We start from the raw sequence: 139235 nt of genomic DNA on the forward strand, positions 1-139235 counted from the left end.
TGTTGTTGTCAGAGGACATCACAGCAAAGCCAGATCCTGTCCTCACCCAATGTCCACACATAGACACCTTCCAGCAGGGGGCACTGGATAACTATTAGGAGCAGGAACTCTGGCCGATATTTATCTTTCCCTTTCCAGCCCCAGGGTACTGAGGCCAGTCGTAGCCCCTCAACTGAGATCAGCTGACTCCGCACAGACCAGGGTTTGCACTTTTACGTCACTGAACTGCTTTTTGCATATTATAAGGCTGCCTCAATCAGGCCTGATTGGAAATGCAACATTCGAGCAATCTGAATGTTGCATTAACTTGGTGAAATTTGAGGGAAAAAACAGATAATATTTAACAAAAGCACTGTTCACTCATCCTCATCTACAGATCCCTCATCCCACCTTACCTTGACAACCTCAGCATCGGTTTGCTCCCTACCATGCCCTCTGGTCCAGTGATGTGGAGATGCCGGTGATGGACTGGGGTGTACAAATGTAAGGAATCTTACAACAGCAGGTTATAATCCAACTGTTGGACTATAACCTGGTGTTGTAAGATTCCTTACTCTGGTCCAATGACTTTGGTCTTCCCTGTGCTCCATCCCTCCCTTAGTGGCACCATCAGCCATCTCTGTCCGATTCTCTAGAACTCCCTCTCTAAGCCCCTCTGCTTCTTTCTCTCTTTCCCCCTTCACCTTTAATTCCTTCTCTTTTTGATCAGGATTTTGACCACGTTTCTTAACTTTCCCAGCATGGTGCCTATTCTTTACTCCCTCTGTGAAGTACCTTGGGAATGATTCCTTATGTTAAAGCTGCTATATAATTACAAGTTGTTGCTTATTGCTAAAAAGAGTTCAGCCTAAAAAAATACCACATTCACCTGTCTGCTACAGTAATATTAACTAGCTGAAAATAAATGGGCGTATGACTGCATTAAAACAGAAAGCAGACAAATGTCAGATGACTGTGTTAAGCATCAATTCATTAATATCACAAACAGCAATTTCCAGCCTTTTATTATACGCAATTGTTTGGATAAATTCAAGCATCCCTCCCTAGAGTGACCCGTCCCTTTCTCCCCTCCACTCTCCAATCCAAAACTAGATGGAGTTGGGGAATTCACATAGAGTTTACAACACAGAAACAGGCCATTCAGCCAACTAGTCTAAGCTTATGTTTCTGCTCGACACGAGCCTCCTCCCACCCTGCTTCATCTCACCCTATCTGCATATCCTTCTATTCCTTTCTCCCTCATGTGTTTATCTAGCTTCCCCTTAAAGGCATCTAGGCTACTTGCCTCAACTACTCCATATGGTAGCAAGTTCCACATTCTAACCACTCTCTGATAAAAGAAGACTCTTAACGTGCACAAAATACATCCGCTTGTTCACGAATGTGTCCTTTTATTTTAAAGCAGGGATCTAAAAGCAGACTTTTGCTTCTAGTTTTCATTCTTCAAGATTTCTGGTTGGTCCCATTTACGGCCAAAACTGGGCCATCTGGTTCAAAATTACCCAACATTTACTTACAGGTCTCATAAGAACATAAGAAATGGGAGCAGGAGGAGGCCATACGGCCCCTTGATCCTGCTCCGCCATTCAATCAGATCATGGCTGATCTTCAACTTCAATTTCACTTTCCTGCCCGATTTCCGCCTATCCCTTGATTCCCTTAGAGTCCAAAAATCTACCTATCTCGCTCTTCTGGCAGGCTGAGAAGAGGAAAGATCAGGGGAAAAGAGGACATGAGAGAGTAGAGAAGAGTGATCCCACTGTGTAACTGCGTTGAGTTATGATATTGAGGGATGAATATTGGCCAGAACACTGGGAGGACATCCTGCTCTTTCTTAAAATGTCATGAGATCTTTTACATCCACTGAAACAGGTGAATGGAACCTCAGTTTAATGTCTCATCCAACAATGCAGCACTCCCTTCACTGAAGTTCAACTAAAATATGATATACTATAATATCCTGAATATTACTTCAAAATAGACCAGAGGACAAAAATTGAATTTAGTAAAAAATTGTTTTAGAAAGAGACATTGGCAAGAACGTCTTTACTCAGAGTGGCATTCATGTTCGTAGCAATCTGTCAGGCAGGGTTCTGGAGATTAAAATGTTTGGGAGGTTCAAAACCTGTTGGTTGAATGAGAGATTTGGGATACTACACAAAGAGTGATCATCAACACTACGTTACAACAGTGACTTCACTTGGTTGGTTGTAAAGTGCTTTGGGACGTCATGAGGTTGTGAAAGGTGCCATGTTAATGCAAGCCTTTCTTTTCTTTGGACGCACGGAATGGATTCTGGGTAGAGTGGTGGAGAGAAAACAATTGAATCATTCAAGAGACAGTTGGATGCCATGATGGGCGGAGGACTTTCTGGATTGGTAGGTTGACCATCTTGTTCCATAGCTATTGTGTGATCTTGTGAATACGATTTGATGGGCCGAAGGGTCTATCTCGTCCTTGACTCTTGGATTCTGTATTAATGCCACTTGGCTGTTCCTTGCAGCCCACCTGACAGATGCAGCCTATCCCTTTTAACAATGTCTACATTTGGCCTTAGTCAGCGCCTCAGGTACACAGTTCTTGACCGAGGATCTCGCATGTCGGGTTTGTCCGATGTTGACCGTTGTGCTCAGAGACCAATTAAACTTCCTGTAACGATGCAGTGAGCAGGGCAAATACACACTGGAGACTCAGTAAGTAATCTCTGGGCCCCGCTGCACTGAACACAATGAAAGTGCAACCCATCGTGTACTTTCCCTGAATCAGCTTTTTGTGTGTTGATGGAACCACCATTGCCAGGGGCAGACGATTGCCAGGAGCGAGACTTTATGAGGTGTAAAAGTTTGCAAACCTATTGAAATAAATAGAGCTGTGTTTAATTTTTAAAGTACAAAAAACAGGTTACACTTTTTCAGCCAATATTTTCTCTTCCTCCCCCTCCTTCTTCCTCCCTGCCTCCTTGCCTCCTTCTTCTTCCTCCCCTCTCTTTTCCTCCACCTTTCTCCTTCTCTTCCTCTGCTTCTCCTTCTTCCTCCCCTTTTCCTTCCTCTTCCTCCCCCTTCTTCTTTTCTTCCCCCTCCCCTTCCTCCCTTGTCTCCTCCCTCTTCCTCCCCTCTCTTTTCCGCTCTCCTCCCTTTTCCTCCCCCTTTCTCCTTCCTCTTCCTCCCCTTTTCCTTCCTCTTCCTCCCCCCTTCTCCTTTTCTTCCCTCTCCCTTTCCCCCCCCCCCCTTCTCCTTCCTCTTCTTCCCCCTTCTCCTCCCTCTTGGCCCCCTTCTCTCCCTCCGTTCTCCTCCTCACCTCCTGGCCTGGAGGGACACCCTGTGGCGCCTCGTCTCCCAGTAGCCATTCTTCATGTATCAGCGCAGACAGTGAATGTTAACATCCAAGCCTAAACCCAGGTTGACGCAAACACACACTTTCTAACAGGGGTCACTGGATGGCGACCAGGAGTGGAAACCATGGCTGAGTTTCCCCTCTCCGACTCAAGGATGAGGTAAATTGTATTGACCATTCCATCGCCCTTGCTCAGTACAGACCTGGATTCATGGATTTACTTTTAAGAAAACCATTGATTTTCCCTCCGTATAAGTCAGTGTAAAGTCAGTACAGAGTGAAAGCTCCCACTTCTGAGCAGTGGTTTGAAAGGGAGCTGTGAGGAGCTCCCCCGAGTGCTCAGTTGGACATTACTAAGATTATACACACCGGGAGGTCCCAGGTTTGATTCCCAGTCAACGCTGAGTTAGCTGATCTCGGTGGAGCAGCAAACCAGCTGCTAAAGTTCGAAAAGAAAACAAAGAAAGACTTGAATCATAGAATCATAGAAATTTATGGCACAGAAGGAGGCCATTCAGCCCATCGTGTCTGTGCCAAGAAAGAGCTATCCAGCCTAATCCTACTTTTCAGCTCTTGGTCCATAGCCCTGCAGGTTACAGCACTTCAAGTGCATATCCAAGTACTTTTTAAATGTGATGAGGGTTTCTGCCTCCACCACCCTTTCAGGCAGTGAGTTCCAGACCCCCACCACCCTCTGGGTGAAAAAATTCCTCCTCAACTCCCCTCTAATCCTTCTACTAATTACTTTAAATCTATGCCCCCTGGTTATTGACCTCTCTGCTAAGGGAAATAGATCCTTCCTATCCACTCTATCTCGGCCACCTTATAATTTTTTGAGGGGGTGACTAGGCGTGTGGATGAGGTAACGCAGTGGATGTGGTATACATGGATTTCAGTAAGGCCTTCGATAAAGTCCCCCACAGGAGACTGGTCAAGAAGGTACGAGCCCATGGAATCCAGGGTGCCTTGGCACTTTGGATACAAAACTGGCTTAGTGGCAGAAGGCAGAGGGTGATGGTCGAAGGTTGTTTTTGTGACTGGAAGCCTGTGGCCAGTGGGGTACCACAGGGATCGGTGCTGGGTCCCTTGCTGTTTGTGGTCTACATTAATGACTTGGATATGAATGTAAAAGGTATGATCAGTAAGTTCGCTGATGATACAAAGATTGGTAGGGTGGTAAATAGCGAGGAGGATAGCCTCAGTCTGCAGGACGATATAGATGGGTTGGTCAGATGGGCGGAACAGTGGCAAATGGAATTTAACCCGGAAAAGTGCGAGGTGATGCACTTTGGAGGGACTAACAAGGCAAGGGAATACACAATGAATGGGAGGACCCTAGGCAAGACAGAGGGTCAGAGGGATCTTGGTGTGCAAGTTCACAGATCCCTGAAGGCGGCGGAACAGGTAGATAAGGTGGTAAAGAAGGCATATGGGATACTTGCCTTTATTAGCCGAGGCATAGAATATAAGAGCAAGGAGGTTATGATGGAGCTGTATAAAACACTGGTTAGGCCACAGCTGGAGTACTGTGTGCAGTTCTGGTCGCCACACTACAGGAAGGATGTGATCGCTTTGGAGAGGGTGCAGAGGAGATTCACCAGGATGTTACCAGGGCTGGAGCGCTTCAGCTATGAAGAGAGACTGGGAAGATTGGGTTTGTTTTCCTTGGAGCAGAGGAGGCTGAGGGGGGACATGATTGAGGTGTACAAAATTATGAGGGGCACAGATAGGATGGATACTAAGGAGCTTTTTCCCTTCGTTGAGGGTTCTATAACAAGGGGACATAGATTCAAGGTAAAAGGTGGGAGGTTTAGAGGGGATTTGAGAAATAACTTTTTCACCCAGAGGGTGGTTGGAGTCTGGAACTCACTGTCTGAAAGGGTTGTGGAGGCAGGAACCCTCACAACATTCAAGAAGCATTTGGATGAGCACTTGAAATGCCATAGCATACAAGGCTACGGACCAAATGCTGGAATATGGGATTAGAGTAGACAGGGCTGATGGCCGGCGCGGACACGATGGGCCGAAGGGCCTCTATCCGTGCTGTATAACTCTATGACTCTATGACTCTATGACTTCAATTAAATCTCCCCTCTACCTCCTCTGTTCCAAAGAAAACAACTCCAGCCAATCCAATCTGTCCTCATAGCTAAAATTCTCCAGTCCTGGCAACATCCTCGTAAATCTCCTCTGAACCCTCTCTAGTGCAATCACATCTTTTCTGTAATGTGTTGACAAGAATTTTACGCAGTACTCTAGCTGTGGCCTAACTAGTGTTTTATACAATTCTAGCTTAACCTCCCTGCTCTTACAGTCTATGCCTTGGCTAATAAAGGAAAGTATCCCATATGCCTTCTTAACCACCTTATCTACCTGTCCTGCTACCTTCAGGGATCTGGTGACATGCAATCCAAGGTCCCTCTGTTCCTCTACACCTCTCAGTATCCCACCATTTATTGTGTATTCACTTGCCTTGTTTGCCCTCCCCAAATGCATTACCTCACACTTCTCCAGATTGAATTCCATTTGCCACTTTTCTGCCCACCTGACCAGTCCATTGATATCTTCCTGCAGTCTACAGCTTTCCTCCTCACTATCAACCTCACGGCCAACTTGCATTTATATAGTGCCTTTCATGACCTCAGGACAGCTCAAAGTGTTTCACAGCCAATTAATTAATTTTACAGCGCAGTCATTGTTGAAATGTAGGAAACACGACAGCCAATTTGCTCTCTTCAAGCTCCCACAAACAACAATGTGATAATGATCAGATAATCTGTTTTTTGTGGTGTCGGTTAAGGATCAATATTGGTTAGGACACCAAGAGAATTCTCCTGCACTTCTTCGAAATCATGTCAAGGGATCTTTTACGTCCACCTGAGAGGGAGGATGGGGCCTCGGTTTAACGTCTCATCTGAAAGACTGCATCTCCGACAGTGCAGCCCTCCATCAGTACTGCACTGGGAGTGTCTGCCTGGATTTTGTGCTCAAGTCTCTGGAGTTGGACTTGAACCTATGATTTTCTGACTCAGAGGCGAGAGTGTTACCACTCTCAGTGTTCCTGCGTTAGACAGGTGATAAATCAGCCGGGATTTCCAGTCCTGATCATTATCTCGGGTCTCGTTCTGGGAGGTGCACCTGTTTGGATGATGGGCGGAGACAGGAACACACTCGGTTGCGATGCCCCTCTTGGTGGAACAGCTCTCCGGCACTAGGTCTAGGCCCACACCCGAACAAGGAATCACAGCATAACATAAATCAGCACCCTTCCAACTGGAGGCTGCGAGAAGCTTACAGAGCATTTGCTGTCACTTTAGGTTTCTGTGATGAGGCAGAATGATGATTGAGCCTCAAGGGCTGAGTGATAAGAACTGTCTTCACACAAGCTCTTGTCAGGTAAAACAAGGCAAAGCCAGGACCCGACACCGAGCAGCTTCAGTACTTTACCCTACAGAGTGTCGACAGCGGGAATGTGTGAAGTTCTCTAAGGACTAATTATGCTCGCAGTACCAACCTGAGAATGAGATGTCACAGATGGCGAGTGTGTGTGTGTGTCTGTGAGAGAGAGATATAGAGATAGAGCAGGGGTGAATCTTGTTTGTGTACTTATAAACATTTATTCAGTTTGTTTAACAAGCTGAGGAACGGAGAAGGATTTCTGTGCATGAAAGTAACATTTGCAAAGGATCTTTGAACCCATTCAGAGAGGACACTGCTATTGTTCACCCATCACCCCTGTGCTCACTGACCGACATTGGTTCTCGGTCCAGCAACGCCTCAAATTTAAAATTCTCATCCTTGTGTTCAAATCTCTCCATGGCCTCGCCCCTCACTATCAATGTACCCTCTTCTAGCCCTGCAACCCCCTGAGATCTCTGCGCTCCTCCAATTCTGGCCTCTTGTGCATCCATGATTTCCTTTGCCCGATCATTGGCGGCCGTGCCTTCAGCTGCCTAGGCCCTAGGCTCTGTAATTCCCTCCATAAACCTCTCTACCTCTCTCTCGTCCTTTAAGACGCTCCTTAAAACCTACCTCTTTGAACTGAGCATTTGGTCACCTGTCCTAATATCTCCTTATGTGGCTCGAGGTCAAATTTTATCAATTTTTGTCTGATTACGCTCCTGTGAAGCGCCTTAAGATGTTTTACTACGTTAAACATAAGAACATAAGAAATAGGAGCAGGAGTAGGCCAGTCAGCCCTTCGAGCCTGCTCCGCCATTCAATAAGATCATGGCTGATCTGATCCTAATCTCAAATCTAAATTCATGTCCAATTTCCTGCCCACTCCCCGTAACCCCTAATTCCCTTTACTTCTAGGAAACTGTCTATTTCTGTTTTAAATTTATTTAATGATGTAGCTTCCACAGCTTCCTGGGGCAGCAAATTCCACAGACCTACTACCCTCTGAGTGAAGAAGTTTCTCCTCATCTCAGTTTTGAAAGAGCAGCCCCTTATTCTAAGATTATGCCCCCTAGTTCTAGTTTCACCCATCCTTGGGAACATCCTTACCGCATCCACCCGATCAAGCCCCTTCACAATCTTATATGTTTCAATAAGATCGCCTCTCATTCTTCTGAACTCCAATGAGTAGAGTCCCAATCTACTCAACCTCTCCTCATATGTCCAGTTGTTGTTTATATTTACAGAGCCGCCTAAGGCGGAGCTGATACCCACAGGAAGAGATGCCACCTCTTCCCGAGCACCGGCCGACACCGTGGCAGTGGCCAGTTGCTTCTGGTTGCGAAGGGGAATGAAGTCGGGGAGCTTGGCGATTGCAGATCGCGAGTGGATCGATGTATAAACCTGGGAATTGAGTGGTGATATTACCGTGCATAGAATCAACACCTTCCTACCAAATTCCTCAATCTACCAAGTCATCGAGGTCCTAACCCATTTATTTTGAAACCTGTTTATTTTGAGTACCACCTTTAAGGTAGGGGACAAAGGAATTTAACACGAACACGTTTGACAATATCGCACAGCATCATCTTTCGCCCATAATCAGTTAAACAGGGACCCTTTTGGAGGACGCAAGTTTTGGAGATTGAGGTTTCAAAGGGACAACATAAAAATATCCTGGCAGAGGATGGAGGGGTGGATTTGCAAGTGAAAGATTATCCGACAGCAATGTCATGAAATTATTTGAACTTCAGGTAAGAGAATTGAGTCCACTTGGGTGGGAACTTGTGATACCAAGGGACAGAAATGGGTAATGGGAAATAGTTCTGGGCAAAAGAAAGAAATTGATTATATGGGATTTAAGCGAAGAGGGGCAATGGTCGGGGGAAAAGAAACCTGCGGAAATTAATTATGGGCAACTTTAATTGCTCAGAAATTAGAATTGCATAGAAGTACATAGAATGTACAGTACAGGAACAGGCCATTCGGCCCAACGGGTCCATGCCGGTGTTAATGCTCCACAACAGCCTCTTCCCTCCCTACTTCATCTAATCCTATCAGCTTATGCTTCTATTCCTTTCTCCCACATGTGTTTATCTAGCTTCCCCTTAAATACATCTATGCAAATCGCCTCAACGACTCCCTGTGGTAGCGAGTTCCACATTCTAACCACTCTCTGGGTAAGGAAGTTTCTCCTGAATTCCCTATTGGATTTATTAGTGACTATTTTATATTTATGGCCCCTAGTTCTGGTCTCTCCTGCAAGTGGAAGCATCTTCTCCACGTCTACCCTAACAAACCCTTTCATAATCTCAACGACCTCCATCAGGTCACCCCTCAGTCTTCCCTTTTCTAGAGAAATGGGCCGCGGCCTGCTCAATTTTTCCTGATACACATAACCTCTCAGTTCTGGTATCATCCTAGTAAATCTTTTTTGCACCTTCTCCAGTGCCTCCATATTCTTTTTATAATATTGAGACCAGAACTGTTCACAGTATTCCAAGTGTGGTCTAACCAAGGCTCTATACAAGTTTACAAGAAGGAATAATGCAGGAGCTCTTTCAATACAGGGCGGTAAGTTTGTGGATCTGGCGCTGGGGGATAAGTCTTGATGGACAGTGTTGTAATGGATAGCGGGAAAAGGATTCTAACAGTCAGCCTGATACACTAGAATATTGTGTAGGCTGGGGAACTTCTGAATGTTTTATTAGATTCAGTATTATTTTGCTTTAGTGTTGCTTTGCAACGCTCAAGCTTGAGAGTCAAAACTAGAGAGGGACACGTTCAAATCATCAATCTGTCTTTCCCTCTCGAAATCACTGCCCCTCTCTTCCGATGGTGCTGACTGACACTGGGGTACAGTTGCAGGCAGTCACCCTTCAGTACCTCTCCAAGGGGTCATTCTTTGCACACAGGTCCAGACAGAGAAGGACCGACATTACCTCCTTTGCCTGCATCCCTGACCCCCTAACCCCGGCCCATTTCCCAAGGTCATTTAAATATTGAGGGCCACTTATAAGCACCACTGGGGCCAGGGGGAAGGGGGGAGAAATCGGTGTAGCTCCTTCCACGGAGCTGACGATTAAAAAAAAATTTCAAGTTATTAAAATTCCTGCTTTGACTGATGCCTTAGCCAAAGTGCTCGTTTAAATTTTAAACCCATAGCAACACTGGATGCCAGGAGCTCACTGGCTTTCCTGGTGCCCAGTGTTGCTAGGAAACAGATGACAGGAAAAAGGATGTGCGATGTCATTCGCTCATTTGCATCCTATTATAATACACCCGCCCATATCTGCGCGACCATATTATACACCAGATTATGTCACCTCTGGCAGAAAATCGCAGATGTGATGTCTGGTGGTGAACAGCCAGCAGAACAGCTCCCTTCCTGATTTTCCTTCCCTGCTTGCCCAGGTTATGCGAGTTTACCGACGTAACTACTGAGGAGAATCGGCCCCATAGTGTCAGTAGGCTATTCAGTCGCAGAGGCATCACATTTGAGGCTGATCCTGTCCTCACTTGACGTTCTTGTACGTACACATTCCAGCAAGTGTCACTGAATAGCAGTCAAGATCAACAGCCCTGGCTTATATATTTTTTCCGTTCCCCTCCCTCACCTCCTTCCCAACCCAGGGATTGTAGCCCTCCCAACTGCCACCCTTCTCAATGGCTAACTCAACGTGAGAGAGAGGGGAAGACGGGCTACCTGGGGAGAAAATGCCAAACATGCCTTTTAGCAGATTTAGCAGCATTTGAAAGAAAGAAAGACTTGTCTTTATATAGCGCCTTTCATGACCTCAGGACGTCCCCAAAGCGCTTTACAGACAATGAAGTACTTTTTGAAGTGTAGTCACTGTTATGATGTAGGAAACACGGCAGTCAATTTGCCCACAGCAAGCTCCCAGAAACAGCATTGTGATAATGACCAGATAATCTGTTTTTAGTGATGTTGGTTGAGGGATAAATATTGGTTCAGGACACCGAGGAGAACTCCCTTGCTCTTCTTCAAAATAGTGCCGTGGGATCTTTTACGTCCACCTGAGAGGGCAGACAGAGCCTCGGTTTATGCCTCATCCAAAAGACGACACGTACAACAGTGCAGCGTTCCCTCAGTACAGCCTAGATTTTTTGCTCAAGTCCTGGTAAGACGTCAATGGCTCACATTGAGTGCTTCCTCCCCTCCCCTCCTCAATACCCCCATTGGAAGGTATCAAGAGTGAACATGGCCAGGTGTGGAAAAAGAGACCAGTTAGAAAAATTGTACGATAAAAGTATAGGGTAAATGTAATTCGACTGCTCATAGGGAAGGGACTTAAAGCTTTGTGAAGAAATGTTTGACAATTTTTTTTTTGTCTGGGGTGAGGAGCTATATTTATCACATGGTTATAGTAGATAGATGGGAAAGTGGGGTTGAGGTCACAATCAGATCAGCCATGATCTTATCAAGTGGCAGAGCAGGCTCGAGGGGCCGAATGGCCTACTCCTGCTCTTAATTCGTATGTTCGTACGTATGTTATACTTCAGTGATGAGATGGATTTTAACACCACTTACCTCACTGCATCACCTGTTTCCAGACAAAAGGAAAAGTTTTGGGTGAAGGAGATGCCCCTTTAATACTGCTGGTGTTTGAATTCTGGAATTGTGGGGAAGGATGGAGGGCAGATGGGAGGGGGAGGGTGGGGTGCGATATAAATCTTGATCCAGGTTGATGCTGGATCCCACACTTTTGAACTTTGCTGTCCGTACCTGCGGGTGCGGGATGTGTGTGGTGACGCCACGTTAGCGCACACTGTGAGCTTCGTACGTTCAGGGAACTCAGCTCTTGACGTTTTGAGTTTTAAACACAACACAATTCCCCCCTTCCCCTCCCCGAGAAGACCCCTGAAAACAAAATAAAATGGGTGATATGGAGTCACGTGAAGCTATACAGATTCATCAGGTTAACAAGGCCATAAAAAATGCATGATGTGGAGATGCCGGTGATGGACTGGGGTTGACAATTGTAAACAATTTTACAACACCAAGTTATAGTCCAGCAATTTTATTTTAAATTCACAAGCTTTCGGAGGCTACCTCCTTCCTTTCCACATCGTTCACCTGAGGAAGGAGGTAGCCTCCGAAAGCTTGTGAATTTAAAATAAAATTGCTGGACTATAACTTGGTGTTGTAAAATTGTTTACAATAAAAAATGCAAACATGGGGTTCATTTCTTGAGAAATAGAATTGAAAAGCAGTGAAATTATGTTAAACTTGTATCGAACCTTTAGAGTACTGCACACAGCTCTGGTCTCCATATTACTAAAAGGATATAGAGGCACCGGAGAAGATGCAAAAAAGATTCACAAGGATGATACCAGAACTGATTGGTTGTAACTATCAGGAAAGACTGAACAAGCTGGGGCTTTTTTCTCTAGAAAAGAGAGAAATGACCTAAATGGGGTCTTTAAAATTATGAAGGGGTTTGATGGCGTTGACGTAGAGAAAATGTTTTCACTTGTGGGGCAGTTCAATACCAGAAGTCATAAAGATAAGACAGTCATTAATAAATCCAATAAGGAATTCGGGAGAAAGTTCTCAGAGAGTGGTTAGGACGTGGAACTTGTTACTGCATGGAGTAGGTGAGGCAATTAACATAGATGCATTTAAGGGGAAGCCTGATAAGTACATGAGGGAGAAAGGAATAGAAGGATATTTTGACAGGTTTAGATGAAGTAGGGCGGGAGGAGGCTTGTGTGGAGCATAAACACTAGTACCGACCAATTGGGCTGAATGGCCTGTTTCTGTGCTGTAAATTCTATGTAAGTATAAACATGGTGAATTAGCTGTTGAAAATATTATTTGAAGTTTTGTCCAACCTGTGCGCCAAGCTCTAAGTAATTGTGTTTTGCTCAAATCGTCCTGCAAAGGAGAGAATTCACTTCCTAGCAAAATGGAAGATTTATGAAGATAACCTAAGCTTGTGGCAGACAGACGGGACGGAGAGCTCAGCTTCTATTTCCCTCGGCGCCCCCGCCCCCCTGCACACACACCCCCCACCCCCCCTCCCCCCCCCCAGTGCTGGCTCTCGCTACCACCAGTGGGATTAATAAATAAACAAGCATGAAATTGTGCATGAAGTTTACCAGAAAGGGCCTCTTGGGCCTTGCCAGTATTTTCTGGGTTTGAACTAGCGAGGAGAAAAAATGTGGCAGAGTTTAGATGGACATGTGGTCAGCAGACTAAAACAAGCTGTAGTTTTGTTTTTGCGAGAGAGAGGGAGAAAAAAAAAAATTTTGAAAGGAAGCTGGATTGCTCAGCTCGAGAACTCTTAAGCGGCAGAACATGCATTTAACGCACATCTTTTCAAGAGAGCAAATTGCAGCAGCCTAAAGGTAACATTCAGAGCAGTTTAGGCAATTTAAGTAATTATTGCTTTCTTCAAAATAAAAAAAAATCTACGGATAGCACCAGCCAATTTGCTAATTCTGGATAATCATCCGTCGCTAACACAACAATGCAAGTGTTCATTCTGCCATTGCCCAAGGCCGTCTCACAAAGACTTGATGGATTGAGTTATTACTAACCCCCTATTCAGGGCGTACTTGTCAAAAGTACCAGTTCTTGGTTCAACGCAGAGTGTCTGACACAACTTTCTCGTAAATATTAAACAAAAGCAGCTAGTAAAGTAATGAAGCCACACAAAGCGGGTGCAGGAACAGAGAGACCCGGGGGTTTGAGTACAGGAATCTTTGAAGGTGGCAGGACAAGTGAATAAGGCTGTTAAAAAAGCATATGGGATCCTTGGGCTTTATAAACAGAGACATAGAGTACAAAAGCAAGGAAGTTATGCTAAACCTTTATAAATCACTGGTTAAGTCTCAGCTGGAGTATTGTGTTCAGTTCTCAGCATCACTCTTTAGGAAGGATGTCAAAGCCTTGGAGAGGATGCAGAGGAGATTTACTAGAATGGTATGAGGGATGAGAGAGTTCAGTTACGCGGAGAGACTAGAGAAGCTGGAATTGTTCTCCTTACAGCAGAGAAGGTTAAGTGGAGATTTAATAGAGGCGTTCAAAATCAAGTTGGGTTTCTTCTGGCAGAAGGGTCAGTAACCAAAGGACACAGATTTAAGGTCACTGGCAAGAGAACCAGAGCTGATATGAGGAGAAATATTTTTACGCAGCGAGTTGTTATGATCTGGAACATTCAATAGTAACTTTCAAAAGGGAATTGGGAAAAATACGTGAAGGGGAGAAAATTGCAGGGCTATGGGGGAAGAGCAGGGGAATGGGGCCATTTGGATAGCTCTTTCAAAGAACTGGCACAGGCACGATGGGCCGAATGGCCTCCTTCTGTACTGTAAGATTCTATGAGTCTATGAATTCTTGTCACGGTCCCGCAGGTTCATTGTTTCTTGCTTCTTAGGATCGGTTTTCTATAGCTGTTTCAATCAAAAATTTCATCTCCAGCCCAACCGCTAAACCCAGCCCATCCTGGGGCATGCATCATTGATGCTGTCAGTGCCACAACTTGGCCGATCTACTGGGTGAGGGACCGGAACCGTGTAGAAAAATGACCACCTCCCCAGTCAGGTTTCTCTTCCCTCACCTATATGCTCAGGACTGGTTTTTGCAAATCAGCCCTAGGTCCGAGGAAGCTCGTTTGGAAACGTCAGTGGAGATTTGGATTTAAATTCAAACTCTGGGGGATGGATTTTGGCTTCGAGTGATGGTGTAAAATGGGTGACAGCGAATCAGCAGCCCGTTTTATATATCTCTCCTTATTTTTATTTCAGTTCAATGAGTGAGTCGACAACTGATTCAGAGAACAGCCACGTAAATTACTTACACAGGTTAAATTTGATGAGGTTTCAGCCTTGGTTCTCCAGGCTGCAAATTCTTTATTTTGCCATCGTTGATGCAAATGATCTGTTGCATCAAGTGATTTCTTTTTATTGTCAGATCGATTTAGAAAGAAGAAAAGAACTTGAATTTATACAGCAGCTTTCATGACCTGGTTAGAATGTGGAACTCGCTACCACGTGGAATAGTTGAGGTGAATAGCGTAGATACCTTTAAGGGGAAGCTACATAAGTACATGAGGGAGAAAGGAATAGATGGATATGCTGATAGGGTTAGACGAAGTAGGGTGGGAGGAGTCCACTGTGGAGCATAAACACTGGCACAGACAGTTGGGCCGAATGGCCAGTTCTGTGCTGTAAATTCTATGTAACCACAGGACAACCCAAAGTGCTTCACAGCCAATGAATTAATTTTGAAGTGCAGTCATTGTTGTAATGTAGGGAAACATGGCAGTCAATTCGTGCACAACAAGGTCCCACAAACAGCAATGAGATAAATGACCAGATAACCTGTTTTAGTGATTTTGGCTGAGGCACAAAAATTGGCCAGGACACCAAGGAGAACTCCCCCGATCTTCTTCGAATAGTGCCAAGGGTATCTTTTACATCCACCTGAGGGGGCAGATGGGGCCTAGGTTTAACGTCTCATCTGAAAGACGACAGTGCAGCATTCCCTCAGTAGTACACTGAGGAGTCAGCCGAGATTATACATGTTCAAGTCTCTGGAGGGGCTTAAACCCACAACCTTCTGACTTGCAGATGAGAGCGTTACCGGTGAGCCAAGGTTGACAATAGTTAAACCTGCAGGACTTTTTAATGCAGTGTTGCAGAGCTTGGTTGGTAAATTGAGCTACACGTAGAAAGTTTACAAATTTACACAATGTCGCATCACATCAAATCACACGGAGCTGGTCGTTGTGAGGAGGGACTGAATGGAAGAATGGTTCCTCCGCCCTCCCACTGAGAGGTAATGTCGAAGGGAAAGCCACCCCTGGGCTAGTCTTGCCCGATACCAGCTGGTCACTTAAAGAGCTGCATCAGCTCGGGCCTAGGAGAAGGCCAACTGCTCGAGCATTTGGTCAAGGAAGGCGTATGACTCAGGGCTTCCACAGAGGCAACGCAGAAAGAAACCCCACATGTTTCAGCAAAAGAAAATCAAATGATGACTGGCACAAAAACACTTGTAGGGAGTGGAAGCTCATTCCAGCTTCAAGAACGTTTGGAAGGAAGAAAGCCTCTACTTGGTGGAATCTGCTTGTACCCATAAGAATAAAATAAATGGATTGCATGGATCCTTCAGCTGTGTCTACTGCCCAGTGACTATTGAGACCAGGAGTGTGTTACATACTACAGTATGGTGTTTGCTCTCACATACAGCTGTTTTGCAGGCCTCACTTCTAAGGTTGCTATCGGTTTAGATTGGAATGTCTATAAAGTTCGAGAGATAATGGGACACCAGAGGTTTTCTGTGGAGATTCTAATTATTGAGGTTATTAAGCATTTTGATTAACTTTTTATCATGGACAAAGTAGACGTCTGAACTCGAGCCTTGATCTCAACTCCTACCTCACTCCACCCTCCTCCTGTTTGTCTTCAAGTTGGCAAAAGGTGAAGATCCCACGCTAAGTCCTTCCAGAGCTTTGTCACACAGGCCTCACTATGGCTCAGTACTAGTTATACCACTTCTATATCACACAGTCCTTTTAAAAATATCATTCTGGGGATATGGACCTCATTAGAAAGGCCGGTATTTCTTGAACCGCTGCAGTCCGTGTGGTGAAGGTCCTCCCACAGTGCTGTTGGGTAGGGAGTTCCAGGATTTTGACCCAGCGACCATGAAGGAACGGGCGATATATGTCCTGAGTTTCAATATGGCTCAGCACTAGTCACACCTCATCCATATCACACTGGCCTCAAAAGCATCTTCCCCCTGCCCCCACCCCCGGTCTATTAGCAGAAATGTCATTCAGGCCTCACTGAAGTCTGACTTTGGCATGCAGGCTTCACTACGGCTAGTGCTAAGCTGTTCGGCTTTCATCGTGGTCTGCTGCTAATTCAGCCATAACTGTGACTTACACCTCTCATTATTTTCTGGGGGTAGTCCAACCGCAGCTGTTCCATACCAACCATGACTGTGGTCTGGCAATGGTGCAGCTTCTTACAATTCCCATGGGCTCTTGTCTCCTTGGCTGGGAGGATAAACAACATCAGTGCCAGATCTATCAAAGTGAAACAAACCATTTTAGATATTCTCTCTTCTTTGGCATCCTTGAGGTGAGACAAGCTGCTGCTTGGTGACATTCACCTACCAGTCTGGCCAAGAACTGATGATTGCGAGCAAGGTTGGCAGCTCAGTGACTTCTTTCAACAAGCGTAACTGCAGATACCTTTTAGACGGTCGTTAGCATTTTCAAGCTTCCCTCAGAAACCCTGGCTGAGCAGAGGCCTTTCAGCCATTTTGAATGTTACAGCCAGCATGACAAGTCCTTCAGTAGCATGAGATTCTAAAAATGCTCAACACCAAACCAGGACACAGTTAGACAGGCCCTGCAGCTTTGAGCTCCATCCACAGGTTTGTGGAACAAGCACTTGAACCGTTTGAGCACTGGTGTGAGTGCTAGAGTAGGACAAATTTGGATATGACATAGTGTAGTGGCTGTGGTGCTGGACTATCAAATTATCAGTGGGAGTGCAAATGCCACCAATTCAAAAAATTTGATAACCCATGGGCTGGAACCAGAAAAAAATGCCCATGAAAGCTGTTGGTTTGTCATAAAAAAACCCAATTGGTTCACTGATGTCCTTTCGAGAAGTAAACCTGCCAACCCTACCCAGTTTGGCCTACTCTTGGCACTAGTCCCATACTACATGGTTGACTTTTAATACCCTCTGAAGTGGGCTACCAAGTCACTCGGTTGTAAAAACAATCACGTGTAGAAGGCCCACCTTCTCAAGGCTTCGATCACCTGAGGGGGTCGGAGATGAACTGTCCAGATTTTCTTTTCCCTTTTTGGCCCTGGGTTTCTTTTTCTGTTCTTTTTCGTTGCCTCTCCCAGGAGGTTACATGGCTGCTGCAGTGTAGGAAGTGTCTAATCACGATGTTCTAGGCGGGCTTGATGGACCAGCTGGACTTTTCCTGCCCATCATTTTTGTATGTTGGTATGTAAGTCGGGTCGAGCAATAAATTCGGCCCATTGTTGCTCGTATCCCATGAACAAATTTGAAAGGTTTAATCAGAGCCAGTCAGAGTCACTTTGCCCCATCTCTCATTTGTATCTGACAATGTTCCTTCAAGTGGCAGGCCTTTGAGAATTGGCTTTCGTTTTTTACATCGTACAGATCCAGATCCCAAATTTAGGGTCCCTATGGAGATCAGAGGTCGCTGGCAAATATCTTCATTTCCCCGTCCCCCCATCCCCCCATCCCCCAGGGAGGTCAGACATACCAAACTGATAGCCTTCCACTCCAGAACACCAGATAAACAGATGTCGTGAACTTGTAACTGCCACATAATTCATGAACAGGTACATGTCCACCTGCATCTCCTACCCACTAGGGAAATGGAGGACATGGGTTCAGGGGCAGTAGATCACCATGCCAGTCAGACAAACTCAACACAAAATAATATTATAGAGCAAAGTAAAATCGCTACCAGCCAAATGCCAGCACCAGAAACCGTTTACCAGTGCGTTACGTTAAAAGGTTCCAACAAAGAACCTTTTATTGACAGACAGAAACTATCAAAAATAAATTCAAGAATTCAAAGTCATTCTGAGGATTAATTTGCAAGAAATGAGCTTCAACTTTAACATTCTGGAGCAGCTGAAGTCTTTGTTCAGTACTGTGACCCAAGCTGCAGTGACAGGATGTAAGAAGGGTAAGGTCGAAGGTTAGTACAGGGAAGAGAGCCACTTGTAGTTCATTGTTTTGCTACTAAAGCATCCCACAGCTGTGTACCTCAAAGAGTGGATGCCTGAGGCCTTGCTTCCTGTCAGAAAATGACAGCCAGGTTTGGCTAATAATGGTCAATGCCATCACTCTTCAGAGCTAGTTTTTGCATTTTTAAATATTCACAGGTGCTACAAGCCTCTGATAGAGTATCTCTTTCATGTGAGAAAATATATATGTAAAACATGCGTGTGCTGTAAGACTGAAGGATCCTTTTGAAGTAGGTTTTGATTTTTAAGCCATGTCTCTCCTGAGCTTCCAATCAAAGCTTGCGTTTTGCATTGTCTGGGATGCATAAGCAACTGGGTTTATCAAGAGGTGAGTGTACACTGTGTAAAAGCTGACAGTGTTGGTCCAGTGACAGGCCGGTTGGTCAGTTCAAGTTGTTATGATCTGGAATGCACTGTCTGAAGGGGTGGTGGAAGCAGATTCAATCGTAAGCTTCAAAAGGGAATTAGATAAATACTTGAAGGGGAAAAATTTGCAAGGCTATGGGGAAAGAGCAGGGTAGTGAGACTAATCCGATAGCTCTTTCAAAGAGCCGGCACAGGCACAATGGGCCGAATGGCCTCCTTCTGTGCTGTATGATTCTATATTGAGCGGGATTGAGCCATACTCAGCTGCAAAAGTTTGAGTTCAGTGCTCCGTACACACGGAGATGGCTGATCTTGGTTGGGGCGGCAATAGAGCATCAACTGGTCTCAAGTCTCCTGCACTACCAAACGGACTGCAGCGGTTCAAGAAGGTGGCTCACCACCACCTTCTGTAGGGGGTTTAGGGATGGGCAATATATGCCGGCCTTGCCAGCGACGCCCATATCCCATGAATGAATTTTAAAAAAACTATGGGAGACGAAAATCAGCAAGAGTTTAATCTGGAATGTGGGTATGTGCGGTCATTCCGTGAGAAGAGGATCGGACTCAATTATTTTGCCCGTTGTGGTCAAATGCTCGATGTTCAGCTCAGACTTGAGTGGGGCACTAGATGGTTGCCAGCTCTCATTCAATGTATTCCAGCATTAGTCACCAACTTCAAGACAGGAAACAACAGCAACAGCCTGCATTTATATAGCACCTTTAACATAGTTTAAACATCCAAAGGCTCCTCACAGGAGCATTGTCACCACCGTACCACATAAAAAGATATTAGGACAAATGGCCAAAAGCTTGGTCAAAGAGGTAGGTTTTAAGAAGCATGTTAAAGGAGGAGAGGGAGGCGGAGAAGTTTAGGGAGGGAATTCCAGAGCTTAGGGCCTCGAGAGCTGTAGGAACGGCCGCCAATGGTGGAGCGAAGGAAGTCAGGGATGGGCAAGAGGCCAGAGTTGGAGTAACGCAGATTTCTTAGAGAGTTATAGGGCTGGAGGGGTGAGGCCATGGAGGAATTTGAACACAACGATGAGAATTTAAAATTCAAGGCATTGGTGGACCGGGAAATGGGAAATGGGAATGTGATATGGGAATGGCAGACCATTTCTTATAGTAGACGTACCCAATTTGTACAGTAGCTGAGGTATAAAATAATATGATTGGCTTCTCAATTATTAATTCAGCTTCTCTGCCTTTTAACATTAGGTCCTCAGCTATGTGGCCATTCACTCAGTTTACAGAAAGCACGTAATGGAATTGCCCTGGAGGCATCTGTATATCTTTCAAACCCCGTTGAAACATGTAGCAAAGTTAGAAATGCTTGTTTTGCTTACTTAAAAGATCAGACAGTGTCTAAAAGATCAAATTGGATTGTTGTCTTGATTTAATTAACTGCACTGTTCCCCTGACGGAAATAACTAGTATCCTCTTTACTAAAGATTAGTACATTTAATGCAGGCATTTGAAAGTATTCGTACCGTCTTGGGTTTTGGTCGCTGCATTTATGAGATCTGTTAATTCTTTATGTCTGTATGAGGCACTATTGAGATTGTCTAAGAAACTCTACATCGAGGAGTTAACATAAGTGTTGGTTTTGATATTTCAGAGGTTAAAAATAGAAGTTTGAAGTAATGTGGGAGTCCTTTTGAAAAACCAACGGTCGATCAGTATGACAGATTCAGATCATTCCCTACTTGCGGAATAAGCATGCGACAAAAGGTTTGCAAGAAGGCAAAAAGACTGAATTTGCTGCACCGAGGCAGAAACTTTTGTTAAGTAAAATTTAAAGACTTTGGCTGGCAAATTCCTCAGAGCCTCAGGGTCTCTGACACACATCCGGCAAAGTAACGTCGACAGAACGGGAGAGGCCGCGATTAATTCTCCCGGCCTTCAATGAACTGAAAGTGAAGCCATTCTTACAAAGGGTAATTGGCATTACAGGTTTTCTCATTGTGTATATAGATTGTATTTTTATTAGTTGCTGATTTTTATAGGAACATAGGAAGAGGAGGCGGCCATTCAGCCCCTCGAGCCTGTTCCGCCATTCAATTAGATCATAACTGATCTTAACTCCATCTACCTGCCTTGGTTCCGTAACCCTTAATAGCCTTGCCTAACAAAAATCTATCAATTTCAGTTTTGAAATTTTCAATTGATCCCCAGCCTCAACAGCTCCTTGGGGGAGAGAGTTCCAGATTTCCACTCCCCTTTGTGTGATTTCACTCCCGAACAGCCTAGCTCTAATTTTAAAGTTATGCCCCCTTGTCCTAGAGGAAATAGTTTCTCTCTATCCACCCGATCAAATCCTTCGATCACCTTAAACACCTCAATTAGATCACCTTTTAATCTTCTATACCCATATATATTTATATGCTTCATATTGCTACATACTTCTAAATAAAAAGATATTAGCCCAGATTTTGCTGGAATGGGGCATCGGTTAGTTAGAATAGCGCAGTGAGAGCATCAGGGCATCTGGGGCTTTGGTGAACAACAAGTCAAACAGGATATCTTCCTTAACCAAAGTGATTAAAGGATTGAGAAATAAACAGTGGAAGGACTGAGAGCACGGGTGGATTAGAGTGGGTGAGTTCAAGGTCAAATCAGGTACAGAAAGAGCAATAGAGGGAAAGAAAGATTGGATTCAGAGAAAGAGAAAAAAGAGACAGAAAGGAAATGTAAGAAAAAAACGTAAAAATTTTAAATTTGACATTTTTAAAATCTGCAACAACAATTCACAACCTTAAGGAATGAGACTCCGCACTTTTAATTGTTCACTTTCTGGGCCAGAGATGTTGATTGGCAACAATTGACAATTATCCCTACGTTAAAAGGGCACTTACGCTGTTAATTACCAGACTTAACTTTCTGCGGCGAGTTTAATGGGCAATTAATGTGCAAGTGCAGCAACTTCATGAAAATCCAGGGAGGATGAGGGCGAGATGCAGTTTTCGCGAAGCTAACGACAGAGCAGAGGAAATTGTCCCGCAACTTGTGGCGATTCGCAATTCACCGGGGTATCTCTTCCTCGCCACAAGTTGCGGGACGATTTGCGCATTCATAACGGCGAGCGTCATTCAGGCACCATTAATTTTTTCGGCAAAAATCTGGGCCGTTAGTGGTTTCTGTCAGTAAATCTTTCGGGCTGTGGGATAGCGTCTGTCACCCAGAAGAGAGTTTAGTTTAGTGGTTCCTTCAGCCAATACCACCAAAAGAAAAATACTTATTAAAATGGCTATTCATCTCACTGCTGGTCGGGAGACATTATTGGAACTGCTGCAATGGTCTACTTAAAATGGTCAATGGAGTCCAAAAAGTCCCATATGTATGTGAAGATGTTTCAACAGTGTGATAAGGCTTCATATAAATGTATTATTTTATTATGTTTAAAAGAATCTGGTGTGCCATATGTTCTTATGCCTCATTTAAGTGGCATTTAACGTTGCATTTTTCACAAGAACATAAGCTTTTTGTATATTGACACAAAAGCTGCTCTGTGGTGTGTTTATTCTCACTGGGACCACTTTCTGCAGGTGTGAAGAACTCATCTGGAAACATCGGAGCTGACAATATATGGCCCTTAAAAGGCGCGTGTTCAAATCCAGACCTTTTGCTCGTCCCTGGATAGTGTGAGGGCAACCATGACATCCTCACCGGAGAGGTGCTCGTAACGTCTGGAGGCTTGCTCTGGTTGGTCTGCCTCCCTGTTTTTGTCATGTTTGTACAGCTGCCCCCTCACCACCCCCGTCACTGATCCATCCAGTGAATTTTACAAAGTAGCAGATGTCTGTCTTTCCCCTGATTTAAAAAAAAGCCCTTTCAGGTAAAACGCTTCACACACACACACACACACACACACACACACACAGAGCTGGGCCGCCGCAGGCTCTGATCAGTAAGTTGCACCACTGTGACCTCGTGGTTGTCCTTCCCTTTGGTTAACCATAGGGGCCCGTCATATATCTCATACGGCCTTAGAAACGTCAGGATCAAGGCCAGATTGCCAATGTAGGCATTGAAAGAGCCAACAAAGGGGGCAAGTATCCTGCAGCTCACACAGAGCTACTGTCAATAGATGTGAAGTGACCGAAGAGCTGGTCCATATCTCTTTAAAAATATTTATCTGGCCGGTGCAGTGGGCTAGCACACTGCTCTTTCACCTCTGGGACCGAAGGAGGCTTGAAGCCTGTCCAAACTGATGGGATGAAAGCCTCCTCAGTCTGTTAGCAAGGGTCCCACATGAAATAACTTTCGGCAGACTGATCGCAGATCCACTTGAACATGAGCCTTACAGCATAATTGCCCAAATTTAGAGCCAGTTGGCAACTTCATGTCCACAGGGATGGCTGGTATGGGAAACGGATATCTTACACTGGTGCAGTAGAAGGCTAGGGCTAAGGTACATTGTTGAGGCAGAGTAGAGGGAGCTCCACTCTGCAACTGGTTGTGTTGTGCCTGACTTGAGAGCGCCCAGCGCAGTTACTGAGTGCCTGAAATGGTGAAAAGCTCCAACTATCCCTCACCTTGTTGAGTGCAGAATATCATCAATTCTTTTAACATGTCTGCAGCATGAGCCCTGCATCAATTAGACGTTCAGAAACCGTGCAGGCCGAGCATTTTTGACAAGCACATCATTACCTAGACAACCGTACCTCGAGCGTTGAGACGGTATGTATGTCAAGAAATATGTTTGTCTGCCACAAAAATATCTTTAAGCTGAGCTTTATTTGTGAGCGGTATGTTGTGAGCAAATATTTTTGGTTAAAGAAAAGAAAAATTGGCAGGATCATGGCGGGAAAACAAACTGCACCGAGCCGAGTGAGTGATGTACAGTTGTCAGCGATCACCCAGGCCAAATCCGGGAACAGAGAGGCCATTTTCTTTGGGAGCTCTTTTTTTATTTGGCCAACCAGTCACTCCCTCCGTCTTCCTCTTTCCCCCCCCTCCCCCCGGCAACCTCCTATTTTATTCCTGACTGTGTGTGCGTGTGTGTGTGGTCCTTTAACTTCCCATACGTAGAACTCACATCTGCTAACGTCAGCTGCTTGACATAGCACGATTGGGTTTTTACAATCAAGTGTCTGTGCACAGGATGAATGCTCACGCGCATCTCGCAACCCATGCTCAGGACAGCTGGACCTTCACAGTTGGAAGACCGAAAGTCAATCTGGTCTTGTGCTGCACCAACTGTGCATCAGATCTCATCAACTTAAAAGTGGGAAACACTTGGGGGATGAAAATGGAAGTGGGGGGGGGGGGTGGTGGGGATATCTGCATAGGGAACAAAGGAGGAAGAGAGAGAAAAAAATAGAAGGGAAAATAGACAAACGATGCATAGGGAAGATAGTAAAAAGAGACAAGTGGGGAGGGGAGTGGGATGTTTTAGATCAGGGGTGTCCACAGCTTCCCCCGAAACATGATAATCTAACATTCAAAGTCAGGCAACTCAGTCCTATTCGCACTTAGATTTTTATTTCCTGGCTTGTCATGTTTGAATTTCATGAACCAGGAGGTTTGGAAAGGGCTGTTAATAGCACTGTTTCCTCATCAACGGATAAATCCTACATCAGAACACCAATACGTTAGTATCAGCAACACCCAGCACACACTCGTAGAGACACAGAAAGATACACACACATACTCATAACTCTGATTAAAGGCCTTCGACCTGAAACATTATCGCTATTTCTTTCTCCACAGATGCTGCTTCACTTGCTGAGCTTTTCCAGCATTTTCTGTTTTTACTCAGGATATGGGCGTTGCTGGCAAGGCCGGCATTTATTGCCCATCCCTAGTTGCCCCTTGAGAAGGTGGTGATGGGCCTTCTTCTTGAACCGCTGCAGTCCGTGTGGTGAAGGTGGTCCCACAGTGCTGTTAGGTAGAGAGTTCCGGGATTTTGACCCAGCGCTGAGAAGGAACGGCGATATATTTCCAAGTCAGGATGGTGTGCGACTTGGAGGGGAACATGGAGGTGATGGTGTTCCCATGAATCTGCTGCCCTTATCCTTCTAGATGTGGAGATGCCAGTGATGGACTGGGGTTGACAATTGTAAACAATTTTACAACACCAAGTTATAGTCCAGCAATTTTATTTTAAATTCACAAGCTTTCGGAGGCTTCCTCCTTCCTCATTTACCTGAGGAAGGAGGAAGCCTCCGAAAGCTTGTGAATTTAAAATAAAATTGCTGGACTATAACTTGGTGTTGTAAAATTGTTTACACTTATCCTTCTAGGTGGTGGAGGTCGTGGGTTTGGGAGGTGCTGTCGAAGAAGACCTGCTCAGCTTGGCTCAGACTTGAGCCAAGTTGAGGGTCAGACTTGCGCTGTGCTGTTCCAGAGTCCCTTTTCCAACTGGCGCTTGCCAGGTTCCAGGAGATTGGCTTCTATGAGCCAGTTCCCAGTTAAATCCAGGCCCTTTCTCCCAGGGGCAGACTCGGAGACCCAGCTTTTTATGGGCAGGCTCGTGGGCTTCATCAGTTACTGAGATTACAGAGCTCGATTTAGCCGTCTGAATACCAGGAGTCAGCTCAGAGACTCCAGCCTCCTTGAATCTGATCTAAAAATGTCTGTATCCCAATGAGCTTCTTCCACATCTAGCACCAGCACCAAGCCTACAGAACAATTCGAAATATCGTAATTAATTCCGTAGAACTTACAGCACAGGAACAGTCATTCAGCCCAACATGTCTATGGTGGTGTTTATACTCCACACGAGCCTCCTCCCATCTTACTTCATCTCACCCTATCAGCATATCCTTCAATCCCTTTCTCCCTCATGTGTTTATCTAACTTCCCCTTAAATGCTATTCGTCTCAACTACTCCATGTGGGAGCGAGTTCCACATTCTAACCACTCTCTGAATAAAGAAGCTTCTCCTGAATTCCTTATTGGAATTATTGGTGACTATCTTATATTTATGGCCCCTAGTTTTGGACTCCCCCACAAGTGGAAACATCTTCTCTACCTCTACCCTATCGTTTATAGTTTTATAAATTATAATCGTTATAAGATATAGATTGGTTTTTACTTTCAGAATCCACACAGAGTCACCAGGGAAAAGATTCTTGGGTCGATTTTGACTTTTCAATGACCCACCGATGTGCTCCCCTTCCCCCGCTCCCACACTCCTAAGGTTTTGCAGGGCCTTTATTTGACTGTTTTCGGGTGCAAACACATTTTTCCGCCATGCACTGCCTCAAAGTGTTCAACGACATCATGAAAATAGTCCAGTTTGTAGCGCTGATATCCTTTATATGTCAGCCTTGGCTCAGTTGGTCGCACTCTTGTCTCTGAGTCAGTAAGGGTCAGGGGTTCATAGTCTCACTCCAGAGACTTGAGCACAAAATCTACACTGATACTCCCAATGCAGCGCTGAGGGAGTGTTGCACTGTCGGAGTTGCCATCTTTTGGCGTGAGATGTTAAACTGAGGTCCTGCCTGATGTCTCAGATGACCGTAAAAGACCCCATGGCACTATCTCGAAGAAGGACAGGGGAATTCTCTGCGGTGTCCTGGCTAATATTTATCCCTCAACCAACATCACTAGAACAGATTATCTGCTCGTTTATCACATTGCTGTTTGTGGGAGCTTGCTGTGTGCAAATTTGGCTACACGTTTCCCACTTTACAACAGCGGCTACACTTCAAAAAAAGTATTTATTGGCTGTAAAGCGCGTTGGGACATCCTAAGGTCGCAAAGGATGCGATGTAAATGAAAGTCTTTTTTATTTTAGAACACCTCAGCTTCACAGTGTAAATACTTCACTTCCAGTGTTATCACTAGTATTCTAGTAATGTTTAGTAGTGAGCTTGGATATTTTTTCTATTGCATTCATTTGACTTCTGAAGAACACCCAGCAATAAAATTCGATTACAGGCTGGTGCGCTGTGTGGGCATTGGTTGATATGAATGCGAATGATGGACTGTGTGACATTGGTAATGGTCACGAATGAAATAGCGGGCAGCAGAATTTCAACTGGGAGAATGGCTTTGTTAAGTGGTAGAAAGTTTAATTTTGTACTGAAAACATTACCGCGTTCGTTGCTAATGCCGCACAGCCCACGTCTGGATAGAGGAAAGCTGATTCCCCAATCAGAAGCTCCCAGAAAGGAGCAGCATTCACTGGGAGCATTACTCAGGAATTCACAGGCCCTTGATTTCCATCCATTGATTGTCCTCACTGGGACTGTCCGATTGGAGAATCAGCCCTAGTATTTCAAGCTGTAAAAACACTCCGGTGATGTACTGGTGATTACAGCCTGCCATCGGTGGTGGGGGGCAATTTGAGATGGTGAGGTGTTACTGGCTCTATCTGTAGCAAGTTTGCCTCTGAGTCAGAAGGTCGTGGATCTGAAGCCCACCATGACCTCGAGTACGTAGTCAAGGCTGCTGCTTCAGCGCAGTACTGAGGGAGTGCTGCACTGTTAGAGGTGCTGCCTTTCGGATGAAATGTTGAACCGAGGCCCTGTCTACCTGTTCAAGTGAAAATTTAAAAAATTCCCATGGCGGTATTTGAAGAAGAGCAGAGAGTTCTCCCTGGTGTACTGATCAACATTTACCCTTCAACCAACATCACTATGACAGATTGGCTGGTCATTTATCTCATTTGCTGTTTGTGGGATCTTGCTGTGTACAATTGGCTGCTCCGTTTGCCTAAACAACTACACTTCAAAAAGTAATTCATTGGCTGGGACGTCTTGGGGATGTGAAAGGTATATAAATGCAAGTTCGTTCTTTCTCTTTCATGAATTAAGAAGAATATGGTGCATCAAAGTGTGATTTTATCCCCCCTCTTATTATGTCTTGGTATCAATATGAGTGTCTGATAATTCACACAATCATTTGACAATCCCCTGGCCACAATTCTAATGCAGGTGTTGCCCTGTTTATTTTAAACTGATTAACGCCCCTTTTAAAATATGACAGGGGAATGTCATACTAATGCATTAATCACTCACCTTTTAATATTCAACAATAATTCCTAGGCTAAGCTAAATAGCCCTCAGGGGAACACTGATGCCTTCCGTTTTATTTTCTGCAATAAAAAACAGGAAGTGCTGGAAGCGTTAGTCAGCGTCTGTGGAGAGAACAGACAATTCGAGCTGGGTCCTTCTTCAGAACTGAAATGAAAGGTAAACAATCCCGAGCCATCGATTCCATCCCCCTCCCCAACCACTGCCTCAGGTCGAACCAGACTGTTTGCAACCTGGGCATCCCATTCAACGCAAAACTGAGCTTCCTCCCCCACTTCCTTTCCATCACAAAGACTGCCAACTTCCACCTCTGTAACATCACCCATCTCTGCCTCCAGCACACAGTTCTACCTCTCCACCACTTATCTCAACCTCTCCACCACCTCTGTGCTGTCAGACTGCTTGTCCTACTTGGATAAGCCGCAGTTTTTTTTGCAGTTAAGCTTCGGAAAGCCATTGTCTTTACCCCTCCTCCTCTCCCCACAAGCTCCGTACCCTTGCTACCAATTCCACCCCCTCTCCCCGGCCACTGTCCAAGGCTGAAACCAAACTGTTCACAACCTCGGCGTCCTATTCAACACTGAAATGAGCTTACGACCCCATATCCTCTCCATCACTACTTCCACTTTCGTAACATCATCTGCTTCTGCCCCTGCCTCAGCCCATCTGCTGCTGAAACTCTCATCCATGCTTTTGTCATCTCCAAACTTGACTATTCCAATTCTCTCCTGGATGGCCTCCCATTCTCCATCCTCCATAAGCTTTGCTCATCCAAAATTCTGCTGCCATCTTCTATCCTGCACCAAGTCCCGCTTGCCCATCACTCCTCTGCTCGTTGACCTACATTGGCTCCTGGTCCAGTAATGCCTCCAATTTAAAATTCTCATGCTTGTGCACAAATCTCTTCATGGCCTCGCCTCTCCCTATCTCTGTAACCTCCTCCAGCCCTACAATCCCCCCACCCATAACTTTCCATTCCTGCAACCCTGGCCTCTTTTGCAACCCCCCCCCGGGTTCCCCATTGCCCTACCATTGGCAGCTTTGCCTTCAACCATCTAGGCCCTATGCTCTGGAATTCCCTCCTTAAACCCTTCTGCCTCTCAATATCCCTCTCCTCCTTTAAGACCCTCCTTAAGCTAGGCTGACGCTACAGTGCATTATTGAGGTAATGCTACCCTGTCGGAGTTACCATCTTTCAAACGAGACGTTAAACCGGGGCCCCGTCTGCCCTCTCAGGTGGACTTAAAGATCACACAGCATTATTCAAAGAGCAGGGGACTTCTCCTGGTGGCCTGGGAAGCATTCATCTCTCGACCAACACCACCAACAAATAAATGACCTGATCAATGTTCTCCCTGCTGTTTGTAGGACCTTGCTGTGCACAAATTGACTATCACACTTCCCTACATTACAACAGTGACTAGACTTCAAAAAGCACTTTATTAACTGTGAGCCCTTTTGGGACATCCTGAACGGTGCTATGTAAAAGTAAGTTTTTTCTTCTTTATAAATCCAAGTAGTTGTTTAATAGATTCAGAAAAAGAGGAGGGAGAGGGGAAAAAGAACAAACAAACACGATCGGAGAGGAAATATCGGTAGAGCAAGCTGTAACCCGCTTAAAAGAAACACAGGGGATTGTTAGATGACTGAGGTAATCTTTAAAGTATTGAAGAAAGTGAAGACATTAGAGAGACAAGGAATGTGTGAACAGCCAAGGTAGTGAGGGGCACAGCCAGGGAAAAGATTAGAACGTGATAGAAATTGAAAACATAGAAGGCTCGCAGATCAGGTGTGGAATTAAAATAGCAAAGGCTGGCAAAACAAAGGTGGGTCTGCCAGCCCCGAAAAGAAGCAGGACAACACCAAGGACGCAGAGTCCTCCGAATGTTCTAGAAAGATCTCCACCCTTTATGTCAACTCTCCTCCCCTCCACCCTGGACGCTGAGAATTAAATTTTAAGCAACGTCAACCCTAACAATCTGCACAGTTAAAGAGTCAACGATATTGGCCTGGACTAGGGTCCTTTCTGATGCATATCATGCCCTGGAGCCTCCAGAAATTGAAGATTAATCTCCCAGGCACTGCTGCGAGCAGCTCCCGGGAGAAAATTCGTTAGTAGGGGGGGGCTTAAAATAAAATTATACGCTTTTTTGTTTCGTTCTCTTCGAACGCTTTTGTTTATTAATTATAAAACTATTGGAGATGGAGGGGGGAAAAAAGGATGTTTGACTGGGGGAGGGGGGGTGGTTGGAGGAGGGAGGCCATGTGATGGAACGTCCAGGAATTTGCCCGACCAGAGTTGGCAATTAATGGATGGAAAATGGTGTGTGCCCCACCACCGGCTGCCTAATGCCCACTGCCACCGTGCAAAGCTTTGCCCCAGGACCATTACAGATAAACATTCGCCCCTCTGTGACAGGAGGCAACATTCCTGACCTTTACCTGTTCTTTTCTTCCTTCTTCCCATCACCCCCTCCCCTGCCCCCCTGCCATTTTGTTGAGCCCTATATAAAGGCCTTGCTTTTTCTCCCAGTTTCCACCTCAAATAAAGGATCGGTACCTAAAACATTACCTCGTCTTCTCCCTGTCCACACTTGCTGTGTATTTTCCAGCATTTTCAATTTTCCTCTTTTTTGTCTATTCGGAGTATTTTCAACAGGTTTCATGATTTTGAGGCAGTGGGTGGGGTTTGGGAATGGAAATTTGAGCCTGCCATTGGAAATATTTTATCTTCTTGTTGTGGGGAGGGGTAGGGTTAGAACAGAAGTTGTTTGCTGCTGAGATTTGGAAGGCTGCTTGGATAGTGAGGGGAGGGTCACTGAGTGCTCCCTATGTGACGGTCATGGCTCAGTGGGTAGCATTCTGAGTCAGAAGGTCATGAGTTCAAGTCCCACTCCAGGGACTTGAGCACAAAATCTAGGCTGACACTTCAGCGCAGCAGTGAGAGAATGCCGCACTGTCAGAGGAGCCGTCTTTTGGATGTCAAACCAAGCCCCCCGACTAGACTCTCAGGTGGACGTTAAAGATCCCAAGGCACTATCCCGCAGAAGAGCAGGGGAGTTCTCCCTGGTGTCCCGCCCAATATTTATCCTAAACCAACATCATTATCTGGCCATTATCACATTGCTGTTTCCGGGATCTTGCTGTGCGCAAATTGGCTGCTGCATTTCCTACATTATAACAGTGACCACACTTCAAAAGCACTTCATTGGCTCTAAAGCACTTTGGGACGTCCTGAGGTTGTGAAAGGCGCTATATAAATGCAAGTTCTTTCTTTTCTTTTCCCATTGATGTATGTACAGGTTTATTTCCCTACCCCCCCCCCCCACCCCGTACCCTGCCCCCATCCACCACCCCCACTCCCCATTGCCATTCAAAGTCACGGAGGATCCCACTTGACCTCCTAGAAGGAAGAAAGGATGCCCGGAGGTGAGCAGCTGTTTGAGAGGAAGGGTGGGAGAGGGCTAAGCGGGGGAAAAGAAAATACAGAAGACACTGTAATGGGCAGCACAGTCACGCAAGACATATTGCTTCAGTGAAGCAAAGAAATGCTGCCCCTCCCTTGAAAATGAAGGAACTTAATTCGGAACGTATGGCGTTTTAGAGGCATTCAGCACGATATGAATCATAGTTTCCAGGTTTGTGACATTGTCACTGATGTCAATTTGGAAGGTCAAAGAGACTATTTGAGTCCCGTCCACCCACTCGCGTCCTCTTTATAATAAGTCAGAGAGAAATGCTAACAATTTGTACGGGGAGGAGGTATCAAAGAGGCCTTGTGACTGGAAACAGGGCTTTAAATGTTCCCACGGATGATAAATCCAGGCATGCCTCGGCAGCGTGCTATCTGTCTGACTGCTAAAGTAAAGACAGGTGGAGATGATTCCACTGAACTGAGCAACGACAACAGCTGAGAAAGCAGACCTTCCTTGCCCTCTCTCTTCGGGCTATTTGTAGAAGCCCAGCTTCTCTCAGCAGTGGAGCAGGGCCCCCACCGTGGGTTGTTGTGGAGGGGGGGCCGGGGGGTGGGAGAATGGGGCCACCAAAAACTTTAAAGTCACAGTAACACTAAAGCTGCTTCCATCGATGTACTAGGGAAATGTTCAAAATTTATGAGCTTGGGTGGTAGCTGTGGCTCAGTGGGTAGCACTCTCGCCTCTGAGTTCAAGAAGGTTGTGGGCTCAAGTCCCTCTCCAGAGATTTGAGCACAAAATCTAGGCTAATGTTCCCAGTGCCGGTACTGAGAGAGTATTGCACTGTTTGGAGGTGCCTTCTTTCAGATGAGATGTTAAACCAATGCCCTGCCTGCCCTCTCAGGAAGACGTAACAGATCACCTGGCACCATTTTGAAAAAGAGCAGGGGAGCTCCTGGACGATATTTAACTCTCAACCAACATCACTAAATAAAAAAAAACAGATAATCTGGTTATTATCGTATTGCTGTTTGTGGGATCTTGCTGTGCGCAAATTGGCTGCTGCGTTTCCTACATTACAACAGTGACTACACTTCGAAAGTACTTCATTGGCTGTAAAGCGCTTTGGGACGTCCTGAGATCGTGAAAGGCGATGTATAAATGCAAGTTCCTCCTTTCTTTCTATAAATTAGAAAGTTTTCCCTTTCCAGTTTTCTTTCTTCATGTGGTAGCTCAAGCTGGGTTTGCAGTTCCAGAGACACTGGTCACCCATTGGCAGCTTATCCAAGTAACCATTCTTCACGTGTGAGTCTAGACGGTGAGTACAGGTACAGACAGGGTATTGAACCTAGGACCGTCTAGCTTCCATGGCTCAGTATTTATATCACACAGCACCCACTAAGCTATTGGGGGGCGATGCTGCCTCTTCCCAGAATTAACCTCAATCATTACAGACAGTCAAGTCTTTCTATGGTGCTCAACAGACCCAAAGATTTCGCACCCACCTCCCCCCGACCCCTTTCCATGAAAACCTGACTCACCACATTCAAGCATCTCCAGTCACATCTGGGAAGCATCTAGAAGATTCTCACAACTACCCTAAACATAGCATGTAGCCGTTTTTAATGCGAACATCCTTTCCAGCTTTAAAAACAAAGACCTTTCTACCACACAACATCAGTAAGATGTCTATTTCCTGTTTAACAAACGATGATAATTATCAAGTAAAGTTTCTCACTTTACTGCAGAATATGAGCGAGCTTTGTTGAATTTGCAATGACCCACTCAGCGCTTTTTGATTTATTGATCCACACGGTGACTTTATTTTATCATGAAAGAACAGAACGGAAAAAGACAAGAAAGAGAGATATCGAAACAAATGAAAACCAGGAATAAGGATTCAGGAGGTATTTGTGAAGTAACTATAACTCACAGCTCGGAGGCCTGATCTGAGGAATGATTTGTCTATTCCTATCATTATTTCCTTCTTCAGGATTGTATTTGTTTTGGCATCACTCAGTACTTTGGAAAAAAAGAAAGCCTTGCATTTATTTAGCACTCTGTCACATCTCTCAGAAATTAATGACGGTTATATGAACAAACGTGGCAGCCATTTTACACTCTGCAAGGTCCCATTAGCAACATTGAGTTGACTGACTGCATAATCAGTTTTGTTGGTTCAGGGAAGGATGTTGGTCAGTTCAACTCACTGCTCTTCTCTGAATAAATAAAGAAAGGACTTGCATTTATATAGCGCCTTTCTCATCCTCAGGACATCCCAAAGCGCTTCACAGCCAATTGAATTACATTTGATAATTACAGTCACTGTTGTTATGTAGGAAAACATGGAAAACAATTTTTCGCACAGCAAGGGCCCATGAACAGCAATGAGATTAATGACCAATAAGAAAGAAAGACTTGCATTTATATAATGCTTTTCACGACCTCTTGACGCCCTAAAGCACTTTACAGTTAACAAAGTACTTTTGAAGTGTAGTCACTGTTATGATGTAGGAAACACGGCAGCCAATTTACGCACAGCAAGGTCCCACAAACAGCAATGCGGTAATGCCCGGATAATCTGTTTTTTTGGTGATGTTGGTTGAGGGATAAATATTGGCCAGGACACCGGGCACAACTCCTCTGCTCTTGTCCGAAATAATGCCATGGGATCTTTTACGTCCACTTGAGAGGGCAGACGGGGCCTCGGTTTAACATCTCATCTGAAAGACGTCACCTCCGACGGTGCAGCGTTTCTCTGTACTACGCTGGAAATGTCAGCCTAGATTTTGTGCTCAAGTCTCTCGATTGGTCCTTGATGTCAATGACTGGCAGCATCTTGGAACCAAACCATTAAATGCAGCGGGGTCCTTGGTCATGAGCTGCCCTGCCCTGGGAAAACACAGTGTTGACTGGGTAACCTGCACATAGTATTTCAATAAATATATATCGAATTATATATAACGGGGAGGCACTTTGAACACACAATATCCTCCTTAGCCTTTGCTTCTCTTTCAAACAAGTTTCATTTCAAAAACTGCAGCAGACTCAGTTGGTTAAGCATCTTTTCTGTCGGTGGAGTGTGTTAAATGAATTCAGATGTGCCAAATTAATTCTTCACACCTGTCTTCAAGTGAAGACTATGGACAGGTTCCAGATCCAGTTAAACAGGCTGAGGAATCTAAAACAAATGTAGAGGTCAGCAAAACATGTGCTGTGAAGAACCTCAAAGCATCCGTGCTAGTGTGATGCCTTGGAATTCTTTTGGCACTGAATTTGCACCTGTACATCACATTCTGCTTCAGTTCCTCCCCCTGTGCTCACTGTCCTATGTTGGTCCACCAACGTCCCAGTTTTAAAATTCTCATCCTTGTGTTTAAATCGCTCCATGACCTCGACCCTCCCCATCTCTATAATCTCCTCCAGCCCTACAACCATCCGAGATCTCTGTGTATGTCTCCAACTCTGGCGTCTTGGGTGCATCCCCCCCTCAACTTCCTTCGCCCCGCCATTGGCGGCCGTGCCTTCAGCCGTCTGGACCCTACGCTCTGGAATTCCCTCCCCAAACCCTCTTACCTCTCCACCCCTCTCTCCTCCTTTAAGGTGCTGCTTAAAACCTACCTCTGACCAAGCGTAATATCTACTAATGTGGCTCGGTGTCAATTTTTGTCTGATTACGCTCCTGTGAAGCACCTCGAGATGTTTTACTATGTTAAAGGCACTATATAAATGCAAGTTGTTGTTGTTGTTGCCTCCACCAATATAGCTTCTTGTATTTATACAGGAAATACAAGTCTTACGGTACCTTAAAAATAGAACAACATAAGGGAAAGCTGAGTCGTAAATTTTTTAAGGCAGGGAGAGAAGTGGAGAGACGAAGTTGTTTATGGGAGGGAGTTCCAGAGAATGGAACAATGGCGGCTGAATCAATCGGACATGATTCTCGCTCCCAGCTGATGATCAATGACCCCTGATGGAAAGTCCGTATTTGTGGACATCGGGCGAGGACACGATTGGATTCAGCTGTGATGGTCCCCTTGCTCTAATAGCTTGCCAGCACTCCCTGTGCTGGCTAACACATGAAGAATAGCCATTTGATTGAGGTCTACTGCCCACCCCCCACCGTGGAATCGGACCTCAGCACGAGTCACGCCTTCAGGGGAGGAGGGGGAGAAAGCACTCGGTAGGAAAAGTGGAAAACAACTGGAAAACTGAGAGACCCGCAAATCGAGAGCGCAGATCTCTGCGGCCAAATCTCCGACCTGCAACCCCGTCAAACGAGATTCCACCGAAAGAAAGCCTTACATTTATATAGCACCTTTCATGATCTCAGGACGCCCCAAAGCACTTTACAGCCAATGAAGTACTTATTTGTAGTGTGTTGACTGTAATAATGTAGAAAACGTGGCAGCCAATTTGCGCACAGCAAAGTACCACAAACAGCAAAGTGTTAATGACCAGATCATCTGTTTTAGTGATGTTTGTTGAAGGATAAATATTGGCCAGGACGCTGGGGAGAACTCCCCTGCTCCTCTTCAAGATAGTTTTTTTTATTCATTGCCCATCCCTAATTGCCCTTGAGAAATTGTGCCATGGGATCTTTTACATCCACCTGAGAGAGCAGACAGGACCTCGGTTTAATGTCTCAGCCAAAAGATGGCACCTCCAACAGTGCAGCACTCCCTCAGTAGTGCTAGTCTGGATTATGTGCTCAAGTCTCTGAAATGGGACTTGAGCCCACAACCTTCTGAATCAGAGGTGAGAGTGCTACCCACTGAGCCGCAGCTGACTGAAGGAGTGGAGGAGCCAAAGATTTGCTTGGAGAACGTCAAAGAACTGAGCCTAAGCACTGAATATCTGCAAGCTAACTTGTCGCGTAAAGCACTATCTCACCACGAAGCTGAGGTGCTTGATTACAGAGTGAAATCCAAATCTACACATGACTAATCTGTCAGGAAACGCTATGTTTGGCTCAGCATTACATTTTCTGTGAACTGGGGGATGGAAATGGACAGTTTTCAAACCATTGTAGCATCATCGAGCTAATCACTCAGCTATATGTGCTAAACAAATCCAAGAGACAGCATGTCAATGTCATATAAAAACAGATTATTTAACATAAAAGGAATATCCAGCTGTCTCCCTGTTGTATTTGGCGATGAACTTTTTGTAAATTTTTTAACGCAGCAATTTGTTATGATCTGGAATGTGCTGCCTGAAAGGGCGGTGGAAGCAGATTCAATAGTAACTTTCAAAAGGGAATTGGATAAATACTTGAAGGGGGAAAATTTGCAGGGATGTGGGGAAAAGGCAGGGGAATGGGACTAATTGGGTAGCTCTTTCAAAGAGCTGGCACAGGCACAATGGGCCGAATGGCCTTTTTCTATCCAATGTCATGCTATGATTCTTTGATTCTATGAATTGACTACATCTAGCAGCTGTGTATAATAAAGTTGATAACTAGCATTTTAAAAAAATACATATTTTCTCCCCTCATCCATCTCTTGAAGGAACAGACTAGCACCGGGCATGTTTCCACATGCGCTGGCATCTCTCGCCCAACTGGATAGATAGTCTTCATCCCGGGCAAGTGATTGTCAGTAAGCTGTTCAACTGTAGAGGGCATCACAGCCAAACCTTGACTCAGTCTAAAGAAGGCCTCTACGCACATGCTCGCTACCCAGCGGGGAGTCACTGGATATCGATCGAGAGCAGGAACCCTGCCTGGAGTATCTCCTCGCCAGCTGAAGATCGCTCTGGCTAATTAAACCTTCCTTTGATCAGCATGAGTGTGAATGGAAAGCGTCTTGGTCCCCCGGAAAGCAGTGCTCAGATTAGCTGTTGGTGTATCTGCCATCGACAGTACACGATAACACTGTAACTAATGCTTAACATATGAACATACGAAATCGGCAGGCAGGAAAAGACCAGCTGGACCATCAAGCCTGCCCCACACACATCATGACTAAACATTCTGGTCTACATGCCTCACTCTGACACCAGCGTTCACCTGATCTAGTCTGGGAAATAATTATCACAACAATAACTTGCATTGATTTAGCACCTTTAAAGTGGGAAGACATCCATCCCGAGGCGCTCCACAGAGGTGTGAGGAAATGGAACATGGAGCCAGAGAAGGAGAGATTAGAACTGGTGACCAAAAACTGAAAACAATTAGCGTTTTTATTACGTAATATACTTGACCACGGATCTGAGATTGTAACAGGGTGAGACAAAGGTGCAGTGACTAGACAGCACGACAAGTTCACTGTGTACAGTTGCTAAATATATATAAAGAAAGAAGTTGCATTTATGTAGCACTTTTCATGATCTCAGATCATCCCAAACTGCTTTACAGCCAATGGAGTACAGTCACTGTTGTAATGTAGGAAACGCAGCAGCCAATTTGCACACAGCAAGGTCCCGCAAACAGCAATGTGATAATGATCATCTGTTTTATTAGTGGTGTTGGTTGAGGGATAAATATTGGGAGAACTCCCCTGCTCTTCCGCGAATAGTGCCATGGGATCTTTTACGTCCGCCTGAGAGGGCAGACGGGGCTTTGGTTTAACGACTCATCCGAAAGGCGGCTCCTTCGACAGTGAAGCTCCCTCAGTATCGCACCTTCGTGTCAGCCTAGATTTTGTGCTCAAGTCTCTGGAGTGGGACTTAAACCCACAGCCTTCTGACTCAGAACTGAGAGTGTTATCACTGAGCCAAAGCTGACATCTTGGAAAAACTATTCCCCACATAATGTTGCCTGTGGAAATATTTGCTTAACATTAAAAGAAAAGAGAAAGAAAACAGTATACACATAAATGTATCGGCGTGTCTCCTAATATACAAGTGACTTAATTCAAATAAAGCACTTCAGGTATGTCTGGGGATTTACTACCTCTTAAGCTGCTTTTCACATCCTCAACACTTCACAGATAATGAATTACATTTGACGTACAGCCGTTGGTGTTTTGTAGGCAAATGCCACAGCCAATTTGCACACAGCAAGATCCCACAAACAGTAATGAGGTAATGAGCAGATAATCCATTTTGGTGGTGTTGGTTGAGGGATGAATGTTGGCCAGGACACCGGGAGAACTCTCTGCTCTTCTCCGAATAGATCTTTAACATCCACCTGAAAAAGGAGACGGGTCCTTGGTTTAATATCTCATCCAACAGTACAGCACCTCCGGTGGTGCAGCACTCTCTCAGTACTGCACTCGCCCCTCCATATCTCTATAACCTCCTCCAGCCCTACAACCCTCCGATATCTCTGCGCTCCTCCAATTCTGGCCTCTTGCGCATCCCCGATTTTCATCGCTCCACCTTCATCTGCCTAGGCCCTAAGCTCTGGCATTCCTTTCCGAAACCTCTCTGCCTCTTTTACCTCTCTCTCCTTCTTTAAGACGCTCCTTAAAACCTATCTCTTTGACCAAGCTTTTGGTCACCTGTCCTAATAGCTTGTTACGTGGCTCAGTGTCAAATTTTGTCTGATTAATGCCCCCGTGAAGCCCCGCAGGAAGTTTTACTACTTTAAAGGCGCTATATAAATGCAAGTTGTTGTTGTTAAGTGTCAGCCTAGATTATGAGCTCAAGCCCTGGAGTGGAGTTTGAAACCCACAACCTACTGAGTCGGTGCTACCACTGAGCCAAACTGACACTCATTAAATAGGCCACTTTATAGCAAGTGCGGATGTAGGACTCATGATTAGAGCTGATCTATTCCACCAAACAGACTTCCTAGAAATTAAAAACACGAAAAAAAATGTAGGCAATGGACAGCAGGCCCCGTAACTCCGAAAGAAAAGATTAGCTAACGTGAACATTTCCACAGAGACCCTTAAAACAGACTTTCCAGAGCATTTACAAGCCGATGAGTGCATTTCCACGGTTGCCATGGCAAACGGCTCTGGATGTTCCCCACCTCTTCAGTCACAAGACAGATAACTCCTTTGGGAGAGTAAGGCATCTTGCGTGTAATTACCATTTCGATGCACAGAGATGGCAAAGACTAGCCTCTGCTGTGAGAGAAGTCGCCTGAATCTGGTTTCGCAGCTCAAATGCAAAATTCAGCGCTAAATTTCTCAAAGCCACCATGTCTCTGTTTGTTGTTCTGCGCAGGGAGACTTAAGCCCTGTACAAGTCGATTGTGAGCTTTAAATGTTTTCTTTCCCTCTCTCTCTTCCCTTCCTCTCTTGAAGCAGCTGACTTGTGACATTGGCTGCCCTCCGGCACGTCCCCTGCTCATTCTTCACGTGTGAGCTTAAACAGCGAAGAGGTGTCAAGCTGTTCGACCATAGGGGGCGTCGCACCGGCATCTGATCCTCCTTCAGGTTTCCACCAGTCGAAACCTTTCACTATACGAAACATATACCCCCCGGGCAAGGTATCTGAAGTGACGTAACTTTTCAAAACCAGACTAAATGATGAATGCTACACCAGTAAATTCTCGACAAATCAAAATTCTTCTTGAATGAGAATAGAATGTTACAGTGCTCCATTCTGCCTGCATTTAAGAGTGTTGAGACTATCGAAAGACCAACGTGACAGTTTGGAGCCTGGTGTCTGCAAGTATGTGTGTGAGAGAGAGAGAGAGACAGAGAGACAGAGAGATGAAGACATTCCATCCTCTGCATATCCCATAAATCAACTTCACTGGCAGATCATTCCCAGTTTAGAAATGCGGGCACCTCAAGAGTCAGGTTTGAGGGAAAAATCCCTGGTGACTCCCTTCACTCACTGAGGCATCACATTTAGCCAAGTGTAGGCCGCAAAAAGAATGCCTTCAGAAACCATCAGAGGCTGGTATTCTTTTCTTGTTTAGCTTTGTTTTAATGTTGGCACCAAAACCTATAAATAAACTTTATTAGCAACGAAATGGTAGATGAAATGAAAACCCTTGGAAGAATGATAAAGACAGATGCTTGTAGATTTTGCGTCCCAGGATGGCATGTAACAGATACATTGCATTAGCAACCTGGACAAAACACAAAAGATGTCAGAGTTATGTGGAAAGACTGGCTGACACCAACAATGTCTTTCATGAGTGCAGCTGGCAAGGGAGTTAAAGGGGAAAAAAACTTTGGGATTCCTGGTGTTCTTTGATCTTTGACTTTTTCCAAGGCCTCTATCCCTTTTGCTAATTAAAAAGATTGGAAGGATACCTTTTTTAGTCATCAACTGGATTTAGTCTTTGTATTGAGAGGCTCATTTGACCTTTCTGAATTTAAGATGTAATTTTATCCAATTTTAATCACAAATCGCGTCCAATTAGAACAAAAAAAACCTGCCCTTGATCACAACAAGGCTAAATATTTAATCAGAGATAATCGCTTTAATCTATTAAATCCATGCAGCGATAATGAAGGGTCACAGTTGAGTACAGTGAGGTAGTTACACAAATTATAGCGTCTGGGGATGGTTAGAACATTATCTTCAGCTGATCTTATACAATGTGAGGCCTGTGTTAGCACAGTTACTTCCCCAAACATGGGACTTGTGCAGCTGGCTGGAAACGGCCAGCTTTAGTGAAACCTCCGTCAGCTTTACCTTTGGGTTACAGCTGGCTGTGAGGGTCAGGTATCAGGAAACAAAAGGCCCTTATGGCCTGTCAGTTGTGGCTCACTGGGTAGCACTGCCACCTCTGAATCAGAAGGTTGTGGGTTCGGGTTCCACTCCACGATCTTAAATACAAAATCTAGGCTGATACTCCAGTGCGGTACTGAGGGAGTGCTGCACCGCAGGAGGTGCCGTCTTTCAGATGCGACGTTAAACCAAGGCCCTGTCTGCCCTCTCAGGTGGGCAGAAAACATCCCATGGTACTATTTCAAAGAAGAGTAGTGGAGTTCTCCAAAGTGTCCTGGTCAATATGCATCCCTCAGCCAACATCATCAAAACAGGTTAGCCGGCCATTATCTCATTGCTGTTTGTGGGACCTTGCCGTGTTCAGCCAGCTGCTGTGCTTTCCACATTACAACAGTGACTACACTTCAAAAAGTACTTCATTGGCTGTTCAGCACTTTGGGACATCCTGAGGTCGTGATAGATGTTATATAAATGTTAATTCTTTCTTTCTTAAAAGTCAAAAGAGAGAAAGATTGCATTGCACTATTTTGAAGAAGAGCAGGGGAGTTCTCCTTGGTGTCCTGGCCAATATTTATCCCTCAACTAACATCACTAAAAAAACAGATTATCTGGTCATTATCGCATTCCTGTGGACCTTGCTATGAGCAAATTAACTGCAGCATTTCCTACATTACAACAGTGCAGTACATTAAGGATGGGCAATAAATGCCGGCCTCGCCAGCGACGCCCACATCCCATGAACAAATTTTTAAAAATTGGCTGCCCATATCCTAATTTGCACAAAGTCCTATTCACCCATCAACCCTGTGCTCTCTGACCTACATTAGCTTTAAAATTCTCATCCCTGTTTTCAAATCCCTCCATGGCCTCACCCCCCCCGCACCTCCCCCCCCATCTCTGTAACCTCCTCCAGCCCTACAACCCTCCGATATCTCTGCGCTCCTCCAATTCTGGCCTCTTGTGCATCCCCGATTTTCATCGCTCCACCATTGGCGGCCGTGCCTTCAGCCGACTAGGCCTTAAGCTCTGGAATTCCCTCCCTAAACCTCTCCCTCTCTCTCCTCTTTTAAGAGGCTTCCAAAAACCTACCTCTTTGACTATCCTAATATCTCCTTATGTGGCAAGGCATCAAATTTGTCTGATAACCTCCTGTGAAGCGACTTGGGACATTTTACTATATTAAAGGCCCTATATAAATGCAAGTTATTGTTGTTGTTTTCGACTCTAGGTGTCCGTGGGCACAATTGCCGGAGATGAGCTTCCTGGGAGTGCCTCAACCCCCCCCCCCCAACAACAAGGAGCACAGAATCAATGTAGATTTCAATGCAAATAGCAAAGGGAGAAATCCTCCCTTCACCCACCCCAGAAAGATCCATTTTCCGGAGTTAACACTGTCTTAAAATGAACCCCTTGAGTGACAGTTTAGTTGTGTGAGAAAACCTTCCTTGCACCTAACAAAGTCCCTGCTACGTGCGTTCTACATTCCTGGAGGGTCGGAGCAATTTGAATGCAGCTCGAGCAGGCCATGTTGGTTTTTTTACATTTTTTTTTTGTTGCCCTCATCTTAAGTTTGACAAGTGTTAGGTTTCGGAGTTTGCTAGAACTGCTGAGCATGTGTGAAATGTATTTTTCATGGTGTTAATTAGCTGTGACTTTTGGCACTTTGTACATTTTTTCTGTTATGTGTTGCTTTCATTTAATATTTCCAGTTGGAATGATTTATCAGCCTTTTGTAACATCCAGTGTCTGTAATTCTTAGTTTTATTTCTGATACTATTTGACTCGGCCCTACAATCTGGAATTCCCTCCCTAAACTTTTCCGCCTCTCCACCTCCATCTCCTCCTTAAAACCAACCTCTTTGACCAACCCCTCCTAATATCTCTTTCTCTGGCTTGGCGTCCATTTTTGTCTGATAACGTTTCTGTGAAGTGCCTTGGGACGTTTTTCTATGTTTAAGGCACAAGACGTCCTTGTTGTTGTTGATGCTGTTTCCCCTATTTCTTTGTACCTGTGAGCACTGGTTAATAACAACCCCTGAAATTCAAGTGGGTGGGTGGAATGATGCAACCTCTTTACGAGGCCTCCTTAAACTGCCCCAAATCAGGTCTCGTAAAATCGGGCCTACAGGCTTCACCCCCAGAGCACAATGCCCCACTGGCGATAACTGAGAATGAGACACCTCTTTGTTAATTGAGAACTGGCAAAAAGATAAGGCCCAACGAGCAGCTCATCACTAAAGTTGAAAAAGCAAAGAGAAGATGAGATGAATCAGGTCGTGGTGATTGAGTGATGCCAAGCTTTGAGTTTTAAAGCCTAAAGGATTCTAAGAGAAAGGAAGAGTAAGGGAGCTGAGGAGATGTCACAATGTTGAGATCCTGGGATAGAGTTTGAAGAATGTACAATGAGCTCATCCATAACTTTGCTGCCCATATCCTAACTCGCACCAAGTCCCATTCTCCCATCACCCCTGTGCTCACTGACCTACATTGTCTCCCGGTCCGGGAATGCTTCGATTTTAAAATTCTCATCCTTGTTTTCAAACCCCTCCATTGACTCACCCCTCCCTATCTCTGTAACCTCCTCCAGCCCTGCAATCCTCCGAGATCTGTGCCCTCCTCCAATTCTTGCCTCTTGCGCATCCCCAATTTTCATCGCTCCACCATTGGCGGCCGTGCCTACAGCTGCATCATCCTAAACTCTAGAATCCCTCCCTAGACCTCTCCACCTCTCTCTCCAACTTTAAGACGCTTCTTAAAACCTACCTCTTTGACCAAGCTTTTGGTCACCTGTCCTAATATCTCTTTACGTGGCTCAATGTCAAATCTTGTTTGATAATCACTCCTCTACAATTGCCTTGGGACGTTTTACTACATTAAAGGTGCTGTATAAATGCAGATTGTTGTTGTTTGTTGTTGTCTTGATTTTAACACCGGGAGGGTGCAGGGAGGAGGAAGGCAGTGAAGATTGTTCATTTGCAGCTGGGTGGGAGCAAGAGGGGAAAGTCCGAAGGAGCACACAACCGTGAGATTAAAATTCGAGCCCTCAGCCTCATGAGCCAGTACACGGAGACTTGTAACCGATTCTGCAAAAAATAAAAAGAAAGTCTTGCATTTATAGAGCGCCTTTCATGACCTCAGTACGTCCCAAAGCGCTTTACAGCCAATGAAGTACTTTTTGAAGTGTGGTAATGTAGGGAACGCAGCAGCCAATTTGCGCACTGCAAATGCAGTATCTGTGAAAAATATTTGGATCGGAAAAGGATCAGCAGAAACTAATTAAAACTTCAAAGAAGTCGAAGGTAGAGAATTCATGGAGCGCCTGCAGCACTGCCAAGGTTATGACATTCGTTCTTTTCATTCCCGTGCTTGGCCCAAAGCTTTTCCCCCCTCCGCTCCCCCCCCCACCGCCCCACTTTAACTATGTGGCACTGTGGGGGGGTGCGGCTGGGAGGCGACAAGGTGAAATCCACCAAAGCTGACGCAACCCCTCAGTGGCGACCTCAGAGAACGTCCCCTCCAGTTGTCCTTGCACCGTCCGCCTGTTAGCAGGTGCTGGCTCAGCTCAACAAATCCAGTCAGCAAAGGCTCTCTGAAGCCCTTGTTCCCTTCAGTGTGCACTAAAGCCCTAATGCTACGGGATAATTTCCAAAGTGACACATGTTCAATTTTTAATTACCATCCCTTGTGCCTGGGCATCAGGGAATGCTGTAATTTGTAAACCCCCTAGCCCCCCGCCCCTACCTACAACCCCCACCCCCTCACCCCACCCCCCCCCCCCCCAGTCAAGCCTAGCTTCTTAAAAAGACAACTGTTGTCATTTGCTCTCTTTAGAACTATCTTGCTTTCATGTCATCATTGGACTAACATATACCGGGTGTTCACTCCGCAAGCCCTCACACTCTTGGAGAGAGTTCGTGCCTTTCGGTTTGCTCCTGACCTGACGAGACAGTAACACTTCAGCATTTCTGTCAAGGTAAGGCTGTTTTTAATTACTCTCTTTGTCATTACCATCTGGAAACCTCACGAAACGAGCCGTGCTTATCATTCGCCTCAACCCTGTCAGGGGCGAGCTTGAGTTTTAATGAAAATTTGTTTTAAAAAAAATAGATATATTTTTGACATTTCAGAATTCTGAGGCTGGACAAACGATTACGTTTTGGTTTGGTACGTCTCTTTGATTTTACTAGTGCTAGCTATCTCCGCACCTTTGCATCTCAATTCAGAAGGTCATGGGTTCAAGCCCCATTCCCGGACCTGAGCACATATTTCAAACTGGTACCAAGGCGAAGCGTTGCCTGGTTGGAAGTGCCATCTTGCAGAGGAAACATTCAACCAAGGCTGCCTGCACAGGCTCAATTCAAAGATCCAAGGCTCAATTCAAAGAAGGTCAAGGAGTTCCTCCATATGTCCTGATCAACATTCCTCCTCAACCCAACGCCAACAAAAAAAACTAGCCTTCCATTCATTTGTGGACTTTGCTGTGTGCTGTTGCGTAACAAGAGTGACTGCGTTTCACAAAGTAATTCATTGGTTGTAAAGCACTTTGGGGCAACCTGAGGATGAGTTAAGAAGGTAAATAAATGCACATTCCTTTTTTCTCTACAATCAAGGCCAATTGGTGTTCTGAGAGAAAAAACAGATGGAATCACGAAATCGAAACCCCAAAACGCCATTAAAAATACCGGAATCCCCGAGTAATTTGATTTATTCAGTCACCCATGGCCCTGATTATCGGTCCCTTTCTGTATTACAGGCAGGGCACAGGTTGTCCACTTTTTACAATTAAAACCAAAAACAGACTAAATTGCAGAATGCGATCGCTAAATCTCTGGTGACAAATCCCATGTTAATAAAAGCGGAATTTGCCTTTCCCAATCACAGCAGACCAGCAGGGCCTGTTAATATTCAGCAAGAGCCACTTAAAGAGAAACCTTATTTTCTGAAGCTGGGCGATGGAAAACACTGGCAACTTTTAAAAGCTGCAAAAGGAAACGCAAAGCCTAGATGGCAAAACACTTTTTAAGAAAGTGCCATTTAACGGCAGTGTAGACTTTGCCTTTTCCTTATTTGCCTTTTTTTTTAATCTCCGTTGCACTCTGGTAACAGGATACCAACTTTATTTCTAGGTATTTAAAAATAACTTTGCACGTTCCCTACATGATGCGATGAGCTAAAATAGTGCTGCAAAATAACTAAGAACGTTTGTTTGAGTTGAGGTTAGGTTATCCGAGGCTGCCTTTTGACCAAAAGTGTTACTCGATTAACCAAGAAAAACAAAACAGTTAGTAAGCAATTCTGAGCTGGGATGTGTACCCTGAACGTTTTGTTTGTTTTTATGCTGTTCTCTACCTTCATTATTCACCTATAAGATGATCCATATACACGACAACCCTTTACTTTCCAACCGAGTGAAAACATTGTTAGATAAAATGGGGCAGGAGAGAGCAGAGGTTGTGTACTGTACTGCAATGATGTGACTGGTCTCCCATTCCACTCTATCCCGCACCAGTCTCTGCTCCACTCTATCCCGCACTAGTCTCTGCTCCACTCTATCCCGCACCAGTCTCTGCTCCACTCTATCCCGCACTAGTCTCTGCTCCACTCTATCCCGCACTAGTCTCTGCTCCACTCTATCCCGCACCAGTCTCTGCTCCACTCTATCCCGCACCAGTCTCTGCTCCACTCTATCCCGCACCAGTCTCTGCTCCACTCTATCCCGCACTAGTCTCTGCTCCACTCTATCCCGCACTAGTCTCTGCTCCACTCTATCCCGCACTAGTCTCTGCTCCACTCTATCCCGCACTAGTCTCTGCTCCACTCTATCCCGCACTAGTCTCTGCTCCACTCTATCCTGCACTAGTCTCTGCTCCACTCTATCCCGCACCAGTCTCTGCTCCACTCTATCCCGCACTAGTCTCTGCTCCACTCTATCCCGCAAGGATCTATCCTTGGCCTCCTTTTCCTCATCTACGTGCAGCCTCTTGGTAACATCATCTGCAGTCATGTGGTCAGTGTCCACATGTACGCTGAAGACATCCAGCTCTATCTCTTTAGCATCTCTCTCCACCTTCTGCTGCTTCTGTGCAGTCAGACTGCTGGTCCAACATCCAGCCTTGGATGAGCTGCAATTTCCTCTGGCCTTGTCACCGATTCCATCTCTCTCCCCAGTCACCATCTCAGGTTGAACCTGACGGTTTGCAATTCAACCCAAGCCGAGTTTCCGACTCTATAACCTCTCCATCACAAAGACCATCTACTTCCACCTCACTAACATCACTCACCTTCATCCCGAACCCATCCATGCCTTTGTCACCTTCAGACTCGACTATTCCAATGCTCTCCTCACCAGGCCACCCTCTGTAAACTCTAGCTCATCCAAAATTCTACTGCCCATATCATATCCCACACCAAGTTATGCTCACTAATCACCCATGTGCATGTTGACCCACACTGGCTGTCGGTGCCCCAATGCCTCAAATTTAAAATTTTCATTATCCTGTTTAAATCCTTTCATGGCCTCTCCCCTCCCTATCTCTGTAACCTTCTCCAGCCCTACAAACCTCCCCCCCCCAAATTCACTATTCTTCTGACTCCGGCATCTGGTGCTTCCCCACCCTCTTTGCTCCACCATTGGTGGCCGTGCCTTCAGCCTCATAGACCCCATGCTTTGATATTCCTTCCCTAAACTCCTCCACCTTCCCTCTCCTCCTTTAAGCTCTTCTTAAAACCCACCTTTTTGACTAAGTTCTTGCTCAACAACGAGACGACTTGCACCTCTAACGTAAAAAAACCTCCCAAGGTCGCCCAATCCAATATCTCCTTCGGCTCGGCCTCCGTTTTCTCCTTACGCTTCTGTGAAGCATTTATTTATTTTTAAGTTGAAGGTACCATTGAACTGCAAGCTGTTGTTGTCACAGAGTGGCACAGTACGAGGGCTTGGCCCGGGATTACCTGCCCATCCTCAAAATGCTGAGGGGAGACCAAAGGAGAACAATAGAGGGAGGCTAAATATTAATTCTAGTTATTATATCCTGCTAAATTCGTATTTTCTTCTTTGCTTTCCTCAATTTACGGATTATATCAGGTTTACGGCTCAAATTATATACAAGGACCATTTAGACACTAGAAAATATAAGAGTGAATATCGGGTGAGAGGAAGATCAGGTTGAATGAACCTGGGAGACAAACTATCCAGGTTCATACATGAAGGATAGACACCATCTGGTAAGGTACCAGAGGCCAACCAGTACCATGGGACTGTACCCGACAAGGATTTTGATGGTGCCTTCAGGGGATGGCTGGAGAGAACTTTTGGTGGGGAGTGGACATATGAAGTTTTTTTTTTATTCGTTCACGGGATGTGGGCGTCGCTGGCAAGGCCGGCATTTATTGCCCATCCCTAATTGCCCTTGAGAAGGTGGTGGTGAGCCGCCTTCTTGAACCGCTGCAGTCCGTGTGCACAAGTTGCTCTGTACCTGAGAAGTGATAAAAGTGGAGGTGAGGAATTAGTTTTGTTTTTACAGTGCATGAGACCAGTGCATGAGACCCGTGTCAGTCCTGCCAATTCCCAGAAGCACAAGGTCTCGCACAGCTGGTTTCAACCAGATGTATATGTCCTGGGAGACATTCGAATCAGCTGCCTGGAAAGACACATTTTTACTAACAGTAAGAAACAGCAAACAGTTCAGATTTTGTCTTCACAATGAGAAATATACAAGAAATTGTACAACTGACACCTCATAACAGTTTTTCTCTGTGTGAATTCCTGATCAGTGACTAACACTCTAATCCACATTGGTTACTCACTCACCAGGAATTTACTGGGAAAGTGGGTGGTGCAGTGGGTTGGTCCTTTCACCTCTGGGAGCTGGTTTTGTATCTGGGCCAGACACACTGTCTCTCTCACTCTCTCCCCTTCCTCCCGTCTCCCCATCACGCCTTCTCCCTTCACCCCCTCTCTCTACCTCTCACTCTCTTCCTCGCTCTCTCTCCCCTTCCTTCCTTCTCCCCATCGCCCCTTCACTCTCAATCCCCCACCCTCTCTCTCCCTCGCTCTCTTTCTCTGCCCTTCCTTCCTTCTCCCCATCGCCCCTTCACCCCCTCTCCCTCTTTCTCTCCCTCTCTCCCTTTCCCTCTCCCTCGCTCTCTCTACCGCTCCCTCTCCTGGCTGTAAGGGTTCTACATGAAATTAATTTTGGGCCTACTCAATCCCGTTCCTAATGGACAGGTCCCACGGCCTGTAAATTGGTACCAACTGGCATTAAATTGTGAGTCTCACTCAGAGACATTACGCAGGTATCTGGTGTGGGAAACAGAAACATTCACACTGGTGAAAACTCTCCTCACTCTCGCACCTTAGCTCATTGTCCATCCCAATAGTTTCTTTTCTCCTCCCTCTCTAAAGCACCTTGAGACGCTTTTGACATTAAGAGACCATATAAATGCAAATAAGTTGTCATGCTGGTGCTGGTACAGTAAAGAAGGACCTTGCATTTATATAGCACCTTTCACATCCTCAGGGGATCCCAAAGAGCTTCACAGTCAATAATGCGCACAGCAAGGTCCCACAGCTGAATAGCCGAAGCATACACACATTTGTTTCGATCCTCCCTCTGTGCTGCCAGCCAGGCTATTCAACCACAGGGGACTGTAATGCTCCTATAGTCAAATAGCCCGACAACACTCACTAGACTTACACATAAATAATGACCACCGGGGCAAGATACTAGAACCCAGCAAGGAGTCAGAAGCTCCAGGAGTAAACGGGGAAAGAAAACCCCCAAAAGTGGAGTTAACGGTAAATACTACAATAATAAAAACAACAGCTTTAATTTATTTAGCATTCTTAATATAGCGAAACAATCCAAGAATTCCCTTCATAGAATTGTGAAGTGGAAAAGCAAGAAGGTGAGATTTGGAGGGGTGACCGAAAGCTTGGTCAAAGAGGTGGGCTTTGAGAATCTTAAAGAAGAAAGAAAGAATTGCATTCAGGACATCCCAACGTGCTTTTGAAGTATTGTCACTGTTGTAATGTAGGAAACACGCAGCCCAATTGTACACAGCAAGATCCCACAAACAGCAATGAGATAACGCCCAGATAATTTATTTTAGTTGTTGGTTGAGGGGTAAAATATTGGCCAGGACACCAGGGAGAACTCCCCTGCTCTTCTTCGAAATGGTGCCGTGGGATCTCTTACGTCCACCTGCCGAGAGGGCAGACGGGGCCCCGATTTAACGTCTCACCCGAAAGGCAGTGCTGCACTGGATCATGTGCTCAAGTCTCTGGTGTGGGGCTCGAACCCATGACTCACTGGCAGAAGTGCTACCCACTGAGCCACAGCTGACGTAAGGAGTAGAAGAAGATGGAGAGGTTGAGAATTCGAGAACACGGGGTCTAGGCTGCTGAAGGCACTGCCTCCAACGGTGAGGCAAAGGTGTTGGGCGGGGGGTGGGGGTATTCACAAGAGGAAAAGTGGGAACACGAGGGGAGATTTTCCACTTTGCCATTCTCGGCACAGAACTGCAGCTGCAGGAGCGCATATCAGAACCTAGCCCGGAAAATGGAGTTAAGATACAAATCAGCCACGATCTAATTGAATGGCGGAACAGGCTCGAGGGGCCGAACGGCCTAATCCTATGCTCCTATATCAGAAAATTGCACACTCAAGATTTCACATTCGCTCACGGATAACGGGCAGAAAATCGCAGACCGCAAGGGCGCGCAGATTCCCGATAGGAGCTCCAGGTGTCCGCGATTCCCAGAACACGGCCATCAGCGTGGTCTAAAAGGTTAAGCATTCCGGGCTGAATTCCGGGCTTCTTAGTTTTCCTGGCGGTTTGATTCTGTCTGGGGAGATACCTGGAAAGTTGGTCATTTCTTTGGCTCTCTGCCCGTTCTGGAGATACAGGGTTGCTTTTCTTGAGGGTGAGACGTTTATGTAGTTGTCACTCTCCGTGTCCAAAAATAATAAGTTCATAAAAAGAACTTCCCTGCTGCCACACACATCCGATCATCTTGTTGACATTTACGCCTGGATGATCTGTCACCTTTATCTAAAATCTTTAGCCCCTATTTCCATGTTACGAATTTTTTCCCTGCCCGCCCTCGCCCGCCCTCGCCCGCCCCCCTCACCCCTCCCCCCCTCAGGCCTCCGACTAATATTTCCACTCGTGTCCCCCCCGACGTCATCGGGATGCCATCTGCATATTTAAAGAAGTATCCCGCTGCCTTCCTGCGGGTATCCCGCTCGTCTGCTTGAAAGAGCAGGTTAACATCGGGGCATGGTGGGAAGACAGCGAGATCAGAGGGGCTAAGTGACCGCCCTCATTTTAACTGCCCCCATTTTTCGGCAGGCAGGGGAGGTGGCTTGGGTTAGTTTAAATCGGAGCCAATATTTTTACTTTTCCCCACTTTTTTTGGCGTCCTCGGAGCCCGATCTGAGTATTTAAAGGGGACGCCACTGGCTTGGGGCGGGAAGGGAGTGGGAAGTCCCCCACTCTATTTTAACTGCCCACCCCCCCCCCCTCCCTCGCCCCGGCCTGGATTCCGCCAGGCGGAGGGGAGGGGGAGAGTGCGGGGAGGGAGTTAAAATCGGGGCCTCAGATATTCCAGTGACGAATCAACAACTTCGGGAGAGGAGGCCAAGAGAGAAAATCAGCAAGAAAGCATAAGTAACCGGGAGAGAAATGTCACGGGGATTCTCCCGTTCTCCCTCCATAACTTCGGCGGTAGATCGGCAGAAACCTCAGAGAAAAGGCGGGGAATTTCCGCGTGGGAGTTTTCCCGATCTCCGGCCGTGATTTCAGTGGGAGATTGCTAGGGTTGCCAACCCTCCAGGAATGTAATGGAATCTCCAGGAATTAAAGATTCCATAGAATTACATAGAATGTACAGAACAGAAGCAGGCCATTCGGCCCAACTGGTCCATGCCAGTGTTTATGCTCCACACGAGCCTCCTCCCACCTTTCTTCATCTAACCCCATCAACATATCCTTCTACTCCTTTCTCCCTCATGTGTTTATCCAGCCTCCCCTTAAATGATTAATCTCCAGGACGCAGCTGCGAGCAACACTCGGGAGATAAGCCATTGGGGGCATTAAACAAAATTGTGCGTTTCTTTCATTTTCTTTGAACATTTTCGTTTATTGGTTATTAAAATATTAGAGATGGGAAAGAAGTCTGTTTGACTGACAGTCAAGAATCGTCCCATCAGGTAACGAAGAGTCTGTTCGCTTTCCAATTGGCCGTAGGAAGGCGGGGAAGGAGAGTCGGGGGGGGGGCGCGGGGTGGGAGGTCATGTGATAAAACCTCCAGGAATAGGTCCAACCAGAGTTGGCAACCCTAGAGATTGGTGGAAACCCCCAAGAAACGAGGTGAACGGCTCTTTATGCCGATTCTCCGGGCTTTCCATCGATCTGAACTTCGGCGGGAGATTGGAAAAATTCCCACGGAAATTCTACCCCACAGTTTCGTTTAAAAAAGAGCTGTGGAGAAAAACACATTTCTCAAAGCAACAGACACCCCCTCCCCCAGCTCGACACCTGCCTCTCTCTCTCTCCCCCTCCCCCTCCCTCAGGCTGTTCAGTTTTCAAAACACCCACATCTCTTTTCTTCCCTTGAAATCGGAAGAAAAATCACTTGAAGTTGTTTTAAAGCACAATTGAGAAATTCAAAAACAAAGAGTATTTTTTAATTTATATGCAAGTTCTTGAATACATTTTTTTTTTAGAAAAACAGTGTGACATTTTGGAAAAAAATCAACAGCAACTCCCGAGGGGCAGGAGGTGCCAGAGTGACACTTGACAGAGGCCACTTTTCCTACTGGTATCCAGGCAACGGTGGTTTGCATTCATGTGGTGCAGTGTCACACATATTGCAGACTTTACTGTGAGCCTTGAATGGCTGACTTCTTCAGGACTGAGCTCCGCTTGTCCGGCAAGATTGTGACTCAAAACCGAAGTGAGGTGAAACCACATATGGAGTGAGTTTTCAAATCACTCCATGGCCGCGCCCCTCCCTATCTCTGAAACCTCCTCCAGCCCCACAACCCTCCGAGATCTCTGCGCTCCACCAATTCTGGCCTCTTGCGCATTCCCGATTTTCATCGTCCCACCATTGGAGGCCGTGCCTTCAGCTGCCTAGGCTCTAAACTCTGGAATTCCCTCCCTAAACCTCTCAACCTCTCTCTCCTCCTTTAAGACGCTCCTTAAAACCTATCTCTTTGACCAAGCTTTTGGTCACCTGTCCTGATATCTCCTTACGTCGCATGGTGTCAAATTTTGTTTGATAATCGCTCCTGTGAAGCGCCTTGGGATGTTTTACTCCAGTAAGGTGCTATATAAATGCAAGTTGTGTTGTTGTTGAGTTCAACTCACCAAAATAAACTTACAGAAGACCTTAGGCTAAATCTGGCTCTCTCCCCTCCCCCACAAATGTACATATTGGGCACGCACGCACAAATGCAGAAGGGATTTTATTTTGTTCTTTTTCCTCCTCCCCTCCTGAAGTATTGGCTCTTTTTTGGAGAACGGTTCCATGAGAACCAATTGCCCTTTGGAACCACTCTTCAAGTCTGGGCCTCGACAATATCGACAAGTTATTTAACTGTAACAGGCACCACAACTGAGTCCGACCCTGTTCTCACCTGGCATCCAAATAGGTGCATGTTCCATTAGGAATCGCTCAGTCGTGATCAGGAGGATCTGCTAATTGTTTTTGGCCGGGGTACTAAATCCCAATTGTAGCACCCCTGTCACCACCTCGGCTTATATCAGCTGACACAACATAGACTCACAATAAAACCTAGGACCTTCCTGATTCGTATGGCTCAATTCCACCCTCCTGCACCCTCTATAAACTTCAATTTGGCCGAAACTCCCGTACCTGTATCCTGTTACGCACTCAATCTTGATCACCCATCACCCCATCCTCACTGACTGGTGATCTGTCCCCAGTGCAGTTAATCCAAACTCCTTGCCCTCATCTCTAAATCCCTCTCTGGCCTCACCCCATTCTTTCTCTGCAATCTCCTTGAGCCCTATATCCCCTACCAAATGTTTTGTTCCTCTAACTCCACCTACCTGTATATCCCCCTCCTCCCTTCTCTTTGCCCCACGATTGGTTGCAGAGCCTTCAGTCGCCTCAGTCCTTCTCGCTGGAGCTCTCTCCCTAAACCCCTGCATCTTTTCACTTCTCTCTCTCCACCCTTAAAAACCTGCTCATAACCCATCTCTTTGACCAAGCTTTTGGTTCATCCTTCTTAATCTCTCCCTTCCTAGCTTGGTGTCTGTTTCTTTTCTAGGTGTCAGTGGAAGTACTCTCGCCTCTGAGTGAAGAGGTTATGAGTTCAAATCCCCCTCCAGAGATTTGAGCACATAATCTAGACTGAGGGAATGCTGCACTGTTGGAAGTACCATCTCTCAGATGAGATGTTAAACCGAGGCCTTGTCTGGCCTCTCAAGTGGATGTAAAAGATCCTGTGGCACTGTTTTGAAGAGGAGTTCTCCTCGGTGTCCTGGCCAATATTTATTCCTGAACCAACATCACTAAAAAACAGATTATCTGGTCATTTATCATATTACTATTTGTGGAACCTTGCTGTATGCAAATTAGCCACCGCATTTCCTACATTACAACAGTGACTACACTTCAGAAGTACTTCATTGGCTGTGAAGGGGTTTGGGAGGTCCCGAGGACGTGCAAGGCACTATATAAATGCAAGTCTTTCTTTCTTTATTGCCAATTTGTGAAGTCCCTTGGGCCACTTTATATTAAAGGTGATATATGAATGCCAGCTGCTATTGTTTAGTCACATTGGGCAGTGCGTTTACCGACTGATCGCTTAAAGCACCCATTTAATGGCCAACTTAGAAATGTCATTGGGGAGCACTCTAACTTTCCTATTAATCCTAACAAGTGTCCTGCTTTGAAGCACTTTGACTAATAGTTTCATTACTGTGTTAATCACAGTCAGTTAGCTCTTGGTCACAGACCAGTGCGATTTCAAAAGCTTTTGTGTAACATTTCAATGATGAACCAAACCACAGAGCATGTTCCAGCATTCGGTACATAGCTTATACCAGAGCTTGGATTTACATAATCACTTCCCCTACCAAAAGATGCATAACTAGAGGTGATTACTGGAGCAGTCAGATAATAGAATCGAATGTAAAACAGTCAGCATTTCCAGTGTGTTCTGTTACGTAACTTCATCTCATTTAGTTAAGCCTTTTTTTTTGACAAGTTTGGTACAAAAGCCCGGCTAATACAAATGAAAATTCATCTAATTTCTGGGATAAAATGGAAACAGCTGTTGGGTTCTGAGCTGAGTTTTGCATGTGTCCGCCTATATTTTATGGCTGATTTTTTTTTACACTTCTTTGTTGAGAACCAAACTGGCAGACTGATATAAATAATACCTAAAGCGTGACATGGAAAAGTTTTTTTTTAATGAAAGCAAAAAGTTCTCACTACCAAAGTCTTTAACCCTTGAAGGGTTTTAAAACTCCATTTGGGTTTTTGCAAAACATGTTAATACTTTCCATCCGTCCTTGAAGGAAGGTGCTTAATTTCCATTTGGTATTGATGGAACCAGCTCGTTCCTAGTCACTCCCATTGTATAAAATTCCAATGGACCAAAGTACTTCTCATTGACTCCCATAGACCAGAATCTCAATGGACCAAACCCTGACCCATTAACTTCCATTGTTTGGAATTCCGGTGGACAACCCCCTTCCCATTCTCTCCCATTGTATAGGAGTCAATGGATCAAACTTCTTCCCATTCACCTTCACTGTATAGAATTCCAATAGAATGAACTCTTTCTCATTGTTTCCCATTGTATAGCACTCCATGGGCCAAACTCCTTCTCATTCACTCACAATGTATAGAATTTAATGGACCAACCCCTTCTCATTCACTCTCAATGTATAGAATTATATGGACCAACCTCATTCTTAATCACTCTAAATGTATAGAATTTAATGGAGCAATCCCCTTCCTATTCACTCTCAATGTATAGAATTTAATGGACCAAAACCCTTCCTATTCACTCTGAATGTATAGAATTTAATGGAGCAATCCCCTTCCTATTCACCCTCAATGTATAGAATTTAATGGACCAATCCCCTTCCTATTCACCCTCAATGTATAGAATTTAATGGACTAATCCCCTTCCTATTCACTCTCAATGTATAGAATTGAATGGACCAATCCCCTTCCTATTCACTCTCAATGTATAGAATTTAATGGACCAATCCCCTTCCTATTCACTCTCAATGTATAGAATTTAATGGATCAATCCCTTTCTCATTCACTGCATATTGTATAGAATTCCAGTTTTTTGGAGCTCTTGCCATTCCTCTGAAGACTGCAGTAAGATAACAATCAATGGGCGATACTTAGTGTGAGAATACTGTGCCTGTGTTACAGTAAGTTCCCCAGAAACATTTATTGGTAAAAAGGTATGGACACCCTATTCCCCCACCAATAACATGTGGACCAAGCATTGATGGGACACATGTCAGAGAAGGTAATTTCCTATCTCCACTTAAGTACAAATGGATGTGGATACCCCCCCTCACCTTCCCGGCACTCTATATGATAAGACCTCTGCCCCTTACCAACTCCACAACACAACACCCAGGGGGAGGGACAGGTGATAGGACTTGAAGCTTGGAGTACACTGTTACCCCCTGCAGATGTTAGAAGAATGGTGACCAAACCCAATTACGTAGCCAGCCTAGGGTAGCCTTGGTGCTCCTTTGCTCAGTTCCCCTCGCCCTACCCTTACATCCCCAACGCTTTTCAAGCAAAAAAAACACACTGATCCTGATGGGATTGGTCGTTCATCTTATTTCTGTTTGTCGGACATAATTCATTGTGTGAAGCGCTTTGAAAAATCTCAACATGCTAGGTGTTAAATAAGTACAAGTATTGTTAGTGGACTTCTCATGGTGTTGCTCATGGTCAGAGAAATGATATCGCTCTTTCTAACAAAAGAGGCACTCTACCATGTAAAGTACAATTCTGCCGGTAGGGTTCAGCTTAATTTAAGATGACCTGTCCCTTTAAGGCCACAAAGTCCAATGGCTGTGAATCTTGGGCTCAATTGCCATTAGTGAGCAAATGTTAAAGAGTGGCGGGTGCTTGTAAATTTCTGGCTCCGGGTCAGAAGAAACTGGTAGGAAATGGTTGGCTTTCTCTCTCATTTTTTTATGTGCTTTTGATACTTTGAAGTATGACAAATATACACTAATATATATATATATATATATATATATAATTATTATTATCCTGAACAAAATCGTATTACCTTACAAGTATATGCAAGCATGCTAACAGATTCAGTGTGCATGTTTGCAGGTCCTGTATAACCAAACTGCAGCAACAGGTAAACTAGTGTCAAATTCAGAAACAATATAAGTTACAGAAAACTCTTCACAAGTTATATATCACTACAGAAAAAACTTGACTCTTATACTGAAAGCTACATAAAACATTGAGTACTTAGGGGGTTAAAAGGTCTGTGGAAATTGTGTATTACACTTTAATTTCAAAAAAATTACGGGGAATTTATGGCTGCAGCTATCACCAGGAGTGAGACTTTACGAGCAAACGGGATGACTGAGCTTTGTTGGTACAGAAAGCTTTGTTTATTTTTTTAAAGAGAGAGGCACAAAAGAAGCTGATTGCCTCACTTAAGTAATATTGGGGACCGAGGCAGAGTGATTGACAGATTTTGGAGAGGATCTTAACAGTCTCATCATTGGTTCCCTTGATATCTCATAGAATGTGCAGCACAGAAACAGGCCATTCAGCCCAACAGGTCCATGCCGATGTTTATGCTCCACACGAGCCCAGTGGGAAAGTGCAGCAGCTAGTGTGGAGCTGACCCATAGAGACCCTCGCACAGCCCCTGCACCAGATAGAGTGGACTTGGGCAAATGGACCCCAGCCCCCAGTCCAAACATTGTGGATATGACCCTTACAAACACTCCGTCCCTGCTCCAGACTGTGTCGATTGGAGTCACTGCCATACCAGGTTCATTCCCTGACCTGTGCTGATTTACGGCAGATTACTTGGAAATTTGCTCTCGATTTCCCCCCCCGCCACCCCCCCGGAGAGATGTCACAAACTCCCACTTCCAACGATATCCTAGTCCCGAAATTTCATGGATCCTGAGAATTCCCTTCGAAGGCCTTGAAAAATGTTGCCTTCTTTCGGATGAGACGTTAAATTGCGGCCGCGCCTGCCCTCTCAGGTGGACGTAAAGGACCCCACGGCACTATTCGAAGAAGAGCAGGGGAGTTCTCCCCGGTGTCCTGGCTAATATTTCTCCCTCAACCAACACCTAAAATAGATCTGCTCATTTTTATCTCAGCGCTGTTTGTGGGATCTTGCTGTGCACAAATTGGCTGCCGCGTTTCCTACATTACAACAGTCACTACACTTCTAAAGTACTTCATTGGCTGTAAAGCGCTTTGGGAAGTCAGAGGTCATACAAGGCACTATATAAATGCAAATTCTTTCTTTCTTTCCTTCTTCTTTCTCCACACCTCCGATGGGCCTACATCAGGACTGGCAAGGTAAAACGGGGAGGGTGAAGCTCGTAGATCACAGATCTCTGTTTGAGGCCCACCCCTACTGGTGCCCTGATAGCAAGTTAAAAGTAGCATTACCTGATCCTGGACAGGCAGTAGTTGAAGTGCCTCAATTGGTTTCATCACCCCTGAGCTAGTTGGGGGGAAATAAATCAGATCAGGGTCCCGCTATTCAATGACTGTCACCCCCCCAACCCCGACCCCGCCATCCCTCTTTGTGGCTATCGGCTAAGGACAGATGAGACTCAGCTGTGAAGTCCCCCATGGTTGAAGATGTTTCCACCTGTGGGCGAGACCAAAACTGGGGGCCATAAATATAAGATAGTCACCAGTAAATCCAGTAGGGAATTCAGGAGAAATTTCTTTACCCAGAGAGTGGTGAGAATGTGGAACTTGCTACCACAAGGAGCGGTTGAGGCGAATGGCATAGATACATTTAAGGGGAAGCTAGATAAGCACATGAGGGAGAAAGGAATAGAGGGATATGCCATTAGGGTTAGGTGAAGAGGGGCGGTGGGGGGAGGCTCGTGTGGAGCATAAACACCGGCACGGACCAGATGGGCAGAATGGCCTGCGTCTGTGCTGTAAATTCTACGTAATTCTCCGCAAAGCCCACCAACATTCACTGCCTTGTCTCACGCAGTGGTTACTCAGATGAGGTACTGAGGGTAATCGGTACTCGTGGATTTGATCGGTACTAGTGGCAAGATTATCAGCAGAGGAGGTGGTGGTGGGGTAGGCCGGGCATTGGGGGGCGGTGGGAATAATCTACATGCCTTAAATGAACTGCAAAGTGTTTGAAAAACAAGAATGTGGAAAGGCTGGCAGAAATAGAATTTTTGAGTGTTTAAGCAAGTATGGAGAGAACATCAGGGTGTTTTAGTACGGCCTGCCATCCCTATAATTATCCTTTATTGTCTAATAAAGACTTTAAAGATCCACGCTCAGATTTTGGCAGCTGAGTCGAGCAATAACTCAGTAGTCATTACAGAACAATTTGTTTGCTGTCTGTTGTTTCCTTCTTGCCTCCAGGCTGCAGTCCACGACGGAAGCTGGGCCTGTTACTGTATCGCTTGACAAAACAAGCCCATAATTGCAGGTTGTGAAGCTCTTGAAAGACAGACGAAAGCCTAGATCAGCGGACACACTGCAAACCTCTGATTCAGGCTCGTCCTGAGTAACTGATCCCTTTTCAGGCCTGATCTGTTTTTTTGCGCGCGAGAGAGAGGGGGAGAGAGAGAGAGAGAGACCATAATTGGAGGGTTGCGATGGTGTAGAAAGTTAAAAGGTTTTTGCTTTTGAGGTTATATTAATGACAAATCGGGCCTCAGTTCGCAGCAGCAGACTTGTGGGACATGATGCTTGGTTAAGTTCTCGTAGCACTCTTGCGCCAGGTTAATAGGCCATGATTCATTGGAAGCAGCCAACACACTAGCCACACTGCTCCCCCAACTATACATTACTCCAGGGTCAGTCCGTAGATGGTAGTGCACCATTATGACAGTGGTGTACAATCAGCTGTGGCTTAGTGGTATCTGAGTCAGAAGGTCATGGGTTCAAGTCCCACTCCAGAAACTTGAGCACATGATCCGGGCCAACACTCCCAGTGCCGGTACTGAGGGAGTGCTGCACTGTCAGAGGTGCCGTCTTTCGGATGAGACGTTAAACCGAGGCCCCATCTGCCCTCTCAGGTGGACGTAAAAGATTGCATGATATTAATCGAAGAAGGGCAGGGGAGTTCTTCCGATGTTCTGACAAGCATTTATCCATCAATCAACATCTAAAAACAGATTATCTGGTCATTTATCTCATTGCCGTTTGTGGGACCTTGCTGTGCTCAAAATGGCTGCCAAGTTTCCTACATTACAAGAGTGACTGCACTTCAAAAGTACTTCATTGGTTGTAAAGCGCTTTGGGACATCCTGAGGTCATGAGAGGCGCTATATAATTGCAAGTCTTTCTTTTTACTGCTAGTTTTATAAAGTCCAAATCATTCAAAGTTTGCAATTTGTCTCACCTGCTGAGGAGCTTTCATTGCGCATTGAACCTGCAGTTCAAAGGTCGTACAGGCACATCTGAGGCCTGCAATGCCAAATATATAAAGGCAGAAGGCGGAGATCCTGCTGGGGAAAGGGCTCCACATAAAGTGATGGGGGTCGCTGGATTCCGAATCCATCTGAGACGTAGAGTCGCCAACTCTGGTTGGACGTATTCCTGGAGGTTTCCTCAAACGACCTCCCTCCTCCAACTGCCCTGCCCAGTCAAACAGCCCTTTTTTTATTTCCATCTCCAATATTTCAATAACTAATAAACAAAAGTGTACAAATAAAAACACTTTTTTTTTTAATGCCCTGTTGATTTTTTTTCCTCCTGGGTGTTGCTCGCCCCAGTGTTCCGGAAGATTAACCTTGAATTCTCGGAAACTCCGGGAACAATTCTGGAGGGTTAATGATCCCTACCAGCGAGGCGGCTTTGGAGAACGGCAGGCAACGACTGCGCGCGAGTGAACCGTACACACGCACGCACAGTTACTCCAAAGACACCATTTTGCAATTTCAGGCCATGGGCCCCCCCCTCACACATCACAGGAAACTGTGCAGAGCCTGGTCATGTAAAGGTGTTGTGTCTGGGAGTCGATTGAAAATTTCAAAACTGAGATTGATAGATTTTTGATCTGGACCATGGTTTCCTGTTTTAACGTTCGGTGTGTCTGCTCTCTACAGAGAACCAACAGCCGGGAATTGGGCCTGATCAGCCACCGTAACCTCGGCAGGAGATGGTCTGGACAAACCCTCTTTAAGAACATAGGAACGTAAGAAATAGGAGCAGGTGTGGGCCATACGGCCCCTTGAGCCTGCTCCGCCATTCAATAAGATCATGGCTGATCTTCTACCTCAATTCCACTTTCCCGCCCTATCCCCATATCCCTTGATTCCCTTAGAGTCCAAAAATCTATTGATCTCAGTCTTGAATGTACTCAATGACTGAGCATCCACAGCCCTCTGGGGTAGAGGATTCCAAAATTCACGACCCTCTGAGTGAAGAAATTTCTCCCCAAGTCAGTCCTAAATGGCCAACCCCTTATCCTGAGGCTATGCCCCCTAGTTCTAGACTCTTTACACGGTGTATCCGGGACTTCCACCAATCTCCCGCCAAAGTTACATCGGCCCATCGCGAGAAGCCGCGAGGAAATTCCCGGCGCCCAGCCACCAATCGTAAAAAAAAACCGACGGTGCAGTTGGCGAAGTCTTGCGTCTAACTGAGTCGCACTGGCCGAAAGGTCTCTGTCCGCTGATCCATCTCAAACAACAGTTGGCCTCAGCACCCTTGGCGTAGGCTGATGGAAATGTGCCGAGGCTCTTGCTCCTGATTGTTATCCGGCAACTTTTGGAAAGTGTGCGTGTGTGTGTGCGCGTGTGTGTGCGTGTGTGTGCGTGCGTGTGTGTGTGTGTGCGTGCGTGTGTGTGTGCGTACGTGTGCGTGTGTGTGTGTGCGTGTGCGTGTGTGTGCGTGCGTGCGTGTGTGCGCGTGTGTGTGTGTGTGTTGGTGGGGGGCGTGGAAGGGCAGGGAAGCGGGGGTTGGGGAGGGATTAGGATCTCAGGTGAGGACAGAACAGGCTCGGCTGTGATGCCTCCATAGAGCGAATAGCCCACTGGCGCTCACGGATGAAGAATTGGCCTCCCAGGTGAGGTAGCAGTGCCCGTACAAACACACCCCAGCAACGGCCCACAGAGGAGAAGGGACCCTCGTCCGCCCCCGGCAAAAACACTTCTAAATCTTAATTTTTGCTTCCACATCCAGCGATTCTCCCAGATGCAGAAAATAAAATCTTTACGCTATTTCTTCGCAGGCACCCGAGTGTTTAAGTAGCAAATGTTTTTCCACACAGACCCTTTACACAAAGATGCTCTGATGATGGATAGATTCTGTCGTACTACAAGCAAGGCAATAATGTATCTATTGAGAGCCGGCAGCAGAATGAAGCCATTCATGAGGGCCAAGGGGGGAGGAGACCGAATGAAATATTTCCCATAAACCAGTCTCAGTGGGCATTTTAAAATGAGGCCCATTAACAGGTGGCAGGGAAGGCAGCTCAGGCCCGAGGAGAGAGAGTGTGTGTGTGTGTCACCCTCACAATCCCCGGGCCTTTTTCTTAATAAGACATGACTATTGCAATCTTAAACATTCGTTTACTGTTCTCCCTTCCCCCCCTCAACTCTCCCTCCCCCACCACACCTCTTTTTCTGTCATTTAATTTTACTTCAATAATGAATGCTGATGACAGATGGGATTGGCTCAGTTTACATTGCATAACCAAAGCTAAACCCCCTCTCGCTACCAGTACCCCAACTAAAGGCATTAATACTTCTCCAGGCCTACATCCCCCCTCCGGGTCCCTCCCGCTAATAATATCATCAGCATTCACTGTTTCGTTTTATTTTGATTTATTGAAAGATCGTCCCCCTATCTCCCCTCCACACCCCCCCCCCCACCTCCCCCGACCCCCATTCACTGGCTCAGTAGGTAAATGGACATCCCGGCCAAGTAGTGAGCTGTATGGACCAGGCAGGTCCCACTTTCCTGTCCCTGGTCTGTGCTGTGGTAGCTGCTCTCAGCAAGGGCAGCGGTTGGTGCTCTATAATTGGCGCCAGTGAGCTCGGGCCGGGCAGAGAGGGACTGAGAGAGGAAGAGGACAAAATCAGGCACTCTTCCCAGTCCTGATCACTTTCTAGTGACACCTGCTGTAGTGTGAGTGTGTGTGTGTGAGAAAGAGAGAGTGAGGGAGAGAGAGAGAGTGTGTGTGTGTGTATGAGAGAGAGTGTGTGTGAGAGAAGTCGTGTGTGTGTGTGTGAGAGAGAGAGAGAGTGCGTGTTGGTGTTCAGAGAGATTTGGATGTCCTCGTACAAGAAGCACAAAAAGTTAGCATGCAGGTACAGCAAGCAATTAGGAAGGCAAATGGCATGTTGGCCTTTATTGCAAGGGGGTTGGAGTACAAGAGTAAGGAAGTCTTACTACAATTGTACAGGGCTTTGGTGAGGCCTCACCTGGAGTACTGTGTACAGTTTTGGTCTCCTTATCTAAGGAAGGATATACCTGCCTTAGAGGCATGCTATGAAGGTTCACTAGATTAATTCCTGGGATGAGAGGGTTGTCCTATGAAGAGAGGTTGAGTAGAATGGGCCTATACTCTCTGGAGTTTAGAAGAATGAGAGGTGATCTCATTGAAACATATAAGATTCTGAGGGGGCTTGACAGGGTAGATGCTGAGAGGATGCTTCCCCTGGCTGGAGAGTCTAGAACGAGAGGGCATAGTCGCAGGATAAGGGGTCGGCCATTTAAGACTGAGATGAGGACAAATTTCTTCACTCAGAGGGTTGTGAATCTTTGGAATTCTCTACCCCAGAGGGCTGTGGATGCTCAGTCATTGAGTATATTCAAGGCTGAGATGGATAGATTTTTGGACTCTAGGGGAATCAAGGGATATGGGGATCGGGCGGGAAAGTGGAGTTGAGGTTGAAGATCAGCCATGATCTGATTGAATGGCGGAGCAGGCTCGAGGGGCCATATGGCCTACTCCTGCTCCTATTTCTTATGTTCTTATGTGTATGTGAGAGCACGTGTGTGAGAGAGCGAGAGAGAGAGAGCGTGTGTGAGAGTGCGTGAGAGAGCGCGCGCATGTGAGTGTGTGGGATAGAGTCAGGCTCAGCTCAGATTCCTTTCATGATTAGATAGCCCACCAACAAATACCTACTGAAGAACGAGCTCTAGGACAAAAGTACTAGGGGGGCCTGTGGTGGCAGTGGAATGGTACCCAGCCCACGTGAGCACCTTTCGAAAAGGACAGGATGAAATTGGAGGGAGAAGAAAATAGGAAATCGACTAAAAAATGTAACTCTGTTTGATTTCGTACCAAGAAATTCCGCTCTAGTTGTTCGTTAACGAGAGGCACTCTCCTTTTAAGCTTCTCATTTCCACCACCCGTCAGTTTTCTTCCAGTTGCCTATGCAAGTCGGTAAATAAAACACACGGCCATTTTAATTTTCCACTGTAACAACCATAATTAGCACAGGCATGGCCCCAGAAGACTCGGCTAATCCAGCCCTGGGCTATAAAACTAGGCGTCAAACCAGAATTTATAAAATGACTGAAAGGAAAATGCTGAAAGGAGTGTGATAGATTCAACACTTAATTGAAGCTTTTGTGATACAATCGAGAGGGCTCCTTGGTGGGTTGATTTTTTTTTTAGACTTTTCGATTGCAGGTTATAGCTCTATAAAGGGACCTATTACCAAAGTCCAGTTCCACACGAGGACAAATTGCGGCCCCCAACTAACACTGGTTATTTATAGCGTTTGCGAGCGGTATGTTATGACTAACCTATTTTTGGCACTTTTTTCGTAAAGTAATTTTAACTTTTTAAGAGCGGGTGACTCATGCACTCATCACACTTTATTTTTTTAACCTTACTCCAGCCGCAGTGTTTTAATCGCGGGGAGGGGGATCCTGTATCTCCAATAGTACGCTTGATTTCTGAAAGAGGTCCGAACGGTAAAAAAAAAAATCCCTCTTTTACGTTAATGTACTGTTTTTTCCCCCGATTTTCCTTTCTCCTCTCCTCTAGGCCTGAGCTCTGGCAATCCTCCAGTACCTCATGGTAAGATGAGGGACTTCAGTTATGTGGAGAGACTGGAGAAGCTGGGATTGTTCTCCTTAGAGCAGAGAGGGTTAAGGGGAGATTTAATAGAGGTGCTCAAAATTATGAGGGGTTTTTGACGGAGTAAATAAGGAGAAACTGTTTCCACTGACGGGAGGGTCGGTAACCAGAGGACGCGGTTTTTAAGATAATTGGCAAAAGAACCAAAGGGTAGATTAGGAGAATTTTTTTTATGCAGCAAGTTATGCTGATCTGGAATGCATTCCCTGAAAGGGCGGTTGAAGCAGATTTAACAGTAACTTGGAATTGGATAAATATTTGAAAAGGAGAATTTGCAGGGCTATGGGGAAAGAGCAGGGGAGCGGCACTAATTGTCTAGCTCTTACAAAGAGCCGGCACAGACAAGATGGGCTGAACGGCCTCCTTCTGTGCTGTAAGGCTCTATGATTCATCCAGCGACCATGCCTCACGTATAAATCTGGACGGTGAATGTTGGCAGGCTATTTGACCATGAAGTGCATCACAGCAGACCCGATTCTGACCTCACCCGACATCCACACAGTGGGGTCGTTGGGCGGCGATCAGGAGTGGGAGCACTGGTTGATATTCCTGCTCCTACTCCAGGAGGCACCAAGGTCTTGCTCCACCCTGGTTGAGATCAGTTAAGTCAGCACGGAGCAGGAAACAAACCTGAGACCTTCTGGTCTGTGTAGCTTGCTACCAAACCCAGGTGGTACCATGCCATGGGGCGGGGGAGCCAGTCACTTCTTTTTTCAATTGTGCTTTCATTTCAGAACAATCCCTGAAACAGAGGCTATGGTTGGGCATCTGTTCCTTAGCCTTCAATGTTGCTTCGGAATTACCCTCAAGGAGGGGTATAAAAAGAGCCCAGGATGACTCTTTGTCCAATATTCTGCCCTGTCCTCCTTGGTGGGGGAACATAGAAAGAAAGAAAGAACTTGCATTTATATAGCATGACCTCAGGACACCCCATAGCGCTTTACAGCCAGTGAAATACTTTTTTGAAGTGTAGTTACTGTTGTAATGTTGGAAACGCGGCAGCCAATTTGCGCACAGCAAGATCCCACAAACAGCAATGAGATGAATGACCAGATAAACTGTTTTTAGTAGCGTTGTTTAAGGCTAAATGTCAGCCAGATCCTTGGGAGAACCCCCTGCTCTTCTTCATATAGTACCATTGGATCTTTTAAGTCGACCTGAGAGAGCCTCAGTTTAACGTCTCATCACCTCCGACAGTGCAGCACTCCTTCAGTATTGCACTGGGAGCGTCAGCCGAGATTATGCACTCAAGTCTCTGGAGTGGGACTTGAACCCACAACGTTCTGACTCAGAGGTGAGAGTACTAGCAACGGAGCTCACTTTAAAACACAAACCATGGCTGATTTTTTTTTTCCCCTCCATAACCCTGGGGCATTGAAGTCAATTGTAATATTCCCAACAGCTACTCCAGCTGAGATCAGTTCACTCAGCGCAGACCAAGAATCAAACCTCAGAGGCCGTCCTGGCTCAGATCCACCTGGGAAGTGGGACATAACAAATGAGCCATTGGGGAAGAATTTTGATTCAATCCAGACTGTCGGAACCCTTCAAATCCGAAGCTCCTGGTTGGGAAAATCCCGATTTCAGCCCCTTCAGATTCCAATTGTCTGATTTCATCGTAACCTAACAAATCCAGAAGGGTGTGGATATATCTAAATGGGCTGAGTTTCAATACGGAAAGGACTTTGGAAATACATTTTTAATTCCAAGGCTGTTATACAGGGCATCTATATATCCAGGACTGAACAGTGTCAAGCCTTCACATTGGTATTTATAAGTCACCGGTGACCAAACTACAACTTGCCTACATCACCAAATGGGAGTTACAGCTGTGTCCAACTCAAAACACATGTCGGCCTCTCCAGAATACTCGTTCAAAAACTCCGTTACGGCTCTTCAGTGAGATTACAGATACGAGCATACAGGAAGAGACCAGCTGGTCCATTAGACCTGCCCCATACTGCATGCCATCAACCCCACCCCGTCTTTCCCCCATCAGACACGCAATCTCCTGGGAGAGGCCAAATAAAACAACAGGGAGAAAAAAAACGAGTCCGTGAAGGATTAAACTCTTTCCAGTTTTGTCCCGTATTAAAGCCCGACCATAACAGAGGTGTTTTAGTTCCTAATTCAAGTCGTCTTTGATGTTCTCTTTCCCCAACAACCATTGATTGCTTGGCGAGCTCATGCGGTAAGTTTTTAAGCCATACAGAATAGGAAGATCCCAGGTTTGATCCATAATCTGTGCCAAGTTAGTTGATCTAAGATGGAGTGGTTGTTTGGGGCGCTACAGTTGGTCCATGTACTATGGAGGAGGGAAATAATAGACAGGTTTCCTGTTCACAAAAACCATCCAGAGATCCCTGCTGGAAAGTACCTGTGTGGGTGGACTTCTGGTGAGGATGAGATCAGGCTTGGCTGTAATGCCCTCTACAGTCAAATAGCATGACAAACCCTACTGTTTAGGTTCACACTTGAGGAATGGCCACATGGGCGTGTTAGCAGAGAGTTACCAACACCCAGGGAGTCATATCAACTTTGATGCTCGTTGCCTCTCCATTAAGAAAGAAAGAAAAAACTTGCATTAATATAATGCTTTTCACGTCCTCAGGATGTCCTAAAGTGCTTTATAGCCAAGAAGAACTTTTTGAAGTGTAGTCACTGTTTTAGTGTAATGAAAGCAGCCAATTTGCACACAGCAAGCTCCCACAAACAGCAATGTGAGAATAACCAGATTATTTGTTTTAATGGTGTTGGATAATTATTGGGCCGGACACCAGGGAGAACTCCCCTGCTCTTCTTCCAAATAGTGCCACAGGATCTTTTACGTCCACCTGAGAGGGCAGATGGGGGCCTCAGTTTAATGTCTCATCTGAAAGATGGCTCCGACTGAAAGCCTAACACTCCCTCAGTACTGCACTGGGAGTGCCAGCGTAGATTTTATGCTCAAGTCTCTGGAGTGGGGCTTGAACCCACAAACTTTTGACTCTGAGGCAAGAATGCTACCAACTGAGCCAGGGCTGACACCATTAGCTTAGCTGGAGGCAAAGCCACCAATGGTGAAGTGAAGGGAATAAGAGGAATGGAGAGTTTGGTGAGTGCGGGGGGGAAGGGAGGTTGCGGGGATGGAGGAGGTTACAGAGATAGGGAGGGGTGAGACCATGGAGGGATTTAAAAACAAGGCTGAGTTATGAATTTGAGGTGTTGGTAGACTGGGAACCAATGTGGATCAGCAAGAACAGGGGTGATGGGCGAGCAAGAAATGGTGTGGAATCGGATACAGGCAACAGAGTTTTGGATTCAATTTTTTATTCATTATTTTAGTTCGCAAATATTTTATGAAATGCAGCAGGCAAGATTAGCATCGGGAAGATGTCCCATCACATAGTTGGTGAAGTAATCGTACGTTTTATATTTATAAACAAGGTAACATATAATGTGAGAGATCCTCGTCTTCACCATCTTGTCCCTGGTCACAAAGAGAGAAAATGTACACAAAGCAGTTATGAAATGATTTCAAGTTCTTTGATGCCTTTTCTTAAAAATCCGAAAGAGACCACTGGGTTGTCCAAACCAAAAAAAAATCTAACACGAGTGCCCCCTTTTCAGAGGAGCACAACTAATAGAAACCTAAATCATAAGAAAAAAACAAAGGAAACTGATCAAATTTAATAATATTATTTACACCATTCACTATACACTCCGGTCCCTGTGGTGCCCACCAGTCGCGGAAGGCCTCAAGAGTTCCAATGGACACCACGTCCGCCTTCTCCAGGGCCACCAGTTCTTTGATGCATAAAACCTGACAGGAGGACACTTGATTTTTTTTTTCGCTGTGGTTTCTGCAGCTCCGGTTCTTAATAAAATTCCCAACGACCCCTGACCCCCCCAGTGTTTGAACGGGTTTGAAGAAACAGTCGAGAGGTAAGACTTAAAAACTAGGAAAAAAAAACATCTTTGTAGAAGGAGATTAAACTTTGAACCAGTGTGATTTTTTTTTGTGTGAAAACCAATCCTTATCTTGTGTTTTCAAAGCCCGGCAACAGCCAAAGGAAAGCTTTCTACCTGGGCTCAGGTACAGGTCATTTGGGGTCGGCCTGCTCACCCAGATAAACTCTTGAAGAGAGGGGCTTTATTTTGACTTTGTTGAATGTAAGTCAGCTTTTGGGGCTTCAGTTACATCTGGAAAGCAAATATAAAGCCTGTTTGTTATGCTTTGAGAATCGAAGATTTGCTGCAGTTGTAAAACTGCTGACTGACATTTTGACATCAGGGTTAAACTTTTTAAACGACTCAAAAAAGAGTTTGTTTTTTAAAAGAAAAAAATCTGATTTAAAAAAAATAATCTAACTTCTCAAATGCAGAAATCTTCGTCCAACCATACCTCTTGTCGACAATTAAAGACACTTGCTAAGGTAAACTGATTGCCAGCACTGAGACTCTATGAGAAGCCACAGCTTGACAGATTGCAAACCCATTCAAAATGAAGAGAGCTGGCCTTCACTTTCATAACGAGACAGATTGCAGACCCATTGAAATGAAGAGAGTTAAGATCAGTTTTTTTTTTAACGCCAGAAAGGATCCATTTCACCACGAAATGCGCGAGTCCTACCCCAAAAAAAGACTGTATTCCAACACGTACGAAACAATTTGCATTGATGTTGCCAGACTGTGTATAGATTCTTGGCTGCCTCCGTGTTCCAGAGAAATTTGGCTTAGCTGCGTACTCGGAGCAGTCCACTCACTGACTTGGTGCCGAGGGTCACAATCCCAACCAAGTTGTCTCGCTCGAGGGTCCCTCTCAGGAACGTTGTAACCCACCACAGAGCGAGGGGACGCAGGTGTGAGCCTGCGATTTCAACCCCCCCCCCCCGCCCAGCACCCCCAACCCGCACAGTGTGTTCCTGATTTCAATCTTGCAACGGTGGCCATTTGCCAACTAGAGGCCAGGAGTTTCCCTGCAGGAAAGATGGGGATGGAAATATAAGAATTAATAGTTGCATTTTAATAAGGACCTTTTAACTTGCTATGTAGAAGCTGGGACAAACCTACGCCCCAATAGCATTTAGCTGTGGCTCAGGGGTAGCCCTCTAGGTTGGCACTCCCAGTGCAGTACTGAGGGAGTGCTGCACTGTCGGAGGTGCCGTCTTTCAGATGAGACGTTAAACCGAGGCCCCGTCTGCTCTCTCTGGTGGACAGAAAAGAATCCCATGGCACTATTTCGAAGAAGAGCATGGGAGTTCCCCCTGGTATCCTGGCCAATATTTATCCCTCAACAACATTGTTAAAAACAGATTATCTGGTCATTATCATGTTGCTGTTTGCAGGACCTTGCTGTGCACAAATCGACTGTTGTGTTTCCTACATTAAAACAGTGATTACACTTTGAAAGTACTTAATTGGCTGTAAAGTGCTTTGGGATGTACTGAGGTCATGAAAGGTGCTATATAAATGCAATTCTTTCTTTTTATTTGCTTTTGCCTGGAAAACAAAAAAAGGGAATGGAGTGGAACGGTAACTAGATCCCAGCTCAGTCGACATCTCACAGCAGGGGCTGGGCAAGAACGTAGGCCCATCAGCTCATGGGAATGAGGTGTTCTTATAACGCACCAGTATCGCTGGGCTCCCAAAGCTCAGGTCTTGAGCAGAGGCTGGAAGCCTAATGTAAAACCGCTAGGCCTCGCGAAAACCATCGAGACCTTTTTTTTTAACAAGCCGTGCAGATTTACATCTGGCTAGCAGCTGGCTGCGTGAGACCCCAACTTTACAAACCCAGCGACCCTCGCGCAGTATAAAAGGCCTTTTTAGTTAGGACACTGGAAGGCCAGCATCTGTAAGCCAGCTCCCAGCGCTTACACTACTAAGTCTAGCACCCAAATTCCATCGGCAGATTCGTAGACCCACTAAAGTAAATTCCAGGAGCTGGTTTATGGACGCAGGTCTCTCAGAATGTATTTCGTTCACTCTAATTATCCATGTATTCTGTACTCTGTATTCTGTATGCTCTAGTTATCTATGAATTCTGTACGTTCTATTTATTCTGTACGCTCTAATTATCTATGTATTCTGTACGCTGTATTCTGTATGTTCAAAAAAGTATACTATTTTGTCCTTGTACAAGACCTTGGTTAGGCCACAGTTGGAATACAGTGTCCAGTTTTGATCTCCTAACATGGTGGGTGATATTAAGGCTTTGGAAAGGGTGCAGAGGAGGGCCACAAGATTAATAGCCAGTTTAAAGCATCTTAGTTACCAAGATAGGCTCAAAGAGCTGGGACTACAATTTAGAGAAACATAGATTTAGGGGTGGTTTTGATTGAGGTTTATAAGATGATGGAGGGAATAGATTGTATCAGAAACAGGAAGGGGGCTGAAGGCCTCCCCATGTGATTTTCCCAAATTTCTTCCCACTGTACCTCCTGATTTGGAGCTGTGTAGTGGAGGAAAATCCAAGCCCTAAGAACCATGAAGGGGTGTGTTCCATATATGTGTCAGCTTGGCTCATTCGCCTTAGTCAGAAAGTCGTGGGTTCAAGCCCCTCCCCAATATGTAATCCAGGCCGACACTCCAGTACAGTACGGAGAGTGTGCTGCATTGTTGGAAGTGCCGTTTTTTGGAGAAAAGTTAAATTAAGGAGGCGTTTGCCTGTTCAGGTGGACGTAAAGCATCCCAAAGCACTTTTTCAAAGAAGGGCAGAGGAGTTCTCACCAAAAGCCAAGACCACTAAAAACAGATTAACTGGCCATTTATCTCGTTTGTTGCTTGTAGGATCTCATTGTACGCGAAATAGCTACTGTGTTTGCCAATGTAACAACAGTGACTAAACTTCAAAAGTAATTCATTGGATGTGATGTTGGCTGAGGGATAAATATTACCCAGGACACCAGGGAGCAACTCCCCTGCCCTTCTTCAAATAGTGCCATGGGATCTTTTACGTCCATCTGAGAGGGCAGATGGGGCTTCGGTTTAACATCTAATCGAAAAGACGGTACATCCGACAGTGCAGCACCCCCTAAGTGCTGCACTGGAGTTTCTGCCTGGATTATGTGCTCAAGTCTCTGGAGTGGGGTCTGAACCCACGACCTTCTGATTCAGCAACAACAACAACTTGCATTAATATAGCACCTTTAGTAAAACGTCCCAAGGCGCTTTGCAGGAGTGTAATCAAACAAAATTTGACACCGAGCCACATGCGATATTAGAACAGGTGATTAAAAGCATGGTCAGAGAGGTAGGTTTTAAGGAGCGTCTTAAAAGAGGAGAGAGAGGCGGAGAGTCAGAGAGATTTAGGGGGCGAATTCCAGAGCTTAGGACCTAGGCAGATGAAGGCACAGCTGCCAATGGTGGAGCAATCAGAGGCGAGAGTATTACTCACTGATCCAAGGCTAACGCCAGTAACCCAGCAGTTGTGAGTTCAAACCCCACCATGGCAAGTTGTGAAATGGAATTCAATAAATCTGGTCACTTGTGGATCAGTACCAAGGGAAACCAGATTGTTGTAAAAACCCAACTGGTGTCTCACCCACATCCAGTCTGGCCTATGTGGTCGTCACTTGATGCCATCTGAAATGGCCAAGCAAGCTGTAAAAACAATCCTTAATTCAAGAGGGGCAAAGAGGGATGGGCAACAAATGCAGTGTTAGCCACATCCTGAGAACTAAAGCAAACTAAAGCGGATGCTGGAAATCTGAAATAAAAATCTGAAAATGCTGGAAATACTCAGCAGGTCAGGCAGCATCTGTGGAGAGAGAAACAAAGTTAACATTTCTGGAAGAAGTTAGAGATTTAACAGTTTATAAAAAAAAGTGTAGAACCAGGGGGGAAAAATGGGCAGCAAGGCTGGTGAGGGGGGGCGGTTGTGTAGGGGGAGAAGGAAAGAACAAAAGGGAAGGTCTGTGATAGGGTGGAGGGCAGGAGCGATTAAATGACAAAAGGGATGATGGTGCAAGGCAATAAGGTGTGGTAATGCAACAGTATCACCCCCTTTTGTTGGGTGTTCCCAGCATTTTCTGTTTTTATTGCTGAGAACTAATATAGAAAGTTAAAGTCACAGACCTATCTGGTAATAATGTAATCCACCCCTGAGCTTTTGTGATGGCAGATGACAGTGAGCAATCAGTTTATAAAAAGGAAGTGTTATCTTGCGCTAAACTCCTCCCTCCATCCCATTTGCTTGCGGCGTTTTTCACTCCTCTTTTGTGGTGTAATGTGTGAAATAAACCTGTTTTATTGTATTCCTGCATGAACTTCAAGCAAAATAGACTGCCTTATCTCTGCAATACAGATAAGCGAGTATACTGTACCTGAGATAACACTGCACCTTGGAATGTCTCACTTATTACTGTGGACCAGACAACACACTTATTGTTGTTTTAATGACTGGTACAGAGTTGCACTATCACTTCTTATTTGCTGGGACCAGTATAGTATTTAATCAAGATTTACTCCTGACGAATCTCACATTTACTATCTAGTGCTTTGCACACAGGCAGAATGGCGATTCAGTATTTATCACAATACACCTCTCGCCTAAAGCCACTGGTAGCTACTTTAACCTTTTAGAGCCCTCTAACCTTCCACTGGGAGCCGTTCTATTATTGAATTGGTTTCAATTGGTGCCGAATCACCTAGGGCCCGTATTCAGCAACTCCCCCCCAAAAATTCTCACCAGTCTGGCTGATCGGAAATCAAGAGCAGGTCCTTGGAGTAACCGCGCATGGGCAAATCTCTCACCGGCGCAAGGTGGTGCAAAGTTGCACTGGTGACTTTGTCGGCCTTGCTGCTCCCTGATGTTTGATGGGGTGGTCCGAGCAAGCTGACGATGGCAGAAGCACGTCGCTGCTCTGTAAGTGCAGGCTCAGAGGTCAGGCCCTAGGTTGCAAAAGGGGAGGTGTTTAGCTTTGTCACTACTGGAACTTTCAGTTGGAGCCCCCCCCCCCCGCCCGCCATCCAAAGAGTGTTTCCGAGACGCCATCGGTGCTGCTTTTACATGGCAAGGTCTTCTGGATGCAACCTCGTAAAGGGGGTGAGGGGGTGAAGGCTGGGGGGTTGGTGGCATGAGTCCATTCACAAGAACTGCCACTCCATTTATAAGGTACGCTTAGATCATTTGCACCATTTCCTTTTTAATCCCCCGCTTCCTTTGCCCCAACATTGATTGTAAACAATTTTACAACACCAAGTTATAGTCCAACTATTTTATTTTTAATCCCACAAGCTTTCGGGGGCTTTCCCCTTCCTCAGGCAGTGTGAAACACTGCCTGAGGAAGGGGAAAGCCCCCGAAAGCTTGTGGGATTAAAAATAAAATCGTTGGACTATAACTTGGTGTTGTAAAATTGTTTACAATTGTTAACCCCAGTCCATCACCGGCATCTCCACATCATGCCCAACATTGATGACTGTGCTTTCAGCCATCTAGGGCCTAAGCTCTGGGATTCCCCCCCCAAACCTCTCCACCTCGCTCTCCTCCTTCAAGACGCTCCTTAAAACCTACCTCCCTGTCCTAATATCCTAATATCCTCTTCTTTGTCTCAGTGTCATTTTTTGTCTGATTGCGCTCCTGTGAAGTGCCTTGAGACGTTTTCCTATGTTAAAGGTGCTATATAGATGCAAGTTGTTGCAATCTGCAGAGCATCTGAATACTACTAGCTGCTTTTGACTGCTGGCTCTCACTGCCTTGGAGCCCTGAATGTGGCAGCCATGTGAAGCTAAAACCAATGGATTTTGTTAGACGAGCAACCTGGAAGATCTGTTTCATCCCTGATTCTCTGTGCCCACCATCCATCGGCGCAGAGTGGCTGTAACAGAGTGGCCACTACAGCATAATTGTGTCATGAAGTTTATCGACTAGTGACGCCATGGGACACAAAGTGTACACAGGATGGGGGAATACAGGTGTGGGGCGAATCATGACATCATGGGGGGACAATGACATTATAGCCCCCTATGAGGTCATGATATACCCCACCCCCATGTGTCTGGATTGTGCTTAAACCCTCATCCATGCCTTTGTTAGCTCCAGACTTGACTATTCCAATGCTCTCCTAGCCGGCCTTCTGCCTTCCACCCTCCGTAAACTTGAGCTCATCCAAAACTCTGTCTGTATCCTGACTCTCACCAAATCCCATTCACCCATCACCCCCTGTGCTCGCTGACCTACATTGGCTCCCAGTCCGGCAACGCCTCAATTTAAAAATTCTCATCCTTGTTTTCAAATGCCTCCATGGCCTCGTCCCTCCCTATCTCTGTCACCCCCTCTCTTCTTTGCCTCGGTGTAATTTTTTTTTGTCTGATGTTGTTCCTGTGAAGCGCCTTGAGACGATTTACTATGTTAAAGGCGCTATATAAATGCAAATTTTTGTCGTTGTTGCCACTGGTGCAGCCGCTTTCCTTTGCCACCCAGTTCTTAGGAAGATTGACAGCCTCGTTTAAGGGCAAACCCGATAGGAGTGGAACTCTTCGATTTGCTCTCATTCAGAAGAATCTTGCACAGATCTAAACTTTCTCTACTTTGTCCCTGTTAACACTGCACTATCTCTCTGGGGCCTGCGGGGCTCCTTGTGCAGTCTGCTGAAGGTGAACGTGCCCTTTCACTCCCATGTACTCAGCCAGGAAAGGCTGTGCTCCCTGTCTCACTCAACTCAGTTTAATCGAATTAGCAGCAATCTACCGATTTATATCACAGTTGCCAACCCTCCAGGATTGTCCTGGAGGCTGCAGGAATTGAAGTTTAATCTCCAGGACAAGCGAGCAACTCCGGGAGAGAAATCATAGGGGCATTAAAAAAAAACGGTGTACTTTTTCTTTCATTTTCTTTCAACGCTTTAGGTTATTAGTTAAAGAAATATTGGAGTGGGGGAAGAAAAGGTTGTTTGACAGTCAAGAATCATTCAGTTGAGTCATGAAGAGTCTGTCCGCTTTCCAATTGGTGGGAGAGGTGGTGCACTCTGAAGATGGACGTGTTGGGTGACCAATGGAGGGAGTGTGGGGGTGGGGCAGTGGGAGGCGGGGCATCATGTAATGAAACCTCCAGGAATACATCCAACCAGAGTTGGCAACCATAATCAAAGCCCTTCTTTGCTGAAAACAGGATACACGCCCAGTTGGCCTGATTCAAATCCACTTATGACGGTAATTCCCTTTCTGCTTCTGGAATGGCTTTTGCTATGTTATGTTCTCCTGCCTGCTTACGCCCACTCCAACACAACACTCCCCATCCAAAATGGCAGCCACACAACCTGTATCAAACCCTTTGTCCCTGATGCTTTCAAACCATTGCTGGGTAACAGATTCTCAATGTTTCGCTGTCTCTATATCCCTTTGAGGATAAAAGGTCTCCCTCGGTGTCCTACCTTTCATCAGTTGTGGTTTTTCAGTACATTGAGGAGTTTTACTTGGAGCTGATGTATTTGGTCACCGCCTTTGTCCCTTCCGACATGCCGTATTTGGCCAGCTCCCCCCCCACCGAGGGCAGCAGCAGCGGCCGCACCACGGTCTGGATCTCCCAGGAGCTGATGGTCGAGCACTCGTTGTAACGGGCCAGGCAGGGAGCCTCACCCGCCACGCGCTCAAAAATATCGTTCATAAAGGAGTTCATGATGCTCTTGGCCTTGGAGAAGATGCCAGTTTTGGGTAGTGAACCTGCTTCATCACCTTGTAGATGTCAATGGACTAACTCTCCTTCCTCGACCTTCATTAGTCGCACCTCCTTAGACGAAAGGGACCCGTGCAAATTTGTTTCTCAGGGCAGCCCAGTGTCACCTTTATGGATCAATTGAAAAAGAAAGGTTAACTGAAGCCTTCACTGCGATCTCCGCACTTAAATGTCAAGGTGAATGCCGTCATCAGACAAGGTTAAAGCTCAAAAGAACAATCAGCTGCCAGTCATTGAGCAACAGTAAGAGACCAGTTCTGGTCTCCATATTATAAAAAAGGATATAGAGGCACTGGAGAAGATGCAAAAAAGATTTACTAGGATGATTCCAGAGCTGAGGAAAGATTAAGCAGGCTGTGGCTCTTCTCTCCAGAAAAGAGAAGACTGCGGGGTCACCTGATAGAGGTCTTTAAGATTATGAAAGAGTAGACGTGGAGAAGATGTTTCCACTTGCAGAGAAGACCAGATCCAGGGGCCATAAATCCAATAGGAAATTCAGGAGAAACTTCTTTACCCATAGAGTGGTTATAATATGGAACTCGCTACCACATGGAGTAGTTGAGGCAACTAGCATAGATGCATTTAAGGGGAAGCTAGATAAACACATGAGGGAGAAAGGAATAGAAGGTTATGCTGACAGGGTTAGATGAAGTAGCGAGGGAGGAGGCTCGTATGGAGCATAAACACTGGCATGGACCTGTTGGGCCGAATGCCTGTTTTTGTGCTGCCCAATCAAAGATCTCTCTAAGTGCTTGTGGGTTTTGGGAGGGTGGTTTTGGAGCAACTGGAGTGTGTTGCTCTCCCCCATCTATACTCCACTGTGCCTCCCCTCTATAGCAGGGCCTTTTTGTTTTGTATTGTCAGCCAGATAATTGATACATTTGGAAACCCATCGCCATGGGCCAGGAATTTCCTCGGATCTGCTCCAGTTTCACAGTCGTAACTTCGCCTGAAGACTTGCATTTATATAGCGCCTTTCACGACCTCAGGATGTCCCAAAGCACTTTACAGCCAATGAAGCACTTTTGAAGTGTAGTCACTGTTGTAATGTAGGAAATGCGGCAGACAAATATGCGTCCAGCAAGGTCCCACAAACAGCAATGAAATAAATGACCAGGTCATCTGTTCTCGGCATTGGTTGAGGGATAAATGGTTGGCCAGGACACCGGAAGAACTCCCCTGCTCTTCTTCGAATAATGCTGTGGGATCTTTTATGACTTAGTTGATTTCAAGTGGATAAGATGTTAGAAGCGGCCTCAGTACCTCTGAGTTAGGAAGCTCCTTATCACAACGTAGGAACCACTATAAGTGCGCCATGCGGACCCTGGGTGAAGGGATTGGCTGTGATGCCGCCTGATGGTTGAATAGCCTGCCAGCACTCACCGTCAAGGCTGACACATGAATACTGGTGATCGGCCTGGGATCTATATCCCAGCAAGGGGTCAATGCCTTCAGGGTAGGAGGGGAGGAGAAACAAATCACCCAGAGGCACGATAGGATGGCAGGGTCAGTTTTACAAGAAGATTCGATAAAGCCTTCATTACCACAAAAGCCTCTCCAGCTTTGCAATCAGAAAGCCGAAGTGAAGGATGAGTCAAACAGCATCTGATCCCAAGAAGGCAACAACAACTTGCATTTATACAGCACCTTTAACATAGTAAAACATCCCAAGGCGTTTCACAGGAGCATTAATCAAACAAAATTTGACACCAAGCCACATAAGGAGATATTAGGACAGATGCTTAAAAGCCCGGTCAAAGAGGTAGGTTTTAAGGAGCGTCTTAAAGGAGGAGAGAGAGGCAGAGAGGTTTAGGGAGGGAATTCCAGAGCTTAGGGCCTAGGCAGCTGAAGGCACGGCCGCCAATGGCGGAGTGGTGAAAATCAGGGATGCGCAAGAGGCCAGAATTGGAGAAACGCAGAGATCTCGGAGGGTTGTAGGGCTGCAGGAGGTTACAGAGATAGGGAGGGGCGAGGCCATGGAGGGATTTGAACGCGAGGATGAGAACTTTAAAACCGAGGCCTTGCCGGACAGGGAGCCAATGTAGGTCAGCGAGCACAGGGGTGATGGGTGAACGGGTGCAAATAATATTGTAAATGGAGGGGGAATTTGAGCTGTTACGGAGGCTGGAGTGGCATCGTTTGATTTGCAGCTGTTACCAAAACGAGCAGCATGAGGTGCGCAGAGTAAATAGGGAACAGCTGCAGGGGGGGCTGGGGAGAAACTGAGCCAACAGCTGGCATGTCACCAGGGCCGGGGAGGGGCGCCAACCAGACTGGCCTCCAGCCACGATTCACATGGGTCCCTGCTACTTCGAGCCGCTGCACAGCAAGAGACTCGCTGTTGATTAGGGATATTTTCCCGCGACTCTTTGTCATCGGCATGCGGGCGATGCTGGCTAGGCCGCAGTTATTGCCCATCCCTAGTTGTTCTGATTGTTTGCACGACCAGGTGACTTGCTAGGCCACGTCAGAGGGCATGAAAAGTCAACAACCGTAGGCCAGAGGTGGGGATTGCAGGTTCCCTTCCCTGAAGGACACTACAGCAGCAGCTTTCATGGTCATTTCTGTTTTTGTTGCTAGCCCACAAATTAGATTTATTGAACTTAACGTCATACTTTCCCACAGTGAGATTTGAACTTTCAACCTTTAAGATTGCTAATCCAGTACCAATAACCACTGTAATCCAACTCAGGCCACTTGCGCTTCCCTACCTTCCTGTGCCCCAACATTGGTGGCCATGCCTTCAGCTGTCTAGGCCCCAAGCTCTGGAATTCCCTCTCTATTCCTCTCCACATCCCTCTCCTCCTTTAAGATGCGCCTTAAAACCTACCTCTTGTCCTAATGTTTCCTTCTTTGGTTCAGGTGTCAATCTTTTTGTCTGATTACGCTCCTGTGAAGCACCTTGGGACGTTTAACTACATTAAAGGCGCTATATAAATGCAAGTTGTTGTTGTACCAATCTTCAGTGTCTCACAACATGATAGCCTCAGGTGGTTTGATTGCTAACTAACCAAAAGTAGAAGGTTTAACAATACTGCAGTTATATTACATCACAGCCAGTAGAGACAGTCCCATCTTCAGTGTCCCTGCAATACCCAGAATAAGGTGGCTCCAGTTTCTCCAGAGGTACAGAAACCCAGAGATGGTTTCTCCCTGCTCAGCTGGAGCCAAAAAACCACCGCCCGCCAACAAAACCGGCTGCCTACCTCTTTGTTCCGCCCGTAGGTGGGCTGAGCCCTCGGCATGCCCTCGATGCCGACAATGACCTGTGTGGACCATCTGCCTGATGTCGAGGAAGGCCCAAGGGCGGAAATGTAAAAGCCGATCATAAGTCCCCGAGCAACTGAGCAGGCACAAGATTGGGCACGCTGACGGGCATGTCGGTGGTGGCCGATTGTAAACTGGCTGGTCTCATCACACCTGACACCAGCGCAGACTGTGTCTTTCAGGAGCTTCCCAATCTGCCGTCAGTATAACTTCTAAACATACCGAAGCAACACGGAAAAGCAAAGTTCTTTTCTCTTAATTGGTCTCCCAAAAGTGAGTGGGGATGCAGGTCGGTATAGAAGAAACAAGAATGCAAAACTTACATTTCTATAGCGCCTTTCAAGATGTCCCAAAGCACTATACAGCCAATTAAGTACTTTTGATGCACAGTCACTGCTGTAATGTAGGAAACGAGGCAGCCAATTTGCGCACAGCCAGGTCCCACAAACAGCAATGTGATAATGAGCAGATAATCTGTTTTAAAGATGTTATTTGAGGGATAAATATTGGGCAGGTCACCGGGGAGAACTCCCCTGCTCTTCTTCGAAATAATGGCCATGGGATCTTTTACGTCCATCTGAGAGGGCAGACGGGGTTTCGGTTTAACATCTCATCCAAAAGAAGGCATCTCCGACAGCACAGCACTCCCTCAGCACTGCACTGGGAGCATCAGCCTAGTTTCTGTGCTCAAGTTTCTGGGGTGGTGACTTGAACCCACAAGTTTCTGAGAGTGCTACTGACTAAGCCAGTGGTTGGTGATAACTCCAGAGTTAACATGCCAGCTTGGCTAAAGGAGGAACAGGAGGACCGATTTTACAAATGGGTGCTGCCAGAAAAATTACATGATCAGTGAACCTGCAATTTCCTGATATGAGGGAGAGTGCTCTTATAAAATCGGCCCGACGTTGTAAGTGGGTAAAAGTGCTTTAAATGCACCATGAAGCTTTAACACATCATGCCAGCAATTCCTCAACACACCTACAACATCCAATAACCGTTAAAATTAGTCTACAAAAATGATCCTTTGTCTTTACAAGGTGCCAACAAATCATGGAAACTCTTTACTAGACTAATTAACAGCTTCTATGTGAAGCAGACATTGGTCTTTGGGGTTTCTGGCTTCAGGGGGTACAGCAGATGTTGACAATTGCCAGAATGAGTCAGTCGTCTGAGAATTGTTGAAAAGCCGGACTAGCAAGGACCATTCTTCTGTCGTGAATTGTTCACAAGAATTAGGCAAGTCAATGAGGAAACTGACTTTGGCCGTGTTACAGCGTCTCGGTAATCAGTTTTCGACTTTTTCTTTCCTCCCTCCACTTTTCTCCCGAAAGGAAAGAAAACTTGCATTTGTACCTTCACGACCTCAGGACGTCCCAAAGTGCTTTGTAGCCAATGAAGTACTACAGTCGTCGTTACAATGTGGGGGAATGCGGCGGCCAATTTGCGCACGGCAAGGTCCCACAGACAGCAATGAGATGCATGAGGGAGGTGGAGAGACGGAGGCGTTTAGGGAGCGAGTTTCGGAGCATGGGGACAAAGTGGCTGAAGGCACAACTGCCAATGGTGGAGAGAAGGGTGGGATGTATAAGAGGCTGGAGTCAGAGGAATGGAAAGTTCGGAGTTTGGGAGGGTCAGTTTTAATATTGGAGAGAGTTACCGAGATAAGGAGTGGCGAGACGATGGAGGGATTTAATTTTAATAGATTTTTTTTTATTGCTATTAACAAATAATATTACTAAAAACCCTTTTCTGAGCAGTATGCTCATTAAGGATCTTATTTTACTCCACGAGTGGCCGGGTCCTGCTCCTACTTCTTGTGTTCTTTAGATTTGAGGTTAGGATCAGATCAGCCATGATCTTATTGAATGGCGGAGCAGGCTTGAGGGGCCGATTGGCCTACTCCTGCTCCTATTTCTTATGTTCTTATGATGAACATGAGACTCCCTCTTTGGAAAGTACTTTCCCTCCTATCCCAGGTTCTACTCTTGGTCTCACGCTTGAGGCACTACAGTTAGCCTCCAAAGACCTGGGCTAGGGAGGGGAAATTCTACCCAGGACTCCTGCCCAGTTCACTACCCAGCTGGAAAGTACTTACTTGCGGATGTCAGGATTATGCTCGATTTGAGGGCCTCCGAGTGTTGCGGCCTGTGAAACTGCACCCGAAAAAAAGGAAAGAAAGCCGAAATAGCGTAAAAAAAAAACCAGAGGCCTGCTGACCGAGGCTGGATAATCCCTGTCTGAAAGGGGCCTCAGGTCAGATGTGCTGCTGTTATTGTTGACTGCACTTCAGCTTGGATTATTGACAGCCATAAGTGCGGTCACAGCCCTGAATGAAGACGTCTCCTGGGTATGTCAAAATCACAAAGGCCCCAAGGAGCCAGGTCAGGTATCCTGAAGGTATGAGAAATCAACAGTGGCAGCTAGAATGAGATTATAGGGTCTTCTTGTGTCTGTCTATCACAGGCCTACTCCTGCTCCTATTTCTTATGTTCTTATTTCTTTAGTAACTATCCGTAGGATTCAAAAAAACTCTTATTCCAAAGGGTAACACTGCCCGTAACCATTGAAGAGACAAACACACCTTCCAGCACCTCTAATCCCTTCACCGAGACAAATAAGTGCCCCACAGGGCATTAAGTGTGAGATTCCATCTTTTCAGTATATTTTCTGTTCTTCCTCTTTCTTGAATGTCCTCATGCCAGATTTGAAGAGGAGCCCTTCCAGGGAGCCTGGGGGATCGTACCCAAGCGACAATCAGCATCTTCAAGAGAGAAGAGAGGATAATTGTGAGACAAGTAAATAACTCTGCCTGATATAGAGTTGGCCTCAGCCAGAGTTCAGTATGATTCCTCGCGTGGTGTCAGCTAACATGTTAAAGGTATATACGCAGAGTTGACATCATGAGATCAAAGTGCAGGCACAATACTCATGTACAAACAAAGCAACTTTAGCTCCGTGTAATCAGTACAAGCCAAGGGAGTTAAGCAGTGAACAGAACAGCTTCAGGTCAGATCAATGCAAGTTGGCTAATAGCCTCGGGTTTTAAGAGTATTAATGTACTTAACCAGTTGTCTGTCCATTTTGAGTAAGTGATCACTGGTTAGCCTACTGCTGATGGAGCTCTGGGTCTTCATTAGAAGCTGAGGAATATTGAAGAACACTGCAGTTGAATTGGTAACACCCTGATTCATTTCCCAACCACCCGTACATAGGGTTGACCTCCTGGTATGCTGTGTTGCGGAGAGGCAAACTGATTTCCCGTGTACTTGAACTCAGACGAGCTCTCCAGGGAAGCACCTGACTGAAGGCCAAGGTTTTACTGCACAGAAGATGGAAATGGTGGCACGAGTTACCCAGGCCTGTCACTGAGGGCCTAGGCGGAGGTACTGCAGCAAGCCTGTCCTATTGGCTGGAAATTGTTGGTCAATAGACTGTTGCTATGAACCACCTGAGAGCAGCATAGGTCAATTGGCTTCCTGTCACATTGTAGAACTGAGTGTCTGAAGGACTAAAGGCTTGACCCTGCATTCTGAGTTAGGGTTCCACAGTGCTACCAAGACACCCCGCATGGTATACATTGTGAACATACGAAAACTAGGCACGAGAAAAGTCCATTTGGTTCACCAAATCTGCTGCTTGCAGAGACCACATACAATCATAAGCTCTACTTATTAATTTGCTATGGCAAAGCTCTACCTGACTCCCCATCCACCAAGGTAAATAAAGAAAACTCTAGAACATCTATTCTTCGCCAGATGTCAGCCATGGCTCAGTGGTAGCTCTCCCACCTCTGTGTCAGAAGGTTGTGTGTTCAAGCATCCACTCCAGAGATTTGAGCACATAATCCAGGCTGACATTCCAGTGCAGTACTGGGGGAGTGTTACACTGTCAGAGGTGCCACCTTTCAGATGAGATGTTAAACCGAGGCCCCGTCTGCCCTCTCGGGTGGATGTAAAAGATCTCATGTCACTATTTCAAAGAAGACCAGATGAGTTCTCCTTGGTATCCTGGCCAATATTTATCCCTCAACGAACATCAATAAAACAGATTATCTGGTCATTATCTCATTGCTGTTTGTGGGTCCTCGCTGTGGGAAAATTGGCTGCTGTGTTTCCTACATTACAACAATGACTACACTTCAAAAAGTACTTCATTGGCTGTAAAGCGCTTTGGGACATCCTGAAGTCGTGAAAGGTGCTATACAAATGCAAGTTCTTTCTTTTCTTCTTCTATTCAAACCTGGTTACTTGCTTTCCTTAGTACCATTGCCTTCCAGGATTTTAATTGTCTATACTTATCTATTCAACAATCAGAGAACTACTAAGATGAGCCTGCAAATTCAGGGATGGTTCGGTCCTCCACTGTAGCTTGAGAGGGAGCTGGAATCTGAGTAAAGTAATATGAGGTATCAGCCATGGCTCAGTGATAGCACTCTCGCCTCTGTTACAAGCTTGTGGGTTCAAGGGACTTGAGCACAAAACCTAGGCTGACACTCCAGTGCAGTACTGAGGGAGCACTGCACTATTGGAGGTGCCAAGGCCCTCTTGGGTAGATGGAAAATACCCTACTGAACTATTTTGAAGAAGAGCAGAGGAGTTCTCCCCGGTGTCCTGGCCAATATCTATCCCTCAACCAACGTCACTAAAACAGATTATCTGGTCATTATCACATTGCTGTTTGTGGGACCTTGCTCTTGGCAAATTGGCTGCCGCGTTTCCAGATTACAACAGTGACTACACTTCAAAAAGTACTTCATTGGCTTTAAAGCGCTTTGAGACATCCTGAGGCCAATTGCTTTATAATTGCAAGTTCTTTCTTTTCTTCTTCTATCCAACCCTGGTTACTTGCTTGCCTTGGTACCGGCAGCAAAAGAACTATTGCCTGCCAGGATTTTGATTGAATAGATAATATAGACAATCATCAATCAGACAAATACAAAGATGATCCTGCAAACTCAGGAATGGTTGGGTCCTCCACTGTAGCTTGAGAGGAAGCTGGAATCTGAATAAAGTAGCGTGATGCTGACAGACGAAAGTTAGGCAACTAAGGAGAGAGCCTTATCTATAGCTGAGTAGCTCCCCCTCCCACACACACACTTTAGTTTCCTTTTCAGATAAGCACTTCTTGTTAAAGTGAAAATGTAACCTGTAGGCAGCAATTGATTTTTTCTGCAATAAGCAGCAACGTTCTTGTTATATAAAGCGTCAGGTTACACAGCGGGTTAGTATACGCAAAGAGCTGCTTTTAGAATGTAAAAGATGCGTGGAATGCTAGCTCCTGACACACACCTGCGGGGATTGGCCAGCCTGGGATGAGGTGAGAAGATTAAATAGGCAAGAGGAGAGAAAATATTAGTGATATGTCTTTAATACTATTCCTTTGTGTTGAAGGTGAGAATGGGGGCTTAAGAAAAACAAGTGAAAATACCTTATATTCCTGTGTCTGCCTCTTCCTCTGGGTATCCCAACCTCTTGCCTGATGAGATGATTGTGGTGGTCCCTGAGCTGAATGGTCCATAGGAATTGTAGCCTGTTGGGGGCTGAATAGATTGTATTTTTATTTTAATTGAGAAGCCTAGGTGAAGGGTCAAGGCCTTTCATGCAAGACTCCACCATTGGGATTGCCAACCCTCCAGGATTGTCCTGGAGTATCCAGGAATTAAGGATTAATCTCCTGGATACTGCAGCAAGCAACCCGGGGTGGGGAAGATCATAGGAACATTGAAAAAATCTTTTTTTTTGTTGAACAATTTCATTCATTAAATTGGAGATGGGGGGGAAAAGGCTGTGACTGACCGTCAAGACTCATCCAATCAGGTAACAAAGAGTCTTTCCGCTTTCTTGACGTGACGTGGCCTTGAGAGTGGACGCACCAAGCGACCAATGGCTGGAGCTTGGGGGCGGGAGATCATCCGATGAAAGCTCCAGGAATACATCCAACCAGAGTTGGCAACCCTACTCCACCAAGATTAAAAAGAATAGGAGCGAGGATGAGATAAATCAAGAAGCGGTGGTTGGATGATGCCAAGCTTGAATTTTCAAAGTCTGGGCAGTTGTAAGAAGGACGGGAGGTTGAGGGAGGTAAGGAATCCCACAGATCTGAGCTCCTGGGGGGTGGGGGGGGATGAGTTAAGAGTATGGGTGTAGATACTCTGCAAGTTGTTCATTAATTTACTTCTCGGGAGGACAAGGAGGCATTTTACAGAATCTTTCCACAGGAGATTAAAAGGGTTGGACAGAGCCCATGAGAGTGTGGATTGTACATGATCTGTGGAGTCAGTGGGGTGGTGATAATAGAATTATAGATGTTACAGCACAGAAGGAGACCATTTTGGCCATTGTGCCTATGCCAGTGCTCTTAAACTAGACCTATCTACTCTACTCACATTTCTCAGCCCTTTCCTTGTATTCTTTTATATTCCTTTTCAAAAACGAGTCCATCTCTCATTATGTTATAGTCTTTGCCCCAATAGCTATCTGTCTGACAGCGTTGCATTGTTCTAATAACCTTCTGTATGGAAATAACTATCTTCTGACAGCTTTCTTTTCTATACTTCATCATGTTTAGAAATAAAGGCAAGATTGTTTTGATATTCAGCTTCTCTGGTTCGCTCCTCCTCCCCCCACTAGATTAGAAGATCCTTTGTCTGCCAAGCTGCCTCCACCTCCAGGAATGTGCCATGGACAGAATCTAATGGGAATGAAGGTGTAATATATGTGGGTGCACAAGCAAACACGTGGTACAATTGAAAAGAAAGATATGCATTTATATAGCCCCGCATCATAGCTCTGAGGAATGTTTGATGTGCAATCACGGTAATGTAGGATAAAAATGCTAGTAGCCAATATGCGCACAGCAAGATCCCACATACAGCAAATGAGAGGTTGGACCATATAATCTGCCGTTAGCGGTGCAGGTTGAGAGATGAATGTTGACCAGTACACCAGGAGAACTCCCTGCTCTTTGAATAGTGCCATAGGGTCTTTGATGTCCATCTGCATAGGTGGACGGAGCCTTGGTTTAATGTTTCATCCAAGAGACGGCAGCTCATCCTTGGCAGTGCACTGTAGCATCAGCCTACACTGGAATGGGATTCAAACCCACAACCTTCTGACTCAGAGATGATAATGCTACCGACTGAGCCAAGCAGACACTCGAACCGTACCAGTAAACTTTTATTGTCCAATAAAACATTTTTAATTATACTTTTGTAATTCTTTTAGCGATTCAATCTAAACAAAACCCGCAAACACTAAAGTAAATCCACAGGCACCTTTTGGGAGAGTGTTGCAACACCAGCCTCCTGCTACCACTCCCCTCCGAGTGCATTTCCACCCTGTGTGGTTATCCATTTGGCACCAGGGTCAAATGGAGTCAGCCAGACCGGTGGCAGTTTGCCAGGCCAACTAAACAGTGAATCTCCTTTGCCACCGGAATAAGGCAAATTAGATAGTTTATAGTTCTAACTGCAGCCGAAGGAGAGACAACCAGGCATTGGCAGTTGGCTCGGTTTTTTGAGTATTACAAGCACCATAAATTTTAAGGAATGCACTTGTATTTCTATAGCGTCTTTCACAACCTCAGGACGTCCCAAAGAGCTTTACAGCCAATGAAGTACTTTTGAAGGTTAGTCACTGTTGTAACACAAGGAAACGTGGCAGCCAATTTGCGCACAGCAAGGTCCCACAAACAGCAACGAGACAGTGACCAGATAATCTTGTTTTAGTGATGTTGGCTGAGGGATAAATTTCAGCCAGGACACAGGGGGAAACTCTCCTGCTCTACTTCAAATAGTGCCATGGGATTTTTTTTTCTTCTAATCACAATTTCACACCTCTTTTGGCTCTCTATGAATTAAATAGGGCCAACTCCATTAAGATTTACCGCACGCACAAGAAAAAAACCAGAAGGGAAAAAAAATCCTCTGTGAAAAGAATCATGTCAATTAGCAACAAAGGCAAATGTTAAACACAACAGCAGTGGGAGCAGAAGTGCTTTTCCATAAACACAATGGGAAAGTGTTCGGGTTAAGCAATGTGTAAAACTGCATGTGAGTGAAATGCGGTGAAATTCTCACTGAAGCTTTTCTCTCTCTCTTCCCTTTCAGGCGATGAGGAGTGTGACTAGACACCGGACTTGCTTGCTGCAGTAAGTTCTTTGTGTCTCCTTGGAGTTCTGCTTCGTTCCGGGTTTCATTAGGACACAGTTGGGAGTAAAGATGGTGCAGGTTGGCGGGTTGGGGGGGTGGTGGCAGGGGTTAAGATGACAATGCATAAAAGCAATCTAGTCCCTAAAAGATCCTAAAAGTTTTTTTTTATTCGTTCACGGGATGTGGGCGTCGCTGGCGAGGCCAGCATTTATTGCCCATCCCTAATTGCCCCTTGAGAAGGTGGTGGTGAGCCGCCTTCTTGAACCGCTGCAGTCCGTGTGGTGATGGTTCTCCCACAGTGCTGTTAGGAAGGGAGTTCCAGGATTTTGACCCAGCGACAATGAAGGAACGGCGATATATTTCCAAGTCGGGATGGTGTGTGACTTGGAGGGGAACGTGCAGGTGGTGTTGTTCCCATGTGCCTGCTGCTCTTGTCCTTCTAGGTGGTAGAGGTCGCGGGTTTGGGAGGTGCTGTCGAAGAAGCCTTGGCGAGTTGCTGCAGTGCATTCTGTGGATGGTGCACACTGCAGCCACAGTGCGCCGGTGGTGAAGGGAGTGAATGTTTAGGGTGGTGGATGGGGTGCCAATCAAGCGGGCTGCTTTATCTTGGATGGTGTCGGGCTTCTCGAGTGTTGTTGGAGCTGCACTCATCCAGGCAAGTGGAGAGTATTCCATCACACTCCTGACTTGTGCCTTGTAGATGGTGGAAAGGCAGAAGCTCGAGCTCTGTAGTTTGAAGGAGGTTGAAGGGGGACCCCATTTCGATATATATATTTAATATTATAAATGGGGTTGCCAACTCTGGTTGGACGTATTCCTGGAGGTTTCATCACATGACTTCCTGCCTCCAACCACCCCACCCAGTCGAATAGCCATTTTTTTCTCATCTCCAATATAACTAATGAATGAATGTGTTAAATGAAAATGAAAAAAACATTTTTTTTTAATGTCCCTATGATTTTTCTCCCGGGTGTTGCTCACAGCAGTGTCCAGGAGATTAGCCTTTAATTCCTGGAGACTCCAGGACATTCCTGGAGGGTTGGCGACCCTAATTATAAATGGTACAGATATTATTGAAAGTAAGTCGGGATCGTGGAACCTGACCGCAGAAGTTTAAATTAGTGAAGAGTAAAATTAAGACAGAGTTTAAAAAGAATTTCTTTACTCAAACGGGTGATAAATGTTTGGAATAGTTCACAAGTAAGGTAGTGCAGACTAAAGGGGCTTTCATACTGCTGCTTGTTTATGTTGGTTTCTCTGAAACAGGAGTCTGTGAGCCAATTCTCAGCATTTATACAGCTAACTCTGGCTGCCTTATGCTGCTGGGAGATTCAATTAAGAATTCTGTTGGGAAAAGGGAGCCAGATTTAGCAGTGTTAAAGCTGGGACCTGGCTCATGAGATCTGGACTCTCAGAAGCCGACTTTTACAAGTGTCGGTATAAAATATTGAATGCTGGACTGTGGGAGTTAAGGTACTCAGGGGGGTGGGGGGAGGTTTGATGGGCTGAAGGGTCGTTTCTCATCCTTGACTTTCTGTTACGGTCTCGTTGATCAAAAAAATGCTTCCACTCTCCCACAAACACACAGCACACTCGCACACATACCCTCCGCAACTACACACTCACACTCTCTCCTTACATATACATTTACACTCCCTTCTCACACTCACACTCGTTCCACACACACGCTCACATAAACTCTCCATACACTCTCCAGATATGTCCTTCTGGTTTTCTGACCTTGGTAATATGGCCCATCCCCAAGCGCAGAATTTACAAGCAGCTGTCAATTTACTGAAACTTCCCTCAACAATCTCTTCTAATTGACCTCAGGGTGTGACTAATTAGACCACTTCTTCACAAGGAGTACCTGCACAGTAGCCTCAACATGATAGGTCAGGTTAAACACATCTCCAACTCAGCAGCTAATCATCACAACCGTGCTTCAGACACCAGACTACCCGTCAGCAATGCCAGGGGTGATCAGCAAGTAGAGTATTCCTTAATAAAGCCCAAATTTTTCCCCTACTCATCCTCTTATTTTCATAAATACGATAAAGCCACCATTATAATCAAGGGGACCTCCTCCCAGTGGATATGGAAACTGGTAGGTTATCGGTCCCTGAATTTTGTGTTTCCACATAGTGTACAGCAATCTCCTCAACTCGGGAATGAGAAAAACAGAAAGACTTGCATTTATATAGCACCTTTTCACAACCTCGGGACGTCCCAAAGTGCATTACAGCCAATGAAGTACTTTTGAAGTGTAGTCACTGTTGTAATGTAGAAAACGTGGCAGCCAATTTGTGCACAGCAAGGTCCCACAAACAGCAATGAGATAAATGACCAGGTCACCTGTTTTAGATGTTGGTTGAGGGATAAATATTGGCCAGGACATCGGGGAGAAGTCCCCTGCTCTTCTTCGAATAGCGCCAAGGGATCTTTTACGTCCACCTGAGAGGGCAGACGGGGCCTCGGTTTAACGTCTCATCCAAAAGGCGGCACCTCTGACAGTGCAGCACTCTCTCTACTGCACTAAAGTGTCCGCCTGGATTATGAGTTTCAAGTCACTGGAGTGGGGCTTGAACCCACAACCTTCTAATTCAAAGGCAATGAGTGCTACCCACTGAGCCACGGCTGAAACCCTGAAAATGAGCACAAACAACATGTGGATTTATTCACCAAGAAAAGTAGATAAAATACGAATGGCAAAAGAAACTGTGTAATGAAGCAAATGTCCCGCACACATGGATAAAGGGGATGGTGGATAACAGGAGGTTTCACTGCGATTAAAAAAAAAACTATGAACAATCTTCTCTCCACCTGTTTTTTTTTAAACAATCACTTCCTTATTAAGTTTCAAAAAAGTCCGCCTTCCTGTGAAGTGCTTCCATATGGCTACATCCTGAGATCTCATTGTACAGCGGAGAGAGTATGTGCCCCAGAATTATCAGTGACTGGAACTTTGGCTTTCCCAGTGTTTCTAGGTGCCAACAAGGGACTGTTTAAAGGCACGTTTACATTCCTTGTTTTTACTGTCAAGAGAGTTTGCCCTCCCCTTTTACTTTTACCAATTCCACTGGGCTGTGCTGCTGATTGCCAAGGTTCCCCCCCCCCCCCAGTTGTCGTATCAGTTCAAATGGGTGGGGTCTGGTGCCTTGCGTTCAATTTGTTGAAACTGGATCCCTTGATCTAGATTTTCATGGGTCTCCAACGTCATCGGTTCCTGTATTGTTGGAGGAGTTAGAGACTGTGACCTCCCCCTTCCCCTCCCTCCCAACCCGCTCTTACCCCCCTTCTTTCCCCCCTCCCCCCTGGCCAGCTCTGCAATCAAAGACTGAAATGAAACTGGTTCTATCTGGGGCGGTTCTTTGTAGGGAGGAATGGACAGGTGCAGAACGGTATCTCAGGCTCCTCTGAAGTCTCAGCGGGTTTACTCGGTATATAGCTGAGCCGTATAGACTAAGTCTAACTGAGATAGCTGTTCTCAGCTGGTGTGCTGGCAGTTCAGCAACAATTGACCTTGTTACTCCTGGGGGCAGGGAAGGTAAAAATGACCAGGGTTCCTGCTCCTTATTGTTATCCCATGGACCCTGCTGGAACCTCCATGGGAGTGATTTTAAACCCCAAGAACGGGTGGGTTGGGGGCGAGAGTTGAAAATAGTTGTCTTTTTGGGTCGCGACCGCAAAGTTTTTGGACATGGCATTCCCAGTGGGAAGCCTGTTCTTTTCCGCGCTGAGGTTAAACCCGGAAATAAAACCGGGTTGCAGTCGCGACCCAAAAAACAACTATTTTCAACTCCCACCCGTCCCCCAGCCCAACCCAACCCAACCCACCCGTTCTTGGGGTTTAAAATCAACCCCCATATGTGTGAGGAAGCCCGGTAGGAACAGACCGGGATGTGTAACAAGCAGGAGCAGGCCCAGGACCCACTGGTCAATCAGACACTCAGACCAGAGCTTAATGATTAAAACAAGTGACGTTTATTCACCCGTGGCAGGTGTGTCTTTAAGTGCCGTGATGAACAAAACAGTAACAGGGATTACTTTCCAGCCTACACCTTCTCACTCAGTTCCTTCCTCATTTCCCTGCCTTTTACCCTTCCAGGCTGGGAGCCGTTCGTGACTAAAGGCAATTAAGGTCAACAATTTCTTCAAGCTATACCTCCTTGCCTTGGTCATTCTGACATTTTATACAACTTCTTAAAGCTGTACCCCTATCGCGGGATACAGAGCTCCCAAAAGCCTATGGACCACATATCGTCCCTCTCTCACGCTGTTACAGCGGCAAGTAATTCCCCTACATTATTGGGGCGCTACCACCCTGTTTCGGCTGGGCGGGAGGCATCAAAATCTCCAGCACCCCCCCTCCCCCCACCATTCATTAAAATGATGGCTGCATTCAAACTGTTGTGCGTGCAGGCAATGTTCTTGGCAAAGTTTGGAAGTTGCTTTCATTGAGTGGCATGATCGGAGGCCAAGTGATTTGATGCACACGGAGCAGGGTGTGTCGACGATGGCCTTATCAGCGGTGGGAATGGGGAAGATGTGCACAGGAGTGGTCAGGTGTGGTAACCAAGAGAACGTCACCTGTATCAGTGCGGCTGCTGCTCTTCCTGATCCTCTTGCTGCCAGAGGGTCTGTAACACTCCAGGTGTCGCCCATGCAAATATTTCTCTCAGTCATTTCCAGTGTACAGGGAAACTTCTCCACCAACAGAAAATACCTTGTACTTGACTCCTAGAGTCAATGCTTAAAAAAAAAGCAAAGAAAGAAAGCCAGCCTGACCTCTGTTTGACCCAAGGATTGGCTTAAGAACAATTAGCCTCTAACTGACCCAAGGATGCTAAGAACAGTTGGTCTTTAATTAACCCAAAGATTGGCTTAAGAACAATTAGCCTCTAACTGACCCAAGGATGTGAAGAACAATTAGCCTCTAATTAACCCAAAGATCAGCTTAAGAGCAATTAGCCTCCAATTGACCAAAGGACACAAATGTAAGATAATTGGCAAAAAATCCATGGGGGCTATGAGGAGAATTTTTTTTACACAGCGAGTTGTTAGTATCTGGAATGTACTGTCTGAAAGGGTGGTGGAAGCAGATTTAATAGTAACTTTCAAAACGGAGTTGGATAAATACTTGAAAAGGATAAATTTGCAGGGCTATGAGGAAAGAGCAGCGGTGTGGGACTAATTGGTAGCTCTTTCAAAGAGCAGGCACAGACATGTGGGCTGAATGGCCTCCTTGTGTGCTGTATGATTCTATGGTTTGATGAATTAGCCTCCAATTGACCCATGAAAGCCCAGCAATCACAACTTGTGGCCTTAAAGGAACACACTAAGTTACACACAGTTGCATTTTAGCAGCAGAATAATAGCTGACATATACAATCCCTGTCCTTATAAATAGAGTACACAAAGATTTGCCATGAGCAGTGCCACGGGAAATTTGCTAGTTTGATTAATAAATTCAACAAAGTTTCGAACCATTTAAAACTCCTCCATTAGAGGAAAGGGGGTTAATAGCAAACGCTGCCTGGTACTGATGATTAGACTTGGGGTCCTGAATGTAAAGTCTAAAGTTTCCATACGTGAAGGGGAGGAGCACTCTGTGAGGAACAGCTGGGGCTGAGGACAAACAAAACTGCATTCGTTCCACTTGGGTTGCCCCATCCCTGGGACTTGTCTCTTTGGTTACATCCAGGCGCAAGTGAGACTGCTGCCCTCGCCAGAATCACTTAATTGTGTTCCCATCTTGCACTGATAAGTGCAGCAGTGTGATACGACATATTCTTTTGAGAGCACAGTGCAGGAATTGTACAGGTTTTATTATTAGGAAAGGTCAGGGTGAGTTCAAGGCTGGCCAAGGAAATAAAGGCATAAAAGTGCAGGCTGAGAGACAACAGAAAACGACTGCAGTGGGGGTCTATCTGGCTGCTTTTACACTGGTGCTGAGTTCAGATTCCGGGACATGGACATCCACAATTATCCCAGCTCCGCAGAGACCCTCATGGGCAGCGAGCATAGCTCGGAGAATCAGGGCCACGGTGCTATAGCGAGGACCCACACAGGCCCTGAAGCCTCCCAAAGTGACCCCTTACAAGTCCGCAACGACAGAGCCTGATCTAGCGAGTTAGTTGACGGATGCCAATCTCTCCCCAAATCCATGTTAAACAGTGGCTTAGCTCACCTCGAATCTGAACAGCAGTGCCTGCATCATGGACTATTTACAGCTTCACAATCATTTCTCCTCATAAGAAGAAATATTCCTTACCCATGGGGGGTAATTTTAACCTAATCCCACCCAGCAAGAAACTGACGGGATCGGATCGGCTGCCTGTTTTACACCCCCTCCCCGAGCTTACTTTCCGAGCAGAATTGCGTGTGCATAAAGGATGTTAAAGCAGGCAGTTGCCCTCACTATGCTGTAGTCCTGTCTCCAACCTGTGCTCCCTGTGAGTGTGACCTCCCTACTGAGACTGCAGAATCACCCATACTGCCATTCTATGAGTAATACACTACAGTGCAGTACTGACGGAGTGCTGCATTGTCAGGGGTACCGTCTTTCGGATCAAACCACCCGTTTGCCCTCTCAGGTGGGCATAAAAGTTTCCACAGCACTGTTTCGAAGATAAGCAGGGGAGTTCTTCTGATTTCCTGGCCAATGTATGTCCCTCAACCAATGCCACAAAAACAGATTAACTGGTCATTGTCCATTGCTGTTTGTGGGATCTTGCTGTATGCAAATTGACTGCCTTGTCTGCCTACAAACAGTGACTACACTTGTAAAAGTAATTAAATGGCTGTGAAGCACTTTGGGACATCCCGAGAACATGAAAGGCGCTGTATCAAATGCGACTTCTTTCTTTCTTTTATTTATCACAGCAGCTTCCATTTATATCTGACACTTTTCACATGACGAAATGTCCCAGAGGTGCTATACAGGGAAGGAAGTGAACAGGGAGTAGGAGAGAAGCTAGGGGAGGTGAGTCAAAGCATGGCCAAAGAGAAGGCTTTCTGAAGGAGGGGGGAGAGAGGCACCATGGCCAAAGGGTTAAGGAATTGGAACTGACCACTTTTTAGAGGCCAGTGACATTTCTGCACGGTTTTAGAACATCTGTGCTTTACAGCCTTTAGCAGATGGCTGGCGAGAGGTTTAAAGAGACAGTATCGCTTTTGTTTGGGCTACAGTGACTGTTTGTTCCGAACTCATAAAAAACAAATTTCTGTGACAGCCCCTCCCCTTAATAATAATCAAACCTTTTAATTTTTTTTTAAATAGATAATTGAATATTTGAAACTTCAATTTAATTTAAAAAGTAATTTCCAAAAAACTACACAATATTTTTATTTGCGGTTAAGGGCCCAATTTTCTCAGTGGTTAGTTTTATTATGATAAAAGTAAGATGTGAGTAATCGGGGGAGCTAGGAAGAGCAGAGGGACACTGTGCCTATATTAATATCCCTATTCTGAGGGGGCAGGTGTACCATAGTTACTGATTTCAAATCAGCATCTACAGGATGGTAGGAGAATGTTTTACACCCAAAAGGGCTATCAGAATATGGAATATAGCAGCACAAGGGCCATTGAAGCTGACTCAATCACAACGTCTAAAGAAAGAAGACTTGCAGTTATATAGACACAATGGGCTGAATGGCCTCCACCTGTGCTGTATGATTCTATAAACTCATGTAGGGACCATTTGGCATGGTGGACCTTCACCGAATACCTGCTGGTCCATCTGCAGCCAGCATCTCTTCTAGGACCTTCAGCATGTGCTCCCACCCCCATGCAACCGCATCTTCGCCGCTAAACAATGGAGGCAAAAAGCTGGTTTATAATACGTGGAGGTAGTCGTACAGTTCAGGATTAACATGATCCACATCAGGTGCATTCATCCAGCTGTGCAAGTGCAAGAAGCAGCACCTTCCCTTCCCCCCCCCCCCCCCCCTTATTAAATAAACAGTTTTCTCTTTTGTGGCCAGTTAATGAGTCGTGATATCAGGGCCTATCCCCCTCGGGCTTAAGGTAGCAAATTTAAAATTGTGCACAATTCTTCCAAGTGCAGCCCCTACTACCCTTATGCACACAGTTACATGCATTCCTAGGGGGGAGGGAGGATTCCACACACACGGTCCCATAACAACATTTGAATTTTAACATTAAAATTGCTGCATTCCGGTTAATGTTAAACACTTTTTAGCTTTACAATTAGTCACTTTTATTCTTAAAAAGTTTATAGGAAAGGTAAGTGACATTTGAACTAATTTATAATCAATGGCTGCATATAGTGACACCACTATTCCTGGCCAGGTTGGAAATGATTGGGTAATTCCCCTTAGAAGGGATATATTGGCCTTGGAGGGAGTGCAGCACAGATTCACTGGAATGTTACCAGGGCTCCAAGGGTTAGATTGTGAGGAGAGATTACATAAACTAAGCTTGTATTCCCTGGAATATAGAAGGTAAAGAGGTGGTTTGATTGAGGTGTTGGAGATTTTTGAGGGGAATTGATAGGGTAGGTAGACACTTTCTCCACTGGTGGGGGAATCTAGGACAAGAGAACATAACCTTAAAATCAAAGTCAGACCATTCAGGAGAGAAGTTACGAAAAGCTTCTTCATGCAAAGTGTGGTAGAAGTGTGGAACTCTCTCCCACAAAAAACAGCTAGCTCGATTAATAATTTTAAATCTGAGATCGATAGATTTTTGCTAGCCACGGTTATTAGGGGATATGGAGCCAAGATGGGCGGATGGAGTTAGGATGCAGATCAGCCATGATCTCATTGAATGGCAGAAAAGGCTCGAGGGGCTGAATAGCCCACTGCTGTTCCTAATCAGTCCCGGAGATCGCACTGTTATAAGTGACTGGGATTGATTTTACGCACATAATTGACTATCCTCCACTCACTGCATTTTGCTGGAGAAATATTCAATTTGTATTAAGTAACTATTTGCTGGAGAAATCACTCTGCTTTTATCGGGAGACATTGCTGGAGTTTTGATCATGAGCTCCACGGTTTGCTGTATTTTGTAGAGACTCTTTTTAAATAGACTCTGTAGACTGTTTGCTGTTTAAACAGACTCTGTTTGTTGAGTAGATAGACTTTGTTTGCTGTAAAATGCACTGTTTGCGGTGAGTCTTGCCATAAGTCCTGCCCCGAACTCATTGGCTGACACAGCAGTGATATTTCAACAGACCAAAGAAATCATTACTTCCTCCTTCACAAAGAGAACCTTCTCTAACCTATCCTGCAGTTCATGGAGACGGTCTACCCCCCACCCTCCCCCCAATCTCCTTCAGTTGATAATGGAACTTTGCACGCCCCCTCCCCTCACAATTCCCAGAGATACTCTCCTTATTTGGTCATCTTCTCCCTACTGTCCCAGCCGCAGTTCCTATCTGATGCTGCTTGCTTTGTTCGGGGAGTGGGCTCTGTGCTGCTGGTTGGAATTCCCGATCTATTGGAAGAGCAGGAATTCCCACTTGCAGCAGCCGGCAGTGCAGAGTCTGCTCCAGGAGTGAAGCAGTGGCATCAGCTACGAGATGGAGCCAGGCACAGCAATGAGATGGTCATCGGGCAGCAATTTCCTGGCTAGTTTCCTCGGGGCACTGGTTTGCCATTCCAGCACCGAAAAAGCCGACAGATTTGCCTGGCTATGCCCCTGTTCAAGAATTGAACCACTCCTTGGCCTCTTGTTCATTGCAAGTTTGGCTTTTAAACAAAGTCTCAGCTGTGGCTCAGTGGGCAGCACTCTTGCCTCTGAGTCGGAAGTTCGTGGGTTGAAGTCCGACTCCAGAGACTTGAGCACAAAAGTCTAGGTTGACCCTTCAGTGCTGCACTGTCGGAGGTGCCGTCTTTCAGATGAGACGTTAAACCGAGCCTGTCTGCCCTCTCAGGTAGACGTAAAAGATCCCACGGCACTATTTGGAAGAAGAGCAGGGGCGTTCTCCCAAATATCCTGGCCAATATTCATCTCTCAACCAACATCATTAAAAATAAAACAGATTATCTAGTTATTAACACATTGCTATTGTGGGAGCTTGCTGTGAGAAAATTGGCTGCTGCATCTCCTACATTACAATGGTGACTACACTTCAAAAGTACCTCATTGGCTGGAAAGCGTTTTAGGGCATCCTGAGGTTGTGAAAGGCTCTATATGAATGTAAGTCTTTCTATAAAAGCAGCTTGAATTCAGACAGGGTGATGTGAGCCATGTCTTTTGACTAGTACACTTTCTTTGGCAATCTTGCATAGACATTGTAATTTGCCTTCTATTTTCAGTTGTGGTGCCTTGCTTGGTATATTCTTCCTATCATTTCTTGGTGTAAGTACAGCATTTCTTGCATACATGTATTGGATAACATTTTGGGATATAGTATATGAGTAATTTGAGACATGGCATGTGGTAAGTGTAACAGGCTTGGGAGCAACAGGTGACTTTGGACCTCTGGTTCCCAAAGCTCTCCACCACTGGGGGTTTCCCCTCACCTGATGTCTGGGCCTGTTGTAGATTCATTGATAGAGATTAATTGCTAATGATTAGTCAACAACTCCATTATAATTGTATTATGCCACTACCAGGGTGGTAGAAGGCGGACGAGAACCTTGGTCTATTTTTGTCCAGCAATTCCTATGTACAACTTCCAACTTTAATTTCATCATCTATATATATTCTTCACCTCCATATTAAAGAATATTTGAGTTGGCCCTTGCAAATTCCTTCAGCCAACTCTTTTTCTTTCACTAGGCATCAGTGAGTCTTCTGTGCAAAACACCATTGGGCACTCTTAAGCTGGTATCCAGGGGAGAGATTTAGCCTTAATGTTTTCTCACACTCTGTTACACTGATTACGCTCCTGTGAAGGGGCTTGGGACGTTTTACTACGTTAAAAAGCGCTGTTGTTGATGTCATTTCCTAGCATTAACATTCGCTATCACATAACAGCACGAAAGCTTTAAAGAAATCACACAAAGTTCTGTGCAGCATTGTCCAGAGGCATCATTGCATTGGCTTTCAGAGCGAATGATTCGTATATATTCCAACCTGAGCCTGCCCGAATCGTTCCCATTGAGATGGTAACAGTTTAAAAGTTGAAAATGCAACGAGCTAGAAAATAGCCACATTTTCTGTTGGTTTTTTTTTGGGGGGGGGGGGGGGGGTTCAAATAAGCAGACAATATAACGCAAATAAACATTGCAGGCTAAACAGCTCCTAAGCATTTCCACAGAGCGTGTGCCAGGATCTGACCATCGATAAACAGCATGAGAAAAACAGCGAGATAAATTGCAAACTTAAGCAGAGCTGGGTTTACTTCATGGTGAGATACATATAAAGGTTATAAACCCCCTCCCTAAATGGCTCTCGTTGAAAATAAAAGACATGAGAAGTCTGCTGAAAGATCCGCCTCTTTAAAGGACAAGAAACATCATTAAAACGCCTGGCAAACTTTACACCTCGGAAACCTCCACTGCCTTTGAAAGACACGATTGCCCCGATGATCGCCTCTAACCCAACAACCTGCCTTGTCTGATCCGAGTCCTGATAAGAGGGTTTGCAGATTATGTGCTTGTAAATACTCGTCAGTAGTGTTGATTGCACCCAATGGACTCTTATTAAAGGCTGTTGAGCACAGATAGCACTACAGGCACTTGGCGGTAGTATTTGTGCTGTTGCAGCCTCAGCCTAACGTGTTGGATCCATCCCAACCCCGCCCACCCATTTCACATCGGCCTGACTCCACCCAGGCACTTAAAGGGGAGGTGCACTAAACCGCATGCAAAGTTAGCACAACTTTATGTAACTTTTTTAAAACTGCATAAATTGTAGTAGATTGAATCCCAAGTTTACTATTTAATTATTAGGGAAATAATTCAGTTCGATATATCTTTCCCTTGGTTATCTCATTTCCACTTTTGTTTAGGTGTCAATAAAAATCGTCGCATTTTAAATTAATAGAGATTAGCAGAGTTTTATTCCCGCTGTTCTCTCCTATTTGTACCGTGACTGGGCTTCAATTGACATGAGGGTGTTTGCTGTGTTTTTATCCCGTCCCTCACAAACGTCCCACCTACAAATGAATCACTTTGAAAGTGCAGCAACAATTAGTTAGTAAAAAGGCCAAAAGTTGTAACAAATAATATAGTGTAAAGGAATGTTCAGTAGAAAAGATTGTCTCTCTTTAAGGACATTTTTTACCCCCATTCAAATCGTCTGGCCCGCCCCTTTAATTGTCAAGTTTCTTGCTGTTTGTGATTGGCCAGACCGGCTGTCAATCAGACTGGCCCAGCAGGTTGGGTTGTCCCGGGCTCTTTGAGCGACAGGTTGAGGCTGAAATTCTTGAACTTTTCTTCCCACAGAACGAGCGCCGTCCACTTTGCCGAGCAGTCGACAAACTCAAGCGGCGCTGGATGGATTGGCATGGGGAAAGGAAGCCGTTACCCTTTGGCTAAAAAGCTCTGCTCATCTGCTTTTACGATGCTTATTTTCTCTATGTGTCTGAATTCAGGTAAAAAAAAATTGTGTAAGCTTAAAAGAAAACTTTTGATGTAGTTTAAAAGTTAGACTTTTTACTGGCAAATAACTTGCAGCACTTTGGAAAACTTTTTTTAAAAAATCTTAGATTGCACACGTTTTTAAAAAGTATCTGGAGTTTGCACAAGTTTTATAAAAGGATCTCAGAGTTTGCACAAGTTTTATAAAAGGATCTCAGAGTTTGCACAAGTTTTATAAAAGGATCTCGGAGTTTGCACAAGTTTTATAAAACTTTTTGTAAAACTTCCTTGCCCAGTTTTAACTCTTTTTCTTTACTGCTCGCAGTACATTGCCAGCAGTGTAGGATCCAGAGATGTAACGCCGAGTTCGTGGCTGCTACTTCTCCGGGGATTGGATTGCAGGAGGAATCGGAGGGAGGAGGAGGTGGAGGAGGAGGTGGTGGAGGAAACGGCGGCGATTTCTGCATCGCGCTCCGAGCTTACTCACAATGCACCAAGAAGACGGCCAAGTACTGCCGGGGGGATCTGGTCTACCACTCGGCCGTGCTGGGCATCAACGACCTGATGGTGCAGCATAACTGCTCCAAGACGGGACCCACAGCCCCGGTGAAGCCGGCGGGCACGGAGAGGAGCCGGGTCTCCGAGCTCTGCAGCTACGAGAGCAAGATGAACTCGGTGAAAGATGGCGGGCAGCAGCAGCAGCAGCCCCCGAAGTTTGCACACTGCGGCTTGTTTGGCGACCCGCACCTCAGGACGTTTCGGGACGAGTTTCAGACATGCAAAGTGGAAGGAGCTTGGCCCTTGATCGACAGCGACTACCTATCGGTCCAGGTCACCAACGTGCCCGTGGTGCAGGGCTCCAGCGCCACGGCCACCAGTAAGGTAACTTGTGTGCCCAATGTGTCTCTTCAAAGTCAACAGAAGTTCTCAACCACCAACCCCTTCCCTCCCTCCCTCTCTCCCCACACACACACAAAAAACCCTTTTTCTTCTCTCCTCCTTGCCTTTTGTTTCCAAAGAATGAATTACGAGTGCCCTCTACTGAATAAGTTTGGGTACAGACCCTCCTAAATCCCAAAGAAGACTCAGATTTTATGATATTTGGCAAAAGGATCAGAGGGGGGAGATGAGGCGAAATCTTTTATTTTAGCAGCGAGTTTTTAGCACTGCCTGAAAGGCTGGCAGAAGCAGATTCGGTAGTAACTTCCAAAAGGGAGTTGGATATGTACTTGAAAGGGAAACATTTTTTTTTTTGCAGGGGCTATGAGGAAAGAGCAGAGGTTGTGGGATTAATTGGATAGCTCTTTCAAAAGTGCCAGCACAGGCACGATGGGCTGAATGGCCGCCTCCTGTGCTGCATAATTCTATGGGAGGAAAAAAACCCGACTAGACTGGATTACCAAGAAAAAAATAGGTTTTTCCGAAATTGAGTTCTAGATGTGAGATTGGGTACAAACTCAAGAAACCATTTAAATGCACAGAATGCTGATTTTAATTTTTTCTAGGAAAGGCTTAGATTTTTTTTAAACCCCCTTTTCAACTCTGTATCCACCCTACAATCTTGATTAATCACCAACCCACCAATTATTCCCATTGTGTCAAACAATCCTACATTCTCAAAAATTCACCCTTTTTTTCAACTATAGTAGAAGCTTGTTTTAAATACTGTAAGTCCCACAGCTACCTCTGATTTTAATTCTAATTGATAAAAGTTTTTTTTAGTGGGGGGGGGGGCAAAGAGAAAATTAATTCAGATTGAGTGCAAATGCACTTTATTAAAGAATATTGGCTGTTTTTGAAGATTGTGTATTTAAGATGCCATTTTCAGAACTTAATTTGCCCATTTTTTTTTTGCAACAGTTTTATCAACAAGCGTTTCTCTGAGTTTTTATGTAAGACTCGAGGTCTTTTATTGCTCTTGGTTTGTTTTCACTTTGTATCTGAATAGATTAAACTTGTAGCCAGTTTGATTTTCTTCCCCTGCCACCCCACCACCTGATTTTCAAACGTGTGACAAAACAGCTAATGAATTGTAACCTGGTATTGAGACTTCAATTGATGCCGGGAATCTGCAACAGGTTGTAAACCAACTAAAAAATAAACACTATCATTGTGCAAAACTGTAAGGTACAGTTGCTGTGCCATTTACTGCAGGTATGGACATAATTTGTTCTACACACTGTTTAACTTTTAAACGATATCAGAAGACCTGCTTCAAACAACGGCCATGGGAATCAAACTTGGAAAAATACAAATACCCCATACCCCCCGTACAATAATACTCGCGTGCTAAGGAGAAGCCAAAGAAGTAATAACAATCCCATTGGCATTCCTTCCAATCAATGCAAAAAAAATACAAATAACAATCCAAAAAAAATTCTGTACAGGTCGTGAACACAGTTCAAAGGTCCTCCGAGGTACTTAATTCCAGGTTGTGTTGGCGTTGATCCGTTCGATTATTTCACTTCAAAGGATGCGACGTTTACATTTTACATTGTGTTACGCTCTTAGCATTGCTACTAATGATTTCTCTTTTGCATCAACATCATTCCACTTGGCAGGGGGGGGGTTAGGAGAGAAAAGTTACATTGAGTTACAACATTTCCATTATGTTGACACTACTCCATCTGTTGCTATCCAAAGCAAGTCCATTTGGGGTACACAGTTTCCAGGGGTCTTTATTCCCCACGATGCAGTCAGTTGTTTTGCAAACAGTTAAAGACTGAGGGGGTGTTATATAGAATTTAGGCTCACAGTATACAATGGTGAGAGGGCCTGGGATAGTGGCTGTTCCCCATTTACCCTTTGTGACTGCTGCATCAAGTATCGGTGTGTCCCTCAGCGTGTAGCCCTGGACCACGGAATGAGCCAGTCTGCAACCCTCTGTCTTGGTCTGCTCCTTGCTGTGGAAGACCAGTGGATTTTCGGCACACCGCAGGGCCCAGGGACGGTCCATAGAGCGCCGAGTCCTGTGTCATGGAGCTGCTCGGGGTGAATCTTGACGAAAGCCACCCCGTCCCTCCAGCGTTTCTTTCCCAACTCACGTTCCAGAATGTGCTGAAATATTCAATATAAATTATCTTGGGGGCGGTGGATATACTTATTTACAACAGGCTTTGTCATGTGGTGGAGTGAAGATGCTGTGAAAAAATGAGTCATTTCAGTATTAATCTGACCATTTATAAACTTTGAAGATGGTGCTACTTTATATAAAATTAATATTTGGAAAATGCTTCATATAAAATGCCCTCTTTAGGAGCTTTTTGCTAATAGAAGGAATGTGTAAATATATGATTTGTAAGTTAAATAAATGGCTCATAGCAATTTTCCAATTTGTTTTGGACCATACAATTTTAAATGGACTGCAAAAGTAAACGTGATTTGTGTTATTGTAGAATATATTCCTCTGGTTACTTTTTGAGCCAGTATTGAACTCTGCCCAAATAGCTTGATTCCTATTTTAAAGGTGATTACTTCGGTTGTAGTTTATGATGTGCTATCACTCTATCATTCTCGTAAAACAGATTGGTCTTAACAGATTGGTGTAGCAGAGTCTTGCATTGTAACCAGATCTCTCTCTCTCTCTCTCTCTCTCTCTCTTTCTCCCTCTCCTTTTCACACCATTCATTCCACCCTTTTGAGTGTTCTGTTAGCACAGTGCTATTAACCCCATGAATACTGAAAGATTGTTTGCTAACTTAACAGCTTTCAGTCCCCAGTCCCTTACACACAGTAAATTTCATTCTGTAGATTTTAATTTTTTTTTTTAACTTTCAACATTTCATAATCTGTACTTTCTCTTTTGTACTTGTAGAAAGTAACAACATGCATTTATAAGGTAGTTTATTACATTCCCAGAATGTTTAAAGTGGATTACTTTGGGAGAGCAGTCACTATTACGTAGGCAAACACAGCAGCGTATTTGCATACAGCAAGGTCCCACAATTAGCAATGAGATGAAAGACTAGTTAATTTTTTTTGGTGCTAGTTGAAAGAGGAATTTTGACCTGGGCATTGCCAGATGCTCCCTGCTGTTCTTCCAGCAGTGCCCCTGGAATCTTTCCTGTCCACTGCAGGAGGCACACAGGCTCTTAATTTTAACATCTCGCCCAAAAGGCAACACTCCCTCAGTATTGCACTCATGTTAATTATGTGCTCAGGTTTGTACAACAACTTGCATTTATATAGCGCTTTTAACATAGTAAAACGTCCCAAGGCGCTTCACAGGAGTGTTATCAGACTAAAATTGATACTGAGCCAAAGAAGGAGACGTTAGGATGGGTGATTAAAAGCTTGGTCAAAGAGAAAGGTATTAAGGAGTGTCTTAAAGGAGGAGAGAGGTTAAGAGGCTTAGGGAGGGAATTCCAGAGCTTAGGGTCAATTCAATATTAAGCACAGTAACGTTCCCTTTAATTATCTGATAAGTAGTATAATTATAGTGAGGTTGGAACCCACAACCTTCTAACTCGGAGGCATGAGTGCTACCCAACAGAACCAAGCTGACACAATGACTGAAAAAGGATATCAGAAAATTAAAGGGAAGGTTACGGGGAGGCAATTTGTCTCCTCGTCACCATGATATAAGTTATTTAGTACCTCGGGCCCATGTAGTTTGTCACAGTCTGACTGCCTTAGCAGCATTTGTTTTCGCCAAGTATTTTTGTTTTCAAAATCAATTTTGTTAAACATGACAAAATGTAAATTCAGAGCTGGCTGGCCTATTTACTTAGTGTGGGTTAACTGTTGAATGTCTCTCTTTTCAAACATTCGCCACCTGGTATTACAGAGAACATATGCTGGACAGTAGTGACATATTAATTGTAAATATCAGCACAGTTGGAAAAAAACCCACAGTTGGTACACTAACTTGTAGCGTGGGTTATTTTGTTCCTGGGCATCGCATTCTATTTATAATATTTTATATGCTTTCAATCAAAAAAAAGTTGAAATTAATTGATCAGTTACAGCCCAAGGAAACTTTGGGGAAGGGAGAGAGAAAAATCCTGGTCGTGCCAACATTTTAGATCATACAGAATGAGAAAAGGCCATTCAGCCCATCAAGCCTATTCTTTGCTTTACTTTTCAGAGTGGACTTTTCCCAACTCAGTGTTATGAAGGAGCTGAGCGGTGCTGAATTCCAGCTCCTGCGATATCCCCCGCTCAGTGGCATGAAGGAGACCCGGAGCGGAAGATCTGTTGGGGGACATGTGAATGGGTTGTGGGTGGGTACAGGCTATACTAAGAGCAGCTTGCATTTGTATAACCACTTTTAACATGGAAAGTTATCCCAAAGTGCTTCAGAGGTATAATTTTTTTTTTTTTTTAAATCACAGCTGAGCCCAAGAAGAAGGTACTAGGAGGGCTTACCAAAAGATGTTTCAAAGAGGTCTGTTTTAAGGAGGAGAGGGTGTTGGAGAGGCAGAGGTATTTAGGGAGGGAATTTCAGAGTCTTGGCAGCTGAAAGCGGAGCTGCCAAGGGAGGGGGAGAATGCACAAGAGGCCAGAGTCAGAGAGGGGGAGAGTTTGGACAACAGAGGAGAGTCGTTGAAGGAGCGTTGATGTGGTTGACTGTTTCAAAGGCTGCAGAGGGGGTAATGCATCACATTCACAGCTTGCATTTATATAGCACTTTTAATGTAGAAAGACATTCCAAAGCGTTTATTAATAATCAGATAAAAATTGGCACCGAGCCAAAGAAGGAGATAGAAGGAGGGGGTGCCTAAGTGCTTGGTTAGATGTGGGTTTTAAGGAGGCCCTTAAGAGAACTGACAGGTTTCAGGAAGGAATTATGAGCTTGGGACCTAGATGGCTAATGAGGTGAAGGGAAAAATGACATTCACGACTTTGGTTAGGGCCATCTTGGGGCTGTGGCACCAGCAGGGATCTGATTGGATAGATTCAAACTGAGTTGGAGGTGAGATCAGCACAGATTTGGGAGGTGCCAACATGTTCCAGGACTTTGGAGCGGAATGGGAGGTTGGAGATGGGGCAGTAGTTTGAAGGACAAGTGGGGTCGTTGGTGAGTCTTTTGAGTAGTGATGATGTTTTGAGGAGTGGGACCAGTACTCTAGCTAAATGTGACACGGGTTATGATTTAAGTTAATTGGCGTTCAATTTGCCAACAAGACTCTACGTTATTAATTGAAGCACAAATCTGATGAGCTAGGCCATGACTGATCCTAGCTTCTTTGGTGAAACCAAAGGACTTTTTTACATTCAAGTACATAATACAGCATACCTGGCGTATTGTGTGTACATAGTATAGTTTACATGATATATTGTGATGGCGATTGAGCTTTACTAAATGGTATGGGTTGTGGCCCACTGAGAGCTGATTCCAGGCAGTGGGTGTGGTGCTAATGTGTACTCTTGTGGTTGTGTACTGGTAGGGCCAGGTGAGTATTGGCTGGTATTAACTGATGTGCTTGGATGTGTGACTTAAGAGGGGGCAGCTGATATGCCAATTGCATGGGTCAGGAGCAGGGACCAGGTTTCAAATAATTGCTCCTGGGTCAGCTTTGGACTGGGCCATTGTTGGGGTGGGGGGTGGGGTGGAAATAAGTCCATTTTATAGAGGTGAGCTACCACTTGATGCTGTCAGTGAAAGTCCCACGGAAGTGAATGAGGTTGAAGTTTATTTGGACAGAGACAAGCTTGTCTTTGAGTTCAAAACCGGAAAATGCTGGAAAACACTCAGCAGGTCAGGCAGCATCTGTAGAGAGAGAGGTAATATTTCAGGTCGATGACCAGTTCTGATAGAAGGTCATCGAACTGAAACGTTAACTTTGTTTCTCTCTCCACAGATGCTGCCTGACCTGCTGAGTATTTCCAGCATTTTCTGTTTCCGACTTCCAGTATCTGCAGTATTTTGCATTTGTCTTTGAGCTCAAGGGGTGTATATACCACTATCTGGGCTACTTACTGTGTTTTAGGAAAAACAAACTGTTAGGGGGATGTCTCTTGTTGCCTCATGATAGCATGCGGGCTTGTGCCTGTGATTGCTTCCTCGATGAGTTCCTGGGAGTTGGGGTAGAAAGGGGATTGGCAGAATGGAGACCAGGTATTTTCTATTTACAAGAATTGAACATCAAACTGGGTGCCTAGGAGAAGGTCACCTGTCCTGCCCTCTTAGATCATCTTCTGCCAGGCAACAGCTAATGGTCCAAGTGTAGAAGTGACCAGTTCTTTCTAGGTATTTCTTGTAATACAGAAGTGGAGCTGATTGCAGACGCGCAGTGTCGTAGTGTAAACAAGCCAAGGTTGCAGGGGCCAATGGACTTGTTGATCCACCAAAATATTGGTCTATAAGCTGACTCCCAACGCGCAGGTCACATCGCAGGTTGTGTCTGAGTTTACCACTTGCCTGCTTTCCTGTTGTGCTAGATGCTTGGCCGGTGCTGCTCGTCCCAGATGTGCTGACCTCAATCAGGCAGCAGCTGCAACAAAGTAAACTTGCCGGATTCACTAAGGCCCATTTATTTTATTAAAAGAAAGACTTGCATTCATGTAGCGCTTTTCACTATCTCGTGACGTCCCAAAGCACTTTACAACCAATGAAGCACTGTTGTAGTGTGGGAAATACAGGAGCCAATTTGCGCACAGCAAGGTCCCACAAACAGCGATGACGTAATGACCAGGTAACCTGTTTTAAGTGATGTTGGTTGAGGGATAAATATTGACCAAGACACCTGGGAGAACTCCCCTGCTCTTCTTCGAAATAGTGCAATGGGATCTTTCACTCCCACCTGAGAGGGTAGACGGGGCCTTGGTTTAACATCTCATCCAAAAGACGGCACCTCCGACAGTGCAGCACTGGAGTGTCAGCCTAGATTTTGTGCTCAAGTCTCTGTAGTGGGACTTGAACCCACAACCTCCAGACTCAAAGGCAAGAGTGCTATCACTGAGTCACGGCTGACATTTTTTTTAGAATGATTTAATATGACAGTATTACCAGAGAAACCGAGGGAGGGCTGTCTGTTTTTGTGAGGTAAATGTAGGGAGTTGACCTTTGAAGTTTGTTCTTGACCATGGAGCCCAGCATTCTGACAGCCCAGTCTGCCTGTAGGAGATCATCCTGCAAAAAAGGATGTGGCCTTTGAGTGCAAGTATTTTTTTAAAAGCCCAACATACAGTAATAGAAAACGTACCTATTGTAGGTTTAAGTGGCTTGCAAATAACATGGATTTGAAGCCTCCTGTACTTTGAGCATCTGTAATAAAATTCTTGACTTTTTTTCTTGCCGTACCGTTTTACTGTTGCCATGGTTTAGTAACTCTGGCTTTAGTATCACAAATGGGAGTGGACTCGGTCTATCTATATATGTAACAGAATAAGACCATTATAGAAAGACGGTCACTTGAATCCAGAAGAAAATTCAAGTCAACATCTATAGCGAGAAAACAGCAGGTAGTCTTTTGGACAGTGTCCTGTAGAACTGAAGACTGACTCATCTGAGTCAATTATTTTAATAGAATCGGGGAAGAACAGGGGAAAGGAAAGTGCAAGCAAATAGGTACTACAATCTTTTTTAAAAAAGGGAAATTAACTAAAGCGGGAGATTGTTAGTTGATGCAAGATTTACTCCGGGACAGAGCCTAAAGATACAATAGGACTTGCAAATAGATAAAACAATCAGAGGCCCACCCTTAGAAAAGGTGAGAAATAGTGGAAAATTGGAAAGGGGGGGGGAGGGGATGGGATGGGGGCAGAGAGAGGCAGCAAATGGAGGTCTGGAATTAAAACTAAAATGGAGGCAGGAGCTGAGGTCTGAAGTTACTAAAGCAACTTCGTAATCTGTGTTTGGCCTCCCTAATGAGCGAGCGCACGATAGAAAGACCTATATTCTGCAGAGTCTATTTAAAACCTTCTCCCTTTTGCATGATATGTGAACAGAAGCGGCATTTTTATGACCATGTCATGCCAGAAATTGGATATTTGCCAATTTTGTTTTCTTCCCAATGGGATGAAGGTCCCTGTGGTACTAAATTGGTAACACAAACGGGCATCCAATTAGTGGTGAATAAGCAGTTTTGTGCTCTGGATTCTAACCCTCTGGGAGCTAGCCCTGCACTCATTCCACTAAGAACCCTTCTCTGTTTCAATGCCCTCTATCCAAGCTGTATTCATGCCTAGGGTCCCAGAAGAAAAATGGCCGTGCATTCTAACTCCCTGTGCCATTCAGTTCTTTATAGGCACTACTTGGACACAGATGTTCTTGGTTCTTAATAGACCTTTATTTCAGGTTCGTTTTTAAAAACAAATCACTTTCTGTGCGTGTGTGTTGGTTTTAATCTCTTTCCCTCGTGTCAAATATCTGACTTTTCTTAAAGGGATGGAGTTGCTGTCCAGTTCTCAATGGGCAGTACAGTCTCCTCCTGATTATTCCAAGTCGTTTGAATTAAACAGTCTGAATAATGCAGCAAAGTGGGAATTTGTATTAGAAAAGCAAACATTTTTTCTGAGTTTGAATTAAGAGTAAACAAGCTCTTAGCTGCTTTATAAAAAAAAACAACTTTGAAATTTCAATACACTAATATTCCACCCCATGGTATCATCCTGGTGATCATCTCTATTGTAGTGTGTTTGACACTATGCAGCATGGTTTGTGTTGGATAAAAATATTAATAAATAATTATGATGCAGTACAAATTTTAAATTAAAGTTGGATGTGGACCATTTTTTTGAATTCTGAGAGAACACAGTCATCGAATGTTTCTGATGCTGTGATTATTGGGTCAATGCATTGTGTGGTCCCATGTTAGATCCACGGCCTGTGTTGCGGTGAAAATCAGGCAGAGTTCCTGCTCTCTATCTAGTGACCTGTTTGTATGTAAATATTGGGTGAGGATAGGATTGAGCTCCTCAGTGCTGCCCTTCCATGGTTGAATAGTCCAGCACACCATCTAGACTCAACAGATGAAGAATGGCCATGTTGGCAAGAGGGTGAATGAGACATGGAAATGCAAATTTACAGGTTACAACGCGGAAACAGGCCATTTAATCAAACCAGTCCGTGTCTGCGTTTATGCTCCATGTGAGGACATGGTTCCAATCGCATTGATCCACCTTGTTCCAATATCCCTTCAGCCATTTTCCTTTATCCACCTCTCCAATCTAATCTTGAATGTTGACCTAGTTTCTGCCTCGAGCACGAATCCTGGAAGCGAATTCCACAGCCTTGCAACTCTGTGAAGAAGTTTCTCCTGAGCTCAGTTCTAAATCTCTCGCATTTACTCTCGTGCCTATGGCTGAGGGTCAGGGCCTAACCCTCCAGAAACAGTTTATTTCTATCTACCTAGCCCCATCCTTTCACAACTTTAAGTGGTTCTATTATCTCACGGTACGTGTTTGACTATCTCAACTTATAACCTCTAGGGTGGGACTGCAATGCAGATATTTCCCCCTTTTTATATTGAAGTTTGAGGCTGTTCTGATCCGACAAAATGTTCAGTTTCCCCAGAAGCCATAAGGGACTTTATTTTTCTATGAGTAAAAGAAGGAATTGCATTCCTATTAAGGTCTAGTGGTCACAATGCAGTGGGAGAATTGTCATGTAAGTACTAAGTGTATGGTACAGGGACAGGATGAGGAATGGGTCAGTTGGACTTGGAGATCCACTGCTGGGTACACAGACGCCTGCGCAAATCAGCTTTGTACTCGAAAGATTCCTCTTGAGGTGACTCTGATGCACCAGAGTAGGATGGAGTACAATGCATTTGAGGCCGGCTTTGGTCCAGTTAGACACCCTGTGGGACCTCTCCTAGGGCCGCGTATAACCCATGTGAGCTGCTTTTTTTAAAAAAAAAATGTTTTCTTCGATCGGGATATTTAAAAGCTACAGAGAAATGGCCACCCATCAAATCATGGACGCATAGACATAATTAAAAATGATGTACGCAAGAATTGTTGGGTCCTGCAGCAAGTTTGTCTGGGGTTTGACTGGTTGTTGTAAACAACTGGGTGGCTGGGGACTGTTTTGTGCTTGAGGTGTGTTTACTTTCCCCCTACCTACTGCTGTAATGTAAAGGTGCCAAAGTGCCCCTCGTGGCATGGGGTGGATTTTTTTTCTCGCCACATGGCTGATCACCGGTGCCACCAACGACAAAAGCAAACTCCTTCCGCCACCAGCGCTGCAGGTAGGGCTGCCTGCCCACCCGCCCGTACAGACTCAACAACGTGTTGGCGGCTTGACCTGGAAGTATCATCGGTAGAAGGCCTGTGCCAACATGCACCAGCCACCCACCTCCTAAGCTACTTGGAAGATGTAGCTGGGTTTTCTTTTTGTGGCATCTTTGATGCGTCTCCTATTGGGGACCGGGGGTAGATTCTACGCCAGCAGCCAAGGCTAACGATTGATACCAATGAGGCGTTTTCTGGATCTGGAATTCTGCGTCGTGGGATTGAATGGGAAGTGGTTTGATTAGATGGGGACTCTTTTATGTTTGGATCAGATACGCAGTTATTTCGAGTTGACTTTTGAATAATCTTCCCTCCCTCTTACAACCAGCCCCCCCAAATTGTTTTTTTTCTACTCCCTCCAGATGGTCCGATGGACACTGGAACAGTCATAATCTTGGAATTTCGCAAAGACGTTTCTGAAGCAGTACCGTTTTCCCCCAGTTCCAACTTTGCACAATTGCTAATGGAAGCTTGTTGGGCTGGGCTCCAGTAACAACAAGCACCAGACAGTCACAGTGCCGACTAGTTACACTGGGGCTTTTCACAGATTTTTAATTTGTACGCTGTGGAAAAATTAGGGTCCATGCGTGAACACGGTTACTGTTCTGCGATAGCCTTGCATGCAAGTCAGTCAGCAGTTCCTTAATATCTGTGCGCGAACTAGCTCACTCGTCACTTGACCACACCACTCCCAATATTTTCTCCCAACTTCTTGAAACTTTAGCATCCCTAGGATGGGGTCCCAGAGGCACCTGCCACCCTCCAGTACCTCGCCTGCTCTCCACGTGCCGAGCCTAAATAATGGTGTTTGTGGGATCTTGCTGTGTTCAAAACGGGCTGTTGTTTGCCCACTGCACTAAGTAATGCATTGTTTGGGGCCCTTTGAGATGGATTCTGAGACATAACTATATGTAAATGCACTTTTTTTTAAACATTGATGTCGATTTAGTGCACTGTTATTTCACCTCTGGGGCCGAGATTAAGATCGTAGAAAGTCTGGCACAGAAGGAGGCCATTTGAGCTACTGTACTGGAGCTATCTACTTTGATCCCATTTCCCTGTACTCTTTTTAATATTTTTCTCCAAGTGTTTATCACTGGTGCAACGATCGACTTAGCCTCAGCAATTACTTGCGGTAATGTATTACATATACTAGCTCTTTGTATGAGAACATTCCTTCTAACCACTCCCCTTTTATACTCGTACTAATCCTGAGTTTATATCCTCTTGTGACCATTAGAAATAAACTTTTTTTTTCTCTACCTCTGACCCTTTCATAATTTCGATTTCCTCTCATTTCCCCCTCCCCCAAAACCACCAAACCACCTCCTGGTTCAGTGAATGTGGCGTTTTTTCTGATCCACCTCAGCTCTGCTGATCACCCTAGCGATCCTGATGGCTGCAGGGGTCATTGTTGCAGTGAGGAGGGGGCTGTCTTGGTGTTGAAATATGCTGGAGGTAGGGTGGAGGGAGCTTACTTTGCATATGGCTGTTCTGTACTTGCCTTGGAGTGAGTGATGTTGACAGATGTTGAAAGTGGGGTAAGGGGGACAGTATTCCGTTCCGCAACAGTTGAGCTCTGTCTTCTCCCCTCCCCTCCCCCCCACCCCAAAATTAAAATCTACTTGAAAGAACTCTGATGAAGGAAAGGAGGCAAGGAATTGAAGAGGTGGTTCTAAAAAGTCCTGCCATACGCTGAAAGAAAGACTTATCATTATATAACTCCTTTCACGATCTCAGCATGCCCCAAAGTGCTTTACAGCCGATGAAGCACTTTTGAAATGTGGTCACTGTTGTAATGTAGGAAACGCAGCAGCCAATTTTGCGCACAGCAAGCTCCCACAAACAGCAATGTGGTAATGATCAGATAATCTATTTTTAGGTGTTGGTTGAGGGATAAATGTTGGCCAGAGCACCAGGGAGAACCCCCCTGTTCTTCTTCGAAATAGTGCCATGGGATCTTTCACGTCCACCTGAAGGGGGAGACGGGGCCTCTGTTTCATGTCTCATCTGAAAGACGGCCAGCGTTCCTGCTCCTGGAAATGGCTGTTACGACACACATCAGGCTTGCCTCCGATGCTTCCCATGACCATATAGGCCGCCAGCACTATCTAGGTTTGCACATGAACCTATCCACGGGTTAGATACTAAGCACTGGCACTGTCTGAAGAGGGGATAAAAAACATATTCAGTGTTTGCCCACTCAATACGAGGCCTGGAGATTTGGAAAGGGCAGTTCTTAGTGCTATCACCTCATTCGTGTCTAAATCCTAAATCAGGACACCCAAGATCTGTTGGCATCAGCAACTCAAATTAATGGGCATGATGTGGAGATGCCGGTGATGGACTGGGGTGGACAAATGTAAGGAGTCTTACAACACCAGGTTATAGTCCAACAGCTTTATTTGAAATCACAAGCTTTCGGAGGCTTCCTCCTTCATCAGGTGAGTGACGTCACTCACCTGACAAAGGAGGAAAGCTCCGAAAGCTTGTGATTTCAAATAAAGCTGTTGGACTATAACCTGGTGTTGTAAGACTCCTTACAAATTAATGGGGACGTGGATTTAAACTTATTGTGTGCTTCCTGCCTCTCTGGGTATGTATCTAAGCAGTTCACGCAGACAAAAAGCTTGGGCACTCCTATTGTATAGTAATTGGTTCATGATTCTCTGTTCCTTCTCCCCTGCTTTTCCCCTTCCCACCATAAGCTAAATACATACACTCCAATCTGTGTAAAGGGAGTTCCCCATCCAGCCTACCCCTGCATTCCTTGGCAGTGTCTGGATATCACTGAAGCTGAGGTTCACCTTGTACCATGTAACAAGTTTTGCGACCCCCGAACCCTGGCAGTGTAACCCATCGAGCCCTGAACTAAAACCACCCACATAAAACAGGCAAGGTAGTTCCTCCTTCTTTCTTTCCCATTCACTGGATTTGAGCTTTGAGGTCTGGAAGTTTGTTAAAGGCCATTTCTAGTGCTGTTGCCTCACTGGTGGATATATGCAAATCAGAACGCCAAGATCTGCGATTGAGTCCAAAACCAGGGGTCATAAATATAAGATAGTCACCAATAAATCCAATAAGGAATTCAGGAGAAACTTCTTTACCCAGAGAGTGGTTAGAATGTGGAACTCGCTACCACAAGGAGTAGTTGACGCAAATAGCATAGATGCATTTAAGGGAAGCTAGATAAGTACATGAGAGAGAGAAAGGAATGGAAGATACCCTGATGGGATTAGATGGAGAGGTGGGAGGAGGCTCGTGTGGAGCATAAACACCAGCACAGACTAGTTGGGCCGAACGGCCTGTTTCTCTGCTGTAAATTCTCCGTATAATCTGTTATTAATTTGCAGAAGATGCTCACAATAAGAACATTGAGTTTTATGTGGCCCCTGAGGCTCAGTGATACACACCGATGCAGCCAATGACGATTATTTAAAATGACCACTCCTGCTATAGAGGAACATATTTTGAAACTGGGATCCGCAGACTTTGGGGGAGTCTGTAAGGGTATCCCAAGGTCTATCAATCTGAGACTGGCCATACTACTAACCAGTGTTGAATACTATAAGGCTTCTGCACTTAACGATAGCATTATTTGTGGTGTTGCTTTCTGCAATGATAGTGTGGTTTTTGTTTTGGTGGCTGATGCTGTCATTCAGCAATTAGGAGTGTCAATATTTACAAGGGTTGCTGCACATTAATTATTGATCGCTGTGGGGCTGCATCAAGAGACTTATTTGATCAAATGCCGATGTGCTTTTAAATCGTGTTGAAGTCATTTAATCCATTGTTGACGAATTTCAGCTTTTCCGGTTACTCTAGCCCATTGTTCACTGCAGGGACCTGTTCTTTCCTTCCCCCTCTTGTCGTCTTCTCTTCCCCCCCCCCCAACCCCACAAAATCAGAAGCATCAAAAGAATCAATAAATCCATTAGATGTGAGGCCTACAATTGATGGCTCACTGGTGTGACCAGGATCTTGACCACACACTGAATCCCGCTGAATGAAGCCATCATGCGCAGCAAGATGGGGTATTCAGCAGACAGGCCTCGGAGGGTTTAATACAATTCCATTTTAATCTTGCTCCTGAGATAATGTGATGGTTTTCTATTTGTAAGAAAAAAGCTAGGGGTTTGAAATAGCTATTAGTAATGGCCATGCTAAGTTTGTATGAAATTCATCTTTAACAAAATTGTTAGCAGTTTTAAAATGGGTGCCTTTGTTTAAATGAACATCGTAAACACATCAGTAACCAGTGTCGCACAGTCGGATTTCAATCCACTGGGTGTTTTTAATATCTGGTTAGGGCATGACATTTCTCTTCTCACTGTCTTTTTAAATGTTAGTGACTTGTAAATGTTTTTGTCTGCTCTGTAATTCTTGGGGCTGCCATCTGTTCCCAAATCTGAAACCGGACCAAGGGAGAGCAGTGGGTGGGATCGCAGTTCATTGTTCTGACATTTGCTTTTCTGCTTGATAATTGGAAACATGATTTAGAAAGTGAGTTTCCTTTTCTGCATTGTGTCTTGAGCATCCCAAAGCAGGCCAGGGACAATTAATTACTTAAAAGTGCCATCACCTGCTGTGTGGGTGAATGTGGCAACCATCTTGCACGAGCGGCAGTGAGATAAATAATCAGTTAATTAATTATTTTTTGGGTGGTTATGGTTGAGGGTGGCTTGTTTGGTGGGACACCGGGAAAACTCCCTTCTCCTCAGAGTGCGATGTGATCTTTTAACATCCATTTGAGCCAGCGAAACGTTTGGTTCAGCTGACAGATGAGAGCCCTTAACACAACAGCACACCCCTCAGTGCTGCAAGTGCCAGCCTGGATTATGTCCTGAAGGGAGCTTGAAGCTACCACATTCTGACAACCGACTGAGCCAAGCTGGCACATGGGTTAATTAACACTTTCACATCTTGGGGAACAGGAGTGACGGAGGAGGGATGTATATCCAGTAGAAATTTTAATGTGACCCTAAATCTTGTGCTGTGAAGTACTTTGAGTTGTTCAGTGTGATCAGGCACTGTTTTATATATTAAAAAATACCACCACAATAATTCAGGAACCAATAATCTGCATTTGTACCATTGTTTTACCAGGGATTGTTTGAGACTGGGACACTTTTTAATACTTCTGAGTCTGTTTGAACAGTATTCCTGGAATGGTATTGGTTGCATAACAGCTTATATTATAACAATAAGAGGAGGGGCTTTCATTTATGCTGCACCTTATTGTGTCCTCGGGATGTCCCAAAGTGCCCCACGATCAATGTGTGACTTGATGTGTACTCGCTGAATTTTTTTTGTACCCCCCATCGGTGAAGCCAGTTTGAACACAGCAAATGAGATGAGTGACCAATTACAGTTTGAGGGAAGGATGTTGGCCAGGACAGCAGGAGAATTCTTTTTTGAACTTTCCATCCAGGGATGGAATCTTTTACGAGAGGCTTGGTTTAATGTTTCAACAGAAAGACAGCATCTCCGACAATGCAGCACTCCAGTTACTGTGCTGATGTGTCAGCCTAAATAATGCCTGAACCCACAGCCGCCTGACCGAGGTGAGAGTGCTACCAACTGAGTGGAGGGAATGCTGAAGTACCACCGGCATTGAAGAAAATGGTCGATGTAGCATTGCTCGCCTCCAGCTGCACACTGCTTCACCCCCCCCTCCCCGGCTTCTGTATCCTACCTGTAGGACAACACCAAATACAGTAGGCTTGCTGTTGGGTTAGTCACTAGGCACAGAAACAGGCCATTCGGCCCAAAAGTTTTATGCTGGTGTTTATATGCTCCACACGAGCCTCCGATCGCTCCACTTCAAGTAACACTATCTGCACCTCCTTCTATTCCTTTTTCCCTCGTGTACTTATCTAGCTTCCCCTTAAAGAGATCTGTGCTATTCACCTCGACTACTCCATGTGGTAGCAAATTCCACATTCTAGCCATTCTCTGAATAAAGAAGTTTCTCCTGAATTCTTTATTGGATTTATAGAGTTATACGGCACAGATAGAGGCCCTTCGGCCCATCGTGTCCGCCGGCGCGGACACGATGGGCCGAAGGGCCTCTATCCGTGCCGTATAACTCTATGACTCTATATTTAGGGATGCACATGGAGTAACTATTGCAAGTAAATGACATTGCATCCTTGATGTCGTTCAGGCTGGTTTTCGTAACTTGCATCCCTGGGATGGCAGGAAATATACCAGAGATTTTTTTTTTCAAAAGTCCGCTTTGAATCATGCGCCAGTGTGACCTGCACGCTAGTTCTGTCCTTTTGATGTGTCACCGTACCAATTGGAATTAGTGTGTTTTGTGTTTTTTAATATTGGCGTCTTTAACACTGGGTTAGAATCTCTTCAAACGGGGGACGTTTTGATCCTTAGCTCGTGTGGAGACCTAATGCAGAAAAAAGATTCCTGCTGATGGGTGGCTAGATGTACAGGAGGTTTGATGGAGCTAGTTCTCCAGGTATAATTTGTGTAGCATCGGTGCTGCTTATTTTGCAAAGAGAAGTTGGGGTGGGGGTTGTAAGGTTAGGAGAAGTGACAAAGTTTGATCAAAGAACTGCATTTTCAGAAGGCTTTTGAAAGGTGAGGAGGGACATCGGCAGGTGGAAGAGTTTAGGGAGGGAGTTCCAGTTGACTGGAGTCAAGGTGGCTGAAGTGGAAGAATGAGGAATGCGCCAGAGTCCTGAAGATTGGAGTCTGTAGCAGCGCTTTGTAAGACTGGAGAAGGTTGTAGCAGTAGGGTGAGATGAGGCCACAGAGTTATTTGTGGATGAAGATTTCAAATTGAGTGTGTTGGGATTGGAGAGCCAAAGTAGGTCATCAAGGATGGGGCTGATGGACAAGCAGGGGAGGATGTGCATAGACCAATCTTTTGATATCATGGGAGTCTGTGGAGGATGAAAGTCAGGAGGCTGCCAAGGAGGATGTGGGGAAAGTATGAGCTGTATCTCAGTACCCGAATCGCTGCAGTTTTCCATTAAGCATTTGGTAATGTTGAACAGCCATTTCCCAGAATGTGGAGGGCTGGTTTAATGCTTCTACCTAGTGTCTTATGTCATTGAAATGTCCAAAGAGCTCTTGGGCTGCAGTGACTGTGTGTAACCAAAAGTGGCAGCCCATGAATGGTAACATTCATGTCACAAAGAGCAAGAGTGATTTTTGGGGGTGGCGGTGGGGAGGGGGACGGTTAGTTGAGACCATTACACTGGGGAGAGCGCCCCATTCCTCTTTAAACCGTGCCAATCAGGTAAGACCTCTTGCAAGATTTCATCCAGAGGGCAGCACCTCCAGTAGTGTTGCACTCCCTCAGTAATGCACTGAAGCCTAGGTTATGAGCTCAAGTCGTGTGGTGTGGCTTGAACTTTCAACTTTGACCCAGAGCTAGAGGGGTGAGCGCTGCCAACTTTAGGATTGTTTGTTATCTTTTGGAGGTGATGTCATGTTTTCCTCTTCCATGCCCCACCCCCAACAAATAAAATTGACTGATTATTGCAGCAAGATTTGAAAGAGTCTTGGGTGGGTCCTGCTATGTCAGTGTGTATTGCATTATTGATGAATGGCTTTGCTTCACAGTTAAACTGGCTCTACACACCCAGCTCACAATCCCATTGCTGTAAAACTGCCCCTTTTTAGTTCATGTGCAGGTTTACGGCTGCTGTCTGTTACTCAGCTGGCAGCAGTACTGTTCCCAGTAGCTGGGGAAGGTCCATACAGGCTGGAGATTATTAAACCACCTTGCTGGACCTTGTGTGGCTTGGCCTTTAAAAAATAAAAAAAAACATGGCTGCCTCCAGCAACGCCCTATGTGCTGCCTTTGGAGGTGGAGCTAAAGTTGTGAGTCAGAACCAACTCTTGTGCGGCCGCCTCTCTTACCTTCTAGTTTGCTGCCAATGAGCGGTGCTGCCCTCCGAACTAGCAATCCAAATTCCACTCTGTGTTTCCAGTTAGTGTGGAAGTGCCTGCAGTGTTCCAGCAACTAACTGCGACTACAGTTCAGTCATTAATACTTCTGTTAGTATTTTAACATTTGTTACTTGATGTCGTCTAATCCCTACAGCTTGATTTAACTTGTGTTTTGCTCTTTTTAACCTTGTTTGTTTGTTGGCGTGGGGCGGAGTGTCCTGTATTATGGCCCTTCACCCAAGGGGTTCCCAATAAAGATACCGTCTTAAACCCAAGCATTCATTTCAGACCGAGCGCCTTCATGTAGTCTCCTTAGGTTCCCGAGTGGCAGCTTGTCTCAGTTTGTAGCGCACTTGCCTCCTGAGTTGTGGCTTCCAGCCCCACTCCAGGACTTGAGCATGCAATATAGGCTGGTACTCCTGCACAGTGTACTGCATGGTGTGAGGCACCAGATGGGTCATTGACATAATGAAGGGCTACGCTGTTGTAATAAGGATCTTGATCGTTGCAGATGCTGACTGGCCTGTGTATTTCCAGCATTTTCTGTTTTTATTTCACCAAAAACAGGATTGTCCACCCATCAAAAATGAGATGTTACTGTGTGCAAATTGGGTGCCTCACCGCACCTTATCTCTAACCTCCAGTCCTACCATTGGTGGCTGTGCCTTCAGCCACCTAAGCTCCAGGCTCTGAAATTCCCTCTGTAAACTTGCCACCTCTTTTCCCCCTTTTGAGACCCTCCTCAAAAACCCACCTCTTCGACCAAACCTTTGGTCGCCTCTCATGATATTTCAATGGCTCTGCATTCATTTTGTCTGATGGACGCCTCTGTGAAGCACCTTGGGATCTTTCTGTACGTTGAAGGGTTTATAGAGGTTGTTTGTGCAATATTTCTAAATGCTGACAAATTTGCCTTTTCTTGTATTTTCATCATAGATCACTATAATATTCAAGAGTTACCATGGCTGCACAGAACAGAAGGTCTATCAAGCAACCACAGATGACCTCCCATTGGCGTTTGTGGATGGAACAAAAAGTGGCAGCGAAAGGGACGGGGAGAGCAGCTTGAGAATATTCGAGAAGCCGGGCAGCAGCCAAGTGGAGATCCAAGCCCGCTACATTGGCACGACCATCATCGTGCGCCAGGTGGGCAAGTACCTGACCTTTGCCATCAGGGTCCCGGAGGAGACTTTGAACTACGCGGACGAGAGCGTGTGCCTGCAGCTCTGCGTCCACGGCTGCCCCCGGAGCGAGCTCATCAAGGAGCACACCCTCTCCAGGCGCCTGTCCAACCCCCGCCTCCAGGGGCCCCGGCAGACGTACACGGTGGAGAGCGCCACGGCCAAGTGCCGAGAGATCCTCCAAGTGGAGGACGTCTACTTCCACTCCTGCGTCTTCGATCTCCTGACGACGGGGGACCCGGCGTTCTCCATGGCCGCCTACGGGGCCTTGGAGGACCTGAAAGCACTGCACCTCAACGTTCTCAAATTGCACACCTCTCCCAGGACTGACCCGGGGGAAAATGGAGCTCTGGCCCGTCACCCCATATTCCCCATTTACTTGGCATGTCTCGTCTTAGTCATAATCCTCATGTAGTGAATGTGTATACCCTCAGATTGCAAATTGTCTATATAATAATATATTGAGAAGTGTACATATGTGTAAAGTGCCTGTACATATAGTTGTATCGTATGAATTATTGTATGTTGAGAGCCTTTCTGTTAGTAACTAGTTTTTTTGTGTACTCCATGTTTTTAAAAACCCTTCATTTGGGGATGTGGTCAGAAGGGCATCTAACCTTTGCCTATTAAAAATGTCTCCTGCTAAAGACTTAAAAGGACTGTCCTGTGGTTAATTTGTACGACCATAAGTGTTGGATTCACCATTTTACAACTTAATTCCGTTGACAATATTCTCTTCCCCTCTTTTCCCCCCTCCCCCCCCAACCTTTTACAGGCTCCTTTCTCCACCCCCACACCCCTTTCAATATCTACAGCTATTACGAGCCCCACGTCTGTAACCAAAGCCTGCAGAGATCAAACCTCTACAAGAAAGAACCTACATTTATAATAATGTCTTTATGTCCTCTGGACGTCCCAAAGTGCTTCACGGCCACCGAAGAGCCAGTTTATTGCGTGTTGGGGTAAAAATAAAATACTGGGTTTAAAGTCCAATGTTTTACAAATAACACTCTAGGTTTGTCACTACAACACGTGTAGTGCAACCTCCATAATTTATTTACAACCATTAATTGTTTAAAGAATCTAAATCTGGAACAAATCAATACCAATTGTATTTTGAAGAAGAAAATCGCCTCTAATTTTACCCTTGGGTTTTTCTCCCTCCTTCCCTGTAGGTATTGACTCCTGCTGGGTTACTTTGAGCATCAAGTGCTATTTCTGCATGTGGGTTCCTGGGCAGAGTGTTGGGCTAAGATCACCACAGCTGAGCCTGATGTTTGAGTGTGTATATATACATGGTACTTCCTGCAGAGGTCACAGGTAGTGAACCACGGAATGTGAAAAAGCCATTCAACCCATTGCACTGTTCTGTAACATACATTTTCTGTCCCAAAAGTACTCCAGATAATGCTGACTGAAGCTAATTATAAACGTTCAGTACTCTGCCTGCCCAAAATCACTGTACTATCCACAAGATGCACTGCAGCATCTTGCCAAGGCTTCTTCGACAGCACGTTCCCCTCCAAGTCACACACCATCCCGACTTGGAAATATATCGCCGTTCCTTCATCGTCGCTGGGTCAAAATCCTGGAACTCCCTTCCTAACAGCACTGTGGGGAGAACCTTCACCACACGGACTGCAGCGGTTCAAGAGGGCCCACTACCATCTTCTCACGCCACTGGGGATGGGCAATAAATGCTGGCCCAGCTGGCAAGGCCCGTAATCCCAAGAAAGAATAAAATAGAACTTGACTGAGACGATGGCTGACGGCACAGGCCGAGCATCATTGGACGACCCTCTTTTCCCAAACAGCTGCTGTGCCTCCACTTTCCTGCTGGTGGTGCTGCTGAGCCACCAGGGGTTGCTGCTCAACGGTAACACCACCTGCAGGTAGATACTGGTACTGCAGTATAGAAGTATTAAATTGAACAAGTCTGGACCAGATAATCAAAACTAGAAGGCCATTGATTGCTCTGGTACTGCTTCACTTGTCCAACACAGCATCCAAAAGCCATTTGAATGACCTAATGTGTATTTGCACTTTGGCACATTCCATGCTTGGAATGTGCCAAGGGATGGGATGGGCAATAAATGCCGGCCTCGCCAGTGACGCCTGCATCCCATGAACGAATTTTTTTAAAAAGCATCGTATTTTGAGTAAATTTAATTTATAGGCATAAATAGTTTTTACCATGTATCAAATGTGAAACTATTGGTCTGTGTTGGTTGACCAATACAGGCCAATAGTTTGTGGTGACAAGAGATGGCAGAGTCAGCAGTATATCTACTAGACCTGTGTTAGAGCAGCAGCATTTATGTGCTCGCCCATCTCTTCCGCATGCCCCCTTTACAAGTAGACAACTCTGCCTTCTGCATCCACTCTTTTACTTGTCATGTTGAGATGGCAGCTGTCAGAGTTGACAATTTGAAACACCTTTAATCGCTTCACCATTGGCCTTTGTTGTCTAGGCCCTAAGCTCTGGAATTCCCTCCTTAAACCTCTCCACCTTTCCTCCTCCTTTAAGACATTCCTTAAAACTTATCTCTCTGACCAAACTTTTGGTCACTTGCCCTAATATCTGCTTATGTACCCCGGTGTCAAAATTCTGTTTGATAATCGCTCTTGTGAAGTGCCTTGAGATGTTTTACTAGGTTAAAGGGGCCATATATGTGCAAGTTGTTAATGCCAGTGTCTGCACCAGGTCGGGCATAGCCTGGGTAGGTTGCACCTAAAAGCTCCTTCTGATCGACAACATCCGTTGAGTAACTATAAACTTGGAGAAACAGCCTTGGACTACACTAGGGAGGTTCCTAGTTTATAACGCCAGTAGTTTGTTGTTGTGCGATGTCCCGTGACAGACTTGCTGCCCGTGGGGCTTTACTCGGGTCTCAGGGTCAGGTTGCGGTCACTGAATTGAGGGAGTGCAGCATCTGTGTTCTCGATGTTGGGGCCCGAGCAGTTCAAAAAAGAAAGAACTTGTATTTATACAGCACCTTTGACAAACTCAGGATGTCCCAAAGCGCCTTACAGCCAGTGAAGTACTTTTGAAGTGTAATCACTGTTGTAATGTAGGAAACGCATTTGCACACAGCAAGATCCCACAAACAGCAATGTGACAAATTCCAGAAAATCTGTGATGTTGGTTGATGGATAAATGTTGGTCAGGACACCAGGGAGAACTCCTCTGCTTTTCGAAATAATGCCGTGGACTCCTTTATGTCTAACTGAGAGGGTAGGCGGGGCCTCGGTTTAAAAATCATCCGAAAGACGACACCTCCGACACTCCAGCACTCCCTCGGTACTGCACTGGGAGCGTCAGCCTAGATTTTGTGCTCAAGCCTCTGGGGTGGGGCTCTGAACCCATGACCTTCTGACGCAGAGGTGAGGGTGCTACCCGCTGAGCCACAGCTGATCGAGCAGAAAGTGGGGAGGGAGGCCAGTGTGGAAAACAAGAGATACCCCAACTGGTGCTACACTTCCGCCCTTGCAACAAATCACACGCCCTTCTAATTTACACTGAATTCATAGTTTATTCATTGCACACGTGCCCTGCGGTTGCCAACTGGGTTGAGGGTGACCGAACTCGTTTCATTGAGGCCCCTTGTGGTTGAGAGCTGTAAGCAATACATTTTCCAGTGGTGCATTTTGAAGAACATCTGGACTGTCAACCCCATCAAGTAGTACTTCCTCTGTTGCTGTGTTTGAATGATTTGTATGTGAACAGTGGGAATACCCAACGATCCCTTTGCAGGAAATGGCTCAGAGTTGAACTGAGCCTCACTTGCTGAATCAACGTCTGGAGATCCCATTAGTAACTTGCGTGCTTCAATAATTCTCCCCCTTATCATTTTAACCACAGTTTAAGTCTGATTTCCCCCTTGCGGCTGTCGGGCTCAGTAACTGCTGTGAGCAGCAGTCACCGGTTCTGTTAAAAAAAAAAGAAACATTAATATTAATTCTGAAATACCTTTTGGGGTTGGTAGCAGAACAGTATCTCCTTAGAGTGATGTGGAACTGGTTGGCCCAAGTTAATCGAGCTTTGCTCTTTGTCCAGGTAAAGTGTCCCAATCAAATGTCGATAGGACAGTTGCCTCTTTGCCAAAATCCTTTTAAAATTAATGATTAAAATGTTTTTGTCCCGGGAGAAGGGGGGTGCAGTTGGATTGAAGGTTTTTGGAAGCTTGCTTTGTACGCACTGCAGCTATACTGCAGCTGGTGCAGAATCAAAAGTGCTGCAAGACTGATCTCGAGAGTCTCTCAGCACTCAGTAGAATCTGAGCTGACTTGAGAGCCTGAGACGGAGTAAAATGGTTTGAATTTCCCAGACTGGGCTGGGAAGAGTTTAAAGTTGAAAGACACTTCAAATCCAGTTTGATTTTGGACGGTGCAGGCTGTCATTGTACCCAGTTAAAATGAAAGAAAGAGTTGCATTTATATCGACTTTTCACAATCTCAGGACGTCCCAAAGCGCTTTACAGCCAATGAAGAGCTTTTTTTGATGTATTTTTGTTGTAATATAGGAAACTCAGCAGCCAATTTGCGCACAGCAAGGTCCCACAAATAGCAATGAGATAATGACCAGATAATCTGTTTTAATGGTGTTGGTTGAGGGATAAATATTGGCCCAGGACACCAGGGGAACTCCCCTGCTCTTCTTTGAAATAGCACCATGGGATCGTTTGAGAGGACAGACGGGGCCTCGATATAACGTCTCATCCGAAAGATGGCACTTCCGATGGTCCAGCACTCCCTCAGTACCACACTAGGAGTATCAGCTTAGATTTTGTGCTCACATCTCTGGAATGGGACTTGACCCCATGACCTTGTGACTCAGAGGCAAGAGTTCTAACCACTAAACCACGGCTGAGACAAAGCGAGTTTATCCAAAATGAGTAGGACTTAATTTAGTTACATTGATCCCATTACAGAGCCCTTTGCTGCCACTAATGATAAGCTTCCCTCTTGAGTTACACCGGGGGGGTGTCCAAACTTTTTTACTTTGTGGGTCACTTTTTAACATATCTTGGGAGCTCCACAGGCCCCATTGTAATCGATTGTACCACAAACACTGACCTACACCACTGCTAAATTAAAAAGTAATTTTGTGAGGTTAAATTCACTTAAAATCACTCCTTTCCCCCGCAGACCTAGCCTGTGTTACAGGCCAATTTAGACTTTTTCCGCCAATGAGGGAACAGGGCTAAGAACAAACCTACCCTAAACCGTCAGGCTGAAGAAATTCAAATGGGCAGAGCAGAGAAAGAAATATAAATGTAAATAGAAACACCGAGGCTTCATTGTCTGATGGGTAGAAGTCACAGTCCACCCGCTGTGGTTTGGATCAGTGCAAAGGTGAAACTGGCCTCCTGCACAGCCCCAATTTTCATCACTCCACCATTGGCGGCCTTGACTGGCTGCCTAGGCCCAAAGCTCTGTAATTCCCTCCCTAAACCTCTCTGCCTCTCTACCTCTCTCCTCTTTTAAGACCCTCCTCAAAAACCTACCACTTTGACTAAGTCATGAGTCATGAGTTCAAATCCCCACCATGGCAAATTGTGACATTGAATTCATTAAATCTGGGAATCTGTGGGCTGACGCCAGAAACAAATGAGTCGGGAAAGCTGCCGGATTGTGGTAAAAACCCAACTGGTCCACTAACGTCCTTCAGAGAAGGGAGCTGGCGCCCCTACCCGGTCTGGCCTACCACGTTGTTGAGTCTTAATGCCCTCCAAAGCGGCCTAACAAGCCACCGAGATTGTAGAAACAATCTCTGAAAACTCACTCTCAAGGATGGGCAATAAATGCGGCCTTGCCAACTTCGCTCACACCCCGAGAACAAATATATATAAAAAAAACAAGGCTCCTGACCCTAACCTTTCATCCCTCCCGCCTGGGATTGAGTCCAACCCTGGCCTCAGAGCTGGAAAGGCAGTGATCTAACCCACTCTCGACATGAGTATTCCCGAACTGTGTGTTCGTGCCGTTTAGCATTAGAGGTGCCTTGATTTATTAGAGGGCTCAAACCTGGCTACGCTGATCACCTGACCTGGAGAGAGGGAGAAGGGATTTAAACTAAAAGGCAGGAGAATAAATACAAACTAATTGCTCCATACAATCTGAAGGGAGAAGGTGAGAAATTATAAAGAGAGAAAGCTTGTCAGAAATTGCCACGTTACAGTTCCTCCATAGCACACCAGGATTGATAACCCTGTCAGCGCGCAGTCTGATAACTGTTTCAGAATTACCCTTGTAACCTTGTCCTTATAATCCCTCCCTAACAATCATTGTTGAAGCCTAGTTATTATGACAGGCTATCAGAGTGTGTAGCCTTGTGACACTCCTGATAAGTCAGAGCTGCCAAGTGTCACTGGTTAGAAGTGACAATCACCCATTTTGATTTAAAAACGGTACCTGGTTTAATGTGTCTGTCACTTTTCTTAAAAATGAACACTGACGCCAATCCATTTTTCACTTTACCTCCACACTCCAGCTGCAACCGTTGGATACCGATCAGGAGCAAGAAACTTGCTTTGGTTTTTTTTTTGTCATCAGTAGCCCGGGGGCACTGAGACTGAGGGAGTGCTCCGTCAAAAAGAAAGAAAGACTTACATTTATACAACCTCAGAATGTCTCAAAGTGATTCACAGCCAATGAAGAGACAGTTGTAGTGTAGGAAATGCAGCAGCCAAATTGCACACTGCAAGGTCCCACAAACAGCAATGACCAGACGATCTGTTTTAGGCGTTGGGTGAGGAATTGGCCAGGACACCAGGGAGAACTCCCCTGCTCTGCTTCAAAATCGTGCCATGGGATCTTTTATGTCCACCTGAAAGGGGCAGATGGGGCCTCAGTTTAACGTCTCATCCAAAAGACGGCACCTGCTGACAGTGCAGCACTCCCTCAGCACGGCACTGGAGTGTCAGCCTAGATTATGTGCTCAAGTCTCTGGAGTGGGGCTTGAACCCACAACCTTCTGACATCAAGGACAAGAGTGCTACCCACTGAGCTACAGTTGCCACTTTGCTCCATTAATGGAGGAGCTGCCTTTACAACGAGACTTAAACCAAGGCCCCGTCTACCTGTTCAGGTGGATATAAAAGATCCCATGGTACTCGTCAAAGAAGAGGGGGGTTCTCCCCAGTGTCCTGGCCATTATTTATCCCTCAATTAACACTTTTGGGGAAAAAAACACACTTTAACCGGTCATTTATCTCATTGCTGTTTTGGGGATCTTGTGCATAATTGGGTGTCATGTTTGCCTACAAAAAAAAACAATGACTACACTTCAAAAGTACTTCATTGGCTGTAAAGTGCTTTGGACACTCAGAGGATGGGAAAAGTGATATATAAATGCAAGCTCTTTCTTTCTTTTGCCCCCATTAGCCACGGGGATCTGAGGCCTAATTGTCCTGCTCCAATTGCTGCCCCAGCTGAGGTCAGCAAACTCGGCACGATCCATGAGTCAAACCTGGGACTTTCCCAGCCAGTTTGGCTCAGTCAACTGAGCCATCAGAGGAGCAGCAGCCATGTTGTTAGGTGATCTCAGCAGATGAGAGTTGGGGGGGAGGGGAAACCCATCAGTGCTTAAGTACATCTGGGTTAAGGAAGGGTGGGGGATGACAGCCAAGATTTGCACTACTGATCCCGGTATTCAGCCGGCCTCTGTGACCGTCTAGACACCACTAAAGTGGAAAGTTGTAAAAGATGTGGTAAAACTCCTTGGGATGTTTCTTCGATTATCTGGACGCAAGTTGTTGTTGTTATTGTTGTCGTTGTTCTGGATGAACGAGGAAGACGACGACGACAGGTGTGAGTTTGACAACCTACCTGGGAACACTGGCCGCTGATGGGGGAAATAGAGGGAAATGTTGCATTTGACTGCAAGGACATCAGTCAACTCCCAGGCCACCAGGAGTAAATGATAAATGCAGTGGGTAACATTTAATCATCCATCTTTGGAAAGTGATTTTCTGTCTTGAAGAGTTAAGGCTGGTCATTAAATGTTGCGGAGGGAGGCAGGCCAGGAGCCAGCTTGATTTGAAAGCTCAGTTGAGGCCGGACGAAAGGAACCTCAGCAGTGGCGCTCCCGTTTGTAGATGGAGTTTAGGTGAGGTGAATCTTTTGTTTTTCCACAATAAGGGGCATTAAAGTGTTTGGTTATGACGAAAAGGCCAATTAGCGACACTGGATTACATCCATTATGTCAAAGCTAGAAAGAAATGGGGCTTAAGGTGGTTTTTATATTGGGCCCAGTACTGCCGGCTCCTGCCATTAAGGTCTTGCATGGCTGGTGACAGCATCAAAGGCGAACCTGCCAGACTTGGTAAGCAGAGCTGTTCACTGGTGGTGATACCGACTCTGCACCGCCTGCTCATGGGGAGCGGGCAGCACTACCAAAGCTAGCACAAAATAAAACAACTTTACAGTGCTGCTTAATCTGTTGGTGAGAGGGCGGGGAGGGGGAGGGGTGGAATTGTCGTCCTGTTCCCTCAGCAGCCCCTCCCAGGACCCACGGAGAGCTAGGTTCCAGATGCAGTCAGACACACAGATGGGCGCAACTTTTGGCCATCTCTATCTGGGTCAGTGGGGGGGAGCGTCTTTCGATTTGTTCTTGGGAGATGGGCAACCCAAGGCAGTGTTTATCTCCCATCCCAGGGTGCCTGGAGGGGCATTAAGAATCAGCTTTATATTCTGGGCTTGGGAGTCACTTGTAGGCCAGACCAGGTAGGGGTGCACAGATCCCTCCCCTGAAGGACTATAGCGAACCAGTTGGGTTTTTACCAAAGCTCTCTTGGTTATTTGTGATGTGTTGGGGCCATAGCGGAGATCGGCAAGGGCAGGATGCGGGCGGGAGAGATTTTGGGTGAATCGGAATGCGGGTCGGGTGGGGGTCCTCGGCCGGGAGAGGGTGGGTCGAGAAGTCTTCCTGTACTGATGGTTTGGATGAGGTTTCAGCAGTGGTGGAAGTGAGGAGGGGAGGAGGTGAGCACAGCGTTGGGAGTAAATTGTGTTAGTGATGGATCGGGTATGGGGTTTGAGGCCTAGGTCAGTTGAGCATTCCAGAGAGTGGGCCTTTGAGCAAGACTGTGGCCCTTGACACAAATCAGTAACACGGCAATTGTAATATTCCCGTGCATTTTTTTTGGATGGAGGGCAAGAAAAGGAACGCCGATCCTAACCCAGTCAACATTGCATAGCCAAGCAAGCCATCAAAGGAGGCCCAGAGGCACCTGGAACAGAAACCAACAGAGGGGCACAGGAGAAGGGGCTTGCACCATTTGAGAATCTCTGCTTTATTTATTTTATGTCAGTCCAATCACACAACCAAAAGTCATGATGGAGTTATGGAATACACAAACTTTACAAAAACTAGACACTAGTGTGAATGTGGCGTGCTCTCAGTTTGGGGCCCTTCATTGAGGGAGAGTGCTGAGATTCTTCCCCTCCCTCACATTCTCCCCCTCCCTCACTTTCTCCCCTCTACTAAGGCCCTTGGCAGTACAGGCAGCAAGCAGTGTGGGCCTCTTCTTTGAAGTCGATTCCCAAATTTTCAGAAACCGTATGGCACCCCTCCCCCCACAAAAAACAGGACAATAGGACGAAACCCGAGTGAGAGGAGGGGAGTATGTCACCCGTCACAAACCCCACAAGCAAACCTAGTGCTACTCCAAGATAAAAGACCCCAAACAGCCCTGTCTAACTCAACCCCAACTACTGGTGCCTGCCACCGACACAACAACCTGATCCTGCCTTATACAACTGAAATGCTTGTGACCATGGCAACAGATCCAAGCCAAGATCTCATCGAAACATATAAAATTCTAACAGGACTAGACAGACTAGATGCAGGGAGGATGTTCCCGATGGCCTGGGGAGTCCAGAACCAGGGGTCACAGTCTCAGGATACGGGGTCTGCCATTTAGAACCGAGATGAGGAGAAATTTCTTCACTCAGAGGGTGGTGAACCTGTGGAATTCTCTACCACAGAAGGCAGTGGAGGCCAAGTCATTAGATGTATTCAAGAAGGAGATAGATATATTTCTTAATGCTAAAGGGATCAAGGGATATGGGGAAAAAGCGGGAACAGGGTACTGAGTTAGACAATCAGCCATGATCATTTTGAATGGTGGAGCAGGCCCGAAGGGCCGAATGGCCTACTCTTGCTCCTATTTTCTATGTTTCTATGTAAGACTATTGCACTTACTACAGCCAACAACGTAAGGTGTGCAGAAACCTTAGGAAAGCCGGAGAAATGAGGAGCTAGAACATTGTAATAAATTGATAGCAAGGATGAAAATGAGTAGTTAAACTTTAGGCAGCAGACAAAGGCTGTGACGCTGATACGTGAAGATCCCTTGGTTAGTTGTGCCGAGTGTAGCAAAAGAATTAGGGAAAAGAGAGAGAAATTAAAAGCCCACAAAAGTGTTATCCAGAAACAGTAGGGCCCCAATACAAGCCTGAGAAGGAGGCTTTTCTACATCTGAATGAGGCTTTAAATCAGCATGAAACTGGGTTAAGTAGCAAACATCAGAGTTGAAATGAGAAAAATACAATGAATAGCCTAAGGCAGGAAAAGGAGAAGAGGGAAAATGTCTCTTTTCCACTATTAAAAGCTACAGGATTTCTTTTGTTTGCAGCGTACTGTCTCTTTAAATGTGTGTGTGACTGCGGCTTTGTGGAGCTTTGGTGCTCTGATTAGCGCTGCCCGTTTTCCGTCTGAACTGTTAACCCTTTGTGTAGGCCTTAGCTTAGTTAACATTAAGTTTGTTGCAAATATTTCAATCTTTGTTTTTGCTGCAAGAACTAATATTTCCTCAGTTATGTTCAGTTGATTTATGGGTGAACTACAAGGCAAGCCAAAAAAAGAGAAAAGAAGGTAACTTGTAACCTATTGAGTGTTTGAAAGCACGTTTTGTCTTAATTTTTTAATTAATTGTGTTATTCAATAATATGTTTACATATATGTCGCTTGATCGCTTTGCTGAACACCTCCACCCTGTCTGGGTCTCCTCTACATCGGGGAGACCAAACGCAGACTGGGTGATCGCTTTGCTGAACACCTCCGCCCTGTCTGCAGGCGTGACCCTGACCTGCCGGTCGCTTGCCATTTTAATTCCCCTTCCCACTCCTACCCTGACCTTTCTGTCCTCGGCCTCTTACACTGTTCCAATGAAGCTCAATGTAAGCTCGAGGAACAGCCCCTCATCTTTCATTTAGGCACTTTATAACCATCCGGACTCAACATTGATTTCAATAACTTCAGACCATAACCACTGCTCCCATTTTTCGGTCAGCTCGTGCTGGTAATGGTTCTGCTGCTGCCATTTACAGCTACTCCTGATCAAACGTTTGTTTCTTAACCCGTCCCATTACCACCCTCCTTGCCTTGCACCATCATCCCTTTTGTCATTTAATCACTCGTGCCCTCTACCCTATTCCCTTTTGTTCTTTCCTTCCCACCCCTCCCTCCCCCCTCTTTCCCTGGCTCTGCACTTGCTCAAAAACTCTTTTAACATCTTCCAGATCTGATGAAAGGTCTTCGACCTGAAACGTTAACTCTGTTTCTTTCTCCACAGACGCTGCCTGACCTGCTGAGCTTCTCCAGCAATTTCTGTTTTTATTTCAGATTTCCAGCATCCGCAGCATTTTGCTTTTGTTTACATGTGTGTGTTATTTTGGGATATTGGCTCCCTCCATTTTTGGGTCTAAACCAAAGTGGAGGAATTCATGCAAACTGATCTGAGTTTACAGACTGAGTGCCTAATCAAGTTATTAAATTATGAATACTGGTATTCTATAGATGACCACTAACAATAACAACAACTTGCATTTATATTGCGCCTCTCACGGAGTAAAACATCCCGAGGTGCTTCACAGGAGCAATTATCAAACAAAACTTGACGCCGAGCCACATAATTAGGATGGGTGACCAAAAGCTTGGTCAAAGAGGTAGGTTTTAAGGATGAGGGGAGAGGGGAGAGACGGAGAGAGAGGTTTAGGGGAGGGAATTCCAGAGCTTCGGGCCTAGGCGGCTGAAGGCACGGCCGCCAATGGTGGCGCGATGGAAATCGGGGATGCGCAAGAGGCCGGAATTGGAGGAGCGCGGAGACCTCGGAGGGTTGTCGGACTGGAGGAGGTTACAGAGGTAGGGAGGGGGAGGCCATGGAGGTGCTCGAAAACGAGGATGAGAATTTTAAAATCGAGGCCTAGCCGGAACGGGAGCCAACGTAGGTCACAGAAATATGAAGGGCAATCATCGTGATATTGTAATCAACCGCCTAATGGTTTCTGACCATTTCAACAGATTTGCATTTCCTAAGGTTTTGGAACCTCTCTACTTGTATAGTTATACATTTTAGCTGTTAGCAATTGGGAAAACTTTGTGCCTTCACCCACAGCTGTAGTTGGTTTCGTCCTCCTTCTTACAGATAGTTTCACAGAGCACTAGCAGTAATTAACCCTTTATTTCTATTCTTCTGAGTCATTCCGAATTCAAGATTAAAAATGTCAGCTCAACATGCAAACTTTTCACTCACTAAATTTTTCAAGTTGGAACGCTGAGTGTAAAGGAAGGGAGTTAATCAAAATTGGAGGGGGGGCGGGGAGCTGGTTGTAGGGCTGGAGGGGGTCACGGAGGTGGGGAGGGGCAAGGCCATGAGGGATTTAATACGATGGATGTAATTTTTATTGAATAAATTAAGTTTTTAGAAATGTCTCTAATAAGTTAATAGATATTATTAAATCCCTCTCTTAACCTTTCAGGAATAATCCACTAAGCAGAAATGAACCAAGAAGCTCTAAAGTCCATAGCTGGTCAGAATATCCCATTAATAAATAATCTGAAGGAGATGAAGCCAGTCATAGATCTGTGGACAATGCAGCGGGGAGTCTATATATCCAAGTTTGTCAACAACCTATAGATTACATAGCTAGCTAAAGATCTATAGAACCTAATTAGTCAATAATGTATAGGTACATGGCCAGCTAAAGATCCAAGCAGCTTCATCAAGCATCCGTTGAGCACAAAAAGTAGCAAAATCTCTAGAATGTGCAACTAGCCAAGAACAAAATACCTGAAATACCTAAACTACGTGTACACGATATTCTGTACATGCAGAAAAGTGCCTTGGGTTTTGTTTGATCCAATCAGGACCGGGTGTCCGCATTGTAGCCCTGTGTTTACCCTGCCAAGTTATTGTGAGGAATATATACTTTATTTGTATCACAGTCTTACAAAGTTCTCGATAAACGTTTTGATTAAAATAAGTTAAGGATAAAAATGACTGCGGCCGGTGAAAATGACAGATTGAGGAAACGCTCGCCTTCGGCTAATTTTTGAACCTTTTCCACTTGGGTGCATTGCATTCCGGGTAGAGGCCCAGAAGAGGAGATTTAAACACCCACAGCGGCAACTGGCTTTGCTTGAGGCTGCAGGGTCGGGCGTTGCCACCTTGGGAATTTTCGTCACATTTTGGCGTTTTCCACTCACAGGAGGCTGGGCGGGGACTGATCTCCTTCTGCCATTCTTGCTCGGAAAAGTGTTTGGCAGTTCTACCGACACAAAGTGTTTTCCGGCACTTTTGTATTTTCTCCATTTTGTTTTCCCCCCCCGGCTGTTCAAAGCGAGGCCTCTGCAAGAGGTGGAAAATGGTGTCATGTGAGTGACATTGTTGGGAGAATAAATGAATCAATAAAAGAGGAACCTTAAGTGCTGAGCAAGTGGTGAATAGCACTGGATCTAACAGGCATTGGTGTTAATTGGCATTCAGGTGCTGGTTTTGAGTGAGTATACCTGTGTACTGAGCCGTAGGGGTCTCAGTTTGACCTCTGATCTGTGCTCAGTTGGCTAATTTCAGCTGGGGTGACAGTAGGGTGACTACAATTGGACTCAGTGCCCTTGGGCTAGGTAGGAGAAAAGTAAGTCACTCCCAGTGACTCCCCCTACTAGAAGTGAATTTTGGTGGACTTAGCGGGAGGACGGGATCAGATGGTCAAATAACAACACTCAATGTCTAGGCGTACGCATGCAGAATGGTCACTTGGACAACGAACTCCGGTGGGACTGCACACAGAGTGTGAATCTTGAGGAGGAAAGGGGACTAAATTGGGGTGGAGGTGGGGGGAAGCAACAAAAGACTATTAATGTATTGGGGAAGTAAGGGGATCCAATCCCAAGACGACATGAGGTTCTTCAATCAAAATGCAAAAAAAAGATTTACAAAGATGATACCAGAACTGAGAGGTTATAATTATCATGAAAAACAGAACAGGCTGGGGCTCTTTTCTCTAGAGGGGGGACCTTATGGTGGTCTTTAAAATTATCAAGGGGTTCGATAGGGTAGACATAGAGAAGATGTTTTCCACTTGTGGGGGAGCTCAAAACTAGGGGTCATAAATATAATAGTCTCTAATAATTCCAATAAGGAATTCAGGAGAAACTTCTTTACTCAGAGAGTGGCTAGAATATGGAACTTATCTTGCTTTCCTGGTCCCTTGGGAACTTATAAAGGTCACTGCACTTCAGAGTTCAAAAGAATGGAGAAATCTCCACCATTGCTAACATATCAAAGGGATTGATTGGCTGATGCCCATCACATGTAAGACTGAGAGTATCGAGTGAGGCCACATTGTCCTCAATGGAGTTTGAAAGTGAGAAACGTGGGTGAAGAGGCAAGACTCACAGTGGAGACACCGACTAGGCTGGAAACGGTAGAAGAGAAAGTGAGGTACAACCGGAAACACTGATTAGGTGAGGTTGAATTTAGGTTTTAAAAGCCTAAAGGGGTGTAGGATGAAGGAAAAGACTGAGGGAGGTGAGGAATTCTACAGTTCTAAGGTTCTGGAGAAGATTGAGAGTGGAAGGCAAAGCAAACAGTCTCGATTTCAACACAATGAGGATACAGGGAGGAGGACAGTGTATTTGCAGATTAGAAAGAACAAGACGTGAAGTTTAGAGATGCATCAGCCATAGTAATATTGATGAACTAAAGTGACCAGAAAGACTGTGATGCAGAGAGAGAGAGAGAGACCGATTGGATTATAGAGGTGAGAGAGGGATTGGAGAGCAGAGGTGAGAGAGGGATTGGAGAGCAGAGGTGAGAGAGGGATTGGAGAGTACAGGTGAGAGAGGGATTGGAGAGTACAGGTGAGAGAGGGATTGGAGAGTACAGGTGAGAGAGGGATTGGAGAGTACAGGTGAGAGAGGGATTGGAGAGTACAGGTGAGAGAGGGATTGGAGAGTACAGGTGAGAGAGGGATTGGAGAGTACAGGTGAGAGAGGGATTGGAGAGCAAAGGTGAGAGAGGGATTGGAGAGCAGAGGTGAGAGAGGGATTGGAGAGTACAGGTGAGAGAGGGATTGGAGAGTACAGGTGAGAGAGGGATTGGAGAGTACAGGTGAGAGAGGGATTGGAGAGTACAGGTGAGAGAGGGATTTTAGAGTACAGGTCAGAGAGGGATTGGAGAGTACAGGTGAGAGAGGGATTGGAGAGTACAGGTGAGAGAGGGATTGGAGAGTACAGGTGAGAGAGGGATTGGAGAGCAAAGGTGAGAGAGGGATTGGAGAGCAGAGGTGAGAGAGGGATTGGAGAGTACAGGTGAGAGAGGGATTGGAGAGTACAGGTGAGAGAGGGATTGGAGAGTACAGGTGAGAGAGGGATTGGAGAGTACAGGTGAGAGAGGGATTTTAGAGTACAGGTCAGAGAGGGATTGGAGAGTACAGGTGAGAGAGGGATTGGAGAGAACAGGTGAGAGAGGGATTGGAGAGTACAGGTGAGAGAGGGATTGGAGAGTACAGGTGAGAGAGGGATTTTAGAGTACAGGTCAGAGAGGGATTGGAGAGTAAAGGTGAGAGAGGGATTGGAGAGTACAGGTGAGAGAGGGATTGGAGAGTACAGGTGAGAGAGGGATTTTAGAGTACAGGTCAGAGAGGGATTGGAGAGTACAGGTGAGAGAGGGATTGGAGAGAACAGGTGAGAGAGGGATTGGAGAGAACAGGTCAGAGAGGGATTGGAGTGTAGAGGTGAGAGAGGGATTGGAGTGGAGGTAGGAGAGCGACCGGAGAGTAGAGGTGAGAGACGGATTGGGCAGTAAAGGTGAGAGATTGATTTAAGAGTAGAGGTGAGAGAGGGATTGTCTGTCAGACTACAAAGTTTTGCTTGTATCCTATCCAAGAATGACATAGAGGCGTTAGAAGGGTCTCCCCAGATATAGAAGGTAGTGTTCAAGTCTCAGATGCACTTCAAACATTTAGAGAATTAAGAGCTGTTAAAATACAGCGATTAGAATATAATGGTTAGTAAATGAGACCTTATTAACTGTTTGTCGCTCCAGCAGACAGTCTGGAAGGAAAATCCTCTTCAGTTAAGGAAAAACTGCGACTAGGCAACTGTCACCCAATAAATTCAAAATAGGAAGAACAGAATCTCAATGACATCATAACAGGGTCACAATTCATTTGAATTCATAAGGGTTCAATGATGTAATTCTATAATCATCATAATTTAGATATTGAGAGTTTTTTAAACTAAAGATTTTTCTCAATGGCTGTGGGGGGGTCACAAAATTCATATATAAGAATTGTCTCTATTTTGCCTATGGCCATTGCTCCTCTGAATTGTCCTCTCTTGTTCTTCCTAAGTTCCGAAATACATCTCCCTACATCCTCCTCTCTGCAACCTCACAATGCTCAAATCATCATTGAAACGTATAAAATTCTTAGAGGGCTTGACAGGGTACATGATGAGAGGTTGTTTCCCCTGGCTGGAGAGCATAGAACTAGGGGGCACAGTCTCAGGATATGAGATTTAGGACTGAGGTGAGGAAACATTTCTTCACTCAGAGGGTTCTCTACCCCAGAGGGCTGCGGATGCTCAGCCATTGAGTATATTCAAAACTGAGATCGATAGATTTTTGGACACCAAGGGAATCAAGGGATTATGGGCAAAGGGCAGGAAAGTAGAGTTGAGGTAGAAGATCAGCCATGATCTTATTGAATGGCGGAGCAGGCTCGAGGGACCGTATGGCCTACTTCTACTCCTATTTCTTATGTTCTTATGAAATCAAGACTCATCGCACAGTCTCCTACCTCTAACTCGCTAGTTCCCAGAACCTCAATACCATATCCCTTCTTGCCTCCCTTTCCCTAACAATTTGCAGGCTTTTAAAGTCCAACCTTGGTGTGATTGATCACCATTTCTTGAATTACCTCCTACTCTTCTCTCCTACTCTTTGCAGCCTGGGTGGTGTCCTCGACTAGGAGCCTTGAACCTTCACCTGGATCTCACCACTTGAGAACCTGCTTCTTGTGATATCCCTTGTTATGGTGCAAGTGTGTGTCATTGTTTAGTTAAATAAGGATAATCATTCCAAGATGGTGTAAAAACAAGGAATGAGGAAAGGTCATCCAACCTCCTACTTCCAACAGATTACGTGCATGTCCAAGTTACAACAAAATCCCAAGAGAATTTATATACAAGTAGGGGAAAAAAGAGAAGTGGTTAAGATAATGGCTGAAATGCAAATACTTTTATAGTCCTGTGCCCCTTCCATACACTCACTGGCAATCCTGCATTCCCATTTCACACGGGCGTGATTTACAGCTGATGCCTGAACGCCAGGAAGGTGGTACATGATGGGCAGGGCCCTTCCGCAGGCCTCTGGAGTGGGTGAAAAGTGGGGACAGAGATCCATTGTTATGGACCTCCCTGCCATTTCCCACCACCGCGCATCCCACGATTGAAGCCACAGATTTGGACAGAGGACGGCATGTAGTCTAGGCTTCAATGTCAGCAACTGACGGGGAGTATTGCAGGCGAGCCAGATCCTGCCCCCACCTGGTGTTCACACACGTGCGTGTCAACAGGATCATAGAATCATAAAGCATAGAAGGAGGCCATTCGGCCCATCATGCCTACGCCGGCTCTTTGGAAGAGCTGTTGAATTCCTGCTCTTTCCCCAGAGCCCTGCAAATTTTTCCTCTTCAAGTATATATCCAATTCCCTTTTGAAAGTTACCATTGAATCTGCTTCCACCACCCTTTCAGGCAGTGCATTCCAGATCGTAAAAACTCACTGGGTAAAATAAAAATTCTCCTAATCTCCCATCTGGTTCTTTTGCCAATTATCTTAAATCTGTGTCCCCTAGTTACCAACCCTCCTGCCAGTGGAAGCAGTTTCTCCTTATTTATTCTATCAAAACCCCTCGGAGTTACTGGACAGTGG

The 139235-nt window shown here is 45.5% G+C and overlaps 1 protein-coding gene across 1 annotated transcript; it reads left to right on the top strand.

Moving 5' to 3' along the window:
• Positions 1–44736: 44736 nt before the first annotated feature.
• Positions 44737–121668, top strand: rgmd (RGM domain family, member D). Its single transcript, XM_067968729.1, has 5 exons — positions 44737–44824; positions 88197–88237; positions 100602–100750; positions 101062–101618; positions 120768–121668. Exons 2-5 carry the CDS (start codon positions 88200–88202, stop codon positions 121425–121427), a joined length of 1404 nt encoding a protein of 467 aa, XP_067824830.1. The 5' UTR covers positions 44737–44824; positions 88197–88199; the 3' UTR covers positions 121428–121668.
• Positions 121669–139235: the final 17567 nt, after the last annotated feature.

The sequence above is a fragment of the Heptranchias perlo genome, chromosome 29 (assembly GCF_035084215.1).
Source record: "Heptranchias perlo isolate sHepPer1 chromosome 29, sHepPer1.hap1, whole genome shotgun sequence".
Taxonomy (NCBI): domain Eukaryota; kingdom Metazoa; phylum Chordata; class Chondrichthyes; order Hexanchiformes; family Hexanchidae; genus Heptranchias; species Heptranchias perlo.

Excerpts from the sequence above, each read along its gene's own strand:
- rgmd (XM_067968729.1), top strand. The coding sequence starts at position 88,200 with ATGAGGAGTGTGACTAGACACCGGACTTGCTTGCTGCA. Across the intron at positions 100,751-101,061 it reads CTCTATGTGTCTGAATTCAG|TACATTGCCAGCAGTGTAGG; the intron begins GTAAAAAAAAAT and ends TACTGCTCGCAG. Across the intron at positions 101,619-120,767 it reads GCGCCACGGCCACCAGTAAG|ATCACTATAATATTCAAGAG; the intron begins GTAACTTGTGTG and ends TTTTCATCATAG.